The 125,045-nt window shown below is 45.4% G+C and overlaps 3 protein-coding genes and 1 long non-coding RNA gene across 10 annotated transcripts; 2 read left to right on the forward strand and 2 right to left on the reverse strand.

Moving 5' to 3' along the window:
* The first annotated feature begins 16,651 nt into the window (after nt 1-16,651).
* Nucleotides 16,652-35,729, forward strand: TECTB (tectorin beta). The gene is made up of 10 exons (XM_006200204.4): nt 16,652-16,809; nt 17,512-17,702; nt 20,043-20,185; nt 20,291-20,363; nt 25,531-25,634; nt 25,778-25,861; nt 29,810-29,972; nt 31,488-31,560; nt 32,785-32,817; nt 33,956-35,729. Exons 1-10 carry the CDS (start codon nt 16,734-16,736, stop codon nt 34,003-34,005), a joined length of 990 nt encoding a protein of 329 aa, XP_006200266.1. The 5' UTR covers nt 16,652-16,733; the 3' UTR covers nt 34,006-35,729.
* LOC140699433 (uncharacterized) lies at nt 33,551-38,499 on the reverse strand. Its single transcript, XR_012077595.1, has 3 exons — nt 38,420-38,499; nt 37,405-37,504; nt 33,551-34,077 (listed from the first exon to the last, which is right to left on the reverse strand). It is a non-coding gene; the product is annotated as an uncharacterized lncRNA (long non-coding RNA).
* A 185-nt stretch (nt 38,500-38,684) lies between these two features.
* Nucleotides 38,685-79,594, reverse strand: LOC102537108 (guanylate cyclase 2G-like). Its single transcript, XM_072972405.1, is given in 21 exon segments — nt 38,685-38,749; nt 38,752-38,788; nt 40,029-40,053; nt 40,055-40,089; nt 40,091-40,125; nt 41,336-41,434; nt 42,611-42,785; nt 44,559-44,751; nt 45,641-45,769; nt 52,415-52,524; nt 55,968-56,039; nt 56,543-56,659; nt 57,296-57,379; nt 59,595-59,732; nt 61,607-61,770; nt 62,486-62,595; nt 63,686-63,821; nt 65,950-66,094; nt 67,462-67,647; nt 69,769-69,878; nt 79,546-79,594. Coding segments are annotated over 21 exon segments (2,214 nt in total).
* ACSL5 (acyl-CoA synthetase long chain family member 5) lies at nt 64,837-121,563 on the forward strand. Of its 7 annotated transcripts, XM_072971879.1 has the most exons (24): nt 64,837-64,957; nt 65,831-66,073; nt 80,309-80,487; nt 97,194-97,381; nt 100,348-100,456; nt 104,449-104,513; nt 104,634-104,735; nt 106,576-106,675; nt 107,660-107,838; nt 108,600-108,632; nt 108,721-108,772; nt 109,583-109,656; nt 110,004-110,081; nt 111,781-111,915; nt 113,078-113,212; nt 113,708-113,803; nt 116,134-116,206; nt 116,489-116,577; nt 116,880-116,996; nt 118,482-118,625; nt 119,247-119,348; nt 119,815-119,886; nt 120,252-120,398; nt 121,288-121,563. In XM_072971879.1, exons 4-23 carry the CDS (start codon nt 97,226-97,228, stop codon nt 120,390-120,392), a joined length of 2,052 nt encoding a protein of 683 aa, XP_072827980.1. In that variant the 5' UTR covers nt 64,837-64,957; nt 65,831-66,073; nt 80,309-80,487; nt 97,194-97,225; the 3' UTR covers nt 120,393-120,398; nt 121,288-121,563. The 7 variants fall into 7 exon arrangements, with proteins under 7 accessions (XP_072827980.1, XP_072827982.1, XP_072827979.1 ...); XM_072971881.1 differs by lacking the exon at nt 80,309-80,487; XM_072971878.1 differs by lacking the exons at nt 64,837-64,957; nt 65,831-66,073 and adding an exon at nt 77,650-77,982.
* Nucleotides 121,564-125,045: the final 3,482 nt, after the last annotated feature.

Genomic DNA, 125,045 nt, shown 5'->3' on the forward strand with positions numbered 1-125,045 from the left:
AAGCTGTGTCCTAAGGCCTCTTGCAGGCTGTCCCAACCACTAGCCAAGTCACAGGCTAATGTACCTCCAGCCTGTGAGGCCTGTTATTCAGGCCTCTTGTCCAGAACTGTCTCTGAGATGTCAAGACCTTGAACTTTGATGAAGACGGGGTGGGGAGAGGAAAGCAGAGGAGGGGAAGGCGTGAGATCCCCAAAATGGAGACAGCTGTCGACTGAAACAAATGCACAGCCTTAAAGTTGAGAGTTACATTTTATTTGGTGGACATTTATGAGGACTCGAATCCCTTCGAGCCCAGGGTGACAGCCTCTCAGATTGCTCTGAGGGACTGCTCCTCAGAGGTAAGGGAGGAGCCAGGATATACAGGAGCTTTACAACAAAGATGAGGTAGTTGGAACATTAAAAGATTACTTGTTAACTGAAGAAAACCAGACATCCCAAGTTAAAGAATTTAGCGCTTTTCTACCTATGGGAGGCATCAACATCATGGGCTATTTGAACTCATTCCTTTGACAAGCATCTCGCTATCTAGGGCCAGTGCCCTGTCTTTTCTTATTCTGAGTCCCCCCAGGCTGCAGAGGCTGGCCTGCAGGCTTGTTGGCTGATGACTTGATGGCTTCAGCATTCCTTGTGTACTGATATGGCGTGCAGCATTTTTTTCATTCACACAGCTATCTGCTGATACTGGTTGGATACAAGGTATAAGGAGGGAATGACCTCCCTTAAATGAAAACCTCCTGGCTGGAGCCAGAGTGAGTTAGGAGGGCCTCACAACACAGGAAACCTTGACCATAGCTCTGGGTCCCAATCTCTACGTCAGCCCTTCCCCCAGCACCAGCAGAGCCCTTCCCCTTTTAACACTCAGGCATGGAGGGGGTCAAAAAAGGTCAGTCCTCTTTAGTTCCTTTCAGCAGAGCCAAAATTCACGGCCTTTTCACTTAAAAAAAAAAAACAACAGACAAAAACCTTTGGAATACTAAGGAAAAACAAAAAAGGAAGAACTACAGACAATGCAGGATACTGTCATCACGTTCTATAGTAAAATGTCCCGGTCTCCATGGAGGTCATGAAATACACTTTGCAGACAACCAGATACACTCACCCAAGGATACAAATGTGTGTCATGCATCTCGCTACTTCCAATTCAATGCTCATAGCAGACATCATCAATCAATCACAGCATTTTATCCAAAGGTTGATCCCACTAACCTTTCTCAACACAGCTTTCTAGACAGCCACTGCCCATCAGTCGGTGTAGGCACTAGAGATAAAGCCTAGATGCCATCCCTGCTCTTGCCAAGAGGGCTGGAAGGACAAGGGAACATCTTGCCTGGTTTCTTCCCTTCTGGTTCCATTTGTCTTTTGACCAAGAAGCCTCCAATCATTGTCTTGATTTCTTATTGCCCAGGACATGGTACAACAGTCACTTTCAACTAATTTCCAGTGTCTCCCTCACTGAAGCACAAGCTTTTCCCATGTTACAACAGACCATGGAACTTAGTGTAACCAAATAAGACCCTATGGGGCCCTCCTGGGAGAGATCCCTGCCCCATATCCTCTGCTGAAGCTCCTCACTGATAATAGTATCCCATGTATATTTCCTGAGTTTTTCAGATGCTAAAAACCACCACCAAATGGAAGAAATTAACTACTTGACGATCACGAGCACACAGTGCCCAGACCTTCTGGCATATAAAGATTGATAACGTTAACCACTCTGCTACCTCAACATCAACCAATCAGAGAATTGTGCATGAGCTGATCACATACCCTGGGACACCCGTCCCTAAGCTGTCCTATAAAAATGCTTTGCTGAAACCCTTTGAGGAGTTTGGGGTTTTGGGGGCCATAAGCCACCTGTTCTTGCTTGGCCCCAAAATAAACCTTTTTCTGCTCCAAACTCTGACATTTCGGTTTCTTTGGTCTCACTGTGCATCGGGCACATGAACTTGAGTTTGGTAATATTAGAACTTTCATTAGGTCTCTTTCTAGACTAGATAAATCTTGTCTGCACTGGGCACCACCCTCCGGAGTCCTCTCCGTCTCCCACACGCTCCATCTCATCCCTCACTGTCTGTCCATGTAAGTGCTGATGGGACCCAACCAGAATGGGGAGATCTAGGCTTCACAACCCAGACATTCCCTTCAGCTCTGCAATAGCATGTTCTAGGCAGCACATTCAGGTGTTCAGCAGTGCTTTAGAAGACTTCCTGATTGTATGTTAATTATATATTATTTCAAAATTATTGTTTCTTTCGAGCAGGAGTTACAAACACAAATGCCTACAGAGTCCAGACAGGGAACATGAGTGTGAGAAGCAGAACCAGATGGAAGCACACACAGGGACTCTCAGGGAGAGGCAGGGACCGTGACAGCTGGAGAGTCTGTGACCTGTCAACAGGGGGCAGGAACTTGTCTGTGACCACAGCTAGCGCCGGGCACAACTGTGGGCACAGTATTGAGAGAGTGTATCATTCTTCAGGTTCAGTTAAAAACTACATTGTGATGTGAAATCTCCCCATTTTAAAACACTGGCTCAAATTCATAAAACCAGTGAGGGCTAAGCACGTCATGTCACCTGCTGGATGAATCGGCCAATGGCCTGTCTGCTCATAACCTCTGATCTAAGGGAACGCTCATTGTAAATAATTACAAATTGGGTAAGTAGTGGGAAGTGACCCTGAAAAGAAAGTAGGGAAGGAGGAGGGAGGGAAGGCGCTGCCAATAGAGCGGAAACACATGAGCAAGTGTTGGGAGGCGTCAGTCAATGGAACACAATGAAGGGACTGTGATTAATCTACTAAGAGGGATGGAGAAAAAGGAAATAAAACTGGAAGCACTAATTAAGGGAGGTCACTGGGAGACGCAAGTCTTGATATCTAGGGATATGGTTTTATCCAGGGAAGAGTAAGGAGCCATTAAGTATGTTTGAACAAGAGAGTGACGGACACTTGGCTGCAGGAAGAGTTTAGAATACCTGGCCATCCCTAAAATATCTTTTCCTGAAGCAGGAAACTCTCTCCCTCCCTTTAATTAGACGAGTAGACTGCAATCAAAGGAAAGTGGTAGAGGCTGCAGCCCCTTCCGTGGTCCTGGGACAGCTGAAACCCAAGCCCTAACTCACCGACTGGACTTTGTTCTTTTTCCCTAAAGCCACTTCCTTGTCATTCTCTCACTTGCGATGTGTAAGCCGCCTCTATGGGGCCACCTAGGAGTTACCTAATACGGGCTCCGAAGGGCTTGGGATAATGAGGCTGACTCCATGGGCACTGACGTGATCAGCACCCTTGAAACCAGGGATTGCCTGGGAGGATAATGGTTTCAGTGTGTTAGAAAGGAGGCCCTGGCGTGAAGTCATGGGCCTGAGTGATGTGGAGGAGAGAATTCCGATTGCACTCAGGATAAGCTCAAGTACAGAGCGGAGAGGTCGACATTTGCATTTTTCCAGTGGCCATTTGATAGGGAAACTCTCCTGGGCCCTGATGAGAGATCCGGGTGTGTAGTTTACCGCCACGGTGCTGTTTCCACCTCAAGCCCTTTCACCAGCTGGGAAATAAAGACTTTTGCTATGGGTCCCCCCTCCCTGGATGGCAATGAGGCCAAGTGAGGTGATTCTCTGAGGCTCCAATTCTCTGAGCTCCACCTGGGAGAAGATGAGAAACAGAATCCTGAACTGCCCCTCCTACTCAGAGGTGCGTTCGGGGCATCTTTGACAGTCACAGTGGGATATTCGAGGTGGAAACGATTCACAAGAGATCCTGAAAGTCCAAGACCTGGAGTCATTTGCTCTTTTCGGTCATGTGAATTGCAGTTGCAAGGAGTGGGGGACGAGGTTATGGGATCCTGTTCCGTGGTCAGTGGTGGAGACCCGCCAACAGGCCAGTTATTTTCACGGATGTACTAGTTCATGGAAAATGGTGGGAAGTAACCCTGAACAGATACTCACCTGCTGGTGAGATAGAGAAGTTTTATTAGGGAAATCCTACTCCGTACGAGTGTTACCACACATGGGGATTCAAGAAGGTCCTGAGACCCAACCCTAAAGATCGTCAAGGTTCTAATACGATGCAGTCAGAAATGAGGGTGAGCAGAATACCAAAATTGTATGAAGAGCAGTCTCTCGGTGATATTATTTAAATGAACAGTTAAAAGATAGTAACAACAATGACAAAAGAAAGGAATTAGATCATAGACTAGGGGTTGCCTCCAGGGGACGGAATTAACGTATTTTTCTCTGTTCCTTTAATGTTTTATAAACTTTCTGGATATTCTGCAAAGAGCAAGGATTCCTTCTATAGAAAGAACAAATACAAAAGAAACCAAAGGGGAGGGAGGAGGATGAGGGTAAGAAACATGAAAGAAGGGGTCAGTCTTAACCTAACCCAGCCATGCAAGCCCCAGCTCCAAGTCACCACTCTCCACCTGCACATCCAATAAATTGTAGTCAGCACAACAGTCTAGCCTTTCCTCAGGATAAAAACACCGCCAGCCACCAGGCCAGCTTCACTGTCAGCAAGGGTGACGCTAGCAGCTCCTTGCATATGTGTGTGACCTTATAGCATTGAAAACGCTTTCACAACCTCCACCTGCCTGTCTGTCTCCCTGCTTAGCAACAAGCGATGTTATAATTTATTTTTGCATAAGTCCTTATAAGTAATTATATACTATGGTATACAAATTCTAATTTTTCTAAGTATTTTTGAATGCCTCTCCTCTGTCCTTCATCGCAACCTTATAAGGAGCTTGGTGGAAATGAATAACCAGAGAAATGGAGCCATTTGCCCAAGGTTGCACAGTGAATTAAGGGCAGAACCAAACTGGGAGGAGAGAGGGGGCTGGAAAAATCTAAGGCTTCCCAAGCCCAGGCCCCCTGTTTCTCCAAGGGAAGACCACGTTGTGCTGTGGTTATCTTGGGCTGTACTCAGAGCTGCAAATGGATCTCCTATCAATTTTAACCATCTTTTAAGTCCACTGAGTAGGGTAGATTTCCACAGCTTTTTAATCCAACTGGAAGAGAACAGAGTTGACTTCAACCCGAAACTAAAGCTACACGCGTGGTCTGTGGTAGCTAGTGAAAGTCATAAGGGTGCAAAGGTCATGGCAGGAAACCACAGAACTATTCAGCATTTGCAATATTTGAAAAAAATTGCGGCAGCTGTCCAAATTGCTCAAATTCAACTTCCTGGGCTACTCTGCTTTGTTTTGTTTTCCAAAGAAAAAAAAATGTATCATTGTACTACATTGTCCCATAAAATATCTCACAGCTGGGAAAATATTCACTGATCACACACTCCGCATATCAGTTGGCTCTGTAAAGACAGATGATGAAGATAAAAAGCAAGTGGGAAGAAAGCTGGAAAGGCACGTCACTTGCATCCCAGTCCTGCAGGTGAGAGGTGGTAGGGGGTTGGCCTAAATGTTTCCTGCAAGCTCTGAACTTGCATGCTCCTCTGCTTTGACCTGATTTCCTAACTGGTGAGCAGACATGGGCTGACAAGACAGAACTGGTGGATAAATGGTCCCCTAGGATGTGATTTAAGAGCAAAGGTAGTGTTAGAAAAGCTGAGCTGGGGGCCAGAAGTACTGTAAGACTTGAAGCTCCCAGGCTCTTGAAGGCAATGGTGGAGGAAGTGTGTAAAGGGGGAACCACAGCTCCACATACAAAGGGAATCCCTGAGTCTATCCAACAGAAGCCCAGAGGGCTCAGAAGAAAGATGTCCTTTAAATGTAGGGGACAGAATCCCAAAGAAGGAACCAGATAAAACTGCCCTCCTACAGGGACTGGGAGAAACGGCGATGAGGTGCTAGCAAGAGCTGCCGTTTACTGAGCGCTTACTCAGTGCCAGGTACCCCATCTGCCTTCTCTCATAAGCTCTCATAGCGCTCCTTGGAGGCAGGTGTTGGGATGACCACCTCTTCCCAAACAAGGGAAGTGAGGGAAAGAGAGGTTAAGAGACTTATCCACAGACACACAGCTGGTCTCTCTTGCTCTCATGCCCAGCTGTAACCACCACATACCCCTCCATCCACCATGTCCCCACCTCATCGCTACTGAAACAATGACGTCATGCTCGTGTACCAAACCAGGATGCTTCCCCCAATGAAGATGAGCCTCAGGCAGCAAGCATTGCATTTTATGTCATCATCTAACAAACGTTGAGTTAGCTAAATGCTGGACACCGGATAATGGGAATTCAGCTGTGGATAATCCAGCGATAGGTCCCTGCCCTCACAGCACTTCCAGTATAACCGGAGAGACCAGCATTCAACAAGAAATAATCACATGATTGTTAAAGCACTAGCTGATAGTATCAAAGGGCTTCGAAAATGACAATGCAAGGGATTTTTTTTTTCCAGGCCCTTTTGAGTGCCCACGATCCTTTTTGGGAGTCAGTGAGGTGAAAATTACTTTCATAATAATACTAAAGCATTAATTACCTTTTCCACTGAGTTAACATTTGCACTAATAGTCCAAAAACAATGGTGGGTAAAACTGCTGGTGCCTTAGCAAGAATCAAGGCAGTAGCACCAAACAATACTGAGAGTCTTTGTAATCAAAAATGTAGTGCACTGTCAGCCTTGGAAAAAAGCCATTTTCCCTGAAGAGTATTTTTGGTGAAGCAGTAAAAATTATTAATTTAAATGAATCCCAACACTTAAGTACATAGCTTTTTTTTTTTTTTTGGTTTGGGTTTTTTGGGGGGTGGGTATTTATTTGTTTATTTATTTATTATTTTTTTAATGGAGGTACTGGGGATTGAACCCAGGACCTCATACATGCTAAGCACACACTCTACCACTGAGCTATACCCTCCCCTAGTACATAACTTTTAATGTTAAATTAATTATTGCCAATAACAAAAGGTGAAGCTGCATTAAGCACTCCTGCTACATTCCCAAGCGTTAAGTATGATCTTGAGGAAAAGCATTTGTAAGGTGGCTTAAACTAAAGAATAAACTAGCCACTTTTTCAGGGAACAGCATTTTGACCTGAGTGAGCAACTGACAGACAAACTACGGTTATTATGACTTGAATCTTTGGCAGACATTTTCTCTAAAATGAACTGAGTTTGTCACCATAAGAAAATAGGTGATGATATTTGTTGTCAATGATCAAAGTTGAAATTCTACTAGAAAAGTAGAATTTCCAAAATCTACTATCCACCACCATAATCTTAACAGCTTCTCAATTCTCACTGAATTTTCTGAAGAGGTGTTGGTGATATTAATAAACATGATTTTAAAAAATACTTATAATAAATGTGTCAACCTTTGGACAAAACTGCAAAACTCAGTGAACAAAGACCAATGCATAAAATAGTGCTATAAATTATGCATAGGTAGAAGATCTATTAAAGTAGAAGATAGACCAATGGATTTAGTGTTGCAGAGTACAAAAAGTTCATTGATAGGTTTCAGATTCCACATTGCTACTAACATATAAGAAATGACTGTTGAGTTTTGGTATTTTAACTGAAAAGAACATTCACAATTATCTAAAGAGTCTATTAAAATACTCCTCTCTTTTTGAACTATAAATCTGTATGAAGTCAGATTTTCTTCTTACACATCAACCAAAATAACATACCACAAAAGATTGAGTGTAAAAGCAGATATGAGAATCCAGCTGCCTTTCATCGCTAGATGTTAAAGAGATTTGTAGTGATCTGAAACAGTAGCACTGTTATGAAATGTTTTGGTTTTGGAAAATAGTTATTTTTCATTAAAAATACATTATTTATGCTTAAATTTGATGTTTAGTATTGTTATATTTAAATTTTAAAATATTTTAAAAGTTTCTCAGCTTTCATTTCTAATATGGTTAAATACTAATGGACATAACCCACAAAACCAACGCTCTTCAACAATGTCTTAGCAAGTAAAAAAATCCTGAGGCCAAAAAGTGTGAGAACTGATGACTTCAATCTCTGTGGTCAATAAGATAATTAATGAGATGAAAAACCATTCGAATAATTAAGTATTGTCTTTCCAAGGCTTCTGCATGTTTTATTCACTTTTCTTATTTTATTCATTTAATAAATATTTATTAGCTGTCAGACATAAAAATTATTAACTAGTACTTCTGCTAATGAGACCTACAGAACTTTTGGCTTTCCTTTTCATTTTACAATTTGAATTGAATTAATAAGCGCTTGAATTAATGCAGACCACAGAGCCACACAGCGTAGGGACACAGGCGTCCACCTATAAGCTGCGTGATGTAGGTTAGGGTTCTTAACCTCTCTGTGTCTCAATATCCTCACTTTCACGTTGGAGATAACCATACACATCCACCCCACAGGGCTGCGGCAAGGGAAAAAAAGCGTGAAAAGTGTTTATTATAGTGACAACATCGTAAATGCGGCACAACTATCGGCTGGAATTATATTACAAGATAGCTCACTATCAGTGTCATTCAATTTTGAAAAATCCCATTCAACAACATGTTTACTTTGAAGATAAGGAAATCCGTCGTTAAAGGGCCTGTTTGAATGTCCTGGACATAACAGTCTGAGGGCCTCCCACTCTTCTGAAGGAAAGAGAAGCCAAAATTCTCTTATACCTACCTGATCACCATACTTCCATTGATTTGAACTTGTCTCCCTAACCTCAGCTGATTGGACCAGGGATTCATCACTCTATAGACTGGCCAGCAGCCACTCAGACAGCTGGCCTGTCAAAAGAGCTCTGCCAACAAGGTACCAGCTGACCAATCAGGACCTCTCCTGGGTTTGACCAGAAATCCACAAAGGGGCTTGGCAAGTGAGAGTGGTGGGCAGTTTGTCTGTCCTGGGCAGAAGAAGGGGATGCAGGAGCATCCTGCCGAGATTTGCTCTTCTAGACAGATAATCACCAAAATCCTTTCAAATCTGATAGCCACTGACACACTCAGCCAAGACCCTGAGTTCTTCCATCTCCCCAAGGCTAGAGCTCACCACTCTGCATTCTGAGGCCTGAGGCTTGTCTGCTTCGGGTCAGAAGGCCTGGCCACTCCGCAAAGTGTAAAGTCTTCCTGCTGCACCTTGTTCCCATTATCTCTGCAGGGCCTGCTCTTTAGATTTCAGCCATGGATGACAGAAAAGGGAGAATTAGCCCCTTTCTGTTTGTTTGATGTTTTTTCCCCACATGGTCAGCTGCCATCAAAGGACCCATCACACTGTCTCCATTTCTACTGCTGGGCCAGGGCCCAGGAGGTGGCTACTAGTGGGCACTTCTATTGCAGCTGCGATCGACAGGCATAACCTTGCAATGTTGCCAAAGGAAGCAGAGGTAGGGGTACCAGGTGATGAAGAAGGGATAGAGAATCTCAGTATCACCAAAAGCATTTCCTGGGTGGTAGCACAAAGAAATAGAGAGTTGGGGGACCTCAGCTTACCTATAATTCATATCAACCATTTCAGTCTTCATCATGGAAGACTGAGACTTTTCAGACTTATGTAATTTACCCTTAATCACCAAAACATCCCATTTTTCAACTAAGTTGCTGCCTTAAATCCTTTCCTTACAGAAAATCTACTGCCACCAAGGTGTATAAACTAGTCCTTCCAGATGAATCCCTGGATTCGTTAAACAGAGCCCCTACACAGGTTCAGGAACCTTCTGCGGCCCTTTCCCTGTGCACAACCAGTGGAGAGGCTGATATTCACTGAGTATGTGCAGAAGAGTGGATTCAAGAGTGGCAAGGCATGTCCAAAGGTGATTCCTTCCTTCTCTCTGCCAAAGCCAGAGGACTGAGTGGCTAAACCAGAAGATTTTCAGGGAGTAAGATACCTAACCCTTCCTAGAATGAGATCAGGAAAGAAGTCATTCTCTAACAACCCAGAATCAATGCTCCTGAACACGACTTTCTCTAAGGCTTACCTACAGAGCATTAGGACATTCTGAGGCCCAGTGTATACTTTCAGACTGTGTCCTGATAACTCTGTAATCGGGGACCTTGAACCAGTGCAAGGCCTTTGCTTTGTAATCACTGGGAAGTCAGGTGGCAAATATTTACTGAGCATTTATTAAAGATTTTCAGGCCACAAAGTGATGAGGTTACAGCTGTCTTTCAAGGAGATTGATCTGTCAATAATTCACCTGCTTGATGGACATCAAAGAACACAGCTGTGGCTGATCCAGCAGTTAAGTTAGGATATTGCGAGGCATGAATAAGAATGGTGGCAGGTGAAACAGAGAAGGATGGGATAGTGGAATCAACCTGGTAATAGGCAAATAGAGTGTGTTGGGTGTAGAAGCAGACAATTATGGATCAAATTCGAACACCAGCGCTTTCCCCAGCAAGTGACCTAATCTTCCCACATGTCAGTTTTTTAATCTATAAAATGAGAACAATAAAACCCACTCCTAGATAGATAGACAGACAGGTTCACGCTCTTCCAAAAGGTAGCTATAGATATTTGACTGCTGTCTGTTCACCAAAATCTATTTTCTCTTCTCCCTGGGAAGACAGCTAAAGTTAAATATTGCCACATGACTGAGCTCTAGTCAATGCACTGTGAGTAGAAATGTGTGCCATTTCCAGGCCTGGCCTTTTTAGATCCCCCATTGGAGGTTCTCCATACTCTTTCTCCATCTGCTGGCTCAACACAGAGATCTCCAAGGACTCAGAGAACAGAGCCATGAGACTCGAGAGGTTCACTTCCCTGGATAACCATGGGAAGACTACCGACCAATTGGGAATGACTGTTTGAAAGTTCATGTGAGTGAGAAATGAATTTCTATTCATATGAAGCCAATAAGATTTGGGGCTTTATTTCTATCCTTCTATTTTTGCACAGAACCTGACATCATAATTCCTCAATAAATGATCATGATCACCTTTTTTGGTGTTTTCAGATATATATATATAAACCTGCAAGTTCTCAGTTTAAGAAGACAACACACACACACACACACACACACACACACACAGTAATACATGCTAGATGTCGTTTATATGATGCAGACAACAGAAGTTCAGAAAGTTCAAAGTCCCCAGAGGTAGGGAGATCTGAGATAGCTTCACATAGCAGGTAGCATTGAGCTTGTCTTTGAAGATGGGGTATGAATTGTCTGGATAATGGAGACTCCACATTCATTCACCAACATTTAAAAAAAATCAACAAGAAATTCCCAGATCATCCAGTATCTACCTCTGTAATCTGGAGAACCCTTCAGCTCTTATTCAATATTTCTCCCATCATTCATGGCTTCTGCCAGTGATGTCCAATGTGGTCTGGCCCTGATTATGCTGTCAGCCATCTGCAACTTTCTGAAATCACCTAACATCCACTTTCCATCCCCAGAAGCTTTGGCTCAAGAAAGGAAGGATGTCCAGCTTCAGAACTGCTAATACCCTTCCACTTGAGTTCATCATAGCCCTGAGTTTGTGGCTTAAAAAAAAAAACTGCTGGTTAAGGAGACTATAATTATTCATGTATATTGCTACCATTTATCCCCTTGGTCCTTGCAGCTATTGATCAATTAATCCATTTTAATTACAATTTCCCTTTGGCTATGCAAGCAAAGAACTTCATTTCAGAAATCAAAAGACTGGTCAATCCAATTAAAGGGTTTTCTTTTTTAATCATTACCATACAAAGAAAGTTTGCAACATAAACTTACTGCTCTAATTTTCCTCCACAAATAATGAGTTATAAATGGTACAATGGAAATCCTGTCATGATTTATAAGTTGCTTTAATCAAAACCATCGCCCTACAGCCATTAAAAACAGTCGGGTGCATATTTTATATGAATAGTAGAAACTACCTTTGTAACTTCCCAAGTTCTCAACTTTCTTGATCTAAGGAGGAGCTATTTTTCATTCTCCAGTCCTGCGATCGATCGGAGACAAGGAGGGTGGTGGGTAGATAGGAGAGGGAGAGGCGGATGGGTCTTCCTCTTCAGAGAAAGAGGGCAAGGCTTTATCCCCTGCTTAGAGATTAGCCAGATAAACCTGGAGAGGCCAGTTTATCTGCCTTGGGAAACTGGTGGCTGCAGGGTCTGAAGAGGGATGCGGGAGTTAAGCTACTTGCTCTGAATTTCTGATGCACTCTCAGAGAGGGTCTTGTCTCACTTTTCAGTTCTCCTTTATGAAGCACATTTTCCGCGAGGGGAACACCACTTTCTCTGGAGAACTGTGAATCTGGGAGGAGTAAGTCATTGAAGCCTGCAAGGGAACACCCACTCATTTGCAAATTGGCAAACAGAGTCTCCCACAAAGTAGAAGAAGGCTTGCTTGATTCAGGGCTTAAAGAAAACAATGGAGTCCATTTAACAAAGCCAACATTTAAAACAGTGCGCTTAAAAAAATAAGTTAATAAAGCAGCCTTTTAAACTTTAATGCATGCTTATTAGCTTTGTTTTCAAACTCCATCTGTTACCTCAGTAAGAGTTTATTGGCTTATCATCATGATTCATCACTTACATGATTTCTGAGCTATGAATGACAATGTTGATTGGAATTTTGCAAATGGCAACAACCCTTTTGCATCTGAGCCAGCTTTCCCAAAACATGCAAGACCTTCAAATAGAACAGGTATCTTCTATTGCCCAGCAATTCGCAAGAGAAAGATATAAGGAGAGACAAACTCATCTCTCCGATGAGTCTGCCATCAAACCCTCTTTATCGCGCTCCTTCAAGATCCTGACATTGTTAAAACCTTCCCATCAGTTTTATTTGTGTTTTATGGAGACATAGCAATGAGCCTCAGTAGGGGTGGCTTTGGGATCGCCTCCCAGTGGCACCCCCTCCTGCTCCATCATCTCAGGAAGGCAGAGGAGTGGTAGAAGGCAGAGAGGGGATGGGGGAGGGGGGTGGGGGTGAGCAGTGGAGTGGTGGGTAATTACTAGGAAAAAATAGGAGCTTCCAACCTTTTATCAGAGCAAGTATCAAATACTGTTTGGCCCAAGTACATTTTGTCCCATTCTGCTTCTTATGCAAATTAAACATCTAGAGACCAGCCTGCCACAAAAGTTGACTCTGCTTCCCCAACTTTATTCAGCTTGCCCTTGAAAGGAGTATCATGTACCTGGTTGTTAGCTGGGACCCCCTCCAAGAAATTGAAGGCAAGATCTTATCATGATTGGGCTTCTTTAGAAATTAAAGGCACCTGCTCTTAGAGAAGGTGGGCTTCTAAAGAGAGACGTATTCCCATTAGAGAACATCCAGAGTTCATACAGGGACACTACTGACCTGTCCTTCCAGCCTGAGGATACCAGCCTCAGACGGATAAACCAGTGAACATTTGTTGAGCTCTTACTGTGTGCCAGGAACTGTGCTAAGTAACTGACACGCGTTGTTTCATCAGGCCCTTGCAACAGCCACAGGAGATACGAAGCCTGATTGTACAGATTTGGAAACTGAAGGCTTGGACAGATCAAGTTACTTGCCCAAGATCACACAACTGGAAATGTGACAGAGCCACAACCTCCAGTTCCATACAGTACCTGCGACACAATTCAGCACTGATGACAATAAGGTATACATACCATCGAGTGATAACCCACTCCTAACAGGCTCCCCAATTTGGATTTTCCAAGCAGAACTGGGCATAACATGAAAATCTTCCCTGATGCCCTGCCCCTCTAGAAGAAAATAAGCCTTTCTATGCAAACCAACTTACATTTCATTTAATACTCCAAGTAACGTTACAGCATAGATATTATCAGATCCTTTCAGGAAAAGAGGAAATTCAGGCTCACAGAAGCTAAGTAAGTTGCCCATGAACCCACAGCTAGTAAGTGGTGGAGGTAGGCTCTCGATCCCAGGCCGACTGCAGAGTCTGTCTGCCCAGCATCTTGTAGGTATCCAGCAGACACTTCCACTGGGAGACAGGACAGGCCTTTAGTTCCACTGTGACCCCTTCCATAAGTGGACTCTGCCCTTTCAGGTCAGAGCTAAGATGATCCTATTGACCTGCCAGGGTCAAGGTTGGCTGAAAAGGACATATTTGAAAGAAGGGTGAAGAGAATCTTCTTGAAATAGAAACAATTATGCTAACATACAAGGAGAGCCATACTGAAGGGTCAGTGACAAATAATCATTTATGTGAACTCAGAGGGGCCATTCCTTATGCAACTAGGTTTAGGTTCTGTGACTCAGCTTACTTATTATTTTCTCTGTCAGGCATGTTGACTGGCCCTTTTCCCCCCTTTCCAGTCCACGTTCCCAGGACAGATTTTTATCCCTCTGTGTACCTGCCACCCACCCACCCATTTCCCAGTTCTGCTGATTTGCCTATGTCTTTCCAGGAGCTCGTCCAGTGCCTGGTGTACTGTATGAACTCAAAATGTGTTTTTTAAAATATGGAAGAAGGAAGAAGCTCAGAGTTAGTGCTAAGCCCTAGGAAAGAGAAACTCAAGAGAATTTACACATGCTTGTGAAATTCATGTGCCATTTTTTTGCTCAGGAATAATGCCTATAACGAGTTATAGACACTAGTATAAACCTGCTGGCGTTTCCAAGTCACATTAAATTCCATCCTAGTGTGAAAAAAAAAATGAATGAGGTCCCTCCTCTTCCCCTCTTCAGCCCACTGAGTCTTTATTCATAAGCTATAGTGACTGCATGTGTGTTGTACAGCATACGTGTTTCATGTTGTGTGAATCCACAGTGGGCACTTCAGGGCGCTTCCAAGGAAAAGTAAAACAACTTAGGGTTACATATGTGTTGCCAGAAACTGTTAGTTGTCTTTTCAAATCTATTACTTTCTCTAGCACTTTACGGTTTACAAGAGCCTTCTCATCATGGCTCTTCCGCCCTGTGGGGTGAGCCCAGGGCTGTGGCTTCCACTTACAGAGAAGGAGTCAGAGAAATCTTTGGTGGCTTGCTGTATGGCTGTTTCCTCGGTTCTTCACTACCATCATTATAAGGCATATGATCGCTTTCACAACAGGATTTGAGGATATAAGGAAACTCTACCATGTTGCTTATGCATATTGCTAATAAGGCACATCCCACTGTTTCTGAGACATTTAAGTTACATACACTTGGAGGGCGAGACATGTAGCTTAAAACGAAGGAAATGTGGTGAGAGGCAAAGCGATGGCTTACCACGGCATTCTAACTCTGAATCATTGTATGCGGTTTACCTTCTCAGCTACATTAGAAACTCCTTCAAGGCAGGGTATTTTCCTGTACTTCTTACATCTGTCCCTCAAAAAGCTTAATGTGGTGGCTTTTGTATGATATGCTCTCTGTTGGTTGATAAAAGAGTCTGTTTCCTCTAAAAACAAAACTAAAAGAAATTCTTATTTTTCATTCTTAAATTTCTGGGCGCTAAACATTGCCCGGTAGTATATTTGGGAAGTTCCCAGGACAAGCATTTTATCTGTTGTTTTTGGTGGGATCTTGTTTGGTGATGAAGGATTGAATTGTAAAATTGCCTTCCTGAGAAAGACAAATACCATATGATACTACTTAGTTGTGGAGTCTGAAATATGATACAAATGAACTTATTTACAAAGCAGAAACAGACTCACAGACATAGAAAACAAACTTATGGTTACCAAAGGGGAAAGGGGAGGAGGAGGGATAAATTAGGTGTTTGGGATTAGCAGATAACAAACTACTTTACATAAACTAGATAAACAACAAGGTCCTACTATATAGCATAGGGAACTACCTATATTCAATATCCTGGAATAAACCATAATGGGAAAGAATATGAATAAGAACATATATACATATATGTAACTGAATCATTTTGCTGGATACCAGAAACTAACACAACATTGTAAATCAAATATGCTTTGATAAAAAATAAAAATTAAAAAAAAAAGATTGCTTCTTTAAGTTCCTTCTTCCAATATCATCACTCTGCAAGACTAACACAACTTTAGAAACCTAGGGGGTCAACAATCAAAAGTTGTATTTCAGGATAAAGAGCTAGGTGAACTTTAGGATGAAACTCCAGAAGTTCAGATTTTATTATAAAATATGAGAGAAAAAAATTTTAAGATGTTTACATTAACAGAAACAGCCTAATTTTTGTTCGGTATCAACAAAATGCTGAACCTAAGTCTTCTTCAGCTCCAAGTTCACGTAACCGACACATAAAAACAAGAAAGCAAGAACTAAAGTGAAGAAAGAGAGATGTAAAGAAAGAAAATTGTCTCCTGGAACTATGCAGAAATTAGTTTGTCTTCAATCAGAGCTATTTTTTGTAGGAGGAGGAAAAAATTCACCTTTTTATTCCAACCCTGGTTTAAAAAGTGGTTAAAAAAAAAAAAAAGTCCTTCCTACTCTGTAAAGTAAAAGAAATTAGCCTCAAGTGGCCGTAACTGAGCTGCCCATCGGATTGTGTGCAAGGTTGCCTTTTATTCCCCCTGCAGTGGATAATGTGTGTTCATTGTGATTTATCTGGAGCCGGTTTCTTTTTCACTCTCGGCCTATATAAAGTTGAGCTAGGACTGGGGCCAGAGATTTGGGGAGCATCTGAGAGGCAGCATCCACAGTCGAAGAGAATGAAACTGTCGGGAACGGGAGCAGCTGCCTGTGTCACTGACACCCTCTGTGGTAGGAGCCCCATGTTTGAGCAGAAAAGGAGCCACTAGAAACGGGAGGCATGGGCCATCTCCTCTGGACAGTCCCCTCAAGACTGTATGTGCTGCTTTGTTCTCACCCTTGATTCTAATTTCTCGCTCATGTTTCTGACCCAGAATGATCGAGGCTCGGGCCCTGGCAGGACTGCCCGTGAACGTTTGGCCAGTTTGATTGGCCACCTGGCAAAGACCAGGTTCTGAGAAGCCATGGTGCTGAGGGCCTTTGTCCTGCTGGTCGTCTTTGCAGAAGCCTCTGCGAGATCGTGCACTCCAAGTAAAGCAGGTACGCTCTGTGCTGGTGCATCTTTCTGGGAAGGAAGGTTTTTGGCCCCTTTCCTTTGCAGAGCTCAAAGCTCTGGGCTGATTTGTTATGAAAATGCAATAATGCAGCCAAGGAGAAGCACTGAAGCACCCCAATCCCAATCAGGCTTTTCCTACCGAAAGTACAAATGTATTGGATAAACTTGGACATTTTTAAAAATGAGAGAATGCTAGATGGATGAATAAACCCATAAATAGGAATAAAATCTCCACGCTTTTTCTATTTGACTGTTAATTTTCTGTCCTGTGCCATAAATGACTGTCTCACAGCACTGTGCATAAATGGACCTTTAAAATTTTATGTGCTCATTTCATGAAATTAAAAAATTATATATATACAAAACTTTACACACACACACACACACACGTATTTCCAATCCATTCAATCTGGTTTCAAAGATACATTCCTTGAAACAGGTTAAAGTTTAAAAGTGGACCAATTTTGAATACATAGTAAGAATAGTGCAGATATTACACAGAGATTGCAAAAACTATAAAAGTGGAACTTCAGTGATTGAAGTTTGGAGAGAAACTTTCATGAAGAATAGTGAGGAAAGTATTTTTAACCAACTGCTTTGCATGCTCAGGTGTAGCTGGAACCCAACCTGTGTAGATTAATACGGTGACAAGATCTGATTTCAGACCATGTCTATCCTCTTTCCAGATGTCATTCTTGTGTTTTGTTATCCCAAAACGATCATCACCAAAATCCCCGAATGTCCCTATGGATGGGAGGTACATCAGCTGGCGCTCGGTGGGCTGTGTTACAACGGGGTCCACGAGGGAGGCTACTATCAATTTGTCATCCCAGATCTGTCACCTAAAAACAAGTCCTATTGTGGAACCCAGTCCGAGGTAAGTCCAGGCCACACACGAAGGAGTTGCCAAGTTGAGGCAACTGGGCCCAAGAATGAGACGTCTACTGCCTACCCTTGAAAGGATTCAGAATTCACCATTTTCCTTTTAAGAGTCAATCCTGACTCCCAAATTTCCAGGGATGTTAGTGTTGTTTATATTCTTCTCTTCTGCCTAATTTGAGCGACTCTTTGGATTTAAAGTTTATTCTCCTAATTTGTTGCCTGAGCACCGAGGCCACCTTCTGTGAGTAGAACAAAGGACATTCCCCACCTCCACCCCACTTCAAGTTCTGAGCAGGGGATCTCAAGTTGCCATCCTTCCTGGGCTGGATGGGTGGCCCAGCCTCTGCCCAAGACTTTGAAGTGGTGACAAAGTGCATTTGGAAGGGCATCTGAAAGGAGAGACCAGAGCATGACACAATCCATAACTGGATCTTGTGAAGTACCCAGGATAGAAAATCAGAGTGAAAGGTGCAGATGTTAACCACTATATATAAAAATAGATTAAGAACAAGTTTCTTCTGTATAGCACACTGGGAACTGTATTCAATATCTTGTAATAACCTTTAATGAAAAAGAATATGAAAATGAATATATGTGTATATATATGCATGACTGCGACATCACGCTGTACACCAGAAACTGACACATTGTAACCAACTATACTTCAATTTAAAAAAAAAAAAGTAACCACAGACATCCTCTCGCAAAGCGTCCTTACACATCAGAGGAGATACCTGAGGCCTCCCAGCAGAGTCACTAGTTCGAGGCCACAGAACCAGAAGTCTTGAAGGGAGGCTGGGTCTTCTGACACTGATGGATGTCTAGCATCCCTACCACCTTGACTGCAGAGGACAGTAAGTACATCTACTGGGTCTCAGGAGATGAGAGTGAAGGGCTCCCCACGCCACCTCCTCCTCCCACAGGGCCCACAAGGATTGAGTGATTTAGTGGGAAGCGTCATGAGCTTGATTAACAAAAACATCACGCATTTGAAAATCCTGGCAAAGCGAACTAGAAATCATCTCTGTGGTCTTAGGCTGATGACTTATCAAGTGAATGTTCAAGATCCCTTTTAACTCTGATATTCAGTGATTTTAGAGTCCAGTGAGTCAGAGGAAAGAGTCTCAGAAAGAGCTAAGAACTAGACAGTAATGCTCTGGAGATGGGAGATGGGTGAAAGTGTCATATGAGATTACTTGGGCAGGGAAAATGGATGAAAAGTTGATGTTGCAAAATACAGATTCTTGAGCCTGTTCATTTTGGTCAGAAGCCCAGTGGGTATATGGATTTTTTTTTAAGTGGACAACATTCAACTTAGATTATTTTATTTTTTTAAATCAAAGTATAGTTGATTTACAATGTTATGTTAGTTTCTGAATCAGCACAGTGATTCAGTATATATATATATATATATATATTTCTTTTTCATTACAGGCTATTATAAGATATCGAATATAGTTCCCTCTGCTGTACAGTAGGACCTTGTTTATCTATCTTATATATAGTAGTCTGTATCTGCTAATCCCTAATTTATCCCTCCAGCAAGAAATCTTTTAAAAAAATTAAAAACTGAACAGATCAAACCAACACATCACATATTTGTCTTTCTCTGTCTGACTTACTTTGCTTAGTATGATAATCTCTAGGCCCATCCATGTTGCTGCAAATGGCATTATTTCATTCCTTTTTATGGCTGAGTGGTATTCCACTGTATATACATATATACCACATCTTCTTTATCCAGTCATCTGTTGATGGACATTCATGTCTTGGCTGTTGTAAATAGTGCTGCTTTGAACATTGGAGTGCATGTGTTTTTTGAATTAGAATTTTCTAAGGATATCTGCCCAGGAGTGGGATTGCTGGATCATATGGTGACTCTATTTCTAGTTTTTTAAGGAATCTCCATACTGTCTTCCATAGTGGCTGCACCAAGTTACATTCCTACCAACAGTGTAGGAGGGTTCCCTTTTCTCCACGCCCTCTCCAGCACTTTATCGTTTGTGGACTTTTTAATGATGACTGGTATGAGGTGATACCTCACTGTAGTTTTGATTTGTATTTCTCTGATAATTTTTAGTGATATTGAGCAAATTTTTATATGCCTATTGGCTAACAACTTAGATTATTTTAAACAATCTCGGTTGAACAGACTCAAGAACCCATCACAAAACTCATTAGCTCACCTAGATACAAGAGTGGGTACTAGCAGTGGCAGACATTCATGTCTCCCCATTGGGCTTCTTTCTGAGCCATCTCCAATCACTTTTCCAAGAACCATCACTCTCATCATGGGGGTACGGGGCCACCCTAACCACCTTCTTCCTTTCTCTAGTACAAGCCCCCCATCTACCACTTCTACAGCCACATTGTTTCCAACGACAGCACAGTGATTGTAAAAAACCAGCCCGTGAACTACTCCTTCTCCTGCACCTACCACTCCACCTACTTGGTGAACCAGGCTGCCTTTGACCAGAGGTAAGTTGCTCGGAGAGCAGAGGGCTGGCTGCATTGTGTGTGTTCTGCAGTCGCTGTCAACCAGGCATGTTTCAGTCCTTATGCAAAATTCTCTCCCCTTTTCAGAGTGGCCACTGTCCATGTGAAGAACGGGAGCATGGGCACATTTGAAAGCCAGTTGTCCCTCAACTTCTATACTGTAAGTGGTCTCCAGGTTCTCACTGCTACCCTGTGGCCTTTCCAGGAGATGATGGGATGCTTTCTCAGGATTGGTCCTCCCCTGAGCTGTATGCAGAGCCCCATTCTTGAATTTAAGTCGAGATGTAAACTTTGGTCTAGCTCTAAACCTCTTTAAAGACTAGATGCAGCAGACATTCAGATTCATAGAATGGATATAAGAATGGAAAGGTGGCACAGAGTAAAAAGGTCAATCTTCCCATTTTACAGATGAGAAAATTGAAGGAAGAGAGATCCTGTGAATTACCGAAGGTCAATAGGTCAATGTCTAATTCGTCATCAAGATTAGTTTTCACTACAACCCACTCCAGAGATTTATATTTTGGATCCAGCTCTTTTTAAAACATCAGGCACAGAGTAGTGAGCGTCCTACCTGGGACAGGGCTGAGGAGAGAGGTTGAGGTTGGCCGCTGCTGTCTAGTTCTTTGGTCTCCAAAGCCCTTTACTTATGGGCTCCCCCTTTGTCTAATCTGGGCGTGCTGCCTTCATTGACATCGAAGCTGAAGGCACTCCAGAGTAGAGTGCTCCAGAGAAGCTAAATATGCAGCGGCCGTTAGCCCAGCTGCCCTCCTATTTAGAAGCGGGGCTGTGTTTCTCAGACCCACAGCTCCCAGTGAGGAGCCATGCACATGGTGACAATAGCCCAGCTGGCTAAAGGAAAATGTAGGCAGAAAGAGAAGAGTTTATGCAGCCTTAGAGGACATCATGTCCAAACCATTCATTTCACAAAGGAAATGATTATTTTTCCTGGAACTCCACCGATCTTGAACCCTTTGAACTTACTTTACCAGCTCCCTGCAAACTAGGAACCCTACTGAACTTGGAAGGTGAGAGCTAAAAGGGATCCTAGAAGAATCTAAATCATCTTACAGATGAGGATCTGAGGCCCAACAAGGAAATGATCCGCCTGAAATCCTGCAGGTGGGCTGCAGCAGTACCCAGTCTGGAACCCAGGGCTCCTAACATGCGTCTCCAAGGAACACTTACAGGCAGGGAATGAAGCTTAAGTCTCATGGCCCCTCACTCACACAGGCCCCTTTCAAGGCCCTGTGTCTAATTTTGTATTCAAAATTTTGGTTCTTTTAATTAAAGAGAGCTCTCTAAATTATATAAGCTTCAAGATCCCGTAAAACCTGGATCTGCCCTGGGCCACACACCACTAGTGATTAAGACCTGAGAAAAGGAATCGCACATAGCCCCTTGACCTATAATCAGCGAGGTTAATTCAGTGCGGATCGTCAGGGTAATGGAAGGATGGCAAAACCACCGTGGTGGCTGATGAAGGTCATCCAGGGAGGAAAATCAAAGCTTACTGACACACACATTGACAACAGGCTCAGGGGACGTCCTTGTGACAGGCTGTCTTTACTACCAAGTCCCTGTCTGGAAGTACATGATGATTGTTATAACCGGATGAAATGACAGATATGACCCTGTGAAGATTTTCCAACAGTTAGAAGTGGGGAGGCACCCGGGTTGTCAAAAATCATCACCCACCATCAGTTATGCGAGGCTAAGTTTCAGACATCAAGATCAAATCTTAGAACTTTTTAAAAAATTAAGAGGCATGTCCTCAGCATCACCAGGCCATCCTCTGGGCTAGACAGAACTGCTTCCTTGAACCGCTCTAGAAATGAGGCTAAGGTCTTTCCTGGGGCCCACCAAGACCCTCACAGGACAAATGAGCCCTGGCAACGAGGGGGCTCTGAGGCTCCAGCTGAGACTCTGGTGCTGATTAACATTCCCACGGGGGGCTCGGTTCCCTGTGCCCACCCCATGAGGCTGCTACTTTCCTTCCCCTCCCTTCTTCCACTTGAGAGCATTCTTGTGTGTTTCTGAAGAAACAGCTGCTCCCTGCATATATTTTCATCAAATTACCAAAGACAGCGCTGTGCCCAGAGGCCACGACGGAACCCACATACCGCTCATTGCTTAGATTCTGAGAGCTCCAGGTGCTGGGCCCTAAAACCACCAGTTCTACTCAGCGCGCGCCCCCTCCCCTCTCTACCCCATCGCATTCACTCCTGCCAACGGCCCATGATTGGCGTTCCTGGGGAAAAGTTATTTTGACTTCCAATCCGAAATAAAGGGAGTCAGTCAACTTGCAGGCGCAGCCTAGCATTGCCGTTAAGAAGACAGGCCTTGACATCAGGCCACTGGTTTGAAGCCTGGGTCCACCATTTACTAGTGGTGGGATGTTCACCAGGTTACTTAACTTCTCTGGGCCTCCACCTGTGCATTTATTACAAAGGGATAAGATCAGCACTTACCTGAGGAATTTGTTATGAAGGTTGAGTGAAGTAATTCTTATGAAACACTTTGCACAGCGCCTCGCACAAAGCGCCTGAGAAGGTAGTCACGATCGTGGTTGTAAACTTTGACCTCATTTAAAGTGGAAACTGAGCGCTCCTAGTACCCACGTTGTTACCTTTATAGGGTTTGAACATCAGTATCAGCGTGGGATTAGGTTGACTTTGATTCGGTCAAAATGGTACTGACTATCCCTCTTAGTTAGACAGAAACAAATGAGGAAGCTTGGGAGGGAACAAAGGCAAGCAACAGAGACCAAATCCATAGACTTCCCACATCAGAACAGACCTCAAACGTGATTAATCTCGATCGTCTACCCAATGCCCCAAATTTTTCGGCAACACTGCTAAGGGATAGGCTTCTTACCGTTTCCAAGGACTATGGCAAGTTGGGTCTTCCCGTTTTAGGTCAATGTGTGAAATCTGGCATCCTGAACTCTGGCCTGTTGGTCCTGGTTCTGTCCTCTGAAATAATACCATGTGATGACATTGTTGATGGTCCTTCAACCATCTCAAGCTTGTCTTCCCCAAACTAAACTTCTTCCCACTGTTTGTGGTCCATTCATCAACCTGGTTATTCATCTCTGAGCGTGATCCCCTGGGTTAAAGTCACTATTAAAATGTGGAGCCCAGAATTTGCAAAAAAAAAAAAAAACTGTCTAGGTATTACAGGGTGAAGCTATCTGGACATAGGTTCCTGATTTTTATGTTATAAAGAAGGTAGGGGGAAATCATGTTGAGCATTACTGTCAGGTGAGAAGTGGAGAAACTGGCCATTAAAAATGTTTTGTTTCAGAAATTGAATTAAGGGTACAGGTTCTGTTCTCCATTTTATAACATAATCAGGAAGGTTCTTCTGCAAGTAGAGGCATTATTCTAATATTCCGATTCCTGGTTCCTGGGAGGCAGGGACCAGGAGAGGCACCTCTGGCCACGTTGGGGACAGCACTGTGGTCCCTAAGGTTAGGTCCCACATTTGCAAACAGTCCTTTTAAATATGACACATCTCAGGAAATAATAAGGAACATTAGAAACCGCTGTAAATCTGCCACTTCAACTTGCAGGTTAAGCTGGTAAATCACTTATGGTTAAGGACATTATGCTTTAATCATTGTGATCATTTAAATGGTGCGGGGGCTGATAGGATGAAAACAATTGACTTCCAGGTTACTGAGTCAGGAGCCCTGACTGGACCTGCTATCAGTAAAATAATGTAAGAGATGCCTGAAGATGATTCTGAGCCCTCTCAGCAGTTCCTTGAATTTGACCCTTAGAGGGTTAAAGTCCATTTTAACTAGATGTCCTTGTAGCCATTGTTACAGATCAAGTTCTGCAAATCTCCAAGTCCATGAAACTCAATCTTTTAAATTAGTATATCCTCGTCTAAGCTTTCTTCTGCTCCTATTACATAAAATCACCATCATAGAAACATTTCTACAAGGCAGATGGATGCAAAGGTTATTCCCATTTCGCAGATGGGAACACTGAGGCTCAAAAACCCAGCTTGCCCCTAGTGTATCCAAGGTTACTAGTGGGAGCTAGGATTAGGCCAGGATCTTTGTCCTTCCATCATGATGCTTTTGTCTCTGGAGGCTAAACCTGGAGGGTAGTTAAAGGTCATTATTAGAATGGAATGAACCCGAGACTCAAAGAATGGACTAATCAGCCTCCTTTGGGCAAGTCAATAGGAAACACTACAATTATTTCTAATAACTCATCCAGAACTGCCTGGTGAATATGACAGGTAAAGACCACCCACACCAGGCTGGTGACCAAAGGCTATGCTCCTGTGCTTGAATCATGGCAAAGAGTCCCTGTTGCACTTGAGTTTGAAGCCAGTCTTCTGGATCCACCCTCACAGCCTCTCTAACTTCATCTCCTGCCCTCCCCCAGTCCCTGCATCTTCCCACCTGCCCCTTTGCTCGCTCATGCTCCAGCACACAGGGCTCCTCGCTGTCCTGCCCGGCCCACTCTCACCCCAGGGTCTTTGCCTTGGCTGAAACATTCTTCCCCAGATGCCTGCATGGCCCCTTTACCTCCTCCTTCAAGTCTTATCCTCAATGAGGCCTCCTCTACCACTGTATTTGAAATTGCAACTTGCCCCTCCTTGCACTCCCAACCCACCTGACCTTGCTCTACAAATTTTATAGTTTTTCTATGTAACATACTATATTCTATCCTAACCATATAATCTATTTATCTGTCATCTGCTGTCTGTCTCCCCTGTTAGAATGTCAGGTGGTTGGAGTTAGAGATCTTTGCTTGGTTACTGATATATCTCAGCTGTCAGAACACCCAGACACAGAGAGAGCAGAATTTGACACATCGTAGGTGACCAGAAAGTTGTTACTGTTGTTGCTATTAACTGTACTGGGAATTGGAACAAACCTTCCAACCCAGAGTAGATCAGCTCAGGCAAATAGTAGAGGGGCAAGGGCAAAGCAGGGTTGTGGGTTGTGAGTATTTGGTCCCCATGCCCTGCGGTGATTCAGTAAAGCACAGTGCTTCAGCACTGCTGGATTCCACTTTTTTCCCATCAACCAAGTCTTCCTCCTCATTGGCTTAGATGGGGCATACGGCACATGTTTCACTGTAACTAGCAAACCTGATGTGGACATGTGATGTCCTCACCCCTTCTAAGATGGCACCAGCATCCTAGGAGGTATGCTTCTCTGGTCTTGGAGGGTCTGACTGTGGTCTTGTGTGCCTGTGCATTTGGGTTGATTCCCACCCCCATCCCATTCTGATTCACCTGCTCCTGTTGGAACCAACTGCTCAGTCCGAGAGGTCATAATGCCCAGTGTCAATTTCCTTCCAAAGAATGCCAAGTTCTCCACTAAGAAAGAAGCACCCTTTGTCCTGGAGACATCCGAAATCGGTTCAGATCTGTTTGCAGGAGTAGAAGCCAAAGGGTTAAGCATTAGGTAAGTACATGTTCCCAATGTTTGTATTTGTAAATGCCAAGAACAACAGCAAAAAAAGACCAGCCCAGGGACATTTTATTCACCCAATGTTTCTAGGCATGCAACTCTCTAGCTCAAAGCCATATGTTTTGTTTCATTTCTAGGTTTAAAGTGGTTTTGAACAGCTGTTGGGCCACACCCTCGGCTGATTTCATGTATCCCTTGCAATGGCAGCTGATCAACAAGGGGTAGGTACGACCCTCTGGAGCTCAGGGCTGAGACACGGGGCCTGGTAGATCCAGGGTGACTCTGGCGCGGGACAGCTGGGAAGGAAGGACAGCTTGGGACAAACAGGAAGGAAGCCTGGGACAGCAGAGTCTGTTGGTGTCACATCAGTGACTTCCTCTGTGCTTCCAGGCTGAGTACCGATACTAGGAAACACTAACATAGTGCTTTCTAGGTACCAGGTACTGTTCTGAGAGCTTTATCACATATTAATTCATTTGTCTTACTGTAAGTAAGTATTATTACCATCACCCCCATTTTCCAGATGAGGAAACTGAGGCTTAGGAGGGGTTAAGTAATGTCGCATACTGTGTGTGTGTGTATGTGTGTGTGTTTGTGTGTGTGTGTGTGTGTTTATGGGAAAGTGGGCAGGCTGGGTTCAGATCCAATCAATCTGACATCAGAACCATGATGAGGGGTAAATTAGGTAATCCATGTTAAAAGTTTTGCACATAGTACCTTGTTGGTATCCAATCAATTTTAGTAATATCTTTGTTTTTATTTACTAATAAAGGGGATTGTTTTTATTTACTAATAATTCAGTAGATAATGGGGAATACTTAAAATTTTGAAGTAGCAGACTGATGTACTGGAATTACAACATAGAAAGGTGATTCTGGAAATCATACATAGGATGGTTTAGAAACAGTACACGGGAGGTAGGAAGACCAGGTTGGAGGCTGTGGCAGCTGCAGAGCCAAAGGCGATAAGATCTGAATGAGGTTGTAGCTAAGTGAGTGGGAAAAAGGTCATCCAATGTCATCCAAGGGAGGGAGAACTGATAAAAATTTAGTGACTAATTCGATATGGGAGAGGGAAGGACAGGGCACAATATCTGAGGAACATGTGACAAAGAACACTTTCTGCTGCTGAATTGCGGATTGTGAAGATGAGAAACTGTTTACTGTAGGCTCCTGGGGAGAGAGTTTCTGGATAAGGGAGTCTGAATTCTCCTTGAGTTCAGGAGTGACATGTTGAGCTTGAGATGACAATTGTCTAGAAGCACTTAGAATTGTAACCTCGGAAAAGAGAGGACAGGATGAGTGAGACTAAAGCGAACAGTAAACAAAGAAGAGGCCATTCCCCAAACGAAAGCCAACCAGTGTACCAGAACCCACCAGGGTTAAGTAAACTCTGGGTTCAGGGACAAAGATGATTAGATAACAAAGGTGAAGCCACTTTGGACCTTTAACTATTTTTATTTAACAAACACTTAAACAGCACATGCAACATACCAGATGTTGGTCTAGGGAGGTGCTTAACAAATGCTAATTTATTTAAATTTCATTAAACTCCCCATAAAGGAGGTAGTATAATAATCACTATTTCACAGATGAGAAAACTGAGGCACAGACAGGTGCAGACACTTGCCCAAAGTCTAAGCTAGTAAGGGGATGGATGATCTGGGCAGCCTTATCTCCTGGTAACACTGGGTGGGACAGGCCAGCAAGAGCCACAGCTAAGCACCCCACCTTACTGCAGAGATGGGAACTGAGTTTGGGTCCTTACTTCACATGTGTCCTTGAGTGACTCACTGAGGTTCTGTTGACAATGGTACAAATCAAATGACTTCAGGGAGATTCTGAAATAAATTATTGACCTACAGAGACCAAAAATTACCGACACGTATTGGGAACCTCTCTCAGACAATGGCCACACCATGGAAGCGTGTCCTGCAGGTGGTTCTGGTGCTCTTGCTCACAGAATAGATGTGTAATAGGAAAGAAAAGGAATGCTTGTGACTTTGGGGTAGTCCCTGCAAGCAATCCTTACACTCTTGGGTGTGCAGGAATTACCCCGAGCACCTGTTACACGTGCAGACACACTGCACACCTAGAGCATCAGAAGCCCCCAGGCAAACCCTGGGAACCTGCATTTAAGCACAGCCCAATTAAAGACGCCCTGACCTATTTCCATAGTCTGCCTAGTTGAAATGGCCTCTTGAGGTTGGAGACACACAGACAAAGACCAGTGCCAAAGGGCAGACTTAGCAAGTCCACGACCATAACCTCCCAGATGCCTTTGGTTCACACTAGGCCTTTTGAGAGAAAAACCCAGTTTTCAATGCCTGGAGAGGGGAGAACAGATGCATTACCAGGAATTTTGATCTCAGGTGGGGAAGGTGATGGTGTGAAGGCTTCTCCGTGGGCGTTCCACAATCCTGCACTACCTGTCCCCGAGGGGCGGGTGCCCCAGCCAACGTCTGCTGGCAGCAGTGCCAAGACACCCAGGCCTGCCTGTGACTCGCCTCCTCCCTGCCTCCAACAAAGCTCGGCTTACGTTGTTTTCCGCTGGCTGACACCAGGCCTTGGACGCTCCAGCAGCAAGGAGCTATTTTAAGGGACTTAACGTCTTAAGTTCATACAAGGATCTCGGGTTTACTGACCAGATGATCCTGCAAGAATCTTGTTTCACAGCTCGGAAAATGCCCCCAGCTCTTGTCACTGCTCAGAGGCCACCACAAATAGGACCCAGCTCCTGACCCTGGTCCAGATATAAGGCAGAGTGTTCACACCTCGTTTCACTCCCTGACTCTCAGAGTTCACATCCCTTCAGTCCTACCTCTAATTTGGCCCCTAACGTCTGGTTCTGATGGAGCGGGGTGGCTTCTCCGGGGGGCTGGACTGCTCTCTAGCGTGTGTGTATTAAGTTGGAAGGACAGCAGAGTCGGAGAAAAGCTCCAGGAGGGGCCTGAACTTTGGGTTCCACTGCGGCGCAATGCACTGGTCTTGAGCTTCTGACCCACAGGCCTTTGTTCTACGGAGGACAGTGCTGGTGCTTGTTGTCACACACCCACACTCCGCAGGCCTCGAGTGTGGCCTGAGAACCATTCCCAAGAACCATTGTGTCTGTTCCCAAGGACTGCTTGAATGCCTGCACTTCAGTAGGGACTCCATATGTGTTTGGTAGATGAGCAAGTTGTGTGCCTAAACCAGGGTTTCCCAATCTTGACACCACTGACCTCTTGGGCTGGATCACTCTGTTGTGGGGTCTGTCCTGTGCCCTGTAGGACATTCTGCAGCATCTCTGGTCTCTCCTTTCTAAATGCCAGTAGCACCTTCCTCCCATTCATGACACCCACAAGCCAAATGACCCCTGGGGAGGGGCATAAAATGGCCCCAGGTGAGAACAATTAGTTTTGACAAATGCCCATCTTTGTCATTATGGTTTCTTTTGCTACAATTGTACGTTTGGGGCATTGAAACTTTCCAAATATTACATTCTCATGACAGAGAATTTAGAAAAAGCATAAAGGTACAAAGAAGAACAAAAACTGTCCATAATTCCACCACTCCACAATAGCTAGTGTTAACTTTTAGATGATATCTTTGCAGTCACTTTTTTTTCTGCATGCAGATTAAAAATATCACAGTTTTACAAAGGCAATTATGTAATAGAAGAGTTATAGAACTTACATAGTATAATGTAAATTCAAATTCCCAGCGGCGAAACCTAACAGTATGTACACAGAAGCGTGCTGGGTGTGCCTTGGGTGGCTGTGGCAGCTTTGGGAAACGCCGTTCCCAGCTCCATCATCTTTATTTCGTACATACACTGGGAGTCTCCACATCCCAGGTCTCCGGAGGGCTTTGTCTTGGGGATTTCACTTCTTTGGGGCAGAGGTGTGGTGACTTACCAGGTGTGTGGCTTCTCATATATCTCCCCCTACCCCCCCTGCTGTACTCTGTAGATAGGGGACGATCACACCCATCTCATAGCTCCTCGCCTTGACCCCACAGAAGTGAGGGTAAGTGAGGCGCTGCTGGTCAAAGGGCTTTGAAAGGATAACACGCTGTGTAAAAGCCCAGGCAAGGCTGTGCACGCATGAATCTGCCTCCCACGCCCTTGCTGAAGTTCAGGAGGTAAACGTTTCTCTCCCCTTCCCTCCCCACCTCCCCCGTGTGTTCCAGCTGCCCCACGGATGAAACAGTCCTCGTACACGAGAACGGGAAAGATCACAGGGCAACCTTCCAATTCAACGCTTTCCGGTTCCAGAACGTCCCCAAACTGTCCAAGGTGTGGTTACACTGCGAGACATTCATCTGTGACAGTGAGAAGCTCTCCTGCCCAGTGGTGAGCCACCTCTCCCTGGATCGAGAATGTTACCCGGGGGGTGGGGAGGAGGTATTGGAGACGCTGTATTTTTAGCTGCCAAATTGTAACCAGAGCAGTGTAGGCGTGTGATGAGGTCATTCTGGAGGGGAGGGTGCTGGGTGTAGGGGCAGACATTCCAGGGGCGTCACCCTGCCACCAACAAGCCACATGGTCTGGCACGTGTCACTTAACCTCTGGAGCTTGGTTTTCTCCTCTTTAGAGCGGTGATAAGTAATGGCCCTTCTCTTTTCAGAGAGCAATGTGAGGTAAAATGAAAGCAATGTACATGGAAATGCTTTGAAAAAGTGAAAGCCCCAGGGAAATTCAAAATCTAGGTGGTGGCAATGGGCTCTGGATGGAAGTCATAGGTGGGTATTAATAGCTCTTGACTTACCAGCCTGAGGGCTCATCTCGGGGACTTGAGGTGGACCGGAGAGATGATGCAGAATCTCCCGATACGGGGTCACAGGTGACCTGGCCACGTGAGAGGACGGCCCCGCGGTCGGGCTCCAGCTTCACAGACACGTTACGAGTAGCTCACGCAGAAGCTGGGGGAGTCAGTTTCCCCTCCACCTGCCCCGCCAAGAAGTTGCCGCAGGATCAATCAACATCACAGTGAATCCAGGTGGAAGACAATTTTCCATTGCGAACTGGTGGGAACCTGGTCCTTAGAGCAGTGGTTCCCAACTGTGGTCCCGGGTGGCTTCAGCAGCACCTGGGGACTTGTCAGAGAGGCAAATTCTCAGCCCCCACCTCACCCCCGGCCCCAGACCACCTGATTCAGACACTCTGGGGTGAGCCCAGCCATCTGTGCTTTAACAAGCTCTTCAGGTAAATTCTGGGGCATGCTCAAGTTTGGGAGCCACTGCCTTGAAGATTTAAAAGTGTTGAATCCCGCACTGTTACCTCCTCCACTTTATGTGAACTGGAGGTCCTGGCGGGGAGGGACAGGGTGTTTCTGAAGAGGGTACCTCCTCGCATCACCTACAGTAACCAACAGAAATAAGATGATAATCTCTATTTCTATGGATTCATTTGGCCAGAAAGTGGTCATTTGCGAGCACAAATAGAAAAAGGAAGGGACCAGAGAGACACTTAACTGCTGATGAAAGGATAATTGTTGGCACTGCATTTACAAAAAGAAAATGAACCAGAGCACAGTTTCCACCTCTCAAATCACTGTGATGAGAGTAACTGCAGGTCAGAGCCTTCTCATCGAAAGAAATGGTGTCGAGCCCCCCCACACCAGTGTGGATTTGTTCCAGCTTGAAGAGTTAATGACAGGAAGCTGTCCTCCTTTTCTCAAGTTGGAGGAGGGATGAAAGCATCTCTTCAGGTTATACAAACAATAAGGGAATATCTGAGGCCCGGGGAATTCTGACCCCATCACGTTTGTGGCTTTTTTTCTTTTAACCTATCTCCTTTTTTCTCTCCTGTGTCCATTTCTCATTCCACCTCCGCCCTCCTCCTCCTCGGCTGCTCTTGGGTCTCCAGACTTGTGACAAACGGAAACGCCTCCTCCGGGACCAGACCGGGGGCGTCCTGGTTGTGGAGCTCTCCCTCCGCAGTAAGCGTCTCTCTTTTCCAAATGGTTGCCATCATGCTGGGCTGCATCCACAGGCACAGCTGGTTTGAGCATTTTAACTAAATTGCCAAACCAGTTGTGCCTGTAGACACAACCTTTACCTGCACCTTGAGTCTTCCTACCTGGGGGGCAGGGGGGGGTGCTATCGCTCACGCCCAATCAAGGTTTGTTAACTGCCCTGAAAAGCTCTGTCTGCCGCCCAAATTCCAGTGCCCCCAAGGAACCAGGAAGTGCTGAGGTTCCAGACAGTGTGTGGGCAACAAAAATAATAGAAAATGAGACTTTCTGGGGCATCCAGAACCAGCACTGGTCTGCATGGCTGTTGGGGTTTCAGAAATAAAGGACCCCCCTCTTGGGCTCTATCCTCTAGAACGTGCCATCTAGCAAGGAGAGAGATGCTGAATGCAAGGGAAAGGGAGGTTACTGTTAATGGGGGTGAGGTGGGGTCAGGTGGGAACAGATGGGTAAGGGATTCAACCGCTTCAGGCTCAGGGAAGACCCCTGTGGGTCATCTGTTAAGTGTGACCTGAAGAGTGCTATGACGAGAAGGGTGAGCAAGGCCTGTGGGAAGGCTGCAGCTTTTAAGGGAGGATTACCAAACTACAGCCAGGAGCTGAACCCCAGCCACTGCCTGATTTTGTATGGTCTGCAAGCTAAAAACAGTTTTTTCTTTTTAATGGAGGTATTGGGACTCGAACCCAGGACCTCATGCATGCTAAGCATGTGCTCTATCACTGAGCTACACCCTCCCTCTAACAGTTTTTCCTTTTTATGTAGTTGGGAAAAAAAATCCAAAGAATAATATTTCATATCACAAAAATTCCATGAAATTCAAATTTCAGTTTATACCGAAAGTATTGTTGGAACACAGCGCCATAGGCTCATTTAGGTGTTGTCCCCAGCTGCTTTCAATGGTGACAGCAAGACAAGCAGTTGCAACAGAGATCACATGGCCCACAGAGCTGAAAATAATTACTAGCACCGCCCTCTTCAGAAAGTTTACCAACCCCTGCCTTAGAGAGCCAGGAGAAAATGGTGTGAGATGACACATTTGTAAAGCGGCTGGAAACTTTGTCCTAAGGACAATGGGACGCCTGCTGGTTTCACCAGGGGAGAATCCAGTCAGTTTGTGTTTTAGGAACAGAGCTCTGAGGCTTTGGCTCCCACGATCTTTTCTTAAAACTTCTCTCTCTTTACTCACAACAGGCAGGGGATTCTCCAGCCTCTATAGCTTCTCAGGTAAGGAACAGAAACAGCTCTGGGGAATGTCGTGGGTAATGCTTTTAACAGGTGGATGTGCGTTTTCAAAGAAGCTTACCCTGGACCCCAGCAAAGCCTTTAAGAATTGAAGGGTACACTTTAAAGCACACCTGAGTGGGCCGGAGGGGGCTGGAGGTGGAGAGGTCTGCACCATCCCCTGAGCTCTGAAGGGAGGGAGGGGCTGGGTGGAAGTTGGATGAAGCCCGCTCCCCCAAGTCTCAGCAAAGACATCACCAGGTGGCTTCTCTTGGTTTTCTGCACTTGGAGAATGCGATTTTCCATGATCCATTCACTCAGCAAGTGTTTCTGAGTCCCTTCTATGATCCTGCCCCTCATGAACTGAGTGACCTTGGGCCATGACCTTCCGCCCCCCACCCCGTGTTCCCAGTTTCCTCTGTGAAACTGGGTTAATAATTGTCGCCATCATACACGGTTGGGGTGTGGATTAAATATGGCAGCTAAGAGCACTAAATAATGCCCAGCACACAGCAAACATCTGGTAAAGATCAGCCGTAATTACTGACTCTAGACCAGACACTTTTCTAGCTGGTGTGACTCCTGCAGTGAACTAGGCAGGCAAGGCTCCTGCCCTTCCTAGTACACGTGAAGTACGGTGGGTGGGGGTTGAGAAATGATTCAGATAGCACCTGGGGCCTCTTAGAGGAAGAAGCATTTCAGCGAAGTCCCAAGATCTCACCAAATGATGACGGGATGAGGTAAGGCAGCTGTATTTATTAATAAACTCACAGATGTAGTCTTTGCTCTCACAATTACAGGCAATCATGTAAAGCAACTGTTTAAGACTCCCAGATTCTTATTTTTAAAGGAAGTTCTCTAGCGAAATCTCTACAGTGAAATTAAACCATCACTGCTGGTTCAACATGCTGGTTCTCACCTGTTAGAGATCCATATCCTAGGTTTATCTGGTGGGGTCTTTGTACTGAGCTATGGAACCCTCAGAGGATGAACAAAACTGATGTTGTATAAAACGTGCAGGGTTTTATGAAAACCTACGTGATGCGCTTGAGTCGACTCTTCTGTTGAGTTGACTCTTTCGCTGAGTTCTCCTTGCTCCCCATAGAACTGTTTTCTGTCTCCCTTCTTGTCTGGTCCACAGATGTTCTCTATCACCTCCTCGTGATGCTGGGGATTTGTGCTGTCCTGTAAGGGAGAGCTAGGCAGGCAGCTGCGGCTCCTCCGCCCAAGACCATCTCCTCTGTCAAACTCACATTTATTGTGCTGCCAAAAAGAACAAACAGAAGACCATATTGTTGGGGAGCAGAGAATAGCACTTTGCCAAGTATGTGTTCCAGTGATTTTTGTGAATTTCAGCGATTGTTTCTCTTTGGTGTCCCACTTCCTCTTGTGACTTCCTGTGGCTCTTAGATTCTACAGTCCCTGCCCTGTGGCTGGCAGAGTCTCCCTTCCCCATATTCAGGTCAGGGACTGCAGCAGACTCCTTTAAAAGCTATTCTAATTTTAAAAGACTAACACACCCAACCAAGTGCAGCTGAGCATTCTGAGGAGAATGTAGGGCATAAGCACAAAGTCAGTGCTAAGTCCAGAGTGCACAGGAGCAGCCAACTTTGCTGTTCTCTGAAGGGGCCTTTGTCATTGAGGCTGTGCGACTCTTTATCTAAGGACCAGAGCTGAGCCGCCAGGCAGGGGTTCTAATCTCTCAAATGATCATGTGTGAATCAACGCAGAATGCAATAGTTTTGCTCAAACCTGAATAACATAAAGGAAAATGGTTCTCGAGAGCCCCCAGTGAGTGCTAACCCAATTTTTTTTTATTGTAAGTTTTCTTAACTATGTATAAACATTACATAGGTATACAGTCCTCATTTTTATAGCTAATATGAACGTCTTAAGATGACAAGAAAATTCAAAATTGAATAGGAATAACACTACATAAAGAAAAAAATTCACCTTAGCATTAATTTAACATCATAATGTGGCTTCGCCTGAACGAAACTGCTGCTTGTGACATGTCTAGGAGGGACCACCATGACAGGTTCTCTGAAGCCTGTCAACCCCATCCTACCTACGCCTTGTGATGCCCAGTGCCCCCACTATTTCTATGTGGTCTAGTGAGAAATCTTCATTGGTACAGAATGGTCTGACCTCATTTAGCCTCCACTTGAACATTCAAGCCATATTTTCATCTCACTAACTTATGCTCCTTGAAATGGAACCAACAAAAAATCAGAAATGCAAATGCAGATATGGCCAATGAAATTATGCAGTGCCTCACCCTAATAGTAGCCCCCACCCCAGCGACTCAGAGTATGTTGAGAGCAATGATTTACATGGTCAATCAAATAAACACAGAAGGAACCGGTCCTGGTAGAGAATGGCAGATCCCTGAGAATGCACTGGAAGACCCCCGTTTGAGGCTAGAAGCTAGGATGTGATAGGAAAAGCCAGAAATCAAAATTCTTTTCTTTGTCTTGTACAGACTCAATTAGTGGGCTTATCATTTGCAAACATGTCAGCTTGTATCTCTGTATTTAATGTATTTGAGAAGTTTTGAGATCTGTAGTTTGATGGTTCTTTGACATCTGTGTTAATGAACTCAGAAATAAAGCTAGTTCTCAAATCTTGGGAGACACGGAGTACATGTTTGCAATAGGCTAAGATTAAAATGACTTTATGTAGTTTAAACTGGTCTCAGAGCTGGTGCACCAGCCAATCAGTTTGGGATCTCTTCTTCCTGTAAATTCAGAATTTTTGAGGTCAGGAAGGACAGAAGACATTTTATTGGTTCTAGTCAAAACTCTTAAATAGGACTCTCTCAGCCATAATCATAAATCCTTGGCTGTCAGAGTAAAACAATGTTGCGTTAGTTTTGCTTTGTTTTATCATAATGTTTGATGATCTTGTATCTCTCCCTGGTGCTATGGAATAAATAAAATGTCTTAAAATAATTAACCTGTGACTACAGCTTACAGTGTTTAATATATCATGCTGAAAGGCAATTCCTCGACCCTCCCAGGGGTTTCTACAACTAGAGCTTCTGAGATTCACATAAACACCACAGACTATCAATTATTTAATCCTACATTTGCATTTCAAAAATTCCAATATTGGGTTTCTGATGCAAGGAGGCAGAGCCATTTTGCATGATTCACATTAGGGAGGAAAAGTCTTTTTGGTCATCCCTGTCTCGAATACGCTAATGTCTATCACCAGCAACTGGCTGTGTTGTGACTTAAAGTTAACTGACAGCCCCACGATGTTTGGTTGCATGTTTCATGTCTCACAACTTCTCTACTAAGGAATGAAGAGAAAGCACCCTTAAAACAATCTTTCTTGCAAATTCCCAGTAGTGCTAAACATAAAACAGAGAAGGAGGAAAGAGTACATTCTCCCTTAGGTATCCTTGGTTGACAAAGGAAAAGCACTGGATACAGATTCTAGGAAATGGCTCTTATCAAAATGCCGGGTTATGAATCTTAAAGACAGAATCTCCCCCCCCTCTCTAAACTTGAGTAACACAAAGGAAATACACAGAGACATGCAATAGACACATAAACACATGCTGAGTACACACATACACATACGTCTCTACCTATTGCTCAACTGATAGATACAGCTCAGCTACAGCCATAGCGAGATATAGAGATTTACATGTGTGTACACTCAGTGTATGCGTGTACACATGTATGTATGCTTATGCATGTGAATGTGTACATGCGTAGGTGTGTGGCTGCGAATGTGCTTATCCACGTGTGTAAATGTTTTATATGCATGTGTGTGACTGGATGTTTATGTTCTAAAGTTCAATGAAAAGGGCATAAGTACCAAAGTCTTTATTATAAGAATATAAGTGTGTAAGCCTGTGGGTCAGGGCTGGAAGGGCACGCGTGCGCGCACACACACACTCTCCATGTAAAATACAAAGATGGGGTAATAACAGTCGATCGTCATATCCCACACTCCATCTCTATCTGCATATCATTTTCTCTTTCAATGGAACGATATTGGATTGCTCAGTGACTGCTACAATTTCGTACTTACCTCTGTTAGTCCTTAATATGTTGCATTACTGCTACCTATGCCTCCTCGCTCCAACTAAATGGAGCGCTAAAGATCAAGGACAGTTTCATGCTCTCTCGTGTCCCCCAGTGTGGTACCTGGCACAGAGTAAGTACCCAATAAATGCTCTTTGAATTAATGAATGTTCAGATGGATAGATGGATGGATGAACAGATGGGTGGGGACAGGCCAGTCTCTCTAAGAGACCCTGTAGCAGAAGTTGCCTTGCTCCCTTTCACAATGGAGCAGAGTGTTTGGGATGTAGAAGCCCTCGTCCCAAACAAGGGAAGAAGTTACGAGATGTGAGGTGATCAGTTGTGGCCGACTGTCTCCATGCTGGGGCAGCAAGGGAAGCTCTCTGTCCCTTTCATATAAATGCTTCTATCGCCCCTCTCGCTGAGCATCAGTCAAAAGCTTTCAATCCCTGATGCTGAAGACCTCTGGAGAGGAGCAGAGCCCACCACAATGAAAACGGAATCGTGTTATAGAAAATGGACCCTGTGGAGGTCCTGGGGTTCAGCTGCCCACCTCTGGACAGACAGGTCCTACGATGGAAACGCTTAGGAGACTGATGGAGGTGGGGCTGTGTGTCAAGCACTTCCTTGGTCCTTACTTCATGTCCCTCTTCCTAAAAAAAGAAAAAAAAGCAACAGGAATTCCACCAAATCTTTTGGCAAATTTGGTGTTAAAGACTCTCAACCTACCAAAAAGTGGTTTATTTCCCCACACAGAGCTCAGAAATAGCTCCACAAAGGCAGCTCAGAGGTCCAGCCAAAGAGAAAATATTCCTCATTGGCTTTCATTCTTCATCATGAAAATTCAACAGAGAATGTCTCTCAAACACGATATATCATTCAAGTTGCTCTGTCATTTTCAGGAGCAGCCACACGGAAGACAATCTGGAGTTGTAAGGAATTTTTTAAAAAGTACTGTAAATGCATGGGTGGTTCAGTAAATCTCTTACAAGAATCACTGGGGAAGAAAAACCAAACACCATGGAATCCTAGTCTTTGTGTAAAAGGGGAAATACAGCGGAATGGATAAGTTTACCTTTTCTGGTGGAGATTTAAAAATTAAACATTTCATTAATGAATACAAAGTTCTTAAAATTCAAGCTTTGACTGCAGCCTTTGCTCAGTGGATAGGAGAGAAATTAAGCAATACACTGAGGACAAGACATGCCCCATTTGGAAGCTGCAGCGCTCACAGGAAGCCAGAGCTCAGGACCAGGCCTTCCAGCCACTGCCTGCAGGGGTTCTGTCCGCTTGGAATGGCCGGACCCTGTTGGATTCCAGTGGTTCACACCTCCGGTGGAGCTCTACCCCCTGAAAACATTCCTGAGATGCTTTCTGGTGTGGAATCCTAGGTCCTTGCTGGCTGACTAGCTGATAAGGAGAATAAGCACTGAAGGTTAGGAAACCGTCATTTTGCAAAGGCAGGCAGGCCTGAGGCCCCAGGATTCATTCTCCAGACTCCCCCCTTTACCAGAATAATGCTGGATTCACATTCACTGCAAATTTCGCAAGCTAACAGCCGGAAATACCTGGCAGGGAGGGCAGGCTCACTGGCAGGTCTGGGAGCAGCAGCCCTGGTCCCCCAGGAGATGAGTTCACTGTGTCCAGCTCATCCACCTCCACATTTGCTCCAGGCCACAGGCCTCTGGGGTGAGAAGAGGAGGCCAGCTCGATGGCGCCCCCTACTGGGAGACTGACTCAATGCCCCGGAACTACACCCTCTAAATGGGATATTTAACGCACCACACAGAATTTTATGGAACCCCACAAACATTTTTAAAGAAAATACTCACCTCAGACAATCTCTGGGATGTGAGCTTCTTCCTCAGTAAATTTGGGGAGTGGAATTGTGAAGCCTTCTTGCCTTTCAACCAGAAAGTTGTCTGTTCTCCTTTGCCCTGTGGGAAGCAGAGAGAGTGCTGGTGAGGCCGCCTGTGAAGCGTGGCCCCGGGTCCCCGGGCTCGCTTACTGAGAAAGCACTTTGTAGTCACAACGAGGCAGGAGCTGCCTCGGTGAAGGAAAAGCCTCTTTACAGGTGAGATTGTGACGATTTCCTGGGGCTTTGTTGATAAGCCCAGGGGGACCGTCAGCGATGGCCTAGGGGGTGAGGGCCAGGGGAGACTAAAGTTTCTTCCCCCCAAAAACCCCTTATTTTTATAATAATAAAATGTACTGAGCTCTTACTAAGAGTGGGGCAGCAGGTGAAACACACAACGTTCACCATCAACCCTCACGTTCACCTTTTGAGAACAGCATTCTCACCACTCCCATTTCACAGCTGGTAAAACCAAGCCCCCAAGCCAGACAGAAATGAGTAGTGGGAGGGATCCACAGCGAGGTCTACCCTGCTGCCTACGAGAAAAGTCTTCCTCTTACTTGAAGTCAGCTGATCAAATACATCATGCCAGGGCCAGGCTCCGCAGGAGCTGATGCCACCCCCTCCCTTTCACTCCTTTCCCTGGGACCCCACCCCGCACCCCCTCAAACTCCCAGTGTCAGTGCAACCACCCACCACGCCCACTGTAAGCATCTCCAAGATGTCCTTGAGAAAGTGTCAAGAGAAGCACCGCCCCCTCCCCAAGAAAGAGCACGTTTACCAGAGAGATGAGAAGGTATCATGGTATGTTTCACACAGACTGAAAGCCAAGGTGGAAAAGAGGGCAGAGGGAAAGGGAAGAGGTATTTAAATGTGTAGAGGTGAGGTCCAAGGGCCCCCAACCAAGGGGCTCTGCCCCTTCCACGTGGGTACTTAAGACCTGGGGGAAGGGGCACAGAGGAACATGGGCATTATAACCCCTGGGCTTGTGTTTGCTGCTGCTTTGCGTGGGAGACCAGACTGGGGTGTTCAAGCAGAAGCCAGGAGGCCGCTGTGGCAAACAGAAAGGCGGCATCGCACAGGAGGTTGGTCTAGGTGGGAGCCGAGGTGTGTTTTTTGTCACAGGTTCCACATTCGACCCTTTGAGGGAACTGCACTGTCCCCTCTGGAGGAAGACAACCTGGCAGTCATGAGAGCCTCCACGTGGGCCTTGGTGGTCTCCACAAACCACGGTGGGGAGATTCACTCATTCAGTCAAGTTCCTCAACATCTCCTCCAGGGACCCAAACGGGGCAGGTGGGGCGCAGTCCGCCTGGTCTGACCTTGACTGGAATGATGCCTCTCTTGCAAATCGTAGCCTCCCAGTGCCAGCAGGACACCTGCATGGTCTGAGAGATGTGAGTTCGTGAATTCGGAGCGCTGCCAGAAAGCAGTGACAGTTACCACCTCGGCCGTGACTTTCATATGCATGTCAGTGGGGCGGGGGCTGCTGCGGAGAGGGAACTCTGCACTGCTCAGGTCCTCAGACTGCCAGCACCTCTCATTAAGCAAATCGCAGACAACTTCTCTGACGTCTGGGACATGTGGGCTGGGACGCCCAACCATTCAGGCTTTGCCCAGATGCTGCAGGGTGCTGCCCAAGCTTTAACATGTTCCACTTAGAAACAGAAGACAGAACTGATTCCATATGCAAGTTGGTGTTCCCCCTGGATGGGGATCAGCTAGGCTCCCTGGGATGGTACCAGAGCTGGGACAACATCACTGAAAATCTCAACTGTAACCAGAACTGCAACTTAAGTTCCATGTTCATAATTTATTTTTAAAATCTTTACTTACAAGATAAGAGAGATGTTTAAACCTGGATTTGCAACTTGGCTGATTAACTTAGATAACAACATAAAAAGAGGGGAAAAGATGTTTTTTTTTAATGCATTGCAGAAAATTTACAAATTCAAAAGAATGTAAACCTAAATTTTTCAAAACTTAAATCTCTGAGTATTTTTTCCAGCTGATAAATTGCATATATGTCTAGTGATAATCAATGCAATAAAATCACTCTAAAGCAAAAGCATCTGGTCTCCTTTGGAGTACCTGGCCATAGATTTCTTTGACATTCCCCAAACTATCCTATACATTAAGGCTGAGCAAATTACCGCCTATAGGCCAAATCATGCCTACCACCTATGTTTGCCAATAAAGTTTTATTAGAACAGAAACACACTCCTCACTTACATATTACAAATTGCTGCTTTCACACTACATCAAGAGTTAAGTAGCTGCAAGAGAGACTGTGGCCTAAAATATCTATACTGTCTGGCCCTGCTCAGATAGTCTGCCAACTCCTACTCTTCATTTAAATTATCTTATTAAATGACTACCTGACTGTTTAGCATGGGAAGTCTTGGAATAAGGCTGATACATGTGTTTACAAGGCTCCATCGAAGGCACAGGGCAAAACCCCAACTACGAAGCTTGTGACCAGCACTGTCTGGAGTGGACAATGGTCTTATCCTCCAGATGGAAAACAGTGGACAAAGTGCAAATGACTCTTCTACAAATACTCTGGTTAAAGACGGGGGCTGGCGGGACAGAGAGACTGTGCTTGCGAAGTGCTGTAAATGACACAAACGCAAACTGCTGCTCTCCACTCTGGGTGCCACGTTCACTGTGTCTCCAAACAGACAGTATCTGGGCGTGGCGATTCCCACCACGCCAGCCACCACCGGACCTGCAAGGGGAAATGGCCAGTCCACATTTCCCAAGCGGCAGACTCCGCGCTGCACATCAGGTCAACAAATGGCATTCAGTAAGTATCTGTAAAGTACCCTTTAGGGGCAAAACTTGGCAACAGATCTCAGGGTTTACAATGAGGCAAACTACAGAGTCCACAGACTTCTGGTGGAAAGCAACATAATCAATTGTTATGGACTGAATGTTTGTGTCCCCCGCCCGGCCGGCCCCCAATACACATGTTGAAGCTCCAACCTCAATATGATGGTCTTAGGAGGCGGGGCCTTTGGGTGGCAATTGGGTTTAGATGAGGTCATGAGAGCAGGGCTCTTATGATGGGATTAGTACTCTTATAAGAGGAGGAAGAGACACTAGAGTCCTCTCTCTCCACCACATGAGGACGCAGCCAGAAGGCAGCCATCTGCAAGCTGGGAAGAGGGCTTCCCCAGAGCCCAGCCATGGTAGAATCCTGACCTTAGGCTTTCCAGCCACCAGAACTGTGAGAAATGCCTGTTGCTTAAGTCAGTCTCTGGTATTTTGTTGTAACAACGAAGCTGACGAAGACAGAAATTAATGACAATGTTATTCACGCACTGGAGATATAAACAAAGCAACAGTGGCACAAACATGGGAGTGATTAATTCTGGTTAGGGGCCAGGTTTTATTTTAGTTCAGCTGTGGGGGATAGGTAGGAGCAGGTCTGGCTACATAATTTGCAGGGCCCAGTCTGACATGCAAATAAGGGACCTTTCATTCAAAAATTATCAAGAATTTCAAAACAGTGCAGGATAGCACTCAAGCAAGTGCAGGTCACTTTCTGTACAAGTCACATGCCCGTGAACCTGACGAGCACAGAAGACATCAGAGGGCATCCGAAGCAGAGGCACGGAGGGAAAGCAGACAGATATAACCATCCTAGTTAATGTAACTTTCCTGGTTTGGGGGTTCCTCCTTATTTGGCTTCAACACCTTGGAGTCTTTACGTGTTCTTGTGGTTACCAAGCAATCCAGTTAGCTAGAAACACACATGCAAAGACGAATCCATCTTTTATGTCCCCTGAAGATGTTACCATTCGCTTTCGGGGACCCTAAAACCTCAGACCTAGGATGTGAATTTACAACTACCAGCCGCCATATCTGGTCCTTAAGGCCTCCTGCCATTGGTGCTACCTGCCTGTGTGGAGGCCAATCCGAAGCTTAAGCTTTTCCTCAGGCATGTGCCCAATCTGGAAGTGGATGGTGGCACTTAGGAAGTGCAAGGACATCGTGGCAATCTCACCCACATGTTGGGTTCCATTGTGGATGGGAAGTCCACTGCCCATCATGTACGCATCTCCAATGCTTTCCACCTGAAAATAAAGCAACAAAGTCATCTTGTGTGCTTCATGAGGGAGGCTGGGGCTGGGGGTGGGGGTCAGAGCAAGGCCTCTCATTACTGATCCTGCTTTGAGGCCTCATCCTTGAAGGGTCACACTCCCTGACCTCCATTCCAACCAAGTCCCAACTCAAGCTCCTGCTCTTGTCCCGGTTCTTCCACAAAGCCTTCCTTCCCTGAGCCCTCCTCCCCGCAGTCACTGCTTTCTCCTTTGCAATCTGATAGCGGTGGTGACCATATTTCCTCAACCCAAGTTCAAAACCAGTTAGACAGGCAGCAGTGGACTAATGGGGTAAATCTTGAGGGAACTCCTGGCTCCATCAAGGGGACTCCATCTTACCCAATGTGAAATATCCTCACCCCACACAAGGGCCCTTGTATACATTTATACGTATGTATACATTATACAAAACATGTATAAATGTATGTATCTGCCTGATCTGTCCTCCTCTTTCCCAATCCTCCGAATAAAATCAGCTCTCAGATCCTTCATTCACAATGAATGAGAATTAATGAAAATGGCAAATGTGAGCTTAAAGTTACAGCCTTTTCCAGATACATTTGCATATCAGCAGAATCCAAAGATGATGTGGTGAAGGTGGAATTTTAGGCATTTAGCGACAATAAGGAAGGACATGTCTGTTTCCCTGTGACCCTGAGATTACCCCAAATCAACAAGTGCACAAGTCCAACTGCTTCTAGGCTAGCTCTCTTCACCATGAGCATGCCCTTTAGTAATACAAACTGATTTTAGCACTCATTCATGCAAAACATAACTGAGAGGAAAACACTAAGAGGAAATCCCAGAGGGGGCTCTTCTAAGTAGAGCAGCTTCCATTTTCCGCTGGGTGAATGTGATCTGCTCTCTGAGACCATCCATACGATCCTTCCTTTCACCCTCGGACAGAGGCAACATCTTTGGGGAACTCTGGGGGATAACCATTGAGGATGTGTCACTGAGGACATGACTACACTGTCCCAAGTCTTCCTGGCCCCACAGCCACAGGCAGAGCCCTGCAGTCATGGTCGGAGCTGGTGCACTTGTGGCTGCCCACCACGTATGTGCGAACACAGGCTCCCTGGACTCTTGATTGGGCCCCAACTGAAAAGTCAGAAAACACATAAAGTGGCATCATCACCACCAATGAACAAAGCCAAATTTGCCTATATTTTTGCTATTCTTCCCACTAAAATTCATTTTCCACTCCACGTGACCCTGTTCCTACCTCCCCAGAAGAGCACTGGGCAGGTGGTGGTTGTCTGGTCTTAACGATGAGTCTGGCGGTCTCAGCTTCAGGGATGAGTTTCACCCAAATCGCTAAGGATCATGGTAACAGAAGTGAGACTCACACAAGATCCAAAGACAACCTTTAAAGGAGAGTAAACATGAGCCTCTCTGAATGTGAATAAATGTGTATTTAGGAGGGAGCTGGAGGAATTAGCCAGTAGAAGGTCAATGCCCATTTTAGAAATGTGTTTACTGAGAGACAAAATAATGGAAGGAAACAGAGGGAACAACTGATGATTCTTGACAAGCACATATACCTGTCATCAATCAAGCCCTTTTCCAAGAAAACAAACAGGAACGAAACATGGAGTTTCTGCCATGAATTGAGATAGACTGCCAGCCTGAAAAGGAGCCTTCCTGCTGGCTGACATCTAGATCTGGGGTCATCCCCACTCGTGCCCGGGAGCCAGCCTACAAGGAGCACGTGTAGCCCCACAACTCGGGAACCAGGCGTCTCACCTTATACACATCGGGAGCTTTAACGCTGTGATCAAACACACTGTACAGCTCATTAAGGAGCTTGACGACTTGCAAGGGGGAGCTGAGAGGACAGAGTTTTGGGAATCCAGCAATGTCCAAGAAAAAGATCGTCACAGACTCAAAATGCTCCGGTTCCATGGACTTTCCAGCTCTGAGCTGTTCTCCAGCGAAGCTGAAACGAGAGAACAGGATCATTTTTGAACAGTGTCTTGTTCATCTTGTCCCTACAGACCCCTATGAAGTCTCCCTGGTAGATCTTTTTGCTTTCGTGGGTTAGGTTTCTGGTTAACCAAATCCATCGTCTAGACGGATTCTTTTGACACCCATTTCTCCCCCTGTGTTTTCTCTAAAGAGATATTTTAACTGGTGGGTATAAATTAGAGGAGGGGGGAGAAGTGGGTCACATAAAAGATTTTCTTTTTCAAAAAGATTTTCTCCCTGAGGGCATTTCATTTTTCCCTATCAGTTATAGTGTGATTATAAAGACTCAGTATGCAAATGTGGAAGCAAATGTAAGCACTCAGCAGTCCATAAGTCAGTATTTTTGCTTCAATCAACCAATCTCACATTAATACATTCAAATCCCCAACCCCGGTTCTTTGTCAAGACACATAAGAAGGGTGCAGGAATCTTAACAGCAGGTGCTTCTGCCAGTTGTTCAGAGAGCGCACAGGTGATAACAGAGCCAAAAAGAGAGCAAGTTTTGAATCTGAAGTTATGAGTACACGTGGTATTGTGCAAAGGATTTGGACTGACATATCACCTGAAATACTTAGCAAGTAACTGGATTCATGGGACTGGAGCGCCATCTCATGGTCTCTTCCTGTTGCTGCATCAACCATATTCCATGTAAACAACCTACATTCTGCGGATTCCAGGGCATTTGCCTCTATCTTCCTTTACAAGGTGTACCAAATTACACCTGAAACGCTTGACTTATTTTAGAAGAACCTAATGTACTCTTAGGAAAAGAACAAAGGAAATATTCTCCCCATGGGGGAGAGGGGGAGGCTCCTGAGATAGTGATGGTGTTGCTTCCAGGTTCCTCTACTTTGGAATACACGGGCAGCACTGTGGACAGAAGCCGATCCACCTTCCTCTTCTCGGCCACCAGCTGGTTGGTCACCTCCTCCAGGTGACTGGCGTACGCTTCCAGCTTGTTCACCATACTGTCTAGTACACTCATGTGGCTTTAAAAGAACCCAGAGATTTACGTCTTTTTCCAAGAACTGTAGGGCCACAATGGAGTACAACTTCCAAGTACACATTCTAAGACAACATGTCTTGACCCTGAGGTTTCCTGCTTAGGCGTTGTTAATGGGCAGCAGGGTGATGGCGATGGCTGTGAGGCCGCGTGGCAGGACGTCCGTTACCAGCCCTGTGATCTTGAACTGCACCCTGCATTCTTTTAAGCCTCAGTTCCTTCATCTGGGGAGTGAGGATAATAATACACAGCTCGCAGGGTTCTTCTGAAGGTTTGGGGAGATAATGAGCAGTCGGGCCATGCCTGGCCCCCAGCGGGCACTCATCCTATAGGCTCTTGTTTTAGAAGGGTCTTCAGAGAAATCATTAAAATTCTTCATCTTTCAGATGAGGACACTGGGGCTTGCACAGGAAATAAGACTTTCCTTCATATTGGGGGCCCTGTGTTCTAAGTAAAAAGTTATGACCAACCCAAGAGACATGATTTAAAACCATTTTGATGTGGAAAACACAGAATACATGGGCTGCTGTGTTAAGAAATGTATAGTGACACGGCCAGATTAGGGGGAGATGCCCTGACTCCCAGCCCAGGCCTCCTGTCAACTCAAGCTCCTTCTGAATGGCTGTGCCCTCATACGTTCAAAGGTCAAAAGATGGCACAAATACCGTGATGTGGGGGCAAGATACTATCCAGACAAGTGTTCAAGAGGCTTGAATAATTTCAGTCCACAACCACTCTACAGTCGGTGAGTAGTTTTTTGTTTCACCCTCCAGTCCCAATGCATTAGTCATAACCCTTCGAATGCTGGTTTGAAAAAGATTCTGAGGCCATGTCAAAACTCCCTGGGAAAGACAGCCTTGATTGATCAGTGGCATCTGGAATGGACAGAGGAGGGCAATGAAAGGACCCTTGTCTGAGCCATTTCTGTATCATTTATGAAATAAAGGGAGAATTTACCACTCTGCTTGTAGCACCGCACTCCTTTACCAGCCCTGTGAGCTTGAGATGTGCAGACTGTGATAAACAAATCTAACTGTATTACAAACGTACAATATGACCTCGCAGACGGGGATGGGGGTAAAGTGCCGACTTAAGCCAGTTCTGAAGTGACCAAAGGCGAAAGGAACGACTCATCATCACTGGACTCTCGTTGGTAAAATTGCCTCTCACGGGGGAACAGATGAACTACTGGGAAACTACTGCACACATAGACTGGGACTGAACAAATAAGTAAAGGGATGGCAGGTGGTGGGAGCCAGGATTCTCACTGTTGGAACGGGTGGTTACAGATAAGCAATGGGGGGTGGGTAGAGACTGAAATAAATGAACCATGTGATAACGACATTGGAGATGTCAACAGGAACTCATGTTTAGCTTAATATAGACACAGATGGGCAGATATAGAGATATGAATGTGTGTATCCATATGGGTTGGTACACACACACACACACACACACACGTTTTCTTGCTCTGTCCACTGCGAGGGGCTAGAGGCAACAGCATCCCAGCAGCAGCAAGCACACCTAGCGTCCAGGTGTTCATTCTCCAATGAAGGAGCCAGGGCTTCTTAGAGACACAGCCCATTCTAGCACTGGGGCAGGGAAAACACAAGATGAGGCTGAAGTGTCTCATGCTACCAGAAAGTTAGGAAGCACAAAACAAAACTCAGCAATGGGTATATGTCAAAAGTACCCAGAAACCAAGTGAAATTAAATGATTGCAGATAAAACAACTCGAGCAACAAAATAAAGCAGTATTAGATATAACCTCAAACATAAAATAACTATATAATAAATTACATCTAAATATAATATAGAAATACAGTATACTTGAATAAGTAATTGAATAAATAAATAAATGGGAGAGAATAGACAAATCTCCAGGAGAGAGAAATGCCCAATAATTTACGCAGGTATTTCTCCATTCAAAGGATGGAGCAACTCCCCACTCCTTAAGTGGAGCCTTCACACGGTGACTTCTCTCTTGAGGACAGTATAGGAAAAGGAGAAACCAAGCCTCAGACATTAGCAGGCATCAGAATCGCCTGGGGGAGCTAATTAGGGCACAGATCCTGACCAGCTCCCCGTTTCCATTTCAGAAAGGTCTGGAGTGGGGCTGAAATTTGCATTCCTTACAAGTTCCCAGGTGATGCTGCTTCTGCAGGTCCAGGGAGCATGCCAGGCAGTGCTTCCCACACCGCGGCTCTTCAACATCACCTGGGAACTTGGGAGAAATGCAGATTCTCAGACCTGACTCCAGCCCCTCTGAGTCAGGAACTCTGAGGATGGGACCCAGCAAGTCTGTGTTTCAACCAGCCCCCCGGGTGATGATGCCTGCTAAAACGTTTCAGAACCACTGGTCTAGGGCGCACAGAGAATCAATATTTACTGTTTCTAGCACCTGGATTGTTTGCAGGGATGTTTGAGAAGTTAATGAAAGAGTGTGCTTGTCTGTAAAATAGGTGCACATTCTATTTTTCCTGGTTGCAGTGCCGTGTATCCACAGTCCCCTGTAGTGGCTCTCATTCACCTTGGTCAGCAGAGGACCACAGTGAGGGGGAAATACACCGACTGTCCGGTCTTCCCACCCCTCCCCCACCCCAGTTGGAATGATCAGATGGCAGCTGAGCTGAGCAAGGGCAGATGGGGTCCTGCCTGGGCAGACCTGTCTAGATGCTAGGTTCCAAATTTAGATGCACCTGCATTTGGGATTAACCTCATGGGATCAGTCTCACCTCTGCTTCATTTAGCCGTAAACTGGAAACCAGAATCTGGTTTCAAAGCAACTAGTACACTCAGAAAGACTCCTGACTTGAACAAGTCTCCAGGAGTGCATGAGGCTCTAAAGAGGAGCCCTGGGATAGGCCTCTGGGGATGGGCTAGAAATGGGAGGCAAGGCCAACAGAGGAAAAAAGTCAGAGGGGCTGGGTTTACAAGGAAACTGACACACACACACCCCTCTATCCTCCCTCCAAGATAGTGGTTCTCAGCCCAAACTGCACGTTAACATCACCTGGGGAACTTTAAAAACCCTGATGGCCAGGCTGCACCCCAGACCAATGACAGATTCTCTGAGGCTAAGATCTAAGCAACAGGAGTTTTCAGAGTTCCCCAGGTAATTCCAATGTACAGCCAAAGTGGAAACCAACAGTTCTGGGGATTACACCCATTATTCTTTTTTTAAAATCTATCTTGATAACATTCTGCTTCATCTCCAATTGCTTTTGCCCTTAATTCCCCCATAAAATGTGTTACGAGGCAACCTGGCAAAAAGACAAGCCTGAACATACCTTTTGTAAGTGGGCAACTGGGCACCATTTATTAAATACTTTAAGTATGTTTAAAATACGTTTATCTCTTCAATTTCATAAACAGAGATCTAGCCTGAAGAAATATTTGCACATGTCCACAAAGATACAAGGCTGCTGACTGCAATTGGTAACAGCATAAAATGGAAAACAATCAAAATGTCTATCAATCAATGATACCTGACATATTCTTAAATTTTGCAGTCCTAAAGAAAGAATGAGGCCAATCTGTACATACAAATATGAGGTCAGAGACGCCCAGGCAGAGGGGACAGCCTGTGCAGAGGCTCTGGGGTGAGAGTGTGTGTGGCATGTGGGGGGCACATAAAGGTGGCCAGTGAGACTGAAAAGAGCAAGGCATGGGAGATGCAATTAGGAAGATGCAGCAGCTGAACAGTGGTCCCAAAGAGATATGTCCACGTCCTAATCCGCAGAACCTGTGAATGTGAGCTTATTTGAAAAAAAAAGGGGGTTTGCATACATAATTAAGTATCTGGGGTTGAGAAGATTATCTTAGATTATCTGAGTGGACCCTAACCCAATGACAAGTGTCCTCATTAGGGACATACATTCCTTCCAATGTTATCACATACAGAACGAAAGTCAGTCTGCATGTTTTATGTTTCAGATAAGCTGATGCAACTGTAAGCTTGGGTGTAATTCTTTGCTAAGGTATCGGCACTGACTAGGTCCATTGAAAACAAAATCTATTCACCGAAAGTCTACGGTAAAAGGGGGTGCTTGTATAACCTTAAAGACTTACTTTATTTAGATTCCCCAAATTTTCAAATATGAAAATTACACATCCAGTGTGGCAGTTTCCACTAAGAGGAAAACTGTTGTGTTCTCTACGGGATTCGGTTCACTTTCATTGGAGACATACTCAACAATTATGTTACCCTCGGAGGGTGCGAAGAAATAGAGATGTAAACTAAATAAAGCTTTAATCATGGAAAAAAAATTAAGAGACATATAGTGGAGATGGATACAGAGGAGGCGGCAAAGTGAAGATGGTGGCAGAGACTGGAGCTACGTGGCCATGAGCCCAGGCATGCTGGGGCAGCCAGCCCAGGCGAAGAACGGGTCTTCCCTAGAGCTTCTAGAGGGAGCTCGGCCCGGCTAGACCTTGATTTTGGACTTCTGGCCTCCAGAACTGTGAGAGAATACATTTCTATTGTTTCAAGCCAGCAAGCTTGTGGTCATTTGTCAAGTCACAGAGACCACATTAGAGGCCTTCAGTGATCTCACAGGACACAGTAAGGACTTAGTTTTCATGACCCACATGAAAGTCAGGGGAGAGTTTTGAGTAGAGAAGTGACCAGATCTGATCCATTTTCTAACAAGATTGCTTTGGCTGCTGTTACAGAATAAATTACATAGTTCTGAGTTCCTCAAAATTTTTTTTGTAACCAAACTGCAATTTGTCTTCTAATTTAAAGAAGAATATGAATTTAAAAAAAATTTTTTAAAAGGAATAGATTGTAAATTAATAAATATTTCACAAAATGATGAATAAATACAAGCCTTTAAAAGCTGAATCACTATGCTGCCCACTAGAAATTAACACAACATGGTAAATTGACTACACTTCAAAAAAAAGAAAAGAGAAGGGAAAAGCTACCCTGAGAGACCAAAGCTGGCCAAGGAGTCTCTCCCAGACTCACCTTCTGGTGCCAGGCTTCAATCACCAAAAGGTCCACGGTCCTGGTAGTGGACCAGCTCCCTCATCAGGATGGCAAAACTGTAAACATCTCCCTTCGCGGTGCTGGACCAGAGCACCTCTGGGAGCCGCAGCAGCGCTGGGGCCGGCTGGTAGGGCTCTGCAAAGCAAAGGATGCCAGAGGGAGGTCAGCGCGGAGTGAGAGCTGCCGGGCGGGACCGGAAAAGCCAGCCCTTCTTTCTCGGGGAAGAACAGGAGCAATGAAGGCATCCAACCCCCAAGAAGTCGGCCTGCTGGGGCCTGACTTTAAAGAGCAAATGGGGGTCCGTGTGTGTGAATATGGAGAAAATGGCCAGGCCGGCCGTGCGCTGGCAAGTTGACAGCAGCTGACTCACGACTGTGCAATTACAGGTGGTTTTCTTTCCCTTTTCCCTTTCTGTGCGGCCTCCTTTAAAACATAATTTATTGAGACATGATTCATAGAACATAAAACAAGTCACTTTGAAGAGAACAACTCCGTGGCATTTAGTACATTTGCAACACTGTACAACCGCCACCTCTATCTAGTTCCAAAACATTTCTGTCATCCCCCCAAAGTAAACCCTTGTGCCCACTGAGAGGTTCTCCCCCTTTCCCCACCCCCAGCCCCTGGCAACCACCAATCTGCATTCTGTCTCTACAGATTCATCTATTCTGGATATTTTATAAACGTACATTTACTTTGCAGCGATGTTCACAGTTTATGTCATTATAGGTTATAACCATGAAAAGAAAATACGTGGGGGGTTGGGAAAACAGAAGTGGCTACTAGTAGGTTTTCAAAATGTCCCCCTGTCTTTTTCTGTAAGATGCCATCCTGCCCCCACATTACAGAAGCTCCCCAACACGCACACAGCGAAACTGCTGACACTGTGCTGCCTCAGATGGAGGTGGGCAGGGCTGAGGGCACTGGGCGCAGCAGGGCCGGGACGCTGCGAGGTGAGACTCGAGGGTGTTGAAGCAACTTAGCCAAGCCGAGTCACCCCGTCTCAGTTTGCGCACGTGTAAAGGAGGGCTGGGTTCCAGGTGGTGGGTCTTGTCTTGACATGCACATCAGAATCACCTGAGAGCTTTTAAAAACAATATAGATACCCAGACCCCATCGTCACAAATTCTGATTCCGTAGGCATGGCGTGGGACCCAGTCACCTACATATTTTTTAAAGCTTCCCAAGTGATACTGGAGCACAGAGACGATGGAGAGCTGCTAAACTCATCATCTGCAAAGTGCCTGGCAGACTGTGCGTTCTCTGTGAGCACACAGATGAAGATGTGGGGAACTATGGAGGACTAAAGAGATGGGCAGGGACTCACTTCAGGTCACCCCGCTAAGCCAGGCTGAGAACTAGTCTCCAAACTCAGACGTCCCACAGTGGATTCATGCCACACCCATGGGGGCTATTTTTTTCTCGTCTTCTTGGGTGAACATAATAACCACATGCCATCAGCTCCAGAGGAAGAGAGGAAGACCCACCTGCATGTGCTGTGCAGGTGAGCACCACAAAGTGAAGGTGGGTGAGACAGCCCCTTACCACCCTGCTGACAGCCAGTGTGTAAGGAACTGCCAGCGGTTACCCGAGGGGTCCATTGTTTTCTCATCACACGTTCTGTGTGTCTGGCCGTACCTAGTTCCCACAGCCCGAATCCTGACAGCTTCACTGCATCTGACCGTCCACCAGGAACACTTGAGGTTACCGTGGGACCCCAGTGGGCTCCTGTGGAGGAACAGCATCCCCTGAAGAGTGAAAATGAGCAAATGAATTAGAGCAGGTGCCAATGGATGCTGCTGGAACAGAGCCCAAGAGACAGACGGACAGACACAGATGGACCCATGGCAGGAGACACACCCATCTCTGTGTTCATCTGTTCAAGAGCCACTAACACAGTCCCTCGCCCACAGGTTCAACCTGGGCAGGGACACCCCCCAAAAAAGAAAACTATTTCTGGTCTCTTAATGTAGAGTCATGAATGCAAGGCCAGCTTAAAATAAATGAGGTTAAGCTGTGCCTGGACCTGTTAAGCTGTACCTGGACTTCTGATCCATGGAAACTGAGATAAGTTTGTGTTGTTTTGAGCCACAAGTCTGTGGCCATTTGTTACACAGCAATAAAACACCAATACACTTGGCCTACATGTGAAAAAAAAATGTAGCCTCATGGTCAGACTCCTGTGTTCAAATCCCAGCTTGACTGCATAGTAGAGGGCAAGTTTCTTTATCCTGTAAGCTTCATTCTTCTCATTAAAATGGAGATGACGGTAGCCCTCACCTCACACGGTGGCTGTGGACATTAAATGCAATAATGCACGTGAGACACCAGACATGGTGCCTGACACAAAGTAAACACCATTGTAAGTTATAATGAAAATTTTGTATAAATATAATAAAGAATATTAACACTATAGAAACAACACTATGTAGTTAGGAATATTATTTTATTACCTACATACTACAGATTATATTCTATTAGTACCTACATATAATGATTCTATAATAATAGAATAGTAATATATTATTACATGCCCTTAAGGGTCCTGTGTGAACACTTCACAGGGAGAGGCAAAAACATGAAGAATACTGAAAAATTCTCATGTCATTCACTGTGTTCTTCAGAGGTTACATCAATTATTTTTCTGCAATGATGAAGTACCATTATTTAAAAAGAGGGCAGAAAGAACTTTAGTGTCAGAATATGTATTCAGGTCTAGACTTTACCACTCAGTGTCTTCAAACAAATCACTTCACCTCACTGGGCCTTGATTTGACCACCTGTGAGATGGGTCTGCCAAGACTACTGCTACTTGAAAGATGTCCCAGGGACCAGGAGGCTCAGCATTGCCAGGAGCTCGGCAGAAATGCAGCATCTCAGGCCCTGCCCAGACATGCCGAGTCAGACTGTGCATTTTAACCCGATCCCCAGGAGATGTACGTGCCTATTACTCTGAGAAGACCTGTCCTTATCAGCTGTTCCCGGTCTTGGCTGCACATTCAAATCGCTCAAGGAGCTTAAGAAGAATACACCAATGCTTGGCCCAAGCCCAGGAAGCTCTACGAGCTGCAGATGGCGTATCAGACAAGCCAAGCCTGGGTGCAGAGGAAGCCAAGGCAAGAGAGTGACCAGAATGGCGGGAGCCGCTTGATTGGAGAGGCTGTAGTGACTTTTCGGTGACTATTAGTTCCTTTCAAAGAACGTGGGCAGAGTGATCGGCCTCAGGGGGCCTACACGCGCCCTGGCCGGGTTCACTGTGACTCCCTTCACACGATCCCGTAAGCTGCACACTCCATTTCAGGAGACAGTGCGCCTGCCAAAGCAGCCTGTCCAGCTGTCCCCTGCTCCTCTGGTATGGAGCAGAGGACAGACTCAGAGACCCAGAATGGCCACCAGTGAGATTTCCCCCTTCAAAGTGTCGTTCGTACCTACCCCAGCACTTCTCCAGAGAAACCTCTGAGCTAGTTCTTTCTGAGAGTCAAATGCCCCCACTGAAAAGGCTAAATCTACTAGGCATGCATACTGCGGTGAGAACTTACTAGCTTTCTCTTTACATCCAATATAAATGATGCCAACTGTTTTGACTGAGGCAGGAGACTGGTCACGGAAGTCTAGAGTACTTTCCTGGGCTGGGTGGGAAGGGAAGGGAAAGTGGGTGAAGAAAAAGAGAGGAGCCCAGAGCAGGAGGGGAAGTCACATCTGATCGTCCCATTTTATACTGTTTCACTGCCATTTAAATCGTTTCCTATGCACATTTCTTGACTTTTAAATTTTTTTCCCTCTAGTTCAATTTTAAGCCATTCAGAAATGGAAACAAGCCCTTGTCTTCCTGTGAAAGTGCCCAGAGTGGAACCAACTCTTAACAGACACTCAATAAATTTTTACTGAACTAACAGTGGTGGCTCAGGGTTGTCCATGGAGACCCAATCACAGGGAGGTTTCTGTTTGTCTACCTCACTCGGTAACAATATATTGGCTTCCCACTAAGGCCTAGGAAATCAAAGTCTAACGGGGTCACTAACACTCAGTTCCTTAGACACAAAGAGCAGTTAAATCCTTGAGGAAGAAAAGTCTTCCCATGTCATTCAGGCCAACATCACCCACTAAACCTACATGGAGGCTGAGTGAGGTCCAGAGAGGCCCAGAGAGGGGAAGTGACTTGTCACAGTTACTCAGTGAGTCACCGGCCCTATAACCCAGGAGGGCAGAACTTATGTTTCACCTAGGTATCCCTCACAACACCCAGCCAGGGTCTTTCCCATAGGAATCTACTGGCTGATGGATGGGAATGCCGATTGATGTATGGACTGCTGACTGACAGACGACAACCAGTCTCGTCCTGCTGCCATGCGTCAGAGTGAGGGACTTCCTCACCGGGACCCATTCCTAGGTCACTGGCGTGGTCCCTTCTAATGGCAAAAGCAGATTCACTGAGCTTAGGAAGAGCAGCTGGATTTCAGCCCAGGGCGAGGAGAGCATCCTCAGAATGCGGGTCCATACGGACACAACCCACCCGACTCACTTCCCATCTGTGCAACAGGGATCGGAACAGACCTACCTTATATCTTATTGTGAGAATACGTAAATTAATGTACACAAAGTGCTAGACAGTATCTGAGCCAAAGCAAGCGCTAAATCTATTTTAGTTATTATTAGTAGCAGTACTATTCCCACCAGTCTTCTTTACAACCATCTTAAACCCTCTTTGCAAAGACAGACTCACCTGCTGGTTTACCTTTTCAGGTGTGCATCCCAAGTCCACCTCTTAGGGCAACAGCTCTGTGGTTACTGGGGCAGTGACCCCCGTTCTCTGGGGAAAGGAATCATGGATGAGGGAGAAGGAAGGGGTGTTAGGAGTCTCCCTCCCCAACTCACTTTATGGGCTAGTAATTAGATTTTCTTTGGGGTAAAAAGTCCCACCTTCAAACGTAAATACTCTGTTCTTTCCTGATTAGGTATCCCTTTCAACTTAAGTGTAAAATACTTAACTCTCTTGACATTTACTTGAGATCAGGGAGGATGAAAATGATGGAAACTGTGATGGAAGAGGTGGATTTCAGAAGTGGAATTATGTTGTTTGAAGAGATGTGAGGAGGATCAGAGTGTTCAGGAAAGACCACAGTTCATCCAAGACACAGAACTCAAGAACACTATAGTGTCTCTTCCTTACACAAGTTTACGCGATACTCACATTGACTCTGGCATATGCAAATGAGAGCTTGAATATCCAATCCATTTCATTGTCTGAGTTTCTCAAAACATCCTGAAAGACACAGTCATTCAAGACATCACCAGTGACTCAACTGGAAGCACAGTGAGTGTCATACTTTCAGTGGATTTGATTCTAATGCATTGGATGACGCTGAGCAGAACTGAGGCCAAGCACTCTGAATCTAGTAACTGGAAGTCTTCCTGGGAGAAGCCATAACCTGACTCAATATTGAGAAAGCCACGCAGTCTTGAGTTTTATAAACACTTCCTTGTTCCTGATGGTCACATACCATGGGGAGGCTGGGCCCAGGAACACAGCTCAGAAGTAGTTATGACATCTTAGGGCATGAAACCAAGCTCAGACTATTTCCACCCAGAACGAAGAAACCAGGCACTCGGCAACCACACTGCTAATTTGATCCCCTGCAGGCGGCCCAACGAGACAATTCAGGTCTTGAAATCAGACCAGAGAAGAACTGCTCTTGGACGAAGGGGAAAAAGCATTGATAGGCTTCTTTGTCATCTGCCGCTAACTGAATGTGAGGTAAGATTTACTGTTTTGCTTAACTTAAGACTTCCTTTTTTGCAATACTCGGTGACAATGCAGATGTTGGGTGGTTCCATGTAAACACCAAAGAAGGGCACAATGTTTTCGTGCCTTAATTCACACATCTGAAAAGAATGTAATGGTAATAACAGCTTACGACTATAGTCTGTCTTCTGTCCTAGGGACTATGCTCTGTGCTTTACACGTTTTCAGCTACTTTTCACAAAGGCCCTGTGAGAGAACTACGACTGCTTCCATTTTACAGATGAGGAAACTGATGCTCAAAAGATAAAGTTTTGTGTGAAAGTTCATACCACTTCTTAGTGGCAGAGCTGGGAGGTAAATCCAGGCAGTCTGCCTCCAGCAAACAAACCAAAGGAATGATCAACGCACCCCAAAGTAATGGGGCTTAACTAAAACCATGGGGTGAGAAGCGGATCCCGTGAACCCAACTCCCCGGGAGGACCAGGTCCTGGGGAGGTGAGTCACAGACACAAAGAATGAAGAGGCAGAATTAAGATCAGGAAGAATTAAAGGCAAAGGACAGGCTGTGTTGCGAGATCCAGGGTTCAGGTGCCTGGGTCGGGTCAGGTATAAGGGTCTGAGGTCTTAAGTCTGGGGGTAGGGCTCATGGGCCAGGTTAAGGGAAGCAGCTTCCCATTGATGCCCTTGGGAGTGAGGACCACTCCCACCCCAGGTGGGAACGGGGAGCTGACAGGGAGCGGCAATGCTTTGTCTCCTCCCAGGAAAGGAGGCCTCACCAGCAGGATTTCCTGCCGCACGGACGGCTTCCTGACCCAGGCTTCTGCTTGGTCACCAACACAGCAGATGGCCACGTGCTTTCCCTGGAACCAGAGACAGAGTGGAATGATCTTAACCCAGGATGATCCAGAAAAAGCTACACTCAGAAAGAGCTAGGAAGGGGCGCAGGAAGGCTGGCAAGAAATCCACCTATGAAAGCAATCACTGAGCTCCTCTCTGCCCAAATCAGCCCTCGGAGGGCCCTGTGCTACGTCCAGGAGCTGAGCTAGCTGCTCAGCACAGGAGATCTTGTTTAACAGGCATCACAGCCCTGCAAGGTGGGTATGATGAGCCCATTTCCAGATGGGATCACTGAGGTTAGGGAACTTGTCCAAGGTCACATGTTTGTAGGCAGTACAGCCAGAATTTGAACGTCTGACTCCAAGATTATATACTTTCTATTAACCATGATGTCCCACTATCATTCAGAGGAAATGAATGAATTTGAGGTCCTAAAAGTAAAGCCTGGAGTCAGATACCTGGTTCAAAGCCGATTTCTACCACTTACTACCTGCATGACCTTGAGCAAGGGATTTAACTTCTTCAAATCTTCATCTCCTCATCTGTGCAATGGAAATCAAAAGTAACACCTACCTCATTGATTCGTTGTGAGGATTAAATCAGTTAAAATATGTAACATTCTTAACTCAATGCCTGGCACATACCTAGTTTCCAGCTAGTGGCATATCTTCTTCTTATTACCTATTGAATCTGCTTTTAGAGAGTCATTTAATCAAATACTATAAAAACATACCACAACCTGGAAAGATCTGGGTAGGAGAAAAGAAAAGAATCTGGACATAAGAGGAGGTAAGCCTCAGCATGAGAAAAATGTTCGCCCAAGATCTGCCACTTTTCACGTGGAATTAGTTGCAAAGGACTCAGGGCTGTGATATGATTTCCAAAGAGGAAGGAGTCCCTGCAGGATGAAAGAAAGGTTTCTTGGAAAAGGTGATGCTTCAGCTGAACCTTCAAGAACAAGATGGTTCCAGATGGGGGGGGGGTAGTGGGCAGTAGGCATGGGACTGCCTGAGGGTGAAACACGTGGCATAAACAGCAAGACCAACTGGATGAGTACAGGATTTAGGCCAAGGGGGAAAAAGGTTCTAAAAGTAGATTAGGACGAAGCAGGAGAGAGTCTTTGTGTTCCTTGTTAAAGGGTTTGGACGCTATCATACAGGAGGTGAGAACCTGGTGATTGTGTTTGATGGAGAGGAGGGTAAATATTTTAGGAAGATTACCAATAGTGATACATTGTGGATTGTTGGCTTCCATCTTTACCTGGCTAGTTACCACAACATACAATTTTGCATGAATGAAGGTCCTTAGGGTTCTATGGGTGATAATATCCAAGGAGATTTTTTTGTCGCTTAAAAACTCAAGTAAACAATTAGAAAAATAAGTTCAGTTGCATAGGGAATGATGTGGCTCCAATCTTCGCTAAATCCAATTTAGAGCAAGGAACAAGTCTTCCCTCTGCTTGGAGCTTTCTGCCCCTACTCTCAAGGACTGCCAATTCAAAGAATAAACACAGAAGTTTTTTTTCTTTACATAATTTTTCTTCTGGGGTCTTGAACTCCTGAAGGAGTGCCAGGCACAGGCAGCCATAGCGGTCTGGGATGTGGAAGGGAGGGTAAGAAGGGGCAGGCAGGAATTATGCGGCAGATTTCGGCAGCTGTCACTCTTTATACTGCAGAAGCATCAATTCCCGTGACTGCCTCATCGGTGCTAAAGCACCAAGGATGAAATGATCTATGCTCTCCGACTGCACTGTGCAAGAAGGTGGGCCCCTAGCCCCATGGGGCCAATGGAATTTAAATTAATTTAAATTATGTAAAATAAAAAATTCAGTTCCCCATCACGCTAACGATTAACAATCACATGATGGTAGTGTCTATCGTATCGCACTGCATAGATTTGGAATATTTTCATCTTTATAAAATGTTCTGTTGGACAGAGCTGAGTCTAATCTAGAAGCCTGTGTAGGAATCAACTGGGAATTTGCTAGGGAAAATGCAGAATCTCCGGCCCCACCCCAGACCTACTGAGCCAGAATTTGCATTTTGTCAAGTGTCCCAGGTGACTCATATGCACATTACAGTTTGAGAAGCACCAGTCCAGAGTCACTAAACTGCCTTGGCTTTTACTTGAAAAATGTCCCCCTATTCAGAATACTTCATTTGGCAGGAAGGATATGCAGGGGACAGGATAGAGGCACACACTAAGATCTACATGCAGCCACTTTGTCCTCAGAAGTACCTGGTAAAGTCCTACTGGGGCATGAAACAGCTCTTCCCTCTGCTGGCTCTTGACAAAGGAGCTCAAGTCTCCAGAAATCATCCCGCTAGCCGAGCGGCTACTGTTCTCTGTAGACACAGGCTTGCTTCTCTGGGCCAGCTGTAAAACAGGACGTGATTCGGTTGTTCTCGGTAGCATGACCAAGCCGAGGGCTGAAGACACGGTGCCTTTCACAGATGAGAAAAATCAACACCCAGCTGAGTAACAGTTAATAAATGAGAGTCAGGACTCAAAGTCTGATCTCTCACACCCAGTGTGAGTGCTTAACTGCTATAACGACCACTCTTGTGCCTGAACCACCATGGACGATGCTGTAGTTAAGACTCTGGGGTCAGGCTGTCCACATTCAAGTTCTAGCCTGGCATTCAACTTCATGATGTCAGAGTCATTTTCCTAAATGAGCATCTAGGGAGGGGACCTCTCTGTTCAAAACCCCCAGTGCCTCTCCAACACTTAGAGAATGTGTTTTAGACAGAGGAACACCGTTTTTCAGGGAGAGTCTTACCTGGAACCCTAACCAAGAAACTGAGCTGCTTTGGCTGAAGAGGAAGATGGAAGACCCAGCATTCCTCCCCACTACCCCTCTTCCTCGATCCATCATTCAACCAAGACCAGATTAGTGAGCCCCAGAATCTCCAGGGACACTTGAAAATGACTAATAAATGAACCCTAATCTCCTGGTCATAGCATGTTGAAGCCTCCTTGACATGGTACCTGCCCAACCACCTTTTTTTTTTAAAGTCATGATTCATTTACTCAAGAATACTAATAAAAGAAAAGTAATACTACAAACTACAATTTTGAAAATAAAGCCAATATGACAGGAATAAAATATATATAACATGAGAGAAATGTTTGGTTTTGACCCATAATGCTTTCTTGATCCTTGCAATTAATCTAAATGTCTTTAGAACAAGCCTGTATACCTTGGTCTAACTTGAGCACTTTTCTAACAAACAAAAACATACTAGAGCACTTTTCTTTTGCTCTGAGATATTTAAGAGTCATACGCTTGTTCAAGTACACAGATATTGATTCAATAGTTAAGCTGCATATTTTGTTTTTCTCTTAACATCTTGAGTAGCATGTATTCCTGAGCACGTACTGTCTAAAATTCTAAAGTTGCAGAACTTTGAAATAAAATTTATTTTGGTTGTGTGTTTTTAATCACTTGAGAGGAAAGTAAAATTCACCCCTTCCCTTCACCTCTCCCCAGGAACAAAGAGCTCCTATGAAAGTGTAGAAACCCAGGTCTATCTTTCTACTGTAAGGAACATTTCTTACTAACTTTTCTGGGAAGACAATAAGTGGTCCAGAATGATCAATATATGCTTACAAAGATTACACTGTTTAATGTCAATGGCCACAACAAAGGGAGAAAGAAAAAAGGAAAGGAAGAAAAAACACTTCACAATTTCAAGCTAAAATCTGCACAGAAGATAGTCATGGCTGTATTTTCTGGAATGATGTAAACTTCGTATACTTACTGAATAATGTCATGCTTATTACATGTGCCCCAAGCCTTAAAGCCCTGAGCAGCCCACACCTTGGTATACCCTGCATTGCTTCTCTCCCGGTCACCGCTAGCAAGCCCACTCTCCTCAGTGTCACCTCTCTGAAGCCTTCACGATGCTGCGACATTTAATCCCTCCACCTGCAGGGCTTCTGCCTCACCTTGTAGACACCTTCCAGAGTGCTTACCTCCCTTGGAAGGCATTCATTTGTCCTGCCTGACATTATGCTGGGCCTTGCTCCACACATGTGTGTTGAGCAAATGGATTGTATTGTCTTAGTTATTGGTAGATTAAGGGAGTGAATGTGGTTTAGAACCAGAACCCAGGGCTCTGGACTCTCCATTAGCTCACTTTATAAATGAGTCAGCCTCCGCTCTCACCAACTCCCAGATGAGACCTCTTCCACAAATCAGCAGCAGTGAGCAGGAAGGTGAACGTCTGGGCCGGGTGCGGCCTCACCTTGCTCCGGGGCAGAATGGTGACATCATCATAATTGATTTGCCACCAAATGTCTTTCCTTTGCCTCTGCAATGTTCCCCTCTTTATCCTTAACATCAGACCTATGATGACAGCTCCCAGGACAGTAATCCTGAGGGTTAGCGGGAAAATCACAGCAGTCACACCTGGAGGGCAGAGACATTATTACTCAGGCCTGGCTGAGCAGAACTGAGCACACTGGGGCCCCAGCCCAGCCCTGCCAAACAGATGACTCAAAGGCTGCCCAGACACAGGTCCGAGTTAGGACATACAGAGTCTGCTCCAAGCTGTCTCTGCCAGGAATCCTTTCCTGACCACCCCTCTGGTTCCCATGGTAACCACACTCACCTCTTTCTTAGAAACCTCCACTGTAGAGCAAGAAAAAGATGACTTCTAATACCATCACCACTTCCACTCAACAGACCTCACACTTACTCTCACTTGTTCTCAGTGATGATCCACCTAATTCCAGGCCTGGGCTCTGAACCACCGGGCGATACTTCCTTCCCCACACTCTATCTCCTTAGAAATGAAGTTCCTGAGACTCAAATCTCACTAGCCAGTTTTCTCTAGAGCAGAGCTTCTCAACAGGGGAGGTGGGTGATGTTGCCTCTCCAGAGGATATCTGACAATGTCTGGAGACGTTTGGGTTGTTACAGCTAGAGAGGGCTGCTGGCCTCCAGTGGATGGAGACCAGAGATGCAGCTAGGCCTTCTAATACACACAGGACAGCCCCTGACTTGCCCTCCTTCACACACAAACAAAGGTTATCAGCCCGAAACGCCAATGGTGCTGCCGCTGCTGTGAAGCCCTGCTGGAGAGAATCCTTTTCGGCTGCCTTCTCTAGGTGGCCATACTGACCTGTAATAGCAGGCTCAGTTTCATAGAGTTCATTGGAAAATCCACAGCCAGGTTCATCTTTAGGAAGGGAGCCACGGCGCCAAGTAACAGTGGAGAAGTTCCTTGTGAGTCTTAAAAAAAAAAAAAAAGGAGAAGAAAACAATGAAAGGTCAGTGCCCACTTGATTTATTCTACTTGTCTCTACTTCAGGCAACTGAAGCACATATTTGCGAAAAGCAGGCCTTGGTCTCTTAATTCAAACATCTGCTGACCTACCCAGTTTTCCCACCTCACCTAGACTCTTCAAACTCAGCCCCCAGGTAGTATAATTCATGGAAGAGCAGATTTTTGTTGCTAGGTGGCATAGCTGACTCTGTTGTTTGATTTAAACCATGGATTGATTGATTTAAAAGATGATGCATCAATCCCCCAATGTTGCTGAGATTTTGTCCCATGTTTGATGTGGACAAATCTTGTTACAAAGCACGGTGACATTTCACAGACCACAACGGTCTGGATGGAGAATGCCTGTGCTTACAGTACTGAGTTTGTCACGGTTGGTTGACTTCTTGGGCCAACCCATTTGGGGACATTAAAGTTCTGTAAGAGTAGGAGAGAGGAGTGTCTGATCAAATCCGGACTGTGAGTGGTGGCAGTGGGAGGCAAGGAGAAACTGAATTAAGGTTGAATTTCCCATGTATTTGCTCACTGATTTACAGCTGAGAGAACAGAAACAGATCCCCCCTGCCCCCCGGAATTTCTAGGTACTGGGAGCCCAGGATGGCATACAGGTCCTGGTATCCCCATGGTTCTGTTTTGGAGTCAGGCTACCTGAGTGAGTTGGTTTCACGGATCATGAATCTTACCCTGAAGGGGCACCCTGCTCCATCACCCCCCTGGCCAGGACCTCTCCAGGAGACCCTAGAGCTGTAGTACCAGTCCAGCTGGAGCATCAGAGGAGGCCCAGGCCCACGTGGAGGTGCAGGCAAGGGTGCTATTAAAACTGTTTTCTGAAATGGCCAAGCCACACCCACAGTCAAGGGCAGGATACCCTTGAAAGCCCAAAGTCCATCTTTATGAGTTCAGAAAGCACCAGACAACTTGTGGTGGATTTTAGTAGCTGGATCTCACACCGGCCTCCCAGCAGGACCCCAGCCCTCCCTCTCCTCCCAGGGCTCTTCCCCTAGCACGAGCTAAACTCAGGGAAAGGCCCTGCCATACCTGACAGCTTCCTGAGAGCTGTGGTACTGAAGAAGAGGAAGCAAAAGGGACCCACTTCAGGATTTCTGTAGGGCATAGACCGAGTAATCCATGCGCCTTTCTCCCCGGGGATCCACAAACACGGGGCCGGTGATTCCTGGAGAGGAGATTGGTCACGGTGAGGAGGACAGAGAAGGACTCGTGGATCAAAACAGCAGCCTGCGGATTGATATTTGCAGATCTCCCTCCCTGGCAGCCACTGAAAGCCGGCAGTGAGGTTTTTGTCATTTCAGGGAATCTGACAGACGATGGTCAGGAAGGAGAGTGAGAAAAAGAGAGAGTGCAGAAGTGGTGCCCTGGTGGGGCTCAAGGGCCACATTGGGCAGGCGGATGTATTTTGTTAGGCCTCTACCCAGGAGGCTCATTCGGCATTAAAAGAAAAAAAAAAGAAAGAAAAGTTAAGTAGTTTCCAACTAATTTCACATAAAACCCAAGATTAATGCTTCCCTGGGAAAATCGGATGTGACAAAAGAAGGCCAAAGGACATGGCAGCACTTGGCTGGGGCTGCCCCTCCTCCCAGCCCGTACGGTTCTCCTCACCTCGCGTCCTCCCCGCGCTGCGGAGCCCCGAGCACTAGGTTGCAAGCTTTGTTCTTAGCGCGGGCCCTTCCTTCCCGGTCTTAGTTTGTGCTCGGCTCGGCGCTCAGGCCTGGCCCGGGTGCGTTCCTCAGTCTTGCTCGGAATGTGCCCTATCCCACGCACGAAGGACGCATCGGAGATCACGGAGGAGTAACGCACTGCAGGTCCCACACCCCAGACTAGGACCCGAGGTCCGACATAGGACTCACTGACCATTAATTCCCACTGAGGACAGGACACAAAATTACCATTCGTAAGCACCGGGCACTGCGGGATGCAGTGACTTCACACGTCACATGCAGTGGACCCTGCGGGGGAGGCACTATCTCTCACTCTTAACAAGCAGGGCTCTAAGGCGCAAGCTGCCCGAGTTCCCACAGGGCCTCAAGCGCGTGTTCTTCCCAGCACCGCCCAAGGCCTCGCTGTGCGCACGCGCACTGGCGTCCCGCACGTGGGACTTGAGTTTGCGCAGAGGCGGCGGCAGCGCGGCGAATGCAAAAACCAGGATAGAACCAGGAAGAAGACGTGGCAGAGGGAATGAAACTGAGAGCGGGGAGACAGACTCCCCCCACCTCCTCCTCTTTTTCAGCAAACGCTTCAGGGTCAGGAAGAAAAGAAGGGAGAAAAGCAGGTTAACATTTGCACTTGGAAAAGGTATGGGTGGGGTCATTGTGAGCTGACCCTATGAACGCCCCAAAGAGCAGGACTTGGCTGTCCTCTTTACATTTTAGGACAAAGTGTAAGAGAATGAAAAGCCGAAAAAAGATAAATAGTTGCCGTTTAATGAGCACATACTATATGCCAAGCACTTGACCTATTAATTACTCCTCAGTGTTGCACAGCGGGGAAGAACAAGAGCCCTGGAAATAGGCAGCCCTTATTTGGAATTCGGCCTCCAGCATCTAGTAATTTTGTGACCTTGGGCGAGTACATAACCGTTCTACCCTGAGTTCGCCACCTCTATGGTATATTACAAATAGTAATAGCACCACCTCATGGGTAGTGTGAGGGTTAAATGAGAGGACACAGAATCTATTGGCACGGAGCTTGGTATAAGGTAAGCCCTCTGCAAATGCTGCTTTTTATTATTTACGATCATTAGATATGGCAGGAGATATTATCTCTGTCTTACAAAATAGAAAGCTGAAGTACAGCAAGCTGATAGCTCTTGGCCAGCTCCCGGAGTGATTTCGAAACAGTTTGCTTCCAAGTCTCTGCTCACCCCGACAAGAAAAATAAAATAGGACCAGCCCCATCTTTAGAGGCTGATGGTCCCAGCTCAGGCCCAGCACTGCCTCAGGGAAAATGCAGGTTGAGAAAGGATCATGGCAGTGACCTCCGGAGGCCGATCTCACCCTCTTGAGTTTTATCCTTGGTGGATTCAGTTTGAAAGGAACTGTAGGACAGACTTTTCAGGGTGGGGGAAAAGATACCCTAGAGGCCCCCCACCCCCCACCTGGTGTGGGTAGCCGTCTGGACAGAGCAGGAAGAGCAGCTGGGAGGTTTCACCTCAACCACCCCTTCCAGAAGACAGGAATCTCCATGAGCAAGAGGAATTCTGTGATCACATGCCCAGCATCTCCAAGCCCCACAGACTGAAGCAGCCGGCCTGAGTTCTGAAAACCCACCGTCGTCAAACCACTTGCCCCGAAAGGCAGTCTGATTGGAGCCTTTCAGAGTGAGGACCAGCTGCCGCCCATCACGGAAATCCCTTCCAGCCTTTATCATCTCCTTCACCGTCTGAGCATACAGCAGGACCGCGTCATAAAGGTAGGCAGAGTAGCAGTTCACCTTCGATGAGGGAAGCAAAAGCATATTTTAAAAGGCCCACAGCCTCCTATGTCGCAGTCTGGGCTCAGTTAGAAGGACTCTTTCTCCATCCTCTTAACAGTGTAACATAACACACGTTCTCCATCATTCCACAGAGAAAGGCGGGCCCTTCACCTGTCTGGGCCTGTGCTATTAAACCTAGATAACACAGTCTGCACTTTCCCTCTTTATGTCTCGTTTCATCAATTAGATTACATGATCCTTTGGGTCAGGAGCAGCTTTTTAGGCCATAAGCAGGAGGAAATATGGCTTAATTGAAAGAAGGTAGATTTTGGAGCCAGGCTGGCCCTGCTACTTACTCAGTGTGAGACTTGGGTGTATGTTTCAGAAACACTCTGAATCTCAGCTCAGTCATTTATAAGATGGGGATAAAGCCATTGTTGTGGTGATTATGAAGATAGTTCAATGAGGAAGAATAGGTATAGTACCTAGTGCACCACCCAGCATGTAGTAGGTCTTCAATACCTCATTTAATCAACACAAATGCAAGTGCCTACTAAGTGCTAAGCACTGTTCCCTCCTTGGAACCTGGTACAGAAGGGACACTTAGTAGATGACTCCACAGATACTCATTGATGGATCATCTCTTCTTATGTGGTGGCCCACAATTGGCCACCTCATTCCTAATGGAATCCCTGTCATCAGTGGCCTGTCACCTTCAGGCTCAGCTTGGCCCCATTCTGAAAGTAGCTCCAGCTCTGACAATGGTCTGTCTGTAAAAAAATTCTCTGTGGGTGTCAGACACTTTGCCCCATCATCCCACACATGCTAGAACCACCACTGGCTGATCATCTCTCTCCTGGCTGCCTTCTCTCCATTCCAGACCATCTGCTTGCCTCTACCTGCCCTAACTCCGCACCTCTGACTATTCCACTCTCCTTCTTGGTTCCAGCTGGGAAAGGAAATTGTCATGGTCTGAGTGCCCACCATTATCTGTTCTGCTCCTTCCACGTACTGTGTTATTAGATACTCAAAACCACAGCCTGGAAGGCAGATGTCATTATTAGTCTCAGTTTTTGGGTGAAGAGTCTGAGATGGAGGGTGGTTAAACAAATCACCCCCAAGGTCCCACACTTTGTAAATAGCAGAACTAGAATGGAAGCGCTGGTCTCTTACTCTAAAGGCCACCTGCCTTCTCATCTAATAACCTCTGTCCTCTTTGTGGACCTGGTGCAGATTTACAGGACCTCACCAGACCTCTGTGTGTGTGTTAGGAGAGTGGGGAGTGGAAGAAGAAGAGGAGAAATAAGAGGGAAAAAGTAAAGGCCAAACACAGATATCCTCAAGGAAGCAGGGAGGACACATGTTCAGGAGGACCTCTGTCAGACCTGCTCCTCCGTGGAGATGGGGCTGTGGAAGGGCAGCTCCCTCAGCCTTCGGTAGACTTGCTCTCGGAAGCTTTCATCTCCAGGGCCTTCTCCATAGGAGCTGAGGGCTGTGATAAACACTGCCTCATAGACTATGGGGAAGTGCGTCACTTTCTGGTCTGTCAATACTTCCTTCCAAAATCCGTCCTGAAAAGTAATGAAAGAAAGGTAGCCGTTCTGTAGGACATACCCTGAACAAGGGAACTTTGTCAAAACAACATCGAATTTGAATTTCTGCATTCTAACCCTTGGAAATACAATGGCTCCTGGAAGGCATGCCAGGCCAAGTCTGTTTTTTTTTTCTTAGCGTGGAAGCAATGGGAAAGGAAATCCAAAAAGTCAGTCAATAAGAAAAGCTTACCTGGGACATCAAGCGGCTAAGATGCAGGAAACTTACCTTTTAACAATGGATGGCAGAAACCTGAAAAACTTAGGATTATCGATTCTCCATTTTCTGCTTGTGGCTTAAGTGTTTTTTTCTTTTAATTATCATTATTACCTCTGTTATTACTGTTTTGAAAGTAATACCCCCTCATTGTGTGTACACATGTGAAAGACAGTGAGATCTGCCCCAGTCTCCCCATTGCTCCCTCCTGTTTGCTCTGAGAGGTATATGAATGTTCTAGACATGCACAGAGGGGTGTCTGAGTGAGTGTGCTTTTTACGTAAAGGGTGCCGTGCAATGATGCTGTTGTGCAGCTTGATTGTCTCGACTTAAGCCTATACTGGGAACACTCTCAGGGAATGAATTTAAAGCAGCATGAATTCCATTGCCTGGATGTGGTGTGGTCTATTTGTAGTCCTATATTTTTTCTGCACTATCGGCCAGTTGATATTAGATCATCCAGGTTTGGGGAGAAAGTGATGAGGGGGTTGGAAGCGCTTGCATCATCACTCCTTCTCATCCTTCTCATCTGTCTGAAGGCAGAGGTGAGAGGACACATGAAGAGGAAGGGTGGACAGCAATGAACAGGGAAGACAGGAGGGTGTCCTGGAAAGTCTGGTCTAGGATTAGAATTCCAACTGGCTGCCCACTTGGGCCACTGAGACACTTTTGGCAGTCTGAAACCCTTCATGATAAAAGTTATTATGCGGGAACGTTATTTTGCATCTTCCTGTCCTCCCTTTTGCCCCATTTCTGTTTTTTAGGATCCTATAAAACAAGTTCCTTTTAAAAAGATAAAACTGCTGGAAAAATTATGCAGTGTGCCCATGACTAATGCAAGGGGCTTTATTTTTTAGAAGCCTGCTGGTGTAGTGTGGTGGTTAAATGTATAGACACTAAGGCCAGCCCTCCTGATTTGACTGCTAGGTCTCCCTCATACTAGTTGTGTGGTTTGGGACAAATTATTTCATGTCTCAGGGCTTCAGTTTCCTCATCTGCAAAGCGAGGAAAATAAAAGCATCTCCCCACAGGGTGGTGTGAGCTGAAATGAGTTTTAGTGTATCACGTGCTCACAGTGAGGCCCAGGACCCAGTACACACTCCACAAGGCAGCACCACTGGGGCAAAGGGCCCCATCCCAGAGTCCAAAAGACCTGGTTTGGAAGGCCAGCTGTGTCACTTAGGGATTCTGAGATCTTGGGTAAAGTTCCTTATTAATCTAAACCTCAATTTGTTCATCTGTAAGTTGGAATGCTAATAATCTCTACCTTACAAGGCTGTTGGAAATGTCGGCTACAGTGATGCACGTAGATACTGCATGGACTGTCTGCCTCTTGGGGCTGCTGGGAAAATCTAGCGCATGGGTGTATGTACAGTGTATCACTCGTTACTCATAGGAGGTACCTAGTACATTTCAGCCATCCCTGTCATTCCAGAAAGAACCAAACCACCTGCAAGTTGCCTCATTGAAGCAGTGTGTGGGCCTCTCCAGGCCTTTGTTGGGGCTCAAACTAAGGTGGCTGTGGAAGAAAAGGAAGTAAGAGCTATTTGTGTTTGAGAGCCTTTGGGGAGGTCTCAGCTACCCTGCACGAGTGACAGTTCTTCCTCAACTGGTATTTGCTGACATCGACTACAGAGGGCCAGACTCCAGAGCCAGCAGCCTGGTTCAAGGCCTGGCTCCCCACTCAGTAACTGTACAAGGAACTCTGATTAAGTGCCTTCAGCTCAGCCTCAGAATCCTGATCTTAAGATGAGGACACACGATTGGCTGCCCTCTAGGCTTGTAGTGAGTATTCAGTGAGCTAATGCATCTGGCGCGTTGCCAGTGCTTTGTACCTATTACCTCTTACTGCGAGGGGCCGTTGAGGGGCCATCGGCACCCACCTCCAACTGCTGCAAAATGATGAAGACGAATTCCCCAGTGTGGAGTCCCAGGTTCTCTGCAGCCATCAGAATCATTTTGGCATCTTCTTAGCTGGAGATTAAGATGATAACTAAAAGAGAAAACAGTCGGCCAACAGGACATGGTCACGTGCCACGCACGCACATGTTTTAAAGTCTAGCCTGAAGCCGCTGCAAATGAGACATGAGCTTTTTCTTTCCTTGAGCATGCTTTCCTAGGAAACAGGAATGCCTAAGCTGTTCCTGGGAATAAACTTCTCAAACCATGCCGGGAATATACAAACGGGCAGATTTTGCCCTGCAGAACTGAAGTCTTCGCTGTGGCTCTCCCCCCAAGTACAAATTGAAAGAGTCTGAGACCACGTCTATGCTCTAGTTTCTTCATTTAATTGACTCACAGCCGCAGGTCTGGCTAGTGACTCATCATCAGGTCGGAGGAGCTGGCAGAGGACCTGGAATCGGGCACGTTCAGACTGTCTGCGTTGGGGCGGGGGGAGGCAAGAAGCGGGCCGTGGTGTTTTTCTTCCGTCTAAACATGTCAGCATGGATTTTCAGAACACACAAATGAAATAGCGATTGATTTTTTTTAGTGAGATAAATTGAATTCTATTTATCTGAGCTCCAAACAGGTGCCAGGCAATGTGCTAAGCACAGGATACAGCAGTGAGCAAAAGAGAGGGCCCTCGTTCTCAGGAAGCTGACAGTCAGACAGACAATATACAAATGAAGAGAGTGAAGAGATCATTCAAGATTCTAATTATGAAGGGGGAAAAGAATACTGTGATACTACCCGTGGGGTCGGGGGGACAGCTCTACATGGAGAAGTCAGCAAAGGCCCCTCGGAGGAGGTGGGCTCTGGGCTGAGTCTGGAGAGATCAGAGGAAGCCTCTGATCAGTGGAAAGAGCACTGCGGTGGGTGCGAGGTGGGATTGCAGGTGGCACTCCAGGCCAAGGGATCAGCACGTCTCAAAGTCCCAAGGCCAGAAGGAGCTTAGCTTATCTGAAGAACGGAATTAGTTACTAATTCATGCTAATAAAAAGTACAGCCTTATAAGCACCACGACGAAAATGTTCACTCCCATATGTTGATCAGTGACTGTGTCCAGCACTTTCTAGGCATGGCCTTATTTAATCCTCACTGTTCTGTGAGGTAGGCAACATTAGAGTGAGTGATGAGTCCGTGTACAACAGCACCAAGTCCAAACAATCAACAAGTTGGTTCATGAACATCAACAAGTTAGTGAGTGAACTAATGATATTGATTTGAAAGGTTTTCCTTAAAGAGAATGGTCTAATTGCATCTCAAAGAAATGATACCCCAGACCTACATAGTTATCATTTATCACACTTAGTAGGAACTCAGTAAAGGAGTGCTCTAAATGGGTGTGTCATTGCTTAAGTCAGGATCTCAAGACTAGGATTCTGGTGAGGGTAGAGCACATGCTTAGCTTGCATTTGGTCCTGGGTTCAATCCCCAGTACCTCTGTTAAAATACATATGTATCGTCTTATAATAATGCCATCCAAGTCAAGAGATTCAAGTCTATACCATCATCTTTAAGACCACCCTTTCCAATGGATTCTGGGTGGTAGAAGTTATAGGTGTTTTTTTCTTCTCTTTGCTTAATTTTCACATTTTTAATCTTCATGTCTTTGCAACAAGGAAGAAAAGTGAAAATTTTAATTAAAAGTGAATGCTACAGACATGCATTTGCAGAGTGAAAGCACAGGGGGTTAAACTTATGCTGTCTGAATTCCCAGGTCAGGAGCACTTCATGCCAGTCTGGGCCCTCACACTTACAGGCACATGGCCTACCCCTGTGGGACCTAACTATTCTCTGCTGAGCTCAGCTCCTTCTATTTCTCCATTGGCCTCAGAGGGAGAGAGAGACAGAGATGTGGTGGTCCAGGCAATGGTGATCATCATCTGGAAACCACTGCTGTGGTAACAGGCCTACCCACTTTGTGCGAAGTACTTGATTGGCTGGAGTAGCAAAGTTGGAGGTTAAAACCTGCTTAGGGAGATTGGTAGGGACTGTGGCTGCTGGAGAGGGCGTGCTGTTCTCCCCTTTGCTTCTCCAGCCCCGCTCTCTTCTAGGAGCTTCTTATGCCTGCAAGTTACTAGTCTGTGGTAGTTGATGGGGGAAGCCACGTTGTCTCATCCCACGATGCTTTGGAACAAAAGAGATCTGTGCTTGGCTCCCAGAGGTGCAGAGCTCGGTCCCCTCGGTCAGTGGGCCTAGCACTTTGATTCCTACATACTTTATCCCATCTCTGTTTCCTAAAAAGATAATTACAGAGGATTCTTTCTTCCTAATTTATAGTTTTCTACCCATAAACCGGGTATAGGGCCAGCTGTTCGGCATCTGAGATCAGATAAGATTAGCTGTATCCAGGGTGATGGAGCTGTTTTCCTCCCTTCCTACTTCCCCTTCCCTCCCTCCAATTTGTAAATCTGTATGTGGCCTGATCATATTTAGAGAAAAAGTAAAGATTTGGAACAATGTGGGTTGGAACTTCTCCAAAAAGCGAGAAGCAGAAAAAGATGTTTGGCGCACTTGGAATGCAGTGAGGTGAGCCTGGCATCGCCTTCAGGAAAGGGCAAAGGGGGAGGCAGCCGTCACTCCTGCCTTCACATTCACACCTTCCTCATCTGGGAAGAGTCATCAGCCTCAGGCTTCCGGAGTGAATGGCTGTATCTGAGCCTCCGTGTTCTATCTATGAAGTGGAAGGTGGTTGAGAGCAAAGAGTTCTGACCTTACGAGCTTCCTGCCCTAAAATCCTAGGACTCTGGTGCATTTACACCCAAGCAAGTACTCCATGCTCGGTGATGGCAACACGTTTCTTTCCAGGTCTCTCTGACAGGTTCCCCAGGGGAGCATTCCTGAAGGTCTACCAACCACCCCAGAGGTAAGAACAAGTTAAAGGAGGCTGTTACCTGTCAGGGAGTGAACTTCAAACTGCCCTGCTGTGTTCTCAGCTCTTGCAAATAGTTATGATGCAGGCACTTAGAAGAAAGCTCCTAGTAAGTAAATGTTTGAAGAGCCATAGGAAAGTAAATGTTGAACTTGTACAAAGAGAGAGACTGTGTTTCTTAGAACTGCACAGAGCAAATTCCTTGGATCCAAAGGTGCTCCTCTAGGTAGCTATGCACATTCTATTCCTAGAAGGCTGAGGATGGGCCACTGACCTTGGCTTACTTTTTTTTTTTTTCATTTTCACATTCTTTTTCACCATAAGTCACAACAAGATATTGAATATAGTTTCCTGTGTTATACAGTGTGAATTTGTTGCTTATCTATTTTATATATATATATATATTAATTAGTATCTGCATATCTAAAAATCCCAGTTTATCCCTTCCCACACCTTTCTCCCCCATAACCATAAGTTTGTTTTCTGTATCTGTCAGTCTGTTTCTGTTTTGTAGAGAAGTTCATTTGTCTTTTTTTTTTAGATTCCACATATAAGTGATATCATATGGTGTTTTTCTTTCTCTGTCTGACTTACTTCACTTAGAGTAATGAACTCCAGGTCCATCCGTGTTGCTGCAAATGGCATTATTTTATTATTTTTTATGGCTGAGTAGTATTTCATTGTATAAATATACCACAACTTCTTTATCCAGTCCTCTGACGATGGACATTTAGGTTGTTTCCATGTCTTGGCTATTGTAAATAGTGCTGCTATGAACATTGAGGTGCAAGTATCTTTTTGAATTAAGGTTCCTTCTGGATATATGCCCAGGAGTGGGATTGCTGGATCCTATGGCAAGTCTATTTTTAGTCTTTTGAGGAATCTCCATACTGTTTTCCATAATGGCTGCACCAAACTGCATTCCCACCAACAGTGTAGGAGGGTTCCCTTTTCTCCACTCCTTCTCCAGCACTTATCATTTGTGGACTTTTTAATGATGGCCATTCCAACTGATGTGTGATGATACCTCATTGTAGTTTTGATTTGCATTTCTCTGATAATTAGTGATATTGAGCATTTTTTTTCATGTGCCTATTGGCCTTTTATATGTCTTCATTGGAGAATTGCTTGTTTTTAGGTTTTCTGCCCATTTTTGGATTTTTTTTTTATTATAAAGTTGTATAACCTTGGCTTTCTGATGAGGACATGCTGCTTGTTATAAAAAGGTTTATGTGAGGGAGGAGATTCCTCCCTACTGGGGACACTGCTTGTCCCCTACGTATTTCAAGACCTTGACATTCATCCTGTGCTGCTGAAACAGATGCCTCCTCCAGCCTGGCACGTGTTGCTCTCTCTCACACCTGTTTTTACCAGGAATGGGTTTTTGATGCCTGAGCAGCTGCTTTTGACAACCTGGAAATTCTCACCAGTCCTCTCAAGTTGTCTTCTGGCTACTGATATAATCTGAAGTGTAGCAGGTGGGTCTGGCCCAAAGGCCACATTTCCGATCTGCAGATTTATTTTGTGGGCTTGGATCCTGCCTCCCAGATGACTGCCCCCCAATTAACTTTCTCATGAAGAGCAGAAAGCTTCCAGAAACTTACAGGGAAAGAGGCGCAGCTACCTGCTCAGTAACCACAGTTACTATATGATCAACAGTGATGGAATGACTTTCCAAGCCACTTTCTGTCATATTTGAAGTGTTCCAAGAACACCTTGGTTGTCACAGTGTCCCATACACTGAGCAAAGAATATGTCCCTGCCTTAATGTATCTTTCTCTGGTGATTACACATTTCCGACCCGTAAGAATGATGCGCTTCTCTGTCAGAGCCAACTGGGGGCCTGCGTGGCACCAGGCTTGTCGTCGGGGCAGCAGCTCTCTGGTGGGTAGTGTCTAAAACAAGGCAGGATGTCCCTCTGGCTTCTCCACCCTCTTCAGCTTCTTGTCCGGAGAGACCAGAACTCCTCCCACTTCCTGGTGTTTCCGCTCTGGCTCTGCTCCTGTTAAAAGCCCCTAAATAGCTCTCCACCCAGGCCCTCGGTGTCGTTCTCCCCGGCTGTGAGCCCAGGGAACCGAGGCTGAAAAGTGGAGGATGATGTCTTTAAAGGCTTGGCGGGGGGGGGGGGTAGGTGTGGGCATGGCTCCCCCAAAGTGCTGATGTCCCAGAGTTCTCCCACACACTCCCATCAGAGGCAGTGTAGCAGAATGGTGAGGAGCGCAGGTTTGGAAGGAGATTTCAGCTGGCTGGGACAAGTTTTGTACTGTCTGAACCAGGATTTCCTCATTTTTAATTACCCTGATGAGCTCATGTGAGGATTCGATGAAGTGATAGATGTTGAACACGCAGATGGTGCCTGACATGAAACAGCAGTCAGTGAATGGTAGCAGTTTTGTAATAAGGAACTATTGCTTCAGTCAAGAAGATCATGACCTCTGTTGAATGAATGCTGTGTAAACCCAACGGAACAAACTATTGCTGTTACAGAACCCAGAAGAACAGGTCAAAGATCACTGTTCTCAAGTTCACCCAGAGGTGTAACATGTTCACTGTGGACCCTGGATAACACCACCTTTCACTTATATCCTCTAGGCATGAAGGCAGAAGACCTCTGGTCTAAATCAGTGTTGTCCAAGGAAAATAGAGTGTGAGCAACTGATGTAATTTTAAAATTCATTGCAGTGGGTACATTTAAAAGATTAAAAGAAATAAGTCAGATTGCTTACCTAGTGAATCCAAATACAAGCATTTCAACATGTAATCAATATTTTAAAAAGTGAGGTTTCTATGTTATTTTCTTCATATGAAGTCTCCAGAATTTGTGTGTGTACTTTGTACTTACATCTTAATGCAGACTTTATTTCAAGTGCTCAGTAGCCAGGTGTAGCTACTAGTTACAAAGCATGTCTAAACCTTCACTCTGAGGTGTGCATCTAACCTGCTGGGAAATGGTGGGGGTTGTTGAAGATTCTGGAAATTTCAAGCTGACGCCTCTCTGGAGAACTTCACCCTTTCCATTTGATTCTTTTTGGGGGGGAGAGAGAGGTAATTAGGTTTACTTATTTATTTTTAAATGGAGGTACTAGAGATTGAACCCAGGACCTCGTGCATGCTACGCATGCGCTTTTCCACTGAGCTCTACCCTCCCCCACCCCCATTTGATTCTTAAATGCTCTTGGGAAGCTCTTGCTGATAAAGGAACAAATTTCACTTGTCACTGTGTTCCAGCCTTGTTGACGTCATGACCCTGAGAATAACAGTATTTAGATGACACACTGAGTCCCCTAGATGAGGCTGGCCCTGAGCCCACCCAGCTCTGCGAGGGCTGAGGCATCAGTGATTCTCGGGCCACCAGTGAGCCACGGCTCTCCAGTTGGGAAGCTCAGATCGAAGTCTGTGAGACAGTCTGCTCTGCATGTGTTGTTTGGAGGAGGGGAGTAGAGGAGGAGTGTCTGGGGTTGAGGGGAGCTTTTTACTGCAATCTGTGCAAGCACTATTCTTGTCAACCAAGTCCTGGTGCTTAGGTAACACTTCCTTCCCACAAGGAATGAGCAAGTGGCCTCAAGAGCTCAAGTGCCCCAGCTATTGCTGTCAGGGACTTGGGTTGAACAAAACAAGCTGCTCCGGACACTGAGCTCTGGGGTCAGCTTCTCCTCTGTGCACGGTGATGCCCTGAGGTGCAGGGCTGACAGCGGGGCCCCGAATAGCGCTGTGGCCGCTCTCAGCACAGCAGACAGCGCAACAGGAAGAGCTGGGGGTTGCACCGCTAAAAGATGTGGTCCATTGCCCCCCTCCACCCCCACCCCACCTTCAGCGAGTGAAACAAGCCTCTGTGTGGGAAATGAGCTCAGCGTCAAGAAGTGTGTCTAGGGAGGCCCTTCTGAAGAGGGACAAGAGAGCCGTGGTTCCACCCTTGGTATCAGGTCCGTGTGGCTGACATTGGGTTCTCCTTCCTCTAGAGCAACGTTCGTATTCTTTGAAATGTCACTGAAGGATCCCAAGAGAAGTGCACACGTGAACAGCCAAGACTGCAAAGGGCTCATGGGATGAATCATCCTTAATCACAGATATGTGCTTGGATTCTGGACTTCAGACCCCCAGGGCTCAAAATCTGACCCTATGGCTCTGCCACCTGTTAGCCACATGACTTGGGCAAGTTCGTTTGACCCCTCTGAACTTCTCCTCTTCTGTAAAATGATGATAATAACTTCTTCATAGGGTTGCTGTGAGATTAAATGAGATATTGCACGGCGTAGTGCAGCGCAGCCACGTGGGACGCGCTCAGCGACATTCACAATCGTGATCATCTTGAAGGCCTTCATGACACAAGAACCTAAGGCTGCTTCTCTGTGAGGTGTACTTTGATTGCCATTAGCCTTTTGAAACATCAGATAACCAGGCAAGGGGTAGGAATGGAATTCTGATAATTGGAATGGCCAGTTACGGCACCCTTGTTAAGAGTCGAAGGAACTTCGTCCCTTCCTTTTCACATCTCAGGAGAAGGGTAAATTTCAAAGTCAGCTCTGCCATGTGGGAAGCTAAAGGTCTGTACATCCCAGCTTTGGTTTTGCCCACTTTCTGTCATCACAGCCTCTGCCCTGCTGTAGAGATAACTCTAGGGAGGAACAGCACCTCTCTTTCCTCTCTGATTCATCATTGCTGAGCCAACATAAGTAGATTCGGCCTATATCTCTAGGACCCTGCTTCTCTTTCTTCTTGGGTCATGTTATGTAATGTCTAAAGACTGGAACTAGCGGTCAAAACAGCCTCAGATCCTTCCTAAAGAAGTGCTCCCCGTGCCCCACAGGTCCCAGCTACGCCACACTCTTGTGCTTTTCTTCCTTCTCCTCATCTCCACCTGTCTGCTTTGCCCTCACCCGGAATGCTGACCAGGAGCATTGTTGAGTAGCTGTTCCACAGTAACTGACTCCAATGAAACATTCTAAGGCAGAGGAGCCAGAGGTGCAAGATGAATCGTCTGGATTCTGAGGGCAGAGGTTTTATTAAAAGGAGAGATTCCACTTTTCCCTAGAAGGACTTCACGAAGGTTCAGTGATGTCTGGAATCTGGAAACACCCCAAAGATCTTTAAATCACATTTGGTGCCCTGACTGATTCATGCCTCTCAGCCTGCTCTAACATCTGCTTTGCCATCAGTCGTGCTCCTGAAAGAAGGTCTCCTTTCCAGGATCAAGCTACAAATCACCTGGCTTTGCCAAATAGTCTGAAATTAGTTTTAAAGAAATGCCTGGCCCCATCATCATCATCATCTTCATAGGAAGGTAACGTACCTGCTTTGAGTTTCTATCTTTTCATCCATATAAATCGTAACTTCCTGGTAGATTGACTGTTAGGACAGAATGAAATCCTTGTCATGGAGCCTGGGTATTGGCAGCCACCAAAGTTTTGGATGGTGAAAATGTTGCCCCCACTTATATCGTGTTAAGAGTTAGTCTGGAAGTGTTTCATAAATTGGGAGGAGCTATAGCAATGCACAGTGGCGCTGTGTGAAGTTGGCCTGCTGAGGTGTTTCACTGCTCTCAGAAACAGGGAAAACCTGGTTTCCGCTTCCAGAGAGCTGCCAGTCCTATCGTAAGAGGTATCTGGGCTGTTTTGAGGCTGTCTTACAAAACTCTGGAATGTTAAACCCTTGATCAGGAGACGGTGTGCCTGCTGGGTTCTGGATTTCCCTCTCCTGCAAAATCAATGTTTCATCTATCCAGCTGGTTCACCTTTCAGTGGGTCTCACGTGCCTTTGAGAATAAAGTTAAGGTTGTTAGATCAGGTGATGCCCCCTCCATACCCACCCTCACGTGGGTAGCTGGGATGCTGTCGGCTCTGATTTACGCTTACATAAAGGAGAAGAGCGAGTGGCAATGCCCACCGCTGCTGCCAAAGCACCTGGGACGTGGCCTTCCCACTGGCCTGAGTAACTCCTCTTACAGAACGCGTCATGAGTTCCGCTCTGTGTCAAGTTGTCCTCCCCACTGCAGGGTCACCGTAGCCAAAACTACCCCGTGCACTGTTCCTTTGAGCAGTTCAGCAGTGGAGCCCACTGAGGACTGGGTGGCTGCTTGGGGCAGTGGCGCTCCTTGTTTGGTCCCAGAACCAGCAGCATCTGCATCACCTAGAATTGTTAGAAATGCAGGTTCTCAGGCCCTAACCCAGTCCTGCTAAATCTGAAACTCTGGTGCTGGCCCGGCAATCAGTGCCACACACTCTCCAGGGGATTGTGATGCTCACTGAAGTTTGGGAGCCACAGGCTTGGAGCATCTTGCTGTCTGGCAAGGGTGGTGCCAGCAGATCATTCGGTAGGTTGCTGCTTAACACAAGCTGACATTAACCCAATCAAGTGGGTCTCCTGCCCCCAGGTCTCACCGAACTGTATCTCCTTTAGCCACCTCTAGAAGCCTTTTCTTTCAGGTCCTAGGGCAGGACTAGGGCTCCATGGCAAGAAGTGACCTTCAGGAGTTAATGCACCGACAACCTGAATGAGAATCTGGCCGAACAAAACCTCTGTGTCAATGAGGCAGCCACTCTTCCCCGCGGAGTCAGCAGGAAGTGGTACTGGCCTCTAGTTTTGATGCAGACCATCTGACCAAATACAGTAAGAAGAAGCCTAACACAGCATTTCCATGAATTGCTGCAGGCCTGATACTCAGAAAGTATCGAGGGTTTAAGGTTCACTGGTGGTTGAAGGAACACTTACCAGCAAACCGCAGCACGTGGGGGCAAAGGCGCCGTGGTGGTTGTCTGGGGCTCCGGGTCGGGTTTTGCCTTGAATACTAACTCACTGTGTGATTCTGGGTGATTTCTTTCACCTGGAAAGGTCTCCTTGGCCTTACCTATAAAATAGAGGTTGCAAACCATCTCCCGAGGCTCCTGCACCACCATCCAGCATTTTTGTTTAGTGATGATGCCCTGCAGGCTTAAAGATTTTGGACTTGAGAATGGTGACTAGTGACTTTAAAATGGAAAGACAGAGGAGGATAGGCTGGACAGTGATGCAGTAGCAACCCTGCCTCTGCCAGCACTTGCTAAGCCGTAGGTGGTGCAGGCTGTATCCATGATTCTGCCTGCATCCTAAATACGGCCCAGCCACGCTTGTCCCGCCATCTAGACTCTAGAGTGATTTACCTTATTTGGTCGTCTTGGAGACATTCTAATTCTGGAGGAGTCACTGGCCCCTTCCAGGAGAAGGCTCATCTCTAAATGCAGACCTCTGCTTATCTGAATCTTAAAGTTATAGCTAGAGCTAGTCAGAGTGGCTTCTCATTTTTTCTCTCACCCTAAACTCAAGGAGCACTATTTTCCTCTTGTTACCTAGACCTTCCTCTTCCTATCACAGTCTCAAGGATTCTGCCCAAAGAGCAGATGCAAAACCCCGTCTGACCCCTTCCCTTCCCCTGAGGTACGGGCTTTATGAAAGCTTTTGCTTGTTAAATGTTAGCTTTCTGAGCTGAGGGCTCTCTCTTTTTCTTTCTCTAAAGCCCATTGCATAACAATCTCATGTTTTAACCTTCTGCCAAATCCTACACTTCTTCCTGTTGGGGGTTACTACAAGTGTTTAAACAGGCAACTTCTACCTTTGAACCTCTATTGCAACAGGTTCAAAGGTTCCAGGAGGGCTGGTTAGCCGCTCAGGACAGTGCGCATTGGCTTCAGCTGTGGCCCCATCTCTGGCACTGAGGAGAGGGCAGGGGTGCCTGAATGTGGTGCTGAAACCAGCACAGCCAGCTGTGAGGGGCAGGTTTCCTGGACCCCGGAAGTGAAAGTATTCTCACCAGGTAAGCTCTAATAATGCTACCTGCTCTATAGTTTATGTATTTGTGGGATAGCGGAGTTGGGGGTGATTAGGGAGAAGAAAGTGGGACGTGTCTAATTTGCAGCCTGAGGCAGTTTTACAACGTGAAATAACATTTGGTTGAGTAGTAATCTCAGCTGACTTGCGCGAGAGGGAAACTAAAAATCAGCTGAAAAGGGGGTGGGGACATCGAAGGGATCTGAATGCTGGCAGGAGATGGGCTTGGAAGAAGAGTTGTTAATTTCACCAACTGCCAATAAAACAGACTTAAAAACTTTAAGAGTTATAGCTGAAGCCAGGATGTGGGTCTCCTTCATCTCCCATTTAGAAACTATATCAACAGGGGAGGGCATAGCTCAGTGGTCGAGTATGCACTTAGCATGCGCTAGGTCTCAGGTTCAATTCCCAGTACCTCCATTAGAATGAATAAACCTAATGACCTCCCCCACCCAGAAGGAAGGAAAGAAGGAAGGAAAGAAAGAGGTGTCTGTATCAAAATAATTAGAAGAAAAAGAGAGAAAGAGAGAAAAAAAGATGCCTGTATCAGTACAATTAGACAGACTATCCATCAGCTGCTGCTGGTGGAGATTCCCACTTGGAAGGGAAGCCTTGGCAGACTTCCTGTTCGGTGCTGGGGTCCATACTCGATGTGTGACATGCTCACCTCATTGGTTCACCACCTCCTGTAGGTGGTATCGTTCCCATTTCATAGGTGAATAATGTGCCTCTGGGCTATTGAAACAGCTCGGCCTCGGCAGCATAGCTGGGAGGAGGTGGGGCTAGAAGTTGAGTCCTGATCAGTAGGTCACTACAGCCTGCTGCATGATGGAGAATTCTTGGGTGTTGTGAAAACCTTCCAACACTCCTTCAAATCTTGGGGGTGTCCCTTGTGCAGGTAGGATTGAACAGGAATATAACTCTGCTCTATAGCTTTAGAATGACCCAGACCCTTCTGAACTTGAGCATTTGATCCTGGAGGAAACCCATCTTCTCCTGGCCCTAAGCTCTTCGTCTGGTTGGTAAAAGAAGACAGCATTCAGGGAAGAGCCCAGCAGCGGCATTAGAGTGGCCGGGACTTGACACCCACCCTCTGCCCTCCACTGAGGGAGCTGCCTCTTGGGGAGATGAGCTTGGAAACTAGGCAAAGCCAAGTGTTCCTCCAGCCATGAGATGACCCACAAGATGGAAAGGCGGGGGTGGGGGGAGCCCTCATCTTCCTCATTTCATCTTTTCCCATGTCTAAAGTGGGCTCCTGTGAGACCAAGGGGACTAGCTCTTATGTTCCCTCTCTGTGGCTTTCATAGTTGGAGGCTTTTAGGACCTCCTCTGTGTAGAGAGAAGGAACCCCAATCTAACTCTTGGAAAGAGCCAGGCTTGGGCCGGATTTACCGTGAGCCTTCCTGGAGGACCAAGGCTGGGGAAAGTGCTGCTTAATTCCAGGGCGTCTGAGAGGTACGGGGAGGGGTTGAGGCAGAAATTTGAGACTGGAAGCTCCCACGCCCTTCTGTGGCCACAGCCTTAGGTGAATCCAACTACAGGCCCTGATGCCCTGTGGACCAATCCCCAAGACCCTTTTAGGGCGTCTGCGCATTCGAAGCAGTTTTTATAATAATACCAAGAAGTTATTTGCCTTTCCCACTGTCATTATCTCACATGTGTCCAATGGAGTTTTCCAAATGCTCTAAGACATGAGATCACTCCAACAGCTAATGGCATGTGTGCTTGCAGATTCTTGATTTTAAAATGTCCCACTTTTAATCTGGGAGAGGAGCGAGGTAGCAGAATACACTTTTAATTTCAAGTTTCTGGTATGAAAAGGATGAGCTGGCGTGTCAGAGGAGAAGAAACAACCCTGCACCCCTGTGCCCGTCGTTCCCTGGTGTGCTTGTTTTGTTGGCTTTATCAGAACTGCTTCAGGGACTCACTGGAGGCTAGGAAGAGAGTGACACGGTGCACGGCCTGCTGGTGATGCTGGCTGGATCGGTCTGGCCTCCAGGTGTCCCCACGGACTTGGGAAGGATGTGAGGGCCGAGGTGCCCTCTGGCTGGACCTTCCTGTCCTGGGATCCAGCAGGGAGTCTCCCCTCTCTGACACTGGTGGTCCCTCTCTTTCAGTTTTCGGTCTTGGTTGAACCGTAGTCAGACAGACAGGGAAAGGGTAAGCCATGTGGCTTCAGGCTGGCTTCTGTATCAGCCCTCAGGGGCTGGTGGTAAAGGCTTTGAAACGGAGCCAGAGGAGCTCTGGCGGCTTTTCTCCCAGTCAGAATGCTTCCACTTTCAGTTGTGAAAGAAAAACCAGGAAGTGAAGTCCCCGAGCACGTTAGAAGCCGGTCATGGCCTGACTCCTGACTCGGGGCTGTTGAGACAGGGGCTGACGGCTCAGAACTGGGGACCTTCGGCCTGCAGGGATGCTCTGAAGCCCCCCTGTCCCTGGAGGAACCAGGGGTGAGAGGAGAGGACAGGGGCTCACGTGCCAGGAAGAATTCTGAGCCAGGAGGCCCCATTCGCTGGAAGCACTGAGAGATGCGAGGCCCTGGCAGGGTAAGGGGGATATCTGGAAGGGGTGTTTCACCAGGGGTCTCATGGGCGTGGGGCAGAGACCCGGTTGGGGGGCATTTGGACCCCCGACTCTGGCGAATCTGGAGCTTGCTGTGTCCCAGGCACGTGTCAGTGCTCTTTTCCACCCTGGTCTTTAAGGGGCTCCTTTGAACCCTCCTCACCAGGAGGGGCGATGGGAAGGAGGACTGTGAGGTGTGGATTGTATTTCCTTTCTCCTGCTTCTCCTGGAGGAGGGGAAACACCATCCAGACCCCCTTCTATGGGCTTGAGCCTCTGCCATGGCTCCCCTATTAGGCAGGAGGTTGCCCTCAAATTTCCTGATGGATTTTGAGTCCTTCCCAGGGGAAGAGCTGCCAGGTGAGTAGTGGACGGAATGGTTTCTGGATGGAGTTGGATCTGTTTAGAGGGCAGGGCCACAAGCTGAACATAAGATGAACTTCCAAGGACCTTCAAGGAGAGAGCGTTGGGAAGGGGCTCAGATTTGGACTGGCCACCTTCTGTGGGCATCTGTCTTTGTGGTGGTTTGAAAAGGGGGATCGAATCTATAGCTCCAGCTTGTAGAAAATCAGTATTCTCTAATACCGAGGCAGTCTCAACAAAAAAAAAAAAAAAAGAAAAGAAAAGAAATTGAACTAAATTTAATTTAAAAATAAAAGATTAGTTCAGTTAAAAAAAAAAGGAGTAATTGGTTTTGCTTGATTTCTCCCTCTGAATTCCAGCATGGGAGTTACTTTGTGGTTGTTCCCTCCAATGGACAAGCATTTGAGGTGAATGCAGAATAGTCTTGGGAGAGGCATACTGAAAATCTTGTAGGCATCACTTGCGTGCTTCCCATAATAAAAGGAACAAAAACTGAAATAAAATAAGGGTCACGAATACTTATAAAAAAGGCAGGCAATATAGCTGAGTAAACCAGGTGATATATAGTAAGATGCCAAAGGCGGGGACCCTGGCAAAGTGCAAGGCAGGCACACCCCATATAAACATATTCCAATTAATATTTTTTTAACCAACATTATCCAGATGAAACAGACTACTTCAGCCAAGCATTTGTTGAGGTCCTGACCTAAAATAGTTTTTTTCTCCCAGGTTTTATTTTAACACTTTGGGGACAAAGACACCTAAAATAGTATCAGTGTATCATTGAGTGCCTGAGCACTAGTGGGTGCCACAGATGCTAAAGGGAGGAGGCTGGGGCTCAGGGAAGGAGAGAGGGTCAGGCAACAAAGGGAGAGAGGAAAGAGGAAGTCAGTTAAGCACCAGCTCATAGTGGGTACGTTTACATTTCATTAAGTCAATCTTAGGAGGTAGATGGTTGAGAGAGTAGGCTCAGAGAGGTGAAGCAACTTTCCCAAGATCACAAAGCAGCCAGTTACCAACTGGAATTGAAGCTGCAGTCAGTGTGTTGCAAAAAAGCCGCGTTCCATCCAGTCGTGTGTAGAGTTCAGCCTTTCTTCAGATTTCCTTGAAATTTTCAGTTGTAATAAGATTCTTGTGTATGGTGAGCTGGGCAGATACTGACTTCGTATATTCATTAGGGACTTTTCAGGTTGACTTTTTTCTAGAACTGCAAATACTGCAGCTGCCATTCATTGAATATTTACTGGGGAGGGGGGACAATGCTGTGCTTGCTGTTTTATCTTTTATCTTTTGATCTTCGAAACAGTCCTACGAGGCAGGTACGTTTTTTCATAGATAGGGAAACCAAGGCTTAGAAACAAAGAAACTGAACCAGGTACAAAGGATTGGAGCTGGAATTTGAACTCTGGTTCATTTAGTTCTGCAGACAAACTGTGCCTTGTTTTTTGATGAGTCTAGTTTAGTGCATGGACTAAAGCCATTTTCTTCTGAAAATGCATAGAAATGGAAAGCTCTCGACCTGTGGCTGTCAGGGTGTGGGAGGAAAGACAAAAGAGGCAGTGACTGCTTACTGGGTAGGAGGTTTCCTTGGGGGTGTCGTGGCAGTATTTTGAAACTAGATAGAGGTGGTGGTTGCACAACATTGTGAATGTACTAAATGCCACTGAATTGTTCACTTTAAAATCGTTAATTTTATGTTATGTGAATTGCACCTCAAAAAACCAAACCAAACCCTCCCACTTTTAGGCAGGTGAATTCCCAAACCAGGATTTGGCAATTTTTTAGAAATCAGGAATGAGGTTTCTGTTTCTGTCTGTCTCATAGGACTGGCAAGCAGAGGAACTGACCCTCCTTTGGGGTGCGGCCTCAGGTGACTCTTGTATCTTGGTGGCACCCTGTGAGGGTGACATATCCCCAGCAGCCCTGAGGTCAGCCATCACTGCTTTAACCTCACTCTGCTATAAATGCATGTAGGTCTGTTTCTCCCCTACATGACCGTGCATCCTGAGATCAGAAATGGCCTCTCTCGTTCTTCCCCCGGCAGAGGGCCTGGTACTCCCCAGGCTCTTAATTCATGCTTTTTGGATAAATACAAGCCTTAGAGTTTGGAAGGTCAGGCAGCCCTTGTACTGCTGTGGCCACGGTATCCTCCCTCTTTGGGGGAGCAGATAGTAGATCTCTGGGTCTCCACGGGCCATTCTACTGTAAGGGTTGTGAGGTTGTGAGTGACTTGGGGCAGATTCGGGGGGTCGGTAGGGTTGAGGGAGAGAGCAGGGTAAGAGCTCAGAGGTGGACCAGGCAGTCCCCAACTAGAAATTCTCTATTTAAAGAGAAAGGAGTGAAGACCTTTGCGTGTGAATTGAAGGGCAGTTGCAGCATGAAGACCATGATCATCTCTTCTCTTTTGGGACGTCTCAGAATAGAACATCTGATGTTGACAAGAGTTAGGAACTGAGGCAGGCAGAAGAGGGAAAAGGGAGCCAGTCTTCACCGAGGACTGCCCATGTACCAGACAGAGGACTGGAAGGTCCTCTCCATAGCATCCCTTTTAAGTTGGGATAATCACCTGCCCCTTCTTGTGTGCAGTTGAGGGCAATTGATGCTTAGTGACATTAGGTGACTATTCCCGAGGCCACATGGTAAGTGGTAGAGCTGTTGCTCTGGTACCTGGAAAGACCATGGCCTTAAAGGTTTGCCACTAGAAATGAGACTATTAGCAATAAAGCTTGTTGTTTGCAGGTTGAATCTGGTGACCCCTGACCATTGGCCCGACCAGGTAGTGCAAGAGCTGATTCTGCAGAAACGCCTCTTTCACAACCTCTTGCATCACCCTGTCTTTATCCCGGCACAGGTGACGGGGTCCTAGCCCATTGTCCAGCCTATCTTTATACAGGCTGTCTTATCAGCTCCAGTGGCTGGTACTGGTTCTCCCCACCTCAGCTCTCACAATTCACTTGGTCAGCAGTAGGCTTGGGGAGTCTTTGGGGCTGTTTCCTGAGACAAGGATTTCCTCAGGGTAGAGCTGCTGGACTGTGAGTCATTGGAAGCACAGTCGTAGATCAAGGTTGACTAAGTCCACCTGAGATCAGTGGAATTTGTCATAGTCTCACCAGCCTATGAGTGGCTCAGCAACCATCCTACACGCTATCTTCATGGACTGAGTTGAGAGACTTTTGGCATTTGACTTGATGAGGGCTTTCTTGATAAATGTCATCCAGCTCAACTGGCCAAGGCCTGGCGCCCCAAGATTCCCTGGTGTTTAGCAACTGAACGTCTCCACTGGTGCTGTGTCTACACCAGGGCCCAGGGGCTCTCTTATTTGGCCTTCTTGGAGGCTCTTCTTCCCCCTTTCAACTAAAGATGGATCCTCTACCTCCATCAGGCCTCTTCGCCATTTCCCCTCCCCAGATGTCCCGCTTTGGTGCCTCTAATCATACTCCACGTCCCATCCTGCATCTGGGCATTCCTCCTCCTCTCTTACACTTAGGTTTGTCCAACCTTGTGTGGTGGCTGTTCTCTCTGAGGAAAAGTGGATGGAGAGACACAGACAACAATTGAGAAAGATGGTTTGGTGACAGTGACCCTGGTTGGAATCAGTCATAATTGGTTGCAATCACCAGCCGTTGGCTTCATTGGCAGAGTGATCATCCTTGACTGACCCTGGACACGAGACTATTGTCAATCAGTCAGGGAATCAAGGGCCACACATCCCTGAGGGCCTAGTGCTCCTTAGAGCCGCCTTCATCCACTCCAGCCTACACTAGCCTCTCCCTTCTCCAGATTCATTAGCTCATCCCACACACTGAATCCTTCTATAAGTGATTTTAGTGTTTGATGGACCCATATGTCCCCAGAGGCAGGAGCTGTGTCTTTTAAGTGTTTGGCCATCTGCACACAGCACAGTTTTGGGCAAATACTGAGTCCAGGATCTTTGTTTGCCTTCTTCAAAGTTAATTATACATAAATTTAAAGTGCAGGGGTAAATGTACCTCTTGCCACACACACTTCTCCAATCCGGCAGATGCTTTCAAAGCTAGAGTGCATCCCACAGAGCATTTGTTTCCTGCCTCGGCAACTGGCTGTGAACTCTGAGTGTGCTCTCCCCACACTCATGCACTGCCTGGCACGTGTAAGTGCTCACATGTTCCAGTGCTTGCAGAGTGAGGGAACCTTGACCTTGTTCACGTTGGGCTGCTTGGCGTGAGGCCCCAGCTGTGGCACTTTGGAGGGGCCTCAGCACCTCCCTCCACCCACCTTGTGTATAAGAGCACATGGCAGTGACTTTGCTTGTGGGACTGAATTTTGCAAACTGTTTCCTCTGCCAGACTTCCCTCCCTAGTTGCTGTTCTCTGAACTTGTGCCAAGGGTGAGCGAAAGGGGAGGGTGACTCATTGGCACTCGGTGGGTTCCCGCTGTATCTCAGGCTTGGTGCTGGGCTAAGACAGCCTCTGCCTGGGAATGCTCACAGCCCAAGTTGTCCACTGAGCCCCAGGAACCCCCGAGACCCGATCCCAGGGAAAGAGCTGATCTGACTCCTACAGCTTTCCCTGTGCAATTCAGCAGCGAAGAGATCACTGGTGGGTACACATTGAAGCCCTGAGGATTTATTTACGGTGTGTTTGCAGACGGCAAGCCCAGCCCACCCTCTCTCTGCCAGCCGCCTTACGCACTGGAACTGTTGGATGCAGCTTAGCAATTGGGCTAGGAAAAAGCCAGATGTGGGAGCTTAGTATCGCTTTCCTGTTTTAATTATTTAAGCACTCACGGAATCTTTCCACGGTGTGGAAATAACTCCTTCACCACCTTCAGGGTTTTAACAGGGATCCCCTTTGGTAATACTGTATTCCTGCTTAGCCCTGCATGAGTGACCCTGTGGAGGTGATAAGGAGGCCCTTTCCCATCTGCCTGGGGACATCCCGTGGGGTGTGTCTTCAGAGTATGCAAGGTGCCAGGCCCCGTGATGAGGAGAGCCACCAGGCCTGGGAACCTGGCCCTTCTTGGTGGAAAAGGCTAATGCAATCTAGTACCCTGAGCACCCGGTGCTGGAGAGTGCTGGGACGTTATCTGCAGGCTCACAGGTCATGAGCTTACACCAGCCTCTGTTTTATATATTCTGAATGTTGAAAGACACGCTTTTGGGTCGCCTTTGGCCCCGTGACCCAACCTTCACCTTCAGTTTCTTATCTGCTAAGGGAATGAATGAAAAACACTTCTACCACCCAAGCTGCTGTCCAGACAGGCTGGTGATGTGGAATGTAGCTTTGGTGGTGGGAGAGGCTTTGTTCTCAGGTGTAGCCACGTGAAATGCCACCAACCGAGGTGGTGGAAGTGTCTAAGTCAGCTGCCTGAGTTGGAGATGGGAAAATTTGGAGTTGTTCGTTTTCACTTTTTTAAAAAAATTCATGTTTCAGATTCAGTGATACCCCGCTCAAGCATTCCCTTCTCAATGAGACCTACTTTAACCTCCCTGATCAAAACTCACCCCCCTGCTCTACCCTCAGTCCTCTTGCCCTCCTGTAGTTTTTATTCCACAGTGTTCTGTAGTCTAAATTATTGTTCAAGCTTGTCGTCAGACTCGACAATAAAATGCAGTTCCATAAGGTGGGATTTCACGGCTGTTGCCCCAGCATCTGAAATGATGCCATTAATATACAGTCAAGCCTTCAATTACCTTTAGCTGATGGTTGAATACTCAAAACTTTCTGGAAAAATCCATTCATGATTTCTCCTCTTCCATCTGTCTTTTCTGATGAAGATAATTCTTTTAGAAACACAAACGCATATATTGTCCAAGCGTTTTTTTTTTTCCCCTTTCTACTTGGTAAAATAGCACATAGCTCTTTCCATATCAGTATATACAGGTTTGCTTTATTCTCCTTAATACCTGCCAAGAATTCCATTGTGTGGGAGTGCTATCATTTATTTGGTTACTCTCCTATTAAAGAAGGCTTTCCCGGCCTCTGGAGTTATCAGCAACCCTACAGATTTAATGATGATGAACATAATAGCTAATATTTGAGCCTTTACGCATCAGACATTGTTCTAAGCACCATACAGGTACATTAACTCCCGTCACCATGGTGACAGCCTTAGGAGGGAGATACTATTATTGCCATTTCACAGATGAGAAACCGCACGTCGGTTATCCACCCCAGGTCACAAGCTGACCACAGACAGAGACTGAGCGCAAGTCGTCTGGCTCAGAATCCGCATTCCTAATCCATGCCTCACACAGCCACTTAAAGGGATGCCCTTTATTGATCTGATATCTTCCTACAGGATAAATTACTCATAGAGTCATTAGGTCAGAGGGCACAAATTTTAAATTGTAGTAGCAGGTTATGGGCACACCCTTGAGGAGTCTGCACCAAATGTACGTCTCTGGGATTAGCAGTGCATTTTGCACTGTTCCCTCATTGCTAAGCTAAAAGATGGGAAAGAGGCATTTCATTTAAATTTTCATTTTTAAAAATCGTAAGTGAAGTTGAATGCCTTTCCCTGTTTTTAAGGAACCTGTTTGTTTTGCTGTGGACTTTCTAGTCATGCCTTTTGCCCTTTGTTTGACTGGGTTCTGTTTGGTTTTTCACTGACTTCTAAGCATTCCAGCCGGAAATGAGCTCTGTGCCTGTCTGGGCGTGGTACCTTTTCCAGTTTATCTTTGACTTTGTCTCTGACATCTTTCTGCAGGGCAAAAAAAACCTTTCTAAATTTTATGTAATCCAGGTTGCCAACATTTTTCTTACATAACTTTTAGGTTTTGTGTCTGTTTTGAGTCTTCCCCATGCCAAGATTATTTTTAAAATTCTTCCATACTTTTTATCCTGAAATAATCTCATAGTTTTCAGTATTTTATATTTAGTCCTTTATCCATCTTCAATATATTTTTGTTGCAGGAATAAGACAGTAATTAGCTTGAGGTTTTCTCTCTGAAGGGCTGGCCGGTTGTCACAACGCATTGATTGTAAGTGGGGGAAAAAGCCTATCTTGATTGAGACTGGACCAAGTTAGTAAATGATTAATAGCAGCCCTTGGAGTATTTCAGGATTATCTCACTACACAGATATGTCCACTGTTGACCAATAGAAACCTTTCAGAGCTGCAGAATAAGCAAATTTGGGAATGTTTACCTCTCTGCCAGTCAATTTCTGTTATTTTTTTCAAAAAAAAATTCTGTTTTTGTAAGTTTTGTTTTTTAAGGCGAGCTTTAACTTTTTAGTTCCCAGTAAAATCTTGTTGGTCTTTATTAGGATTGCATTAAATGTCTAGGTATATTTAGGGAGAGAGGACCCCTTGGCTATTTCAAGTATGTCTCTCCATTTTTCAAGCCTTCTTGTGGCCCTCAGATCTAAAGTTTTTAAAAGTAGGTTTTACACATTTATTCTTAGATATACTGTTGTAAATAGTACCTTTTCCATTGTTTTCAAATTAGTTATTTGCATAAAATATAGGAAAAATGTTGACTGTCCGGCTACTGATTTGGTAACTGCCCACCTTACTGAACTGTCTCATGGTTTCTGATTGCCTTTTATTCCTTCAGAGGGTTTTTAGAATTTCCCTCTCAGCTTTTTTTTTTTTTTATTGGGAAATACGACAGCAACTATGACAACAAATTTTATTTTGGATATAACTGAATTTTGGCCCTTTTGATCTTTGAATCATTTAGAGTAGTGTGGGTAGCTGAGATTTACCTTCCTTAGGAATCAGTGCTTTTCCATTTCAGCCTTTTTTCTGACTAAGTTTTGTGAAACAGATTGTTGTCTGACATGACGTTATTTTTTATTTCTTAGTGGAAAAAAATGATATTTGCTGCAGAAGAGTAAACCAGTGTAAGAAAAGGTGAAAACTCTTTAGCTCTAGGGCTCTGAGGAAATTGGACAAAGGATCTTGCAGTAGAACACGTATCTGGTTCATGTTCATTGCAATTTTAAGGAAGAGGTTGTCAGATCCTTCCAGGTGTGCTCATGAAGCTATTGGTGTGTGATGTCCCGTTGACCTTCTGCCGTTACTTTGGGATTTATCTATATATACTAACTATGCATTTAAGGAATGAAGTGGAGACCTCCTAAGTTGAGGGTGGCAGAAATTTAGGGAAAATAACAGTGGAGGCTAGGTTAGAATTTAAAGCCCAACCAAGAAAGCAGAGCTTTCATTTACAGCCTCCTAAATAACCCCAGGACCCTTTGGAGTCATTAAGAGCTGTGAAGACTTGTGAGACAGTCTCTAGGAGAAAGTAGGTAATTCAGTATGGAAGAGTAAATTAACTAATTGGGTGTAAGAACTTGGGGACCCTGGTCTCCCATTTAATGAGCTTTCCATCACCACAAAATGAGCCCATACTTGCAAGAGAACAGAGAAACCAATTAAATCCAAATGAGTGTGCCATTTTCTAGAAGGCAGATTTTTTTTTAAAAAAAAGCTTATAATTGCAATAAATCTCATTATTGCATAGAAAGTAATTAGTTCTTCAAGCCTAAAAGCAAAGATAATTTGTCTTATTGTCCTTTGAATTCCAGAAACCCAGGGTAACAGAATTATGTATTTCTAGGCTGGACTTTTTGCCCACTTACCACTATAGATGACTTTGTTTGGTAAGATCCATCCTGTTGATTCCTCCAAGCTTCGAGGAGCAGACTGATCCTGACTGGTTTTTGATGTGTGTTAGAAATACATCCTTTCACCTTCCATCCTCCCTAACCCCATACCTTGCCAAAATACTGATTGGAAGTCCCTACCTCAGTGTCCAAAGTGGCTTTGGGGAGTTCGGGGGTGGGAGAGTTTTACTAAGGGAAAAATGGGTTCAGCTGAGATTATTTAGAACAGATCATTCTTTTTTAAAAAAAAAGTACTTATTTTTAAAGGAGGTCCTGGGGATTGAACCCAGGACCTCATGCATGCTAAGCATGTGCTCTACCACTGAGCTATACTCTCCCCTCCGAACAGATAATTCTGAATGAGAAAACTGGTCATTTATTCAACAACCACTCATCAAACGTTTACGATGTGCCAGGCATGGAGCAGGAATTACAGACATAGTAGTGAACAAAACAAAAACCCCTGTTCCAATTAAATCATCAGTTCAGGAGAGGCAATGGACGAAAAGGGACCAGCACTATTTCAGACAGTGAACGTGGAGAAGAGAAGGCAGATCCGTGCTGGTGATTGAGGTGAAAAGGGCCATAGCAAATAGGGTGATTAGAGAGAGCCTCTGAGGAAAATGATATTTGAGTTGAGATCTGACCCATGAGCATTACATAACCATTACAGACCTGGGGAACAGTGTTTCAGGCAAAAAAGAGGAGCAACTACAGAGACTCTTAGATGGGAGTGGACTTGTGGTTGAAAAGCAGAATACATGTATGAAAAATAAAATCTTTTAAATGAAAGGTTTTCAAAAGAAAAATTATTTATCAGTTATAGGTTTATTCTGAAAGATTCATAGCAATAAAGATAGTTGACCAAAAACTTGAACGTTAGAATAGGATGGGGTCATTGAGGGACTTTATCTGAAGAAAAAGAGATTTAATGAAGACATGCTGTCCTAAATCTTCAAAGCCAAAGATGGGGTGGTCATAACCTAGATACCAAGGCTGGTCCAAGAAGCTTTCAACCAAATATGGAGGCAGAGGGTGTTCAGCTAGCTTGGGAATTAAACATGTTAGGAGCCAGATGAGTGATGTTGGCTATGGCCATCCATACCATGGAGGGAGGGAGGGCGGCCCTGGAGTGAACTGGGGGAAGGGCTGAGGACAGATGGGCATCCTGGGCTATGGAGTTGAGGGATGGCACTATTACCACATCAGAAAGTGGAGGAAGCTTTCCACTTGGGGCCATCCTGTGGCTTGTTTAGCCATCTGTAGATGACCTCAGACAGGAACTCCCACAAACAACTTGACACAACTCTCTTTCCTCTTTTCTTTACCGTAATTGCACCCCTCCCTAATCTCTTCTTTCCCAACTGGGAGTGATGTTAAGAGGAAATGTCATCACGCCAACAGCTTGCAGGGGGTTCTGTGGAATAACTGAACCAAAATTGGAATTTGAGTGACATAAGACATGTGATGAAAAAGATGGTGGCTTTGTTTATTTGAACACATCTGGAAGTGCTGATGGATTCTAAAGTTTAGAATGATAACTAGAACTTCCCAGTCCAGTCCACACAGAACTTCCATAGACATTTTGTCACAGAAGAAATAGAAATGAGCACATGAAAAGCACATGAAAAGATGCTCAACATCGTTAGTCATTGGGGAAATGCAAAATCAAAACCAAAATGAGATGACATGTCACACCCATTAGAATGGCTGTTATCAAAAAAAGAAACAATAGCAAGTAAAGTAAAGAGGTAAAGATATCAGAATCCTCTGTTGCTCATCAGCATGTAAAATGATGCAGCCAGCGTGGAAAACAGTTTGATGGCTTTTCACAAATTTAAATGTAAAATTACCATATGATCCAACAATTCCACTACTAGGCATTTACTCCCAAAGAATTGAAAATAAGTATTCAGACAAAGTCTGTACACAAGTGTTCACAGCACTATTAACCATAGCCAAAAGGTAGAAACAGCCCAAATATCAGCCGATGAATGAATCAGCAAAATGTGGTCTATCTGTACAATGGAATATTATTCAGCCAGAAGAAGGAATGAAGCCCCAATCCACGCTCGAACATGGATAAACCTTAAAAACATTATGCTGAGTGAAAGAAGTCAGACACAAAAGATCACGTATTATGTGATTCTACTGATACGAAATATTCAGAATTGGTAAATACATAGAATCAGAAAGTAAATTAGTGGTTGCCAGGGGTGAGGTGGAGGAGAGAGTGGGAGTGACTGCTTAATAGGTACATGGTTTCCATTTTGGGGTGATGAAAATGTTTTGGAAATAACCAGTGGTTGCACAACACTGTGAACGTATTAAATGTTGCGAAGTTGTAGGTTTTAAAATGGTCAATTCTGTGTTATGTGAATGGTACCTCAATTGAAAAAAAAAAACATGGGGAGGCAGGGAGGAAGTCTCTGAAATTCCATGTATATCCTATTCGAATTGGATAGCTGGTCAGCAACAGCAAAGTTGGTGAGCAATTTCAGGTGACAAATAGATAACGTCCTTCGGTGTTTTCTGCAAATAAAATCCCTTGTCAATTTGGGCAAGGTGCTTTCATTCTCTTGAAGCCGTGGCCTTGGCATTCGTGAATAGCTCCCTTGTTTGAGGTGAAGTGGACAGGCTCATCCCATTTGTGGGCAGTAGGAAGGAATATGTCTGAAAGGAATGCTCAAGAATTGGCCAAGCACGGTCCAGATTAAACCAGATATGTTTTTGTCTATCCCATACCAGACTCTTATTACTTGAACCAATAGTTACTGAGGTTTCATAAAAATCCAGTGTTCCAGGTTTTCTAGGGAGAAAAAAAATCTGACCATCTGGTGATCCCGGGCTCACATAACATCGTAACATCGTAACAATAGGCTGGGCTGGACTGTAGGTGCTACCTGGAAGCTGGTCCTGGGCTTTCTCTTTCTCTTCCCTTTGTGTTACCTGCCAGGCAATTCACCCTCCCTCCTCCCCCACCCACACGGCCACATCTCAACACACATTTCACCTTTAGACCGTCTTCTGAAGACATTGTTTGCAAAGTCTCCCATTTAATTTTCCATTAAAATATAAAATCTGCCACGTGTAAGTACAGGGGAAAAGTTCTCAGTGCCACAATTTGTTCTCCCAGCTGAGAAGGGGCCACAGGTAAGAATCTCTTATTTGAAGGTGGGGTGAGGGCAGAGAGAAGCATCCTGGATCCTAAGATGCTACCAGACCCCTGGCAGTATCTCAGGCTGAGGGGAGGCATTGGTGGCGGGAGAGATGGAACAGCACAAAGCCAGTTTCTCCTCCGTCTGGTCCTCCTACACATTCTGTCAATTTTGCAATTTTCCCGGGCGGCCCCGCTTCTCAGTCTGGGTTGGGTGGCTGGCCTTAGAACGGCGTCATGCCTGGCTGGCTTTTGAGCATGTTTTGCCTCCTGAACTGCCACTTCTCCTGCCAGTCCAGGTAAGGCCGGATTCCAAAAAGCTCAGCTCTCAGAATCTTGGCAGGTGGTCACAATGGCGCTCATTGTTAGGTAACCTAGCACCTGTGGGGCTGGGCTTTTGTTTTTATCTTCCCTTCAACACAATGTGGAAGAAACCAAGGAGATGGGGGCAGTCATCCCAGAATCCGGAAGTTGTTTTCTTCCATTAAATGGGAAGGGACCAAATTCAGGTAATAAACCATCAGAGGGACAGAAAAATGATTCAAGTGACTCAGGATTTCCTGTGACTACTCCTGCTCCCATGGAAAATTTCTAGGCCTTATGGCCTTTATTAGAGTGGAATGAACTGTTTCCCTTAATGGAGAAAGCTCCAGATGCCAGCGAGTGTCAGCTGCCCCAAAGCTCTATGGGTAACTGCGGTCTCGATCTGATAAAACCTTTCATTGGACTCACCCGGCTCTCCTGATTTTGAATCAGTGGGAGTGTTTGGCTTCATCTCTGTGATATTGTTCTGTGGAGCCTTGCAGTAAACTTTACAGAATACAAATTTTGAACTTCCTTTGCTGTCACCTGTAAGGGGCCAGACAAATTCAGGCTCCTTAAACTCTGTGGCTCCATTCTATAAGGTAAAAATGAGCTGTGGCTTTGTAGATTTTAATAGGGAAGCAGCAGTGGGAGATGGTGACCAACCTTGGACAAGTCACTTTATTTCTGGGAGTTTCTATTTTCTTGTCTGTAAAATGCTACTGCGGGACATTGGTTGAGTTAAATTAGATAATCCACGTAAACACCCATGTGTGTGCTGCTGTTATGCCCTAATCAAATCTGAAAGTTGTGAGGGCAGAGCTGGGCTTCAGCGAGAGTAAGTTCCTAGGACCTGCCCAAATGTTCGCCCCTCCTCTTAGAGTAGTTTGAAGCTCAGCTTGGCTGGAAACTACAAGAAAAGCTAAGGGGGAGGGGCGGGGGAGGACCTTGTTTCTTTTGGTTCCTTGCGATCTCTTCCTGGCCTAAATCTTCAGTGCTCACCTGCTACCGTGTGCTGGGCCCATTCTCCAGCATCGTTGCTGTACCCCTGGCAAAGGTTGCCTCCAATAAGAATGGTTCCTCCATGTCTCTGGAGGAGAGGACGTTGGACCATAGCAAGTTGTGATGCTGCTGATCTCTGAGACCCTCCTGATGGCTCAGGAAAAAAGGCAATAAGCAATAAGCAAGGCATAGCTGGTTAGCAGAAAGTGTCCTTCACACGGAATGCTTGATTTCTAAGATCTGTGGTGTCACCTCTCGAGAGGTTCCCCCCTCCGGTTTACACTACGGAAATCCAGCTGTAAGGGTCCTTCATGACCCTCAGTCCTCCAGGGCAGGGGGAGCTCTCTGGAGCATCCTCCTCTGACTACCCGCCTATGTCGGGTCCAGAGGGCTTCTTCTAGGCTTCGTGAGCCAAAAATGAAAGGGTAGTCGTTTCTCAAAATTACCTGGGAAATGATTAACATGTTTCCTTTGATCCTTTCTGCCTTGTGGGAGGACATTCAAGCAGCAGAGGTGGAGAATGCATTCTACTATTTTCGATATTGCTAAGGTGAACAGTGAGGGGAGTTTGGCTGCTAGAGGGGTTCAACCCTGGCTGATTGGAGGGTTAGAGGCTGTGTGTGTATGTGTGTTCTGTAAACATAGAGTTACTGAGAAAAAAAATATGGCCATTTCCTCTTAACTTTTTCTTTCTTCTTTTTTTTTTTCTTTTTTTAAGGTCTGAATTTACTGCTGCTGCCATTCACAAAGATGCTTTTTATTTTTAACTTCTTGTTTTCCCCACTTCCAACCCCGGCACTGCTCTGCATCCTGACCTTTGGAGCTGCCATCTTCCTGTGGCTAATTAACAGACCTCAGCCAGTCTTGCCGCTTGTGGATCTGAACAACCAGTCAGTGGGAATCGAGGTAACTTAACTAATCAGCCTTTCAGTGTGTCAGCTTTGATCGAAGAACACACGCTGTCATTCAAGACCTTAGATTAACTGGGTGTAGTGTGGTGGGAAAGTAAGCTTTTTTGGGTTAGCAAAACCCAGAAAATTTACAAGTTTAAACTTCTTGTAATGGCACGTTTTCCTTCGTAATAAAGTTGAAACCGTTGTTAGGTTCTGTGATGCCAGTAATCCAGATCTGGGGTTGGCAGACTACAGCCCACAGGCAAAATCCATCTTTTTTTGTGTGAGTAGCAAGCCAAGAATATTTTTTACAGTTTTAAAGGGATATGTAAAAAAAATTTTTTAAAAGAGGGACAGATCATATGTATTCCACAAAGCCTGAAGTATTTACTATCTAGCCCTTTACAGAAAAAGTTTGCTGACCCATATCTAGAATGATAGAGTCAGTACTCTGGGGACAAGAGAACACTAATTGGGTGGTCAGTGTCTGAGAACGGTAAAGAAGTGATTGCATTAAATTCCAGCTTTGAGTTAACACTTACCCTTAAAACTGACAGACCTTGAACTGGGCTTCTCCCCTCAATTTCCCTGACTTTTCGGCAAACACACAGCTCCCTATATCCCTGAGCCAAGGGAAAGCTCCAAGAATGTTCTCCCATCATTTTGCATCTTCAGTCCTTCTCAGAGAAAAAAAAAAGTTACTGTTCCTTTGTAAAGCTAACCCCACTCTGATCTTTTTACAAATTTCGTTCCTCTGCTCTGGAATCTCACTCCAAGTTACCTCCACCCTCCACCACCTTCCCTTTTATCTGGAAGATGTTCATCAGCATCTTCACGTCCTGTGGACCCTGCTGCTTCAGGCCACCTCTTCTTCAGTCGTCCCTTTCACACCCAGTCTTTCAGAGTGGTCTGCTTGTTGATTTCCCCTTCTGACTTCCAACCCGCTGAGGTCTGACCTTTACGCCCACTCTCCCTGAACTTCTCTGAGTCACTCATAATCTCACTTCTAAATTTAAGGATTTCCCCTTCAGCCTTCCTCTCAATGGATCTGACACACCATCTTCCTTGAAACTTCTCCTTTTGCCTTTAATATCCATCAATGAGATTTCTTCCTAATTCCAAGACAGTCTGTCTTCGTCACTTAGGTCCTTTCCTCTCCTCATCCTACAGTTTCAGTCTCACCATCTCTTGATTCCTCTAACGTACGGATTGACAGACATGTTCTGTAAAGGCCAGACAGTGAAGAGTCTAAGCTTTGCAGACCACGTGGGTTCTGTTGCAACTACTCCACTCTGCTGTCACAGAGGGGAAGCACCAGAAACTATGTAAATGAATGCATATGGCTGTGTTCCCTTACAGCTTTTTTTTTTAAATAAAAGTAAGTGACAAGCCATATATGGCCCCAGATTATGGTCTGCCAATCCCTGCTTTCATAGTCTCACAGCTGAGAAGGCGCCCCCTCTCCCATGACGTGAAAGCACACCTAGAAGGCGCTGAGCCCCAAATCTGACTTTCTAGTCCTCACCTCTCCCCGAGTTCTGGCTCATCTCAGCGACACTCAAGTACCTCAGGCTCAACACACCTCTTCACTGTGCATCTTCTCCCTTACACGCATGCACACACACACACACCCTTCCATGTTTCCCCTCCTGCTCTATCTCAGGTAAATGCCTCTCTCCTTACCCAGTTGCCTAAAGTTGAGTCAAATCATCTTTCATTCTTCCTGCTTCCTCAGTCTGTGTAAATAGGCAGCAAGACCCCGTCTTCCTTTCCTACAAAAAAGAATTTTATTTTTGACACCTTGACTTGTAATGCGACATCTCATGGAAAGCCTGTCTGATGCTGTAGATGAGGTCACATCTCTTGTTACAGCCTCGTGTGTGACCTTGTACTTTTATAGCCCTTATCTCGGTAGTAATGTACATTTTTCAATGCTTATTTAATTGATGCCTCTTCCCTCTAAACTAACTCTCATGAGGGTGGGACCGTGCCTACAGCTCCTCTGGTTGCTCCAGGATCTGCGTCAGAGCCTGATCCTGTAGTTCTAGCTGACATTTCTAGACATATCCTTGGCGACTCCCTCTTTCTCAGATACCCTGTTCTTAAACTGCCCACCAGACTCTGCAATGTGTTTTCTTGCTTCTGTGCCTTGTATTTTTTTTAATTGATGTGCAGTTGATTTACAGTACTGCATTAGTTTCTGGTGTACAGCACAGTGATTCACTTCTTTTATGTAGTCCATTCTGGGCTATTATAAGTTATTTGGTATAATTCTCTGTGCTGTACAGTAAATCTTTGTTGCTTTCTCTGTACCTTAATTCAGGCTGTCCCTTCGCTCTGAATTGTTTTCCTTTCCCTCCTCTCTACCAGACTGCTTCCTTTTTTGATAAGTGCTTGCTTGTCTTCAAAGTCTCTATTGAGATATTATTTCTTCCCTATGGCCTTTCTACTTGATACAGAATTGATTGCTCCGTTCAGCTCCCCAAACACTTTTTTTTATTGCAACATTTCATCACTGTATTATATTTGCATGTTTTTCCCTTCTTTCCCCACCCCAGCTCCAAAATCTCTCATCTACAAGGTGCTCATGAATAGGGATTTTGTCTTAACTCACTTGGCATCTAGAGTTTTGCACAGTGCCTGGAACATAGTATGCATGTGATAGATGTTGAACATTGATGTGATTTTTAAAAAAGGATTTAGTTATAATATTCTCTCTCCTCTGTATGTGTATGGGGTTGTGGGGGAAGCTAGGGAATTTGGAGGAGATTGCCAGAAATGTAACTGATAATCTCTGGGTTTCTCTGATGTGAAGATTCTACAAATTTGAGATTTTAAAGAACTGGTTGAATACTAAAGAGGTCATCCCTGTGATCTCAATGGTCATCACCATTTCTGGTCCCTGCAATTCAATCCATAAGGATTTAGAAAGGGTGGGGGGAAGACTCAGGCTTGCCTAAACTTGATCGTGTGTCATAGGGAGGAGCGCGGAGAGGTCCTTGCCAGAAAAACAACGACCTAATACGTTACTACTACTCGGATGCCAAGACAATGTATGAACTTTTCCAGAGAGGACTTGCTGTGTCTGGTAAGCCTGGCAGTCTAACCTTGCCTGTAAGCCCAGGGCGGGGTCTTGTTCCATACCTCCCCTTCCCTTTCTCACTTCTAAAACCCCAGCTGTGTGAATGTGGTGGTCGGAGAAGAATCACAACAGACAGAGCAGAGGGGACGAGAGCCCAGTATCAGGATGAGTGCTGGAATCTGGGTAGACGTGCCTTTGAAGCGCAGTCCTTCTCTTTCCAGCTGTGTGACTTTGTACAAACCACTTTGCCTCCCTGAATCTTTCCTCACACTTAACACAAGGAGAACTTCTCGGCCAAGCTGTTGTTAAAGAGTCAACAGTAGGGAGATACTGTGATTAATTCATTAATACGTTGCATTTGTTTAGGAGCATGCTTTACATAAACGCAGTTTCCTGCCTTACGGAATCTGAGCCAGAATTAGCCTTTGGGCCTCTGGCTTCTCACTTGCCCTTGCCCCTAGCCCCACACTACTAGCCCTGCCGCTGCTCTTAGCATCACAGATGGCAATTATCTTTCAGTCTTTCTTAGAAACCTCACCACATGACCTTCGGTATGCTCACCTGGAACATAGCAAGCCTCGGTACTTTTATCTTGTAGCACTGAACACAATGTTAGGTACACTATTTTTGTTTTAAAATCGATGGACTTAGCTCTCCTATAGCTATTTTTTTGTGATGGAGGCACTGGGGATTGAACCCAGGACCTCATGCAGGCTAAGCACAGTCTCTACCACTGAGCTATACCCCTCCCCCCATAACTTTTATCTTTCAGGTGATACCCTGTCCAGGCAGAGGTATACCTGTGTGACTTCTTGTCCCTCCCTCCCCTTCTGCCTTTTAACTGCAACCACGGCAACGTTTAATCGCCAGCTCCTGTCGAGCGCTAACCAGGCAATCATACCGCACATATATCGTCTACTTAATCTTCCCTACCCCTTAGGGATTAGTTGTTATCACCCCCATTTTTAAAAGTGAGGAAACAGACACAGGTTCAGGAACATTCCAAAAGGTAACAGAACTAGAAAATGTCGAAGCTGACACTGAAATCTGAGTCCGTCTGTCCGAGTGGATTGTTCTGTTTGAGGTCAGCTCTTAAGTGTTTTATAAAAGTACTTGCTCCTCAGGCAACAAAAGATTTATTTTAAAGAAAGCTGTCTAAAGTTTCCAGAGAGGACTGTGCTCAGTATTTCTGGTTCCAGATCAGCACTTACTTAGACTTCCAGGCAAATAACAAACCACAACCAAACCAATCATTAGTTTCTCTACTTATTTGGCAACTTAAGATAGTACACAGCTAAGGTGATAGATTTTTATTTGGGATTTCCCACTTTTTGAACTTTTCTTCATTCAGTGTGTGTTGTTATTATAACGAGAAACAAGGCATTTAGCACGTGATATGCAGTACACAGGACACTACTTCATTTAGAAATTGGCTTTTCGATACTAAACTAAAACTACACAGATAAAAGTAAAATGGCTTCTCGGGTAAGTAGGCACGAGAAATCCAGCCTGGCCATTTCCATAGAAGAAGGACACCTCTGTTTACAACTAGGATTGACTACCTCAGCCCTAAACTATAGCTTGAACCCCTACCCAGTAAATGGTCTATGTTGAGAATCACCTGTGGGTAGTGTTTAATCATAGATCCTTGTTTCACTGAGTCAGAATTCTGGATAGCTTGACCTCAGAACATGGAGTTTTAGCAGAGCTTTCCGGGGGTTCTGCATGCCAGAGTTTCAGCCCAGCTTACGGCCCCAGTTTTGCCAGCAGTTGTTCACGGGTGGGCGCTTTGTGGGCGGCCACGTCTTAGTGCAGAAGGAGATCTAAGTTGAATAAGTTTATCAAAGGCTAGCCTGTTGCCTGGTCAGGACTTCGGCTAATCAGACGGAAGCTGATTAGGGCACAGAGTTTAATGAGACTCCAGTGGTTCACCTTTGGGCCAGTTATTTGACTTTTCCTTGGCCATGGTCCTCTGCTAGTATGTACATCAACAGGGAAGTGATAAGGGCATGGGGTATAGGGTTTTTGCCACCTTCGTCAGCTCTGCCATTTACTAAATCTGGGGTCATCACGGCCTTTCATGATTCTCAGTACCATGGTGCTAACTCATTGGGTCTTCCCAGTAACTACTGTCAATGTGCCTAGCACAGAGTAAGCCTTCCGTAAATGGTCACCATCATCGGTGATTAATGTCACTGCGAACAATCCCATTGGTAGAGCACCAGCAGCGCGCGCTCTGGGCTGGAGCAGTGGCTGGGGGCACTGACCACAGAGCTTGCCTGGCTTCAGGGAACGTCGCAGCCTGAGACTTGACTTCTTGAGCTTTCATGGAGCTATTTCAGCAGAAAGAATAAGTACTACCGTTTCCTGGGGACAGCCTCCTCATTCTTTTTTTTTTTTTTTTTTTGAAAAACATCCCTTTAATCAGAAGGGCTAGCTCTTTCCTGCTTTCTTTCCTATTTCCTCTGTCACTTAGTCTGGAAGTTCACTTATTTGCCTCTGGATTCCTAGTAACCCTCTCATGGAATGCTTCCTTTCGGCCAGATCTGAATTCCTCTCGGCAATTTGGCTAGATCCTCTGTGCAAAATTTCCTTCCCTTTGGCTTTTCTATTTATAACTCAGCCTCATTCTGGCTTTGATGTGGGGGCTTCTCAGTCAGTTAAGGTTGTTTCTTATCTTAATACCATAACTTCCGTGGCTTCTGTGGGTGAGATTACTTCTCACTCTGGCACGTGGATATTCCCAGACTCATTTTGATTCTAAATAAGGCTGAGTAGCTTAGATGTTCAGAAGTTTAATTCTACGATCAACTGTAAGACACCACTGTGAAAGTATTGAAGGCAAATGTACGTGTGTGTGTACCCGTGTGCACCTGTGCTGTGTGCTCGTGTGTGTGTGTTCTTGTAGGTCTTTGAGTCTCAGTGTCTCAGAAGACACTCTCATAGGAACGGGCAAAGTACGTTACCGGATGATTCACGGGAGTAAATAAAACTGAACACACAAGGGGAAAGGTCCCACTTTAATAGCTGTTAGACTAAAGCAGTAGCTTTTAAAACAGAAGACATGTTTAAAAAGAGACTGCTTTAGTGCCTAGGACCTGATAGATTGCTATTGGGAGAAAAGCCAATTTGTCACAACTGCCCCACCAAGCAGTGTGGCGCTAGGTATCAAAAACCTGACCTGTTCTGACCAACCAGCCCCTGCTGCCCTCCCCAACCCAGTCATTTCATTCTAGATGAAATAAATATTCTATTCTAAGAAAATGTTCTAAGTTTGAAATGGTCAACCTGAAAGTATGTGTCATAGCATTATTTAAGATGTCAATCTTGGAAGCAATCTTAAATGCCAACGATGAGATAAATTCAGCCACAGTCAAGCCCTTCATTGATTGGCCATAAGGAGGCCATTAAAATCTCCACAGAGAAGAAATAATAACAAGGGAGTGTTTATATCAAACAGGGGAGGGAAGCTGGAGACCAAAATGTATCTGTGAAATGAACATAATCCTGCAAAGCTATGCAAAAGGAGTGTGAAAAGAAATATCAGTGCTAATAATGGTATTTATGTGATGAGATTATTGATGACTTGTGTTTTGATTTTTTTCTTAAATTTTTCTGAGCATATGTGTCTTATTGTAGGGAAGTTTGATCCAAGATTATCCAGTACAGGCTGTTTGTGTGCACTGTGGACTTTTGCTTGTTCATATCACGCGGGCTAGTCCACATGTGTGTCTTTCTCCAAAGGCTTGTTACCGTGGAGGTGACACTTTCCACCATGGAACCACCCCTGTTCTGTAGAATTTCCTAAATGTTTCAAGTGCAGTTTACAAGGCTCTGCCTTTGAGAACTGAGTACTTACTGTCTTTGAATTTCCTCGGCACATGGGGGCTCACATTCTCACTGGATTTATCCTTTGTGTCTTGTCAACCGTCTCTTACCTTCTCTAGTCCAAAAACATTGTGACTGGAGCTGATTTTCTTTTAATGTTATGTTTCTAGACAATGGGCCTTGCTTGGGATATAGAAAACCAAACCAGCCCTACAGATGGCTGTCCTACAAACAGGTAAGTCAGACCCGTGATTTTGGAGGGAGTCTTTTGTGAATGTGGTGCCCTGAGCTAATTTGGTCTGCTTGGGGGTCTTGACTGCTTCTTTTTTTCTCTCTCTTCCTCTCTCTTGCATAGGTGTCTGATCGAGCAGAGTACCTGGGCTCCTGTCTCTTGCATAAAGGATACAAGCCATCACCAGACCACTTTATTGGCATCTTTGCTCAGAATAGGCCAGAGGTAACCATACTGAAATTAACTCAAGGAAATGAGCCAGGGCTAAGTCTAAAGATCTGATACCCTACCCCAAATCCAGCTCTCTAGTGCTTGCTGATGACTTATCAAAGCTATTTAAAGACCTTAGAGTCTTTAAATATTGCTCCTTGAGAGAGTTACGGCTCAGGACCTCTTTAATGCCTGGTTGAATGTCTAGTGCTACGTGCTAGGTGACTGGACTTCTCTTACGTGTCTACCGTTGTGTGTCATTTAAACCGGCCTATTGTATGAGGAAAGTGAGGAAGCTATGAGGGACTGGCGAGTGAGACCTTGAGGATGATGTGGAAAGGGATATATTCGTATTAGAGTTGAAACTTGTTGGGGGGAACCGTATAGCTCAGTGGTAGAGTGTGTGCTTAGCATGCGAGAGGTCCTGGGTTCAATCCTCAGTACCTCCATTAAAAAAATAAATAAACCTAACTACTCCCCCACAAAAAATAAAGGCACAGTTATTTAAGTTTCACAACATTGTAAACTGACTATACTTCAATGAAAACAGAGAAAAAAAGGAAGGCAATGTAACTCTTTTTAACTTAAAAAAAAAAAAGAATTGAAACTTACATGTTGTACCTGAACTAGTAACCAAGCCCTCCATTTATCCTGAGACCAGCCATACCCATCTTGACCGATGAATTGAAAGCAGATTTTAGGCACTAAGATGCTTGGAGTTAAGTTTCTCATCTCCAAGTTCAAGTTAAGTCTTTAGGCCCAGATCCTCAGAGAAGGTCTTTGTACGCTTCAGGATAGTGGAGTGACATTTGTTCACTCGAGCCAGTTGCTTCACCGAAAATCTGAGGGGGCACTGGCTGCACTTTTCGGTGAATCTGCGTGCCCCCTCTTTGTTACACCCACCCTCAGTAAGAAGAGATTTCCTTGACTCTAGTTCAGGAACTCAACACCAAACCTAGTGTACTATTAATACCACAAACTGGTGGCTTAAACAAAAGTGTTTTCTCACAATTTTGGAGGCTGGAAGTTCAAGGCCAAGGTGTCAACAGGTTTGGTTTCTCCTGAGGCCTCTCTTCTTGGCTTGCAGACAGCCACCTTCTTGCTGTGTCCTCACAAGACCTTTTGTCTGTCATTCCCAGAGTCTCTTCCTCTTCTTATAGGGACAACACTTACATCAGGGCCCTGCCCTTCTGACTTACAATTAGTCAGACACCCTTATGGTAATTAACCTTAATGTCACCTTAAAGGCACTGTCTACAAAAACAATCACATTGGGGTAGGGCTTCAACATGAATTGTGGGGGGAGGGGAGAATGCAGTTCAAAACCCCTAGACTGACATTTAAGGTCCACCGGTAGCAGATCCTGACCCACCTTTCCAGTTCTTTTCCTGTCACTCTTCATGCTTGCTGATGTGGACATAGTGATGTCATGCAGTCCTACCTTGTTCATTCACTTCTTCCTTGAATGCCTTCTCTGTCTCCACCTCCATAATGAAATCCTACCAGTCCTTCAAAGCACTGCCCAATTTCCATCACTTTTCCCAAAGTGGTCCCAGAGAGCCTTACCCCCCACCCCGAAAGTGACCCTGCCTCCTTCAGCCTCCCTGCTGCTCTCCATAACTCTTATGGATACAACTTATCACCCTCTGCCTCTGTTTTATAGTTGTCTCTGCCTATCTTATCGCCTTTATTTAATTATATTTTACAGCATCAGTGTGGCAGTCCCTTGGGCACTACAGTGATTTTTTTTTTAAACACACGACACAAAATAAGCCTTTGTTGACTAAATGATAGGATTAATACTTTTCCTCTTCAGAGTGTGCTCTAGGCCTTACTTGAACTTCTCTCCATACAGTGGGTCATCTCCGAGTTCGCTTGTTACACGTACTCCATGGTGGCTGTCCCCTTGTATGACACCTTGGGAGCAGAAGCCGTCATATACATCGTCAACAAGGGTAAACTTTGCTCTTACATTTTAACTTGATTCTTGTTCAATGCTGAGTAATTCCTCAAGATCTGCTTTTGTTAGCAAACTTAGAATGCTGTCACCAGAAAAACGCTCAAGTCTTTCTTGTCCTATGGTACCTAGGATATAATGTAGAGGGAAGTTACAAAAAACCCACAAGGCAGGGAGAGACTCAGATTGAGGTTTCGATGAAATGCTTCGAGGTGGTGTAGCATGACAATACAGTTTAAAGATAAGACTATTTTCACTGGCCGCACTGGATGAAAGGCCATAGAGTTAGTGAATAAATCACTTAATTGACTATGTCACCGGGAAACTGCTGGCTTAATTTCCTATTCTTATAGCTCTAAATCAATAAAGTTAACCAGCAGGGACCAAAGTCCATTGCGAGTCTGTAGGGAAAATTACCATCGTAAGAGAAACAGTTCAGGCTCGATGGGCAAGTAACACACATACCAGATGTTACTTTCTGTCACAGAACTGATAGCTTCAGTGAGTAGACCCATTTGAACTATAGACATAATCAGAAGTTTTCTGTTTATGTAACTAAGTATCAAAGCAAATGCTTACGTTAAAAGTCCTAAAAAATCATAAAATGCTTATCTGCTAAAATCCCCCTTGCCCCTCCTTTCCTTTCTAATCCCCACTCACCCCGCCCCAAAATAAAACACATTGACAGGACCACATCTAAGTGATTTATACACGTTGTCTGTATTTCTAAGCAGGAGGAATTTTGTGGCTCCGCTAGAAACTATAAACTGTTGGCAGCTTGCAAGAAAACTATGTATTTCTGTTTCAATTAAGCTTATTTATTATCAATGGAATGTCTCAGATTTTATACATTTTAAATCTGATTTGCAGACATAATCTCCTTTAGGAACCCAGTAGCTTTGAAACTTTCAAAAACCTCTTCCTCCTTGCAAGACATTCAGGCAAATCAGGAGGGTGACCTCTGCTCTGCTTCTGTTTTCAGCTGATATCGCCACGGTGATCTGTGATACGCCCCAGAAGGCATCAGTTCTGATTGAGAACGTGGAGAAGGGCCTCACCCCAGGCCTGAAACTGATCATCCTCATGGATCCCTTTGAGGACGACCTGAAGCAGAGAGGGGAGAAGTGTGGAGTTGAGATCTTATCCCTGTTTGATGCCGAGGTAAGGATCTGAAACTCAGCTTAGAGTTCAAGGTCTGGTGTGATGCCACAGGCAACTTGCAGGACTTCTACACAAGGGAGCAGACTGCTGTTCTCCAGAGGTGGCCCAAGAGGAGTAAATTGGACTCATGCTGTGATGCTTTGAGAATAATTTCCCCAAGACAACTCAGAAACCATGTTAGTGGGTGAGAAAGACCGATGGCCAGCATCCAAGTTGAGAATTTATAAATACAGAGGTCAGTGGTGGTCAAGGATGTGGTCCTGGAGCCAGGCTTTCTAGGTTCATGTTCCAGCTCCACATCCCTTAGTGAGATGGCATTGGGCAAATTACATCTCCCTTTCCCTCTCTGTAAAATGAGGGTAAAACTGTCCCTACTTCACAGAGGACTTGTAAAGTGTTAAACGAGAGAGCATCTGTAGTCCTCAGGACAGTGACTCGTAGGTAGTAAGTCTTGAAATGTCAAAGATTCATATTATTCAAAAAGATTTAGCAATGGCCCCAAATGACTGAACCCTGGGAGTCTGGTGGGAAGTTTGGACATGGGGACCTGCCCTCTTGAGTTGGTATTCTAAGGAAAATTTATGCTCTTCCCTGAGGTTTCCATGGTGCCTGAATGTTGGCTTCTGGGCCTGATCCAGGTTGGAAATGGGGTTGTATTCCTACAGAAGTGTTCTCATGGAAAGGGGAAAGGAGGGCTGTATTTGTCCCAAGTCTGTCCATCTCAACTAATGCCTTTCTTTCATGGTTTTCTGTTCATGTAGAATCTAGGCAAAGAGAACTTCAGAAAACCGGTGGTAAGTTTTCTTCTACTCAGATTTGAGTCTTGCCATATTCAACTTTCAAAGCTCACGGTAGACTAAGCCCTTGTGCTTCTGTCTCCAGCCTCCTGCCCCAGAGGACCTGAGCATCATCTGCTTCACCAGTGGGACCACAGGTCAGTACCCAGGAAGCTGTCCCAGGGGCCCCTGGTCAGCCAAAAGCATGGCTTGAGTCACTGACCCCTTCCTGGTGGGCTGGTAAATAGACCCTACCATGAGCCCTGTCCTCGGGAACTTACAACCCAAGACTTCTGAGTATGGTTGCCCGCACAGAGAGACCTAACCACAAGCAAATGAACTTCACTGAACACACTGGGAGGTGTTTACATGCTATGGATTTCGGGGGTCTTAAAGGTGGCATCACCAAGTCAACTTTTTTCCCCCAACCCACCATTCTCTCACTTTGACACCACTGGAACAGTTTCACCCAATCAAGGTAACCCAGTGATACTCTCCACAGACCGCTGGGTGCCCCACCCCACCCTGCCCTGCCCCGCCCCGCTCCCTATCTATTAGATCTCTTAATAAATTGTAATGTGACCCAGGATGACCTGTAGCTATTTCCGTTCCACTGTGTCCAGTTTATAAGGTGATAGCTAGGTCATATTTTTAGGTCTGAAGTCTTAGACATAGAAAAAAAAAGCACAAGGTGGGTTACTTAGATCTTACTTTTGCACTGTGTTGCTATCTGAGATTGTGGCTGTGCACTGGGTGGTAGTAGAGGGCTGATGATGCTGTCAGCAGTAGAATCTCTGGGGGCATCAGTCATTCATAAGCAGAGTCATACATCATTCATAAAAAGACAAAACGACAGGAGAAGCTCTTGGTTCCCTGGAACAGAACCAGTTGAATGTAGCCTCTCATTTCAATGACAAAGGCAACCTGTTAACTATATAACGGATCTTTCCACCTTTTGTTTCCTACAGGTGACCCCAAAGGAGCCATGATAACCCATGAAAATGTTGTTTCAAATGTTGCTGCTTTTCTCAAATTTATGGAGGTCAGTGATCAACTGAAAAAGACACCCTCGTTAAAATGTGAATCCGTCATAAGACTTTAATCTTCAGGTTAGAGGAGGCAGAGAGGGAAAATGACAGGTTTAAAGCCTGAGGGTTGACAAAGACTGGTGCATCTTTGTCTGGAGGACTGTATGTTTCCAAGTTTTACTCTTAAGAATCACTGCCGGTCTCTCCACCCAGTGCAGTTAGGGCATCTCTTAGATTTGCGCAGTGCACACTTGTGCAACTGTATGTGGCGGTCCTAGAAAGAAGTAGTGCTTAAATCTTCTTTGGAAGAGAAAGTTGGCATTAATCGAATGTTGTCTTCCTCCCATTCCCTGATCTCTAGTATTCTTTCGAGCCCACCCCTGAGGATGTGGCCATATCCTACCTCCCCTTGGCTCATATGTTTGAGAGGGTTGTACAGGTAAGGATTCTGTATTCCCAGCAGGTATGTGAAAAAAGGGTCCTGACTTGCCCATCCCATGTTCACTGGAAAAGGCAGCTTTACAGGATTTACAGTCCTTTCTCTCATGCGAAGGGCATGGGCAGGGAGCAGGCCCAGCTGGGTCCTCATCCTGGCATCACCCCTGAGCTGCCGCAGGGCCTTCCTCTGTGGGGTCTGTGTGTCCAATAGGGGTGAGCACTTGCTCCTGCCTCCACACAGGGTGCCTGTGAGTCCAGGGAGGTCCTAGCCCGGAGCTTATTAATTCTACCCTTAATTCTGAGCTGGGATTTTAGGCACTGTTTCTTCTTTTTTCTTTGGTTTAGGTTAGAATTTTTGGAAAAGCTCTAGGGTTGGAGAACAGGAACTTCCCCACAGAGGGGCAGAGAAGGAGCATTTGATCTGGGTGAGGTGTGTGGAGTGTGGAAGGTGGAGCCCCTCCAGGATTGTTTGCTCCCCAGGGGAGAGCTGGCCTTCTGTGAGTGGGCAGCAGTCTTTTCAAGCTATTCTGAGGCTGATTTGAGAACTGAAAGTAAAAGCACGGGTAAAAGTGTGGATGGAAAAACCCTTTCTCTGCTCCCCACTTGCATGCTTTTCAACCAGCCTGTCTGTTGTTGCATGAAATGCCAAAATGGAATATTCAGTTCCTTGGGCTAAAGTGTTGATATCTGATTAATAAAATATCAAATCTAAGAAGTCTATTTTTTAAATTGAAGTACAGTCAGTTTACAATGTTGTGTCAGTTTCTGGTACACAGCACAACGTGTCAGTCATACATATACATACATATATTCCTTTTCATATTCTTTTTCATTATAGGTTACTACAAGATACTAAATATAGTTTCCTGTGCTATGCAGAAGAAACTTGTTGTTTATCTATTTTATACATAGTAGTTAGTATCTGCAAATCCCAAACTCCCACTTTATCCCTCCCTACCCTCTTTCCCTTCTGGTAACCATAAGTTTTTTCCCTAGGTCTGTGAGTCTGTTTCTATTTTGTAAATAACTTCGTGTCCATTTTTAAGATTGCACATATAAGTGGTATCATGTGGTATTTTTCTTTCTTTTTCTGGCTTACTTCACTTAGAATGACAATCTCCAGGTCCATCCATGTTGCTGCAAATGACATTTTTTAATTCTTATTATGGCTGAGTAGTATTCCATTGTATAAATATACCACAACTTCTTTATCCGGTCATCTGTCGATGGACATTTAGGTTGCTTCCATGTCTTGGCTATTGTAAATAGTGCTTCTATGTAAGAAGTCTATTTTTTCACATTTTACCATTTCTGAAATTGAGATGGTCTTACTTTAATTTCTAGTTTAATTGGCATGTTCTAGTTTAATTGGCAGTGTTTTTTCTAAGTGCTACGTAACAAATGGTCTCTTACAAAGGATGATGCCTTGGTCACTCACCCAGAGCTGTGGGTGGAATAAAGGTGCACCTGCAGCCTTACAGTCTGTCTTACCTGTCCCGATACCTCGGCAGAAGTGAGTTTCCACCCTGTCTATTGGGTAGGGTCTCAGAGTTCTGGGCACCTGAAATGTTAGGGGTAGGGGGCTCTGTACATAGAAAAGTGCCCATGGATGTTGAATTAGTTCCTCAGTTCTGTCCAAAACAGACCCCACATGAATTGGTCCTTGGGCTCTGAGCACTGTTCTTTGGTTTTGCTTGTAGGCTGTTGTGTTCTCTTCTGGAGCCAAAGTTGGTTTCTTCCAAGGAGATATTCGGTTGCTGCCTGATGACATGAAGACTCTGAGGCCCACGTTGTTTCCCGCAGTGCCGCGACTCCTTAACAGGGTCTACGACAAGGTACTAGCCTTGCTTCTGCTGGGCTGGCCCCGAGATGAAGGAATTACCTGTGGCTTAGGCCTGACTGAGGCTCTCAGGGACTCTGTTGCTAAAAAACGTGCTCTGTTTCCACCCCCAGCCCGCTACGAGCATCTGGTTACAGCCATATACACAATTGCAGCCTTGAAAACCACAACCAATGAACCCCTCTTTCCCCTGGATGAGATTACTTAGAACTGATCTGGAGAAAGGGCTCAGTTCAGAGACCCGGGGACCCCCTCAGAATTCAGCTGACTTGCTGGGAAGTTGTTACTCTGATCTCATTACACCTACTGGTTAGTGTGCCTCTTGCTGAGGGGCCAGGCCCAGCGGTAAACACGTCATGTGCATTCCGTCATTTAGTCCCTGTAAAAGCACAGGAAGTCATGCCTACGCTGATTATCTGTAACTGGCAGATGAGGAGACTGAACCTTGGAGGTTAAATAACTTGGCCAGAGTCACATCTATTAAGGGGTCAGGCCAGAATCCCACTGCCATGGAACGGTTATAGCTGTTACTAAAGAGATCACTCCTTTCCTTAGGGTTGGTGGTTTTTCTAATTCAGTCATTTTTCTTGCCTGCATTAGCTGAGATTCTTCCATAAAGGCATGACAGATATTTGATTTTTTCCCCTTTATTTATCAATCTTCAAAACAATAAACGGGCACCCTAGCAATCTTCAAAAATAGTCAAGGAGATGTTTTTCTTTGTAATATTAGATACGACATGCACACATGCACATGATACATGGTATTCAATGAGCCATTCAATCAGTACCCCTAGGTGACTCTGTAGATAGATGCTACCTTTTTTTTTTTTTAACGGAGGTCCTGGAGACTGAACCCAGGACCTCGTGCATGCTAGGCCTGCGCTCTACCACTGAGCTATTTCCCTTCCCTCTCCCAATGCTGACTATTTTTTGAGGACATGCTTCTCTCAGTTGTCAAAGATGTTTGCTAAGGATAAGGAATCTGGAGGAGCTGGAACTCTGCATGTATGTATTAAGTTGACTGCTTTCTTCTAAGTGTGGGCTCGCGATTATTCAGCAAATCAGTTCATGAATGAGAGCCACCTCCTTACGAAGCTAGGAGGCACCATCCCATCTACAACAGGTTTCTAACTAAGAGGAACTATCACCCTGCAGGTGCAAAATGAAGCCAGGACACCCTTGAAGAAGTTCTTGTTGAACTTGGCCATTTCCTGTAAACTCAGTGAAGTGAAAAGGGGTATCATCAGACGCGACAGCTTCTGGGACAAGCTCATCTTTTCAAAGATCCAGGTACGTTGGGTGGATCCTGGACAGAGCCGGGTGAGTGTCTGCACTGCCCACTGACTCAGCCTACTTTGCTTTTCCTTTGATGGTCAAGCTTCTCTTTAACTGAGAGCCTTTCACATTTTCTGTGTTCATTCACCTTTTGAGATCTCCCTTGGACAACTTTGTCACTGAAGGGAATTGGTCAAAAAGCGGAAAATGGATTTTACTTAGGTTCTAGCACTATCTCATTCTCTTAAGTGGTTTGTTGAGATTATAGGTAATTTGAGGAAATTGAAAAAGAAAATTGCAGGTCTGGTCCTAGCTATGGATGGTGTTAACAGTGATAGCTAAGATTTTAAGTTCTTTTCCACAATGCCAGGCCCTAAATTCTAAGTGCTTTGTAAATTAACAGGTTTAATTCTCATGACAATACCGGGTAGGTAGGCTTTTGTTTTTGCAGTGCAGGAAATTAACGCCAAAGGAAGAGGTTTCAGCAGGTCTTTTGTTTCTACCAAACAGGAGAGCCTGGGCGGGAAGGTTCGCTTTCTGGTCACCGGAGCCGCGCCCATCTCCTCTCCCGTCTTGACGTTCCTCCGGGCAGCGATGGGATGTCCGGTAAGCCAAGCACCTTTTCTGATGATAGCTTATTTCACTTCTGCACAAATAAAGCTCACTATTTAAATGAAAATGAAAACACAACTGAAAAGTGCCAAAGAGAAAGTCAGCTGAAATCTCAGTCGCGAGAAAAATATCTCCAGTCACCTATGTGTCTCTGTACAGAAATCTTTTCACAAATGGTGTCAGTGAACTACTTGCAAAGCAGTGCCCCATCTACACTGCCCCTTGTTGAGTAAACTTCTGCATCATTTTGATGGTTTTATAGTAGTTTACTGAGTGTACCTAAATAACTAGCCTCCTTTTTGAGGGACACTTGAGCTGTTAACCTTTCTTCCTTTCTTTTCTTTTCTTTTTTCTTTTTTCTTCTCTCCCTTCCCTTTTCCTTTTCCTTTCTGTTTCCTTTCCTTTCCTTTTCCTTCTCTTTCTTCCTCCCTCCCTTCTTTTCTTTCTTTCTCTTTCTTTCTTTCTTTCTTTCTTTCTTTCTTTCTTTCTTTCTTTCTTTCTTTCTTTCTTTCTTTCTTTCTGCTGTTATAATCAGTGAAGTGATAAGGAGACTTGCGTGTACTTATGCAATTATCAATTTAGGATAACTCCTTGGAAGTGGGGATTATTGGGTCAAAGTATATGGGTTTTTTTAAAAACATATTAATGTAGATTATCATACTTCCCTTCAGAAAGATCTTTTTGGGACATTCCTGCAAATAATGCACCAGACCTGACATCCTCACATTCCTGTGAGTGACAGGCTTTTTTCAGTCATTTACATCTTAGACAAGCAGATACATGAAAAATCTTACTGTAGCTTTGCTTATTTTATCCGCACTGAACATCTTTTCTGTTGCTTATTGGCACTTGTATTTCTTCCATGAATTACTCTATTACTTCCTTATAGAAAAATGGGCAGAGGACAATTTGGTTCCCTTTCACCTTGTTCTCTAAGAATTCCTCACATAGTAATAAAATCAGTCTTTCTCATGTTAGAAATATTTTTCCAGGTCTCATCTTTTTGCACTGGGTATTGCTATATACAAGTTTCAAATATTTATGCAGTCAACAGATTCATCTTTTCTATGTGTGTGTGTGTGTGTGTGTGTTTTAATTGTTTAGACAGGCCTCCTCACCCTCAAATAGTTCATAAAACTGTTTTTACCCAGATTTTTCTGGTAACCTTATGGCTTTACTTTTTTCCAATTAAGTCTCTGCTCCATCTGGAATTTAGTAAAGGGGCTTGAGCTTGGATATTGTCTCATATTTTTTTCCTCCAAATGGCTAACTAGTTCATTCATTGGACCAACACGCACAACATGAATGAAATAGATGGTGGTCCTCACTGGGTCCCCTGTGTATGTAACCACCATCAGAAAGGATTCTGAATTGATGTCAAGGCCAGAGTCCCTCTAGTCTTTCAAACTAGCATCCTCTTGGCCATTCTGTTGTTTTGTTTTGTTTCCATATTCTTTTCCACCATAGGTTACTACAAGATATTGAATATAGTTCCCTGTGCTATACAGTAAAAACTTGTTGTTTAGCTATTTTATATATACTAGTTAATATTTGCAAATCTCAAACTCCCAATTTGTCCCTTCCCACCCCCTTTCCCTGTGGTAACCATAAGATTGTTTACTATGTCTGTGAATCTGTTTCTGTTATGTAGATAAGTTCATTAGTGTCTTCTTTCTTTTTTTAGATTCCACGTATAAGCAATATCATATGGCGTTTTTCTTTCTCTTCCTGGCTTATTTCACTTAGAATGACAATTTCCAGGTCCATCCATGTTGCTGCAAATGGTGTTAATTCATTCTTTTTTATGGCCGAGTAGTATTCTATTGTATAAATATACCACAGCTTCTTTATCCAGTCATCTGTTGATGGACATTTAGGTTGCTTCCATGTTTTGGCTATTGTATATGTATATATACAATATATATATGAACATTGGGGTGCATGTATCTTTTTGAATTAGAGTTTTCTCCAGATATGTGTTCTTGACCACTCTTAATACGTTCCTTTCCCTCAGCTCCTAAAACCAATAGGTCAGGAGGGTCCTATTGCCACATGCCTCCCCGAAATGCCATGCTCTCCTTTTCCACCAGCTCTGCTCATAACAGGCCACTGCCTTCAGTGCTTGGTCTATTTCTGGACCCTTTTTGTTTTTGAGTGAATCCACAGTTGTAAAGACTTAGCAGCTCAGGCCTAAGTCAAGGTACGAAGACACTAAGTGGCCACCAGCCCTGAGAAAGCCTGCATTCCTCGTGTCTTGCCACAGGGCGTGGCCAGCTCCTGCTTTATCTTGAGTCAGTCTCAAAGCCCTTCTTTGGTCTGTGCAGGTGTTTGAAGCTTATGGTCAAACAGAATGCACTGCTGGCTGTACAATTACATCACCTGGGGACTGGACATCAGGTAGGTTCTTTGTCTCCTAGGCAGGAGGTGCGGTGGTTGGGAGAAGTGTTCTAACTGAACTATGACTCAGGAGTTTAGATAACCTCAATGCTCTGGATGAATGTGGCAGATGTCAAACTTCCAAGTTTTGATCCAGGCCTTCCCATCTTGGCTCTCCAGCTTGGGTACCAGATGACTTTTCAGTTTGATTCTTTTAGAGTCAATCCACAAATATCTCTGAAATATGCCTGGAATCATCGCTGTTTTGTAGTATCCTGGTTGACCCAGTGTGGTGTGTTCTAGGCCACGTCGGTGTCCCCATGGGTTGCAACCATGTGAAGCTGGAAGATGTGGCCGACATGAACTACTTTTCAGTGAACAACGAAGGAGAGGTGGGTAGGCTGTGCACGGCAGTCCCTTCCAGGCATCACAGTGGGGATATTTGTATCCGAAAAAGCACACAGTTGGAAGCAGGCTTGGGTTTGACTCCTTTTGAGATCTGTAGCAAGGGCCTGAAAGTCTCGGAGCCTAACATTCCTATCCTCCACAGTGGAGAGTAAAATCTGGTGCTCTTAACACTATAGTGGGAACCATCAAGTAATGAAAGGTGGGAGTAGGTGTTCTGTAAAGAACCCGAGCCAGGCAGGGTTAGCAGCCTCTGCTGTTGTCACCACCTGTCCCTTCTTATGTGCAGATCTGCATCAAGGGCGTCAATGTGTTCAAAGGATACCTGAAGGACCCCGAGAAGACGGAAGAGGCCTTGGACAAGAATGGCTGGCTTCACACAGGAGACATCGGTCGCTGGCTCCCGGTGGGTAGTTCTTCAGAACTTCTGAAAGTCCCCTGACAATGGAATAGATCTGCTTAAAGACAAAGAAAAATTAGGTGCCTTTTCCAAAGAAGAAGTGTAGTATTCTGTTTTGTTGTTGTTTTGTTTTTTAACTTTTCCTGAGGCAGAAATTGTGGTTTGATAACTCCATGGGTCTATAACCTTTGCCTTTTAGGAGTTTCAAAGAGATACGTTTCTCCCACTTAATAGAGACATATCAGTCAAGGACGCAGGATTGTGAAGCTCGGTGTATGCAGAGGCTAGCTTGTGCCTCTCTCGGTAGAAGACACTGGGACTTTTGCCTTTTAAAGCATAGCTTGCTGACAGGCAATGAGCAGTAAATAGTCTCTGTCAACCCCTTTTGTTTTCCCAAGAAGAGAGAAAATGACTGCAAGGAAACATGGAGCTGCAGAACGCCTGCGGGAGGTTTTTCTAGCAGTCTCCTCTGAAAAGTTTTTGTCTACTGCGCGCTGGGGAGGCGGGAATATAACCAGATCTTAAAACTCCCCTCTTGCTCAAATATTCTCAAGATGTAAGTGATAGTCAAGGAATGTTTGACAACAGGACCTCCAAGAACACTGGTCCCAATGATGTTATTTCGTAGATTTGGGTCCAGTCGTATTTTGCTAACGTATCTGTTTCTCTGGAATAAGGGTTTTATCAGCCTACCGTGTAGGCAATGGATGGGTCTTCACACTAGAGTCAGAAAGGGCTGAGCCTCATTAATCACTTCCAGGCAACGTCTGTTAGGGTGAATTGATGGCTTATTTCTTGAGCCGGCCTTGTTGATGGTTCCAGGGTTGGTGCGGTCTGCTGCCTACTTAGGGTGTGATCATGTGGCTTGCATTTGCCCTTTGTCCCAATCCGACAGTTCAAATCCCTAAAAACCTAAGCTCCTCAGACCAATTAGCCCAGAGAAATGAAACCTCTGGCGACTGGTCGGAGCCCTCCCCAGCCCTCCTTCTGTCCTCACAAGCGCAGTGACTACTTGCTCCATTAGCAGTGACACAGTGGCGCTCCAGAGCCTGCTCCCAGAGCTAACAGAAAGGAAACCCAAACGGAAGAGGGCGCCAAGGAGGGGGAGGTCTAATTCATAACTTGTAATAAAAAACGCCTTCCCCATTCCTGAGAGCTCTGGAAGCGGGGTAATTGGAAATTAAACTACGGAGCTGCAGAATGTCTCCGTCGGATGAGACAACAACTTACATAATCCCAAGTGGGTCCAGGGGACTTTTCCCAAGGTTGTCCATTGAGTCTTCACAGAGACATGCGGTATAGACAGGTTTGGATGAAAGCTGCCTCCCTCCCCTTCCCCTAAAGCCAAGAAAGAGAAATGAAAGATTGCTCAGAAGTTGATGGAGAGGTCTTGTTGAAAGAGGGGAGCTGTTCTGGGCTTCACCTCTCCCCACTGACATCACCCAGCGGGGCTCAGCGACACTCATGCTCTTCTCTCTCCGTCTCCTACAGAATGGGACTCTGAAGATCATTGACCGAAAAAAGAACATTTTCAAGCTGGCCCAAGGAGAGTACATTGCTCCCGAGAAGATAGAAAATGTCTACATCAGGAGCAGCCCGGTGTTGCAGATTTTTGTACATGGGGAAAGCTTACGGGTAATGTTTTAGCAACAGCCACTTTCAGGCACAGACATGCCGACTTCTGTAACTACGGGAAATCTGTGTAGGTGGGTTTAGAACGAGAAGATCTGAGCTTATAAAACTAAAGAAATGAAGCCACACTCCAAACCTCGAATAAGGCAATATAATGGGAAAAGAGTTTGTTTTGAAACTATGATGGACTCTGTAAAACAAGCCAGTAGAATTGTTAGGACAATTCTATGAAAGGGTAGCCATTCAGTAAAAAAAGAGCCCCACGGTGCACTTCATTTCCACCACAATAGGATTTCCTCTGGCACAGACTGTGCTTATACTTAGCTTCTTGGGAGTTGAGGAGGGTTCATAGGGACAGGCCGGAGAAGCTTGACGCTTAATGTTGAGCGCCACTTCTTTTTGAACAATCAGATTTGAGTAGAACATCTTTGTAGAGATGTTGACTGGGAAAATGGGATTCGAGTTCTATGTGGGTTTGAAATACATCGTGAGAGAAGAATAAGATGCCAGTAGCACTGAATTTGCGGGCTTGGGAAGTATCAGATGTTAAGAAGATGTAACTACTTTCTTTCCCCACCTGGAGGCAGTGCTGCACACATTCACATGACCGTTTTCTTTCCACAGTCAGTCCTAGTGGGAGTGGTGGTTCCTGACCCAGATGTGCTTCCCTCGTTTGCAGCCAAACTTGGGGTGAAGGGCTCTTTTGAGGAACTGTGCCAAAGCCAGGTAAGTCTCCCTTAGGAAAGCTTAATGCACCGCCATGGGCCCGTCGTGGGAGGGGGAGGCCCCACCAGCTCGGGCTTCCCAGAGCCTCCTTTCTGGAGGAATAGACTCTTGCTGAGTGTGGATTGGCGGGTTTTTATTAGACTGCAGGATAGGGTGGGGAGTTTAAAAACCACCACCACCACTAGCCCTGTTCTTTTTATAGTAACGTGCATTGTGGAAAAAAATAATTGGAAAAGTGGGAATTAAAATATGCCATCCAGAGAAGACCCATTACCACTGAGATTTGTTTTCTTCCCGTTAATTTTTTAATTTGAGCCACATGTCGGTTTCTCGTGTGCCTGTCCATACGCCTATATCCTGCTTTTATCCTGATGAGCTTTGTAGGCACTTGAATTGGTTCACGCTCAGCCTTTCCTTTGGGCTCTTTTCCAACAGCCGTGCTTTATGCCCTGCTTTATATTCTCAGATTGTAAAGGAAGCCATTTTAGAAGACTTGCAGAAAATTGGGAAAGAAGGCGGCCTTAAATCCTTTGAACAGGTGTGTACTACTGGCGTTACCCTGGTCTTTCAAGTCACACTAGGAAGTTTTAAAGTTCGCTTTTATCCAGTGGGGTTTAAAAGTAGTTTTCAGGGAACTGATTTTAGATGTACCATCAACCCATGAACGACAGATGGCCCTGACCTTTGCTGCCACCTGTACGGTCCCTTTACGCTGCTCACTACGGATTCCCCTTCTCCACTCATTTCTCTCCCGAATTGGAAGTGTGTGGGGCTGGGCACTTACCCCCACTTCATCAGCCCCACTTTTATAAGGGGAACTAGTCATTAAGGTTCTCCACATAGCACTGAGGGCTCTGCAGGACAGCCCAAGTCCCTAATTAACGCGTGCATCTTCTCTTCCAGGTCAAAAGCATCTTTATTCATCCAGAGCCATTTTCCATTGAAAATGGGCTCTTGACACCAACCATGAAAGCAAAGCGGGGAGAGCTTTCCAAGTACTTTCGGGCTCAAATCAGCAGTCTGTATGAGAACGTCCAGGAGTAGGGGAAGGTACTTACGGCTGGGCGGGGCTCGGGTAGCCGCCTCGTGGGAGTGTGGGTTAAAAACTGACCTTCCATTCGTTTTTTTGTCTTTTCTCCTGTCTGTTGTTTTACCTACTAAACTACTGACCATAGTTTTACGGCTTTTAAAAAAATATTAAGTGAGAGACTTACCATGTGGAAACTCAGCCTTGAACTAAAGAACTCTTGTCTTTCCCATCTTACATGTTGCTGCCATTTAGGTTTTAGGGCTACTTTTATCAAGATACCTTTCGTCAAGGTCCATGTGTAGTCTCTGTCCCTTCCTCATGATCTCCAACCCTTGTAAGTGATAACTAGTTCAAGGGCCAAAGTGACCCTTTGTGACTTCTTCCTTGTTTTACAGTGAACCTAACTTGTTGGCAGTCTCAACACTCAGGCATTCCAGTGTTCAAATTAAGAGAACTTCAAGTTCTGAAAAGCTGTTCGTGTTTTCTAACTATTCCACAAAACCACTAACATTTTTTAAAACATTTTTTAATGTTTCATCTTTTTTGGGGGGAAGTAATTAGGTTTATTTATTTTTAATGGAGGTACTGGGGCTTGAACCCAGGACCTCGTGCATGCTAAGCATGCACTCTACCACTGAGCTATACCCTCCCCCGATAACCACTAAAATTTTAAGTCGAGTTTTAAGCTATCACTAATAGTCATCAAATCTGTGAGAAAGATTTCTTTTGTGTACTTCTGTGTCCACGAAAGTCTGTGCACAGAAGGGAAAAGTTTGATTACACTGAACATTTCCTAAACTCTAGTTTCTCTGAGAGAATTAAAAACTGGGCCTCTGACCTTTTGTCCAAAAACAATGTTCTGAAAGTGTTCTCTACAGTGTATCTGGTGACTGGATCTGTTCCCAACAGTTTGCTGCAGAGCTGGAAGCTGGGGGGGAAGGAGTTGAAACTCATGTCAAGTGCACTTTTCCGGTAAACGAAGCAGGCACCAAGCAACAACCTCCTGAACTGGAAACAAAGACCTACGGGCAAGCACGAAGCCTGCGTGACAGGCTTACCTTCCGGGAAGGAACTCCTCTTCCCTTCCCTGGACCCCGGTTCCTGCTGTGCCTTACCTCCGTCCAACACGTGTTGCTCCCATTTGTAAGTGTACAGTGCTTAAAATAAACTATTGCAGGTAACTTAGCATGTGGTGCGCGTTTCTTTATAGGCCGTGATGAGAACTGGCCTAAGACAGGACCCCTTAACAGTCATGTGAGCTAGTGGCCCTCAAACTTGGCTAAACACTAGGATTACCTGGGAGTTTAAAAATACACTGATGTCTGGGTGACACTTCACGGATTCAGATTAACACAGTCTGGGGCACAGCCTGGGCATCGGGATTGTTAAAAGGTCCTCAGGTGATTCTAGTATGCAACCAAGTTTGGTAACCACCCCGAGGACCAGGCCGTCTTAATAGTCTTGAACATTGTTCCTTTCTATCCTGGAACTGGAATTAAGGAGAATGTTCCTTGATGGTCTTTCTAGACCTTGAGCCCAGAGAAGCTGAAGCAATGTCCATTCTTGGGTGTCTGAAACAAAAGGCAGCAGGAATGAATTCCCCTCCGTGGTCTCACTCCCGTTGCCTCTTTGGCCTCCTCCCCACTGCCCCTCACTCACTCCAGCTGGACCACACTGGCTGCCCTCCTATGCCTCTAACAGCCTGTTGTTTTGGCTGTTCCCTCTGCCTAAAATACAGGTACTCCCGGAGGCATGTGACTTGTCCCCTCATCTGCTTCCAGTGTCACCTCCATCAGACTGTCCCAACCTGCTTTCTTAATACATGACTCCATCTGACATATGTTTTCATTCACTGTCTGTCTGCCACTCTGGCTCTCACTGGAATGGGGCAGACTTGTGTTTCACTCACTGCTCAGTCCCCAAGTGCCCTTCCCTTATTGTCAACTGTTAGACGCCAGACCCCCAAAGCTCAAGTTCCCTGACTTGGAAAGAATTGCTATTGGAATAGGTGACTTCTGTGAATCTACTCATGTGTTCAGAAGAGCCCGACGTTAAGCATCCAGTCCTCCAGCCTAGAACCTACCACTCACAAGCTTCAGGTTTGGACAGATTCAAGTGTACACGAGCAGTGTGACGTCACTAGGTTGTAAGTCCCCTATAGAGCAGCCAAAATGGCGGAGTAGAAAGACCCCAAACTCACCTCCTTTCACGAGCACACCAGAATCACAACCATCAATGAAAAATACTGGAAACTATCAGAAAATATCTTCTACAATTAAACACATAAAGAAGGAACCAAAATGAGACAGTAGGAGGGTTGGACTCATGATATAATCAGATCCCACACAACCCTGGGTGGGTGGGCGACCCACAGACTGGAGAATAATTACATTGCAGAGGTTCTCCCACAGGAGTGAGTTCTGAGCTCCACATCAGACTCCCCAGCCTGGGGGTCCAGCACCAGGAAGATAAGCCCCCAGAGCATTTGGCTTTGAAGGCCAGGGGGGTTTAACTGCAGGATCACAAGACTGGGGAAAACAGAGACGACTCTTAAAGGGGGCCTACAAAATTCCGCACCCACTCGGACCCAGGGCGAAAGCAATAATTTGATAGGAGCCTAGCCAGACCTACCTGCTGTTCTTGGAGTCTCCTGGAGAGGCGAGGGGCTGGTACAACTCACCCTGGGGACATGGACACTGGTGGTAGACACACTGGGGAACATTCAACTGTGTGAACACTCCTGGCAGCTGCCATACTGGCTCATTAGCACCAATACCTGGCCCCAACCAACAGCCTATAGGATCCAGTGCTGGGAAGCCTCAGGCCCAACAACCAAGTGGGTGGAACACAGCCCCACCCATCAGCAGACAGGCTGCCTAAAGACCAAAGAGCCCACAGCCACCTCCAGACATGCCCCTAGACATGGCTCAGCCTGTGAGGGCCAAGACCCAGCTCTACCCACCAGTGGGCAGGCACTGGTCCCCTTCCCCAGGAAGCCTGCATGAGCCTCTGAATGAGCCTCACCCAAGAAGGAACAGACACTGGAAGCAAGAAAACTACAATCCCACAACTTAGGCCAGACCCTACCCTGGAACCAGCTGGGCCCTGGCCCTGCCAACTAGCAGGCCAACACAACCTTCGGGACACCCCAGACCCTGTACCCAGCTGTGTAGGGAACCAAACCAGCACTTGCCACCAATGATCTGAAGCAAGCTCTGGGATCCCTGGACCCTGCAGCCAGACTCCAGGAACCAGCTCTGCCTGCCAGTGGTCCAGCACTAACCCCAGGATCTGGCTTCATCTGCCAGTGGGTGGGCAATAGCCCTAGAGTCTTCAGGGCCATGACTCTGCCCACCAGTGTGCCAGACTACCTCTGGGACCCCCTAAAATTCCACAACCTGCCAAATCATGGCCAGGCTCCACTAAAGAGCAGCCAGCAGCATCTGCATAAGGCAGGGCCTGGCATCCAACCAGACTAGGGGCCAACCAAGCCTACCAGACCACCCACAGAGCCTGCCACAACAGAAGGACCCATGCAGCACTCTTAGGGGGAACCCCTAGAGCACATAGCTTGGGTGATGAGGGGAATGCATTGCTGGGACACACAGGATGTCTCCCACAGAGCCACCACTCCAAGGTCAAGAAATGTAACTAACCTACCACATACATAAAAATACAGATAGCAATTTAGACAGAATGAGGTGGTAGAGGAATATGCTCCAGACAAAGGAACAAGATAAAAACACAGAAGAACTAAGTGAGATGGAGACAGGTAATCTACCCGAAAAAGAGTTCAGAGTAATGGTAGTAAAGATGATTAAAGAACTTGGGAGGAGAATGGATGCACAGAGCTAGAAGTTAGAAGTTTTCAACAAAGCATTAGAAAATATAAAGAACAACCAGAGCTGAAGAATACAGTAACTGAAATGAAAAATACACTAGAAGGACTCTACAGTAGACTAAGTGATACAGAAGAGCATATCAGTGAGCTGGAAGAGAGAGTAGTGGAAATCACTGCTGCTGAACAAAAAAAGAAAAAAAGAATGAAATTGAGGACAGTTTGAAAGACCTCTGGGACAACATCAAGTGCACTAATGTATATTTGCATAACAGGGGTCACAGAGGAGCAGGGAGAGAGAGGGTCAAGAAAATATTTGACGACATAATAGCTGGGACCTGGAAAAGGAAACAGTCACCCAAGTCCAGGAAGCACAGAATCCTATATAGGATTAACCCAGAGGAACACACCAAAACACACTGTAATCAAAATGACAAAAATCAAAGATAAAGAGAGAATACTAAAAGCAGCAGGGAAAAAGCAACAAATAACATACAAGGGAACTCCCATGAGGCCATTAGCTGATTTTTCAGCAGAAACTCTGAAATTTTTATTATAATATTTTAAGTGATGAAAGGGAAAAATCTATAAACAATATACTCCACGCAGTAAGGCTCTCATTCAGATTTGATAGAGAAATCAAAATCTTGACATAAGCAAAAGCTAAAAGACTTTGGCACTACCAAGCCAGCTTTACAACAAATGTTACAGTAACTCCTGTAGGCAAAAAAGAAAAAGCCATAACTAGAAACAAGGAAACTGCAAAATGAAAAAGCTCATTGGTAAAGGCAAACATACAGCAAAGGCAGGAAAGCATCCACATGCACAC

The sequence above is a fragment of the Vicugna pacos genome, chromosome 11, assembly GCF_048564905.1.
Source record: "Vicugna pacos chromosome 11, VicPac4, whole genome shotgun sequence".
NCBI classification, from domain to species: domain Eukaryota; kingdom Metazoa; phylum Chordata; class Mammalia; order Artiodactyla; family Camelidae; genus Vicugna; species Vicugna pacos.

Excerpts from the sequence above, each read along its gene's own strand:
- TECTB (XM_006200204.4), top strand. The coding sequence starts at position 16,734 with ATGGTGCTGAGGGCCTTTGTCCTGCTGGTCGTCTTTGCAGAAGCCTCT. Across the intron at positions 16,810-17,511 it reads GTGCACTCCAAGTAAAGCAG|ATGTCATTCTTGTGTTTTGT; the intron begins GTACGCTCTGTG and ends TCCTCTTTCCAG. Across the intron at positions 29,973-31,487 it reads AGAAGCTCTCCTGCCCAGTG|ACTTGTGACAAACGGAAACG; the intron begins GTGAGCCACCTC and ends TTGGGTCTCCAG.
- ACSL5 (XM_072971877.1), top strand. The coding sequence starts at position 95,613 with ATGGGGGCAGTCATCCCAGAATCCGGAAGTTGTTTTCTTCCATTAAAT. Across the intron at positions 113,804-116,133 it reads GGGCAGCGATGGGATGTCCG|GTGTTTGAAGCTTATGGTCA; the intron begins GTAAGCCAAGCA and ends TGGTCTGTGCAG. Across the intron at positions 116,997-118,481 it reads ACATCGGTCGCTGGCTCCCG|AATGGGACTCTGAAGATCAT; the intron begins GTGGGTAGTTCT and ends CGTCTCCTACAG.